Below are 144,179 nucleotides of genomic sequence, written 5' to 3' on the forward strand. Positions count from 1 at the left end.
TGATAAGTATTTAAATCTATGAAAGTAAACTTGATTCTAAGTTCCGGATGAAGGGGCGGATCTAGGATCTGACACATTATTAATGGTATGACGTGTGCGAAAAGTCGGAATAAATAGCAGTTGCGAAGTTTGAGTTGTCAAGGTCGGGAAAAAGTTAGGTGCGGGCATTTCATGAGAAACAAAAATGTTATTTGTTGAAATCTAGAATACAAGTGCAAGTTTTTCAAATAATACGCGAACAATGTTGATGTGGTAGTCATTTTATGTCTGTGAATATATTTTTATGGTGTCGCACTGGTAAAATATATCCAAACATCTGTATGAAAACTTATTAATGTTTCATAGGTCTCAAAACGTGTGTTTCTTAGAGTATGTGAGGTGAGGTTGAATGGGGTTTAACGTCGCGTCAAAGATCATTGCACTTATAGAGCGACGTGCATGCACGTGTGTGCTTGTACTAGTCCGGACTCATGCCGTTTTATAGTGCTAGCTCACTGAGATACCATGCCGCAATTTCACATAAATACCCCACTCAGACACAGTATACTGACTCCGAGCCGACCAGTCCTTGTTTTAGCCCCTTAATGCCGAGCGCCAGACAGACAGGGTAACAACAAGTACCATCTTTTAACGTCTTTTGGTATGACGCGGCTGGGGATCGAACCCCGGACCTTCAGCTCTCCGGGCGGACGCTCTACCACTAGACCACGAAGGCGGTCTCAGTGTAAGTGAGTGAGTGTGTGTGTGTGTGTGTGTGTGTGTCTGTGTCTGTGTGTAAGAGTTGTGTGTGTGTGTGTGTGTGTCTGTGTTTTTGTGTGTATATCCGTGGATGCGTGCGTGCGTGCGCGCGTGTCTGTGTTATATGATCACGTGCAGTACATTGATATCCAAAATGCGCATACTGTTATGCGTACATTCCGTTCTGATCAGTGTGTACTTCAAGTGAGACCGAGACTATTCGTAACAATGCATTATCGGAATGTGTACGTTATTCAATCTCGTTAAAATCAGATCTTTTCTTTTACACCGATTGGATTCCTCCTTGTATCAAGATCTAGGGAGACCTTTATGTTTATAAGATTAGACATAAGATAATTTATCATCCAAAACTGGCTCCCACAGGAGATATCGCTTGGATGAGATCAAGCGATATCTACACTGTAGATATCGCTGCAATGAAATTACATCACAATGGTTTGCAGACCATTGTGACGTCACTGGTTACCATGACGTCACAATCAAATGACATCACTAATGGCTCTGCTAATGAAGCTGTTTTCAGTACTTTTTACACTGAAGACACTGCTAATTACTGCTAAGCCTCGGAGTTTTCCCACTTTTATGAACTCGTGTTGATATATTTGATATCAAAAGACACTCGGGTGAGATTCTCTATATGTTCAAGGGTCACGTCAGATGGCGCTTGTTTATGTGTGGGTTATGATGTTTATCTGTGAGTTATGATGTATTTGGAACAGAGGGAAGCTTCTGCGGGAACGGATGTTGGCATTTGTGGTAGATGGGAAAGAGATTGAAAATTGTTGGTGTTCTTTGTGCGAACATAGCTCGCAAACTGACTAACTGACTACGAGCGAAGTTCACAAAGAACATCAACAATTTAAATTATTATTTTACCGTTTTTTGTCAAATGGTAATATTAATATTTCATGTCATATTCCCATAATCAGAGACCATATGGGTATATGGTCTCTGCCATAATATATAGAGTATATTCCATGTGTCTCGCGATATGTAAATTCTCCGGGCTACCTAACACACAGGAACGGTTCACCACCTCTTGTATTTGCGACTAAAAAGTAGTTTCGTGTTTACAAAATTTTGAAAAATATAAACAAATTTAAGATCACGAAAATTCTGCATCATACATATACATATTATTATACAGATTTAACTGAAATTTAAAATATTCTTATTTTCTTATTCTAATATTCCCTTTTCTCAACTTCGGAAAACTCGGTCTTTCCAACTGAAGTACATAATAAAAAGCTTTACGCTCTTCCTGGGAGTGGCGTTGTTTTTTTGGCCGGAAATAACATCAGGTTTTTAATGTCAGGCTCATAGTGCATAAACGTTAAATGGAGTGCATGTTAGGGCAGGGACGGGTAACTCGTGTACTCGGGTGGGGTGGGTCCTGAGTAGGACCCGAGTAGGACCCGGGTACCCATAGGACTACCCGGATCCGTGGTTGGTCACGTGATATATTGTTTATTGACCAAAAAACCTCACTATAGCTCAGTGGTTACACTATAAGTCGCTAATGTTCGCATTTCTTTCTGACGATGCACACATTCCGTTTGACTTGTATATGTTTGAGTAAAGATAAATCTTCAGTCAACTTCAGTGACCTCATGATCTAAATAGTTTTAGCCAGGGTTGCAGTAAAACAATTACCAATCAGACATTTTGTTCCCTACTCTTGAGACTTGCAGTGGGTACCCGGGTAGGGTCGGGTAATAGGGGGTCGGATACCCGCGTAGTAAATTTGGACTCGTCCCAGCCCTAGTGCCATTCGTCACCACTCGCCCCTTTCCGTGACCTGCAAGAAGACTCGTTCCCCTGTCGATGAGTGTCATGTGCGAAAATACGACAAACCAATCAGAATGCGCGTATGATTTCAAGTTCTTCGTCAAAGAACCCTCAGAAATAATTTTTGATTTCACATGTGTCTTGCATCTAAAAATATACCCAAGACACAGTGAAATGTGTTCAGTATAATTCCGCTCGTCCCGATGTGCTTTAAATTGCATCTGAAATATAGATAATATATGGCAAAATATATATGAACTATTACGCAACGAGTTGACAATTGTTTTAGGTATGCCCGTTTGCGCTAACACGGAACCTGGTCGCGAAGATGGCCACGAGAGGGGCACGAGTCGCTATTCGATTTGTCCCGGAATATCACGAATTGGTCACGAATGCCCTAGTGCATGTCCTTGTTGTGTGTTGTGATGCATTGTAGATTGGTTACGCTTTCATTGAATATATACACACAATCACTGATTGTTCATTATAGTGTGTTTACGCTCTATGGAGAGAAGCACGAACTAGACAGCATTACTGTCGCCTCGTGGAAAACAGCATGTGCGTGGGTTTCACAATATCGCCGTCATTCCATTAATCACATAATGGCCGTAGATCAAAGTAATCATTAAGCAATGCAGGTCTAAGCGCCTTTTAATATGATGGCGGTTATAAAACACTGGGCCTGCATGTTAGATAACGGTAAATGTTGTCAATGTACCAGATATGAATACGCGTGTCAATTACCCAGCTGCCATCTATAGGCGAGTATGTTACATGATCTGTACAAAACGCATTCCTCGTATCTCAATCACGTCATTTATGGACTTTTTTTCTTTCTTTATTTATTTATTCATCCATCCATCCATCCATCCATCCATCCATCCATCCATCTATCCATCCATCCATCCATCCATTTATTTATTTATTTATTTATTTATTTATTTATTTATTTATTTATTTATTTGTATTTAGATATTATTATTGCGATGCGATATCTATAGTGGCTTGTATATATTGTATAATTAGCAATATATTTTAACGATTGTATGTTTATGCAATGTGTCTCTCATAAGCCTGTACACCTTACGCCTACTGAGTGTATTACACGTGACATCATCATCATCATCATCATCATCGTCATCAATTATTATTTTATTTTGTTGTTGCGGGTACCTACCTGTGGCCCAGGAGTGTACAATCTGTCTCAGCCTCTGAACCATATTTTATCCCCTTCCGCCCAGCCCGTACGTTAGTCTATGGCGTGTTAGCCTTGAGTCGTTGCGTGAGGGGTCGGATCCAAGATTTACCCCGATTGTAATCCTTGCTCTCTCAGTTCCGTCCCGTAGTCGTGTGTTTCTCCAAGGCAGTAGACGCCTACGATCTGCTCACTTATCTAATCGGGGGCACGGGTGGCCAAGTCGTCCAAGGCGCCGCGATTCACAGTGCAGAGTTGCGTCCCTTGGGCACGCCAGAAACCTATGATTGTGGGTTCGAATCCCGGTTCGCCCCGATTATGTTTCTAGGTTTGCCACAGCATCATACCTGTGCTCGTGGGTTTCACGGAAGTTGGTAAACGTCTGAGACTTGCATCACTTCGGGCTTTCCTCCCACATAAAGCTGACACGCCGTGATATAACTGTAATACTGTTAAAAGCGGCGTTAAACCCAACTCACTCACTTATCTAATCACCGTAGAACTGTAAGGAACTTACTTAACACTGGCGCCATAGTCCATGTAAACCTTAATAATTCAAGGATAGGGTGCCCTGAGTTGGACAACTTGTTCCTAAACCTTTACCATTTGTGAATGAAAAATGTTTAAACTTTAACCTAAACCTTATATTTAATAATTACAGAATGAAACATACACTTCAACCAAACCATTCAGCTGTTCCAGGCTTCATCCCTGCCCTTCATCCTCTGTCATCGGTTGTCAACATGTTTGTTGATTTTTTTGTTAACTTCTGTTTGCGTCATTCTTAACTAAACATCCATGGTCTGCTCAGTTGGTTAATAAAGGTACTTAAGGCAAAGTAAACCTACTTTGTCTTCGTTGAAACTACACACTCCTTAATGGCACTTACATATATTCTATTGTACCGATTGCTGCTCAAAACAAACAGAAATATAGTGCATTAGGGACACGTATACTAAATATAAACACGTTGCCAATTGACAATAGTGGCATAGTTTCCATTAATCGCTTATCACCCCTCGTGACTCGTTAGACTTTCTATGAGGCACAATAGTCAAGAGAAAACATGACTGATAGACTCAATTCAACCGAATGGTTTGTAAACCGTAGTTAAGTACTACTCGTACCTGTACCGGTTGATCAAACACCAGTGCGTGACGGTCACGTGTTTGTGGTGTTGTGTAACGGTGAAGTTGCGTAAGGTAAAAAAAAGTAAAGAAAAACATAGTCCATTTGTAGAATTAAGTTAAAAATGAGTTGAATTATGTGTCATGATACGTGTAGAAACACCTAATGTATTTCGAAAACAAAAACATGTATTTTGAGCAAAGTAAACTTTTTGCCTAGTACAGTTTAAAATTTGAATATTCGAAAAAGATTGAGTTTTTAAAAACAATTATTCCTTAGTGTGTACCCATGGAAACAGCATGTTGAATTTTGTAAATACCTTTGACCGAGACTGGCCACAGCGCGAAGAGTTTCTGGTCAAATTAGTTTCGAGAATTAATATGGGACGTGTTTCTTTTATTGTAGATATGTTTGTTTCTTTGTAGCCCAGTGGTTAAAGCGTTCGCTCGTCACGCCGAAGACCCGGGTTTGATTCCCGACATGGATACAACGTGTGAAGCCCATTTCTGGTGTCCCCCGCCGTGATATTGCTGGAATATTGCTAAAAGCGGCGTAAAACCATACTCACTTTTACCTTACTAGGGGCGGTCGGGTAGCCTAGTGGTTAAAGCGTTTGCTCGTCACGCCGAAGACCCGGGTTCGATTCCCGACTTGGGTACAACGTGTGAAGCCCATTTCTGGTGTCCCCCGCTGTGATATTGCTGGAATATTGCTAAAAGCGGCGTAAAACCATACTCACTCACTCACTCAATTTTACCTTACATGTTGAATGCTCATGACGGCATTGATATCCAACTGTTAGCCTGATAGCTGAATTGGGATATATCAATCACAGATGTCTGGTCCAGACTTGATAATTTACAGACTGCCGTTATGGAATATAGATGGAATATTGCTAAGCGCAGCGTTAATCGACAAACACACTCTCACCCCAACTCTCTTGTCATATATCTTGATTTGTTTTCCAGATGGGCGTGAAGTCTTCGACCTGCGGGACTCAATGAAGCTCAGTCGTAGCCTGGCTTCCTTAAAGATGAGATCTGGTACCATGGATTGCAAAGTCAAGTCAATTTCTGTCGTCCCCGAAGGAAAGCAACGTTCTGTTGTGCTTGACGAACAGCCGATGTCGAGTGTACGTACTGTGACGGAGCCGCCAGTTGGGTCTTATCTGCCTAACACTGTGGTGGCCAGTGATTCAGGCGAGTACGTTGCATAAAGACATGCCGAGCATCATTCGCCACCACTCGCATCTTTCCGTATCCCACCAGAAGGTATTCGGTTTGTTCCGGAATGGCAAAAGTTTGTCATGAATCATCTACTGCTGTAACCCGGAATCACCCGTGTTATGACGGAATCAACCGAGGCAATCCGAGTAACATTATGGCTTTGACTCGGCGGGTTTCTGGAAAGTGTTTTCAGCTGTGATGAGTTACGAATGATTAAGGAAACAACATGTGTGGGTGGTATGGTATACTTTAAAACTCGATAAATATGGCCAGAACACGTGCAGTTTTCTGCCATACTGACATATCAGCAGGTCTGACCAAAGATATGGTCACTGGTCTGACATACTAGCCCACCTTGATAACAATTTCTCACAATTGTTAATAAAAATGGCAAATGTTCTCTCAAAATTGACATTCTCTCACGCCAGACAAACGTTCTCTCAAAACCGGCATACTCCCAGACCAACAAACATTCTCACACGCCTAACAAACGTTATCTCAACCGACAAACACTCTCACGCCGAAAAACATTCTCTCACGATCTACAATCACTCTAACACCATATCCGACAAACATTATCTCACCCCTGACAAAAATGGGGGTGCGTCTGGTGGGGGTGGTTGGGGAGGTGAGACGGAATGGTGTTTAATGTCAGATTTAAGCTTATTGCACTTATGGGGTAGCCGAGTGGTTTCAGTGTTCGCTCGTCACTCCGAAGGCCTGGATTCGATTCCCAAAGTGGGTACAATGTATGAAGCCCATTTCACGTCGTGATATTCCTGGAATATTGCTAAAGGAGGCGTAAAACCCAACTCACTCAATCACTATTGCACTTATAGCAACGTGCAACGTGTGTGTGTGCTGGTACTAGACGGGACTAATGCTGGTTTTATAGCGCTAGCCCACTGGGATACGCCACTGAGACACATTGTACTGACTCGGAGCCGATGAGTACCATCTGTTAACGACTTTTGGTTTGACGCAGCCGGGGATCGAACCACCGACTGGGCACACGCCCTGTCCACTACACCATATACTGATGGTACAAAATAAGGGACACGTAGTATTATTGCAGATATTACTTACTGCTGCGTCCAGGATAAGTACAATGTTAGTGTTTATTGCATTTGTTTGTTTGTTTGTTTGTTTGTTAACGCCGCACTCAGCAATATCCCAGCTATATGACGGCGGTCTGTAAATAATGCTACGTATATCTGTCTCCAGGGTACATACGGAATTTATTGTTTGAGCAATAGTTTCTTACATACCCTTACCCGTGAAGGTCCGGGGTAGAATTGGTCTTCAGCGACCCAGGCTTGCCGTTAAAGACGACTAATGGGATGGTGGTCCAGCTCGCTGACTTGGTTGATGCATGTCACCGTATCCAAATTGCGTGGATCGATGCTCATGATGTCAATCACTGGATTGTCTGGTCCTGAGTCGATTATTTACAGACCGCCGTCATATGGCTGGAATATTGCTGAGTGTGGCGTTAAACAACAAACAAATAACAATCTTACATACCATTCCTTTATTCATTTCCATCGGTATATAATCGATCCAGACGTCAAGTTTACTTGAAGTTTATTACGAGTGGGTCACGAGGCTGATTAAAACTGTCATAACTTCGAATGAGTGAATGAGTGAGTGAGTGGATGAGCATGGTTTTACGCCGCCTTTAGCAATATTCCAGCAATATCACGTTGGGGGACACGAGACATGTGCTTCATACATTGTACCCATGTAAGGAATCGAAGCGTCGGGTCTTCGGCGTGACGAGCGAACACCTTAACCACTAGGCTACCCAACCACCCCTCGTAACGATTCAGTACAAGTTGCGCTGTTGGACCTGTCAATTTGCTGCTGTCTTGTCCCTGGGGTATGCCAGAATCCTTTGGTCTGGGTTCGAATCAAACATTTGGTCTGATTATGGTTTGCTCATGGTTTGTCACCACCAAAGCCCCTAAATTTTAGAACCTTCGTCACGTGGGACTTATATATACGCCAAGCTGGCGCTCTATGATATTATTTAACCCATTTCGGGCTGTGGAGTCGCCTTGTGGTTAAAGCGTTCTCTCGTCATGCCGAATGCATGGGTTTAATTCCCCACATTAGTACGATATGTGAAGCTCATATCTGGCATTCCCCGCCTTGATATTGTAAAAAGCGGAGAAAAACTCACTCACTCGCTCACAGTAACAATAAACATTCAATACTGTTTTCCAGACATTTAGATCACGCGCTGTTATATATTTAACTGATGTACTGTTCAAAGCGACGTAAAACCCAACTCACTCACACACTCGGTTCCAGCGGCATCCAAATACAGAAATGGGTTCTTAAGTCCAAGAACAAGTTGATTCTTCAGTCTACCAAGACGACTGTCGACTTCCCAATGGATACGCTTTCGTGAGGGAGGGCGGGGGATGAGAACCAGGGTTGAGCTGAACTTGTTTTCTCAGCCTCCTTTATCTTTTTAATTATTTCTATGAATCTGAAGGGTTTCGGGTGAGTGAGTGAGTATGGTTTTACGCCGCTTTTAGCAATATTCCAGCAATATCACGACGGGGGACACCAGAAATGGGCTTCACACATTGTACCCATGTCGAGAATCGAACCCGGGTCTATGGCGTGACGAGCGAACACTTTAACCACTGGGCTACCCGACCGCCCCTGGTTTCGGATGAGGATGAACTGAGGCGGATTTGGATTTGAGGCGGGTTGGTCCTCGGGCCAAACGTGTCATGATGATTCTAGAGGTAGAGAAGGAATAGGTCTACTTCTTATCCCCCCCCCCCCCCCCCCCCCCCCCCCCCCCCCCCCCTCCCCCTTTTTTATTTTGAAATAAATCTTTATTCCTGTATAAATTATCACCAAAGACAATAAATAGATTTAAATTGTGCACACACCCTTTTTCAAAAAGCTGTATCCGCCCATATCCGTATCCGCTGTATCCGACAGCTGTAGTAAACTGTTACAGTCCTTGACGTGAAACTCGCTCACACAGTATGTATAGTTGTAATATGTTCCACACAGGTACAGCATAGCATAGTCGATTTTTAAGGCAAGCATGGGTGGCTGAAGACCTATTCTACCCCGGATCTTCACGGGTCTAATCATCTAATAAAAGTTAATTTGATAGAAAAACAAGCGTAAATTGATATGAATTTCAATTTTAAAAATATTATTTTAGATATGTTACCATCGGATTACCTGGGGAAAGAATTTACTTATTTACAAAATTTTAGTTTCAAAGTTTTATTTTGGATCCGTTGTATTTCCAAAAAAAATATAGATATATTTCTATTTGAATGTGCTGAACAGGATTAACATATAGTTAGGACTTTTACTCTTACATAACGACGTGTGTGTGTGTGTGTGTGTGTGTGTGTGTGTGTGGCTGCTTGTACTAGTCCGGACTGATGCCGATTTATAGTGCTAGCACACTGAGATACCATGCCGCAGCAGTTTAACATGGATACCTTGTTTTATCCCCTTAGTACCGAACACTTAGTACTTAGTACTTAGTAGGGGAGGGGGGATAGTTCTGCGACTAAGGCGTCGCAATTCGCTGTTCTTGTGTTCGAATCCCGAATTCACCCCGAAATTGATCCCATGTCTATAGCGGTAGCGGTAAGTGTGAAATGGGGTTTAACGTCGCGTCCAAGATTATTGCACTTATATAGCGAGGTGCATGCACGTGTGTGTGTGTGGCTGCTTGTACTAGTCCGGACTGATGCCGATTTATAGTGCTAGCACACTGAGATACCATGCCGCAGTTTAACATGAACGGAGGCGGTCGGTAGGCGGTCGGTAGCGGTAAGTGCATATGACCTGAATTCATTTAGGCTTCCCGCTCACATTAAACCGTTAAGTGCAGTTGTACCTATTCAAAATGGTACCTTCCGACCAACTCCTTCACTAAATCCTGTAAGACTAGTTTCTGCATAAGCATCTAGGTACTGTTCTTGAAAAGAATTGGTTGTTGGTTGGTTGGTTAGCACTCAGCAATATTCCAGCTATATGGCAGCGGTCTGTAAATAATCGAGTCTGGACCAGACAATCCAGTGATTGACATCATGAGCCTCGGTCCACGCAGTTGGGATCGATGACATGCATCAACCAAGTCAGCGAGCCTGACCACCCGATCCCGTTAGCCGCCTGTTCCGAAAAGCATGGCTTACTGAAGACCAATTATACCCAGGATCTTCACGGGTCGAAAGTTATTGGAAAGCGTTTGGTAGGTCGCCTCTAAATTACATGTGGGGAAATTAATCTCATGCTGGTGCGCTCATTGCCATCGGCCCATGTTAAATAAGATTCCTTTTATTCGCTTGCACAGCAGCTATTGTTGCTTCTGAGATGTTCACACAGAATCTTCAAATAAAAAAGGCAGATACACCAATACGCCATCTAACGAAAGATATTGCAAGAATTGCACAAGTGATGAAGTAGAAGATGAAGAACATGTTCCACTAGGATTTGTCCCCTGTATCAATTCTGTAGATCTAACCCACAATCATCACTCAGAAGACTAAATTCAGTAATATTTCTAAAAATTCACCCCAATCCTCCATCTGCTTCTGCCAAAAGACTCGATTATTTACAGACCGCCGTCATATGACTGGAATATTGCTGAGTGCGGCGTTAAAAAACAAACCGAAAAACCAACATGCCATATACCAAATGTTTATTTTAAGATCATTGGTATAATCTATACATGTTACAATTTTTTTTAAACAACATTTGTAATTGCATTCATCTCCAGCTTGTTTTTTATGTGTTAATTGATTATGTATAGTTTACGTTTCTATGTATTTAAATAGAATGTATTATTGCGCAAAATATATATTACATGTACTATGTAAACTGTCCAATGAGGATGTTTAGTAAATAAAATAAAAGCAATTTTGACTATATCACAAGCATGTTCTTGGAAGCGTTTGGTGCGTCGATTCTAAATTACACGTGGGGAAATTAATCTTATGCTGGTGCGCTCATTGCCATCCGCTCATGTTAAATAAGATTCCTTTAATTCGCTTGCACAACAGCTATTGTTGCTCCTGAGACCTTTACCTTCATTGGGTTGACAGCGTTGACAAAAACTGTTCAAGGGAGTTAACTCCAATATCACCATCTCACGAAGACATCTGTCGAATACTTGAGATTTTACTAACACTTCAATCACTGTTCTAAATAATGATCGAAGTGGCGATTTTTTTAAACATTTCTTTGTTCTTATGACAACATGAGTGAATGAGTATGGTTTTACGCCGCTTTTAACTATATTCCAGCAATATCACGGCTTGGGACACCAGAAATGGGCTTCACACATTGTACCCAAGTTGGGAATCAAACCCGGGTCTTCGGTGTGAGGGCGAACGCTTTAACCACTAGGATACCAAACTGCTCCTTATGACATGGAGTGACACTTATCACCAAATAATCACATATTTTATTCTTTAAGCACGTTAATTCCAGACAAAAGAACGTGCATATCATTTAACATTCTTCAATATGTAAAGATGCTGAACGAAAAATAATACACCGAAAGAATGGGTTGTATGCGTAAATTGGAGCCTACCCTTGAAGATCCGGGGTAGAATAGGTCTTCACTAACCCATGCTTGCCGTAAAAGGCAAAAATGCTTGACGGAAGGCGACTAACGGGATCGGGTGATCAGGCACGCCATCGTATCCCAATTGCGTGGATCGATGCTCATGATGTCAATCACTGGATTGTCTGGTCCAGACTCGATAATTTACAGACCGCCGTCATATAGCTGGAATATTGATGCATGCGGCGTTAAACAACAAACAAACAAACAAACAAACAAACAAACAAATAGGAGTCAAATACAAGGACAGAAAGAGTAACATACAAATTGAAGATTTAAAACAGTTTGAAAAAAAAGAGTTGAGCTGAGCTTGTTTTCTCAGCTTCCGTCACCTTTTTAATTATTTCTTTGAATCAATAAAAAAAACGAAACTGAAATTGCTCTAAAATTTATAAACTGAGAACACTACAAATTAGCCAAGCACGGCGTATTATTAACAAAACTGAGACTGGATACACAGAATCTTCAAATAAAAAAGGCTGATACACCAATACGCCATCTAACGAAGGATATTCCAAGAATTGCACAAGTGATGAAGTAGAAGATGAAGAACATGTTCCACTAGGATTTGTCCCCTGCATCAATTCTGTAGATCTAACCCACAATCATCACTCAGAAGACTAAATTCAGTAATATTTCTAAAAATTCACCTCAATCCTCCATCTGCTTCTGCCAAAAGACTCGATTATTTACAGACCGCCGTCATATGACTGGAATATTGCTGAGTGCGGCGTTAAACAACAAACCCAAAAACTAACATGCCATATACCAAATGTTTATTTTAAGATCATTGGTATAATCTATACATGGTACAATTTTTTTAAACATTTGTAATTGCATTCATCTCCAGCTTGTTTATGTGTTAATTGATCATGTATAGTTTACGTATCTATGTATTTACATATAATTTAAATATATATTACATGTACTATGTACCCTGTCCAATGAGGACGTTTAGTAAATAAAATAAAAGCAATTTTGACTATATCACAAACATGGCCTGGAAAGCGTTTGGTGCGTCGATTCTAAATTACACGTGGGAAAATTAATCTTATGCTGGCGCGCTCATTGCCATCCGCTCATGTTAAATAAGATTCCTTTTATTCGCTTGCACAACAGCTATTGTTGCTCCTGAGACCTTTACCTTCATTGGGTTGACAGCGTTGACAAAAACTGTTCAAGGGAGTTAACTCCAATATCACCATCTCACGAAGACATCTGTCGAATACTTGAGATTTTACTAACACTTCAATCACTGTTCCAAATAATGATCGAAGTGGCGATTTTTTTAAAACATTTCTTTGTTCTTATGACAACATGAGTGAATGAGTGTGGTTTTACGCCGCTTTTAGCTATATTCCAGCAATATCACGGCTTTGGATACCAGAAATGGGCTTCACACATTGTACCCAAGTTGGGAATCGGACCCGGGTCTTCGGCGTGAGAGCGAACACTTTAACCACTAGGATACCAAACTGCTCCTTATGACAAGGAGTTACGCTTATCACCAAATAATCACATATTTTATTCTTTAAGCACGTTAATTCCAGATAAAAGAACGTGCATATCATTTAACATTCTTCAATATGTAAAGATGCTGAACGAAAAATAATAAGAAAGAATGGGTTGTATGCGTAAATGGGAGCCTACCCTTGAAGATCCGGGGTAGAATAGGTCTTCAGCAACCCATGTTTGTCGTAAAAGGCGACAATACTTGTCGGGAGGCGACTAACGGGATCGGGTGATCAGGCTCGCTGACTTGGTTGATGCATATCATTGTATTCCAATTGCTTGGATAGATGCTCATGATGTCAATCACTGGATTGTCTGGTCCAGACTCGATAATTTACAGACCGCCGTCATATAGCTGGAATATTGCTGCATGAGGCGTTAAACAACAAACAAACAAACAAACAAATAGGAGTCAAATACAAGGACAGAAAGAGTAACATACAAATTGGAGATTTAAAACAGTTTGTAGAAAAAGCCTGTTGGTTAAAATGAAACTTCTTTTAAAATGTGTGCGTTAAAGTCCAAAGCGTTGACTCACTCACTCACTCACTCACTCAAAGAGGAAGAGGATGAGCAAAAGAGTTGAGCTTAGCTTAGCTTCCGTCACCTTTTTAATTATTTCTTTGAATCAATAAAAAAAAAGAAACTGAAATTGCTCTAAAATGTACAAACTGAGAGCACTACATTCAAATACTCGGTCAAATTAGCCAAGCACGGCGTATTATTAACAAAACTGAGACTGGATACACAGAATCTTCAAATAAAAAAGGCTGATACACCAATACGCCATCTAACGAAGGATATTCCAAGAATTGCACAAGTGATGAAGTAGAAGATGAAGAACATGTTCCACTAGGATTTGTCCCCTGTATCAATTCTGTAGATCTAACCCACAATCATCACTCAGAAGACTAAATTCAGTAATATTTCTAAAAATTCACCTCAATCCTCCATCTGCTTCTGCCAAAAGACTCGATTATTTACAGACCGCCGTCATATGACTGGAATATTGCTGAGTGCGGCGTTAAAAAACAAACCGAAAAACCAACATGCCATATACCAAATGTTTATTTTAAGATCATTGGTATAATCTATACATGGTACAATTTTTTTTAAACAACATTTGTAATTGCAGTCATCTCCAGCTTGTTTACGTGTTAATTGATTATGTATAGTTTAAGTATCTATGTATTTAAATATAGTGTATTATTGCGCCGAATATATATTACATGTACTATGTACCCTGTCCAGTGAGGACGTTCAGTAAATAAAATAAAACGATTTTGACTATATTGTCTGTGACTGACTATCAAAAAGTGATGATTCGTGAAAAGATGAGCGTATCCTGCCCCGCCGGTGGTACCAATCACAAACACATGCAAAGACGAGGAAATTATTACACCTGAAAAATCACGGGAACATATGGTACAAAAATTGTGAATTGCATCTGACATAATTTTGTCACTTGATGTTTCAAACTTGGAAATATCATCCACGTGCCTACCATAAAATCTTTTTTGAAATTTACAGTGGCCATGAATGTTGTTAGCTCGATCAAACAACTTCGTATGACGCTCTTTTGAAATCTTGGTAAAAATAGTATGTTTGATTGTACGTCAAAAGTCTATTCTATGTCTGGATATACGACATATTCCATACTGAATCTGTAACGGCGTTTCTCTTCTCAAAGGTCTTGGTGACATTGCGTTCTGAGGAGTTTAGTTAAAGGTTAAAGGTTAAAGGTTAACTTATGACGCGTTACTCAGAATTCAAACAGCTCAACGTTGGCGTTTAAAGCAAACGTGCAAAATGTCATAACGAATGAAAATGCACAGAATTTAAATTCTTATGACATTTACCAGGCAGTACCAGCATCCATGTTGGGTAATTACTCCGCAAATTTGAGAAATAATTGAAACAATTTGTCAATTACTGAGCGGCCGTCACAGTCAGCGGGACCTCGTTGCAGGCATCTCCAGGAATCCTTTAGGTCAGATGCATATACTTAGCACCTGAAATTTGAGTGCCGGATCTCATAGGTCGAGGTCAGAGGTCAGCCAACCACATGCGTTCGCATCCTCTCGCGCGTATCTCACGTGCGATGAATTGACATGGACTATTTCAGATTTGTTTACGTCCATGGCTCATCTAGCCATGCAAGAGTCAGTTTTATCTGTAGACTTGGTGGATACGTTCGGATTGCGGGGATTTTGCGATAACGCGTTGGACGTGTCAGTGTTTCTTTATGGAACTGTGTGAAATCTACACTTTTCTTAGTGTACAGCTTGCTCTCAATTGAAATGCTGTCTGAGCGATTCCAAATGTTTGGGACAGGCCTGTCGCTGGATTTAACAAAGTCGGGAAAGTTTTGAGTGGATTGACAGGTCTGTCGCTGGATTTAACAAAGTCGGGAAAGTTTTGAGTGGAGCGTTATGGCTCTCTTTATAACTGAGATGTGATCTGTCATAAAAAGGGTTATTGTAAGTTTGACAAGTTTATCAACTTTGTCAATCATTGTTTAAGTGTACTGAACGTGTACTAACAGTATAAGTCTTCCATACAAACCCGGAATTATCCAAGCTTTTGAAATTTGAATTCTTCGCGGTCATGTGGTACAGATATGGCTTTGTTTTGAGTTGACTGGGTCAAGTCTGCCAGCGTTCTATTGTTGCTCTGTGTTGATAAGTGTCATATGTGACGAGCCAGACAAAGGGGAGTCTGAATCAGCGAGAGAAAATTTAACTTTTAGCACGTGAAACCCCATCCTGTACCCTTCCTTGTGAAATTATCCAAAAAACGTGCGGGGACACAGCTCGAGTTTTGATGCACTCAACACGTTGCCGGGGACCCTCCTTAGAAGAAACATGACGGTGAAAATGAATCGCCGAGCTTTCATCTTCCCGCATCCTGGATTAACGTGCGATTACATTGAAACGTAAGTATATTTTACTTATGTAAATACATAACAGCGATCTGAATATTCAAAATATATTGTTTTGCCATCTTCATCGATGTAACTACCATGAACTGGATTACACACTGTCTTGCGCTCATCCGCCTGTTCGGATAAGGGAAAGATGTTGGATTACGCTTTCTAAAAGTTGACTTAAAAACAAACAATAACAGTCTGAATGTGTGCCTTTGCTCGTGTTGTCCACCCCAACTGTTTATTTTGAGTCTGTAGATACTGAAAACCTCAACTTGAAAACGTTTTACTTCCCTCCCATTTAACTTAACAGTTATTAATTTCAAGCCCATTAACTTTATTTTTAAAAGAAATCGGAGCTCGGTATTGTTTTCTATACCCGTGTAGATGAGGATGTGTGTGTTCGGTTCAGTATGTGGATGTATGAACACATTTGTCCGACACCACGGAGTATTTAATCGTTCGACCATCTTTCTGCCTCTTGTCTTTGTCATAAATATGTCAGCGCTGGGAGCATGGCAAGCCCATATCCAATTACATCACAGTGGAACTCTTCAGTGCAACCATGAACTGGGACGAAGAATTTCCAAGACGCACGACCCAATTTGATTATATAATGGATTATCCTTGCGTGCTTTTAAATTTCAAGCTTTCTAGCTGAAACTTTGAAGCGTTACTCTGGAAAGAGTCATGGGAACGAAGTGGAGAATTATTTTTTTATATTATGTGTGTGTGTGTGTGTGTGTGTGTGTGTGTTATGTGTGTGTGTGTGTGTGTGGGGAGGGGGGGGGGGGGGGGGGGTTAAGGTGAAGCCATGAGTATGGGAATCCCGTGTATAACTCCGAGTGCTATGCGTTACGGTCGTGAACTTTTGGGTTATCTGGTGACTGTTTACATACCGAGATGAAAGTGTTTGTGAAAACGTTTCAATTTCATTACTATTAGTAATAATATTATAATACAAATAGTTTCGTAACTGGATCACCAAACGCATGTTATGAAAACAAATACATTGATTGTGTGGAACTCTCGAAATAGGCGATGGTTATGCGCTCGATGACAATAATCAACGTTGCAAACTGTAACATGTGGAACCTCAAGCCGCAATAGCGTTCGGTTGTTATTTCAACTTATTTCTCTATCAAAATGTAACATTAAACACTATACGTTTATCTCAAAAGTAGGATATGAGTATATACGCGTTTCAAAATAGATGGTAATATCGATAGACAACAGTGTTTCTTACATCTAGTTGGTGGGTCAGCTTTGTGGCCAAAGCGTTGCCACGTCAGACAATCCTAGGTTCGATTCTCCACATTGGAATAATGTGTGAAACCTATGATGTTGCCACAGTAGGCTGGAATAAAGCTTAAAATGGCGTAACTCATTCACTTCTAAAAGCTAATGTTTACTGTTGTATACGTTCAAGCCCATGAATGATGGCCGGCTTTCTCGGGGATACGAGAACAATTAAATAGAGTCAGCCTCTCTCCGAGTGTTGCGCCGAGATGTATAACCACGCTGCGTTAGTTCTGAGTGTCTTCTCCGAGATGGCGCACATGTCTGACAGAGGTTTATATGCTATTAAGTGTTATGTTGGCATTACTTTCAAGTCTTGTGCTCTTCTCCTTCCGAAATTGGACTCTTAAACTCTAGTGCAGTGTATGAGTGTTTTCACTTACGATCTAAAGTCGGAACAACCAAATGAGAGAAATTTGCGTTTTTAGAACTGACGTTTCGAAAACTGGAAGCTTTTTTACATGACATTAGGGACATTTCCAGTGAGAATACTTAGAATAGCGACATCCGGGTACAACCAGATGGTCTCTAATGTACTAATGTGTTTGTTGCCTATAGATTTACCGGTACAGAGTGGGAACCTTTAACCCTGTAAGGACATTGGCTTTGCAAGAACTTTAACCTTCTTAGAATGTAATGTAAGAACTTTAACCTTGTTAGAACGTTTTGTAAGAACTTTGACCTTGTTAGAATGTTATGTAAGAACTTTAACCTTGTTAGAACGTTTTGTAAGAATTTTGACCTTGTTAGAACGTTATGTAAGAATTTTGACCTTGTTAGAACGTTATGTAAGAACTTTGACCTTGTTAGAACGTTTTGTAAGAACTTTAACCTTGTTAGAACGTTTTGTAAGAATTTTGACCTTGTTAGAACGTTTTGCAAGAACTTTAACCTTGTTACAACGTTTTGTCAGAACTTTGACCTTGTTAGAACGTTTTGCGAGAACTTTAACCTTGTTAGAACGTTTTCTTAGAACTTTAACCTTGTTAGAACGTTTTGCAAGAATTTTAACCTTGTTAGAACGTTTTGGAAGAACTTTGACCTTGTTAGAACGTTTTGCAAGAACATAAACCTTGTTAGAACGTTATTAAAGAACTTTGACCTTGTTAAAACGTTATGTAAGAACTTTAACCTTGTTAGAACGTTTTGTAAGAACTTTGACCTTGTTAGAACGTTATGTAAGAACTTTAACCTTCTTAGAATGTAATGTAAGAACTTTAACCTTGTTAGAACGTTTTGTAAGAACTTTGACCTTGTTAGAATGTTATGTAAGAACTTTAACCTTGTTAGAACGTTTTCTTAGAACTTTAACCTTGGTAGAACGTTTTGCAAGAATTTTAACCTTGTTAGAACGTTTTGGAAGAACTTTGACCTTGTTAGAACGTTTTGCAAGAACATAAACCTTGTTAGAACGTTATTAAAGAACTTTGACCTTGTTAAAACGTTATGTAAGAACTTTAACCTTGTTAGAACGTTTTGTAAGAACTTTGACCTTGTTAGAACGTTATGTAAGAACTTTAACCTTCTTAGAATGTAATGTAAGAACTTTAACCTTGTTAGAACGTTTTGTAAGAACTTTGACCTTGTTAGAACGTTATGTAAGAACTTTAACCTTGTTAGAGCGTTATGTAAGAACTTTGACCTTGTTAGAATATTATGTAAGAACTTTAACCTTGTTAGAACGTTTTGCAAGAACTTTAACCTTGTTAGAACGTTATGTAAGAACTTTGACCTTGTTACAACGTTTTGCGAGAACTTTAACCTTGTTAGAACGTTTTGTAAGAACTTTAACCTTGTTAGAACTTTTTTAAGAACTTTAACCTTGTTAGAACGTTTTGTAAAAACTTTGACCTTGTTAGAACGTAATGTAAGGACACTGACCTTGTTAGAACGTTATTCAAGAACTATGACCTTGTTAAAACGTTATGTAAGAACTTTAACCTTGTAAGCATTTTTCATTTTTACGGAAATGTATCTGTTTGACCCATACTGTTTAGTTACATTGCAGGCCTCTTATTTTTTGCCCAAAACTGTACGGTCTGTGGTATCGCCTGCCATTTTTCAACAAACGTTTTCCACATTTATTTTTAATGAGGCCTTGTTGTATTGTAACATCGCCCTCATCCAACCATCATAGGATCATGACACACCTAAGGGACACAACTATGTACAGAGAATTGAAATGCCTTATACGACTGGGCCACCAGTTCCCGACGAGTGGTATGAACGGGATGTGATTTAAGTGAGTGAGTACGGTATTACGCCGCTTTGTCAATATTCCAGCAATGTCACGGCAGGGGACGCCAGAAATCGGCTACACACATTGTACCAATGTGGGGAATCGAACCCGAGCGAACCCTTTAACCACTAGGCTACCCTACCACCCCGGATGTTATTGAAAGGTTACACAGTACGAATTCTCTATAATAGATTATATGGTCTCTGCTTTAAGATATGCTTGAAACATCCAACCATTTATTACACAACTAAGGGAATAGTGATTCTAGGCGAATGTTTCCCACGTGTTAGTATTAGTATTGTCAGAAGCATGGGAAGTGGTAAATGGTAAAACAATTGAACACTGTCAATGAAGGAGAGAAGAAAAACAAACGGTTCCAAGGCCAACGCTAACGGGATGTATGACTAAACCACATGTTCCCATCGTTTCAACTGTGACACTTCAGCCCTTGGCTTTTCTTTGTCCGCCCCCCCTCTCCCTTCCCGGTGGTGTCAAATAGACGGCGATACACTCGCCATGTGGATGTCGGTAATCACTAGAAAAGGGACCCCCGGGGTTACTCTAACCTCTAGGGGGACAGGATGCTACCGTGCGAGCCGTGTGGAATGTGGGCGAGATCTTATCCTCGCAGACACTGATTGCGTGGTTCTTTAATGGACGGAGATTTGTCTCCGCAAGGTCAAGTTGACCCGGTGCATGTGTCTTGTATTAAGAAGCGTTGTTGTGACGTGTCGGCAATTTGCGTGTGGATCGGTGCACATCGTGTCCTGATTAATAACAAAACATTTGCGTTGTGTGTAAATCAAAAGTGTAATGTTTATGTTTATTTTGTACTCATTCAGAGTGTCATTCAGTGTGAGTGAGATGGGTTTAACACCGTTTTGAACAGTATTCCAGTCATATCACGGCGTGTCAGCTTAATGTAGCAAGAAAGCCCGAAGTTATGCAGGTCTCGGACGTGTACCAAAAAAAATGTTTCTTTGTTGTTTAACGCCGCACTCAGCCATATTCCAGATATATGATGGCGGTATGTAAATAATCGAGTCTTGACCGGACAATCCTCTGATTTACACCATGAGCATCAATCTACGCAATCTACGCAAATACATCAACCAAGTCAGCAGCCTGACCAGTGACCACCCGATCCCGTTAGTCGCCTAACATGGGTTACTGAAGACCCATTCTATCATTGATCTTCACTGGTCGACAAACCTGGAAACATAATTGGGCCGAATCAGGATTAGAACTCACAATCATAGGTTTGTGGTGGGACGCAACTCTGTACATCGAATTGCGGTGCCTTAGACGACTGGGTCACCCGTGCCTCCGGCTTCATTGAGATCAAAGCAAATGGTTTTGTAATAAGAAGAGAGTCCTTTCATCCTCAGGTGTCCTTCGAAACCGTTATAAGTATTATATGTGAAAAAGGTGGATGGTCTAGTGGCAACACCGTTCCCTAATCACCGGATTCGATTCTCTTTTTATTCAGGTTTCAAATTTGTAATCAAGAATTTGTCAAAATATGTTTCACAGCGCAGTTGCCAATTTGAAATTTGTGCCGTAAAGCACGAGAAAGCTGCCTTCTGATTGGTCATTCTATTGGTCGGTCAAAGTTCGCGCAAGGTCGGTCTGACGTGACCCCGTAATGGGATGTCCTCAGATCTTTGTTTAGCGATAGCGAGAACTAAGATCTGATTTTAATGAGATTGGGTTTACCCGTCACTATATTGCCAGAAGCGGCATAAAAACACATTCATTCAATCTACGTTTGACCACTGAGCTACCCACCACCCCTAAGGACCACTACCCTGAAGATGGAGTATTGTCTTTCTCATGGACAGCAGCCATTGTGACCAAACAGTACCCAGTTTAGTCGCCTTTTGTGTATTGGAGTGTTCCCTGTGTACAGGCGGCAGTCATATAGCTTAAATCTGTGATCGCCTAGTATATTTATATAACTTGTTTATTTTTTTACCTTGAGTTAATTAGACAGCGTTATCAGATTTTACAGCGGACAGGTGGCAATGTATCTGTTATATGTAAAATATCGATAACCTCCTATGATTTATAAAGAACAGGTGCGATAAATCTTGAGCTCCACACACAGTCCTATAGATAGCGCTTATCTCTGATTACCGCCTTCATTATGCGGACGCGCAGTGATTCGTTCGTGTTCATCTTTGGGGAACATTTATCAGACGGTAGCACAGTCTTTGCTATCATTATGTTTATCTGTTTATGTCTTGCGGTTTAAGAGACACATTTAGTGTCGTATATGGCATAATTCTATTTTGGTTGATGAGTCAGATACAGGTAACTGCGGTCAGTTTGAATCTTGATGAAGTCAGTTATATTTCTATGTAAGATAGCGACGCAAGTGGGTTGCACCTTGTGTGGTTCTATTAATAAAGGTAACGGTGTGTGTGTGTGTGTGTGTGTGTGTGTGTGTGTGTGCGTGTGTGTGCTGGGGGGTCGGGAAATGTTGTCTGCTTTATATGTAGATCTTTTTGTATGTTGTTTAACGCTGCACTCAGCTATATGGCGGCGGTCTGCGGATAAAAAAATCTGGAAAATCCGGTGATTGACATCATGAGCGACCCGTGAAGATTCCGGGGTAGAATAGGTCTTTAGCAACCCATGCTTGTCGTAAAAGGCGACTATGCTTGTCGTAAAGGGCAACTAACGGGATCGGGTGGTCACGCTCGCTGACTTTGTTGATCCATGTCATCGATCCCAATTGCGTGGGTCGATGCTCATGATGTCAATCACTGCATTGTCTGGTCCAGACTCGATTATTGTACAGACCGCCGTCATATAGCTGGAATATTGCTGAGTGCGGCGTTAAACAACAAACAAACAAACAAACAAACATCATGAGCATCTATTAACACGATTGGGATACGGTGACATGCATCAACCAAGTCAGCGAGCCTGACCACCCGGTCCTGTTAGTCGTCTCTTACGACAAGCATTCGTTTCTGAAAGTCACTTCTGACCCGGATCTTCGCGGGTATTATATTATATGTAGGTCAGTTCCAGTGTTTTAGGAGTCAGGCATAGACCTCGGAATTTACCACAAATATATATACTGTTACTAGATGTGGGGCGTTGACAGTGATTGCATCAGAGTGACTGAGTTAAAATTCTAACATCGCATCGGCATTATTTCAGCCATATAACGACTGATTGCATCAGAAGTTATATAGACTAACATATAATCCTCGAAGCACAAAGGTTTTCAAAACTATTTTCTTTAAGGAACTCTCTTAATTTTAGGAGCTGAAAAGGGCATGAGGGTATGAATTGAATTGGGGTTAATTGATTTTACAAAAATGTGATATATAAGATCTTCTCAAGTTACTTTACTACTGCAATTGCACGCCTACCACTTTCTCTACGACTTCTTCGACTACGACTCTTACTACTGCTGAGACTACTACTACTATTACTACTACCACAACAAATATTACTCTTATTACTACTACGAATATTACTGTTACTACTACATCTACATCTACTGCTACGACTACTACTACTACTATGACTGTTATTGTTACTACCACTACAACTATTGCTACTACTACTACTACTACTACGAAGACGACGACGACAATAACTACTACTACTACTATTACTATGACAATGTGTGAAGCCCATTTCTGGTGTCACCCGCCGTGATATTGCTGGAATATTGCTAAAAGCAGCGTAAAACCATACTCACTCACTCACTCACTACTACTATGATGACAATCATGATTTCACTAGTGATGACAGCATGATTATTCTGCCCAAAGGATCTATAAAGGACCAACGTTCAATGTGTAGGGTGGCTATAACAAGCGTGTATCATACTTCAAGCACGAGCGTTACGTCATTTATTTATATTCCTTTCTTAAGCTCAGACACTTCTTATCGACCATGCTTGTCATCCGTATTATCAGAGTAGGAAATACTCAGTCACTGCTATTGATATTTATATTCATGATTCTACCTTTTTTATGCAAAAAGCTGACTGCTTACATAACATACCTCATCTGAAATAAGATCTACTTTAAGAGAGTGACGCAGCCTTTATTTTTGTGCATGTATATATAGCCGTGCCTTTATACCGTCGGGGACAAATAGCATAATAGTAATTTAATCAAATTTACAATAAGTAGGTCGTTGCTTTAAGAAGCGTTGTTTGTTGTTGTATACACATGTATGGGCTTATTTATGTCGGACACAAATTGGCCACGATCCCGTTAAATTCATAGGCTGTTTTGTATTAAAATATTATTACTGTTATGACATGTCGTTTATATTTACAAGCCACGTTACATAGATTCCAAATAAGCGTTACGTCAGAGGCATCAGTAGTCTGTCTTACAGACCCTGATACAAATATATATCAAATACAGCCCATGCAAGTCTACAATGTTTGGCAAGTCTAGATCACTGCAGTATCTGAAAATGAAGAGAGTCACTGGGCTCCTTTTTATTATATTTTTATTAAGATAACTGAACAACTGTTTTTATGTACGATATGTTCATTTCAGAGACTAGATTTTAGTCTAAGGCATCAGGTAAACGTGAACTCTCGAATGTGACTTTTTAATTTTAAAAAAACATAACGGGATCGGGTGAACAGGCTTGCTGAAATTGTTGATGCTTGTCATCGTATCCCAATTGATCCTCATAATGTCAATCACTGGATTGTCAGGCCCAGTCTATTATTTATAGACCGCCGTAATACAGCTGGATTATTGCTGAGAACGGCGTTAAACAACAAACAAACAAATCACAAAACTACAGATTAAATAAATATAACCCGATCGACGTTGTAAAAAAACGACAAAGAAAACATGCTTTCAATTTCACTTGCTGTTTTGTGCTCAGAATTGCGATGAACCATTTATCAAGGAAAACACTACCCGCTCATGTTTATTTTTATCCATGACTGCACCTGATACTTGCATATATATTTATCTATATTCTAGGGTAGATAAGGATCGAACAATGAACATACCCGCGTATATTTTACACGTGACCGAGTTGTATATAAAACGATTCAGTTCACTTCGGATCCACATATCATAAGAGACGCTGAACACTTTTGGTTTATGTACACGGAAGCTCGCGAATAAGGTAAGTTCACGACCAGGTGATTCAATTCCTGTATGGGGTACACTAGTACGCATATGAATATCAGTACTATAGCTACTTAAGATTTGGACATAGCCTCGTCTCCTTCAAGTCTCCACATGTTGGGTAAGTTTATATTCTTGATCTTTCCCACAATTTCTTGGACATGTCTCATTGGCGATTTACAATAACCTGATAAATGACGATACAATTAACAGATTGGCTACACGAGATGGAAACATTCATATTTTATCTAGGAGGTATCTGAGGTGTTATTATTTTCCGTACCCTAGTGCATCAAAATTCTCTGACTAACGGGATCGGGTGGTCCGACTTGGTTTATGCATGTCATTGTATCCGAATTGCGTGGATCGATGCTCCTAATGTCAAACACTGGATTGTCCAGACTCGATTATTTACAGACCGACGTCAAATAGCTGGAATATTGCTGCCCGCGGCGTTAAACAACAAACAAACAAACCTCACTCCATGTAATAAATGACGGGTCACTAACACATTCTTATAAGTATTGAGCTATGTCCTTTGAGTAAATACAGCCGTCCCTAAAAATAATTAACTGGGATTCAGTGTAGATATTGTCACATGGTACGTGATATCATACCAAGATTAATTATGTATTGATAATACGAATCAGTGCAAATATCTTACATTGTATGTCTATATTGTTTATTGCTATGGTGATAGTACCACATTCAGCGAATACGTAGGTGTGAGTAGAAACACCGAAATGTGTGTCAGGCGTCTTACTAAAGCATGCGTTCATTCACGCTCGCCTCCGCAATAAACCACCATGTCGTTGTTGAGGTCGGCCCTTACAGTCAGTCTGTCAGCTGAGGTATTACAAAATGATGAGGTCATCCGCTCTTTTTAACAACGGGGTGTTTCCCGAACGGCCGACTTGGCGCGAGACGGAAATTCCCATCACGTGACCTCTCTGGCGTTATTTTCAGTTTAGAAAATACTTCCTGTCCGTGGAAAAGGGACGTTATCGGTAGTTACTGGTACCGAACTGATGTGAATGTGTTTGTTTATGTCCAGTTTCGCGGTCCATATTCACGTGACATGCATGATAACACAACTGTGATCGATATTCGGACGAAGGAAAACTCGCTCAGCAACTTCTGGTAACAGTCGGAAAAGATCGGGTACCTCGTGGAATTGGTAACTGTCATTCAAACATCCGAACTTATCGTGACAACGTGGCGAGTTCCGATATCGAGTCGTGGGACTTTGAGATAAAACACGTTGTTATTTTAACGTATGTATTGACAGTAATCGACACAGTTTTGGAGACTAGAGACTGATATGAAACTGTTCTTACTGAGCTCAAATGCTGAGTTTTTCTCTCAACAACTAGGTCAAACGAAACGAGGAAACCTGAGAGCATTGTCTCAAATCAGCTGACCTATGTAAACAACAACACGATTGTTCACACTCAAGTACAGAGTTCACGTGAGACGTTGAACAGTGGATAAAAGTAATATTGGCCCCATGAGATAACAGTGATATAAGCACAACACTGGGTTGAATAGTAAGTACATACTATTGTTACAATTTATCATTGTCATTGTGTATAGCTGTATTGGGTCATAATGACATGGAAAAGTATATGAACAAATATATAAATGACAGTCAGAAGCTGTTCAGTCAAGACCTTATGGTTTGTGCATTTATGGTTATGATGAATATACTTTCAGACCAGGCTGTATACAATTATGGTTATGATGAATATATTTTGCAGACAGGCTGTATACCATCTATAGATCAAGTGGTTAAAAAAACCATGTTATAATAATATAATGACAGTATAGATCTTACTGGGACTTCCATATTTAGGGCAATGGATTTAAATTTTTGATATTTATTAATTTTGAGTGATCTTCCTTAAATTAATAACTTACGCACAACCAAAGTTACTATGTGGCATTTCATTACTTGAGACAAATCTTTATGTCCATTCAACAGTAAGTCCGGTTCAAAGTTCAAATTCCTGTTTATCTTTTCTCAGTCAAAATAGATGTAAAAAATCTAACCATGTTAACAGTTTCTGATTTCATCAGCAAAGGTGTCCCCTATTAAGTGTAAGTAAGCGTCATTTTCCCAAAATTGAGCCCTTGGCTTTTTTGATAACCTGTTTTCCATAATTAGGCCCAGGGCTTAAATACAGGAAGTGACAGTTTTATTTATGACTATATATAAGATTCGGAAACAAACAAAATCCTATCATATAGGCGTTACAGTCTTAATCAGTGATATGGAATTTAACATGAGTGTTTGAAAACATTAATACCTTGTTTATTGACAGTTATGTCATCAGTGTTCAAAATAAGCATGTAAGTCAAGAGGTCCTAGTAAGACTCATGATATCCTACTGTTAGAAGTTGACAGTGAAGGGGGGGGGGCGCTAGATTCAAAGACTATGAGTGAAAACCTATAGGACCCCAGGACCCAGCTAATGTACAACACTGGATCATGAGACCTGTGAAAATCCGGTTTAGAATAGGTATTCAGAGGCGACTAACAGGATCAGGTGGTCAGGCTCACTGACTTGGTTGATGCATGTCATCGTATCCCAATTGCGTGAATCGATGCTCATGATGGCAATCAGTGGATTGTCTGGTCCAGACTCGATTGTTTACAAACCACTGTCATAGAGCTGGAATATTGCTGAGTGTGGCGTTAAACAACAAACAAACAACAAAAACTGTATCATAAATGTAATATCAGTCAGCTGCATCATACTATGTTATTAAGTGACATGAAACATTTATGAAATATGTGTTAACCTTAAACCATTTAAGAAACATTTGAGTTAAACATCAAGAATTTGTCAAAACCACTTTTTTGTTTAAATTACCGTGATACGGGCAAGAAGTTCAAACTTCTCATATGACATTGCAACCATGCTCCATTTTCCATCTTTTTTCAGACATTTATGTGTGTTTTCATGTCGTTCAGTATCCATGTGTCATTCACTGTTGTATCTACACAAATCGCTCAACCACGAACCTTGTCATATATGCACTCAGTTCGTGGATTTATCCAGAGCAAACAATCTGTTGAATACAATGTGGTTACAATATGGAACAGAGGGTTTAATTGTACTGGGAGTGTCATACATTCAAGTTTAACAACATTGTATCATATCTGTTAACAAAATGGTGGATGCTTTTTATGTTTTTATACAATGCGTGAGACACTTTGCGGCATACAACCAAATTTATATGTGACGACACATATAATTTGTCATCTGCTGTGATTTTATGAAGCTGAATGTAGATTAAATCTACAGTATGAAAACATCACTTTCATAATTTGTGACATTGTACGCTGTTCTTGTTTAATGCAGCTGTTATGGGCACGGGTGTCCCAGTCGTTTAAGTTGCGTCCCTTAGGCACGCCAGAAACCTATGATTGTGGGTTCGAATCCAGGTTCGCTCCGATTATGTTTCTAGGTTTGTCAGCACCATATCCTTGCTTGTGGGTTTCACCGAAGTGGTAAATGTCTGAGACCTGCATCACTTTGGGCTTTCCTCCCACATGAAGCTGACACACCATGATATAACTGGAATACTGTTAAAAGCGGCGCTAAACCAAGGTCACTCACTCACTAATGCTGCTGTCAGCCATATTTCAGCTCTATCATCATGGTCATGCTAGTCTCTTAATAATTAAACCTGAGCCAGGCAACCCAGTGGCTGATGTCATGAACACTGACCCATACCAAGGTTACCATGGTTACTAAGCTTTATCACTCAATACTGTTTAGGCACCTTTTAAGATGAGCATGACTATGTGACTATTTCCCCCTTCATATCTGCTTTTAGTCATGATATCTAATGAAGGAGTAGGCATATACACTACTATCACTTCACTTCCATATGCCATTCAAAGACTTCATGATATTGGTTGTTTAACATTTTGATAAAACCTGATCAATGAATGGTGTCTCTTATATGTGTTATATCATCTAAGCCAGCCTCTGTAATTCCCGTTTTCTTGGTCACTTACTCAAGAGGAGGGGGACTTTTCATTCTTTTACAATTGTTAGATTTATTTTACATGTATGAGCGTCCTTAAAAAATATTCTTGAAATAATAGTTTCAGCAAAAGCTGTTAAAAATGTTAAACAAGAATGCAAATTTCAAAAGATAAATGTACTTTTTATAAATTATTCTCCGTTTGCAAAAATCAAGGTTTGCATGTGGGTAAACAAGCTGATTATGATTGTCGTTTCGATACCCAAACATAGACTTACAATTATCGTAGTGCTAAGATTGCTTTGTGCATGTGGGCCCTCGTCTGACTGATGATCCATATACATGATATAAATTCATTATACAATCCAAACTGAGACAGTTCGCACAACTGAGTGAGTTGGGTTTAATGCCGCTTTTAAAAGGATTCCAGTTATATCACAGCGTGTCAGCTTAATGTGTGAGGAAAGCGAGAAGTGATGCCGGTCTCAGACGTTTACCACTTCGGTGAAACCCACGAGCACGGGTATGTTGCTGACAAACCTAGAAACATAATCGAGGCGAACCTGGATTCGAACCAACAATCATAGGTTTCTACAGCGAATCTGGGCACCTTTGACGACTGGGCCACCCGTGCCCCTCGCACAACTGAATTGTGATTTCACCTATCATGCCTATGTAATATAATGTTGCCAATCTGTGCATTGTTATCGCCATATTGACACTGGTTGTTTAGCATGTTTAATGACAAGTGGTGACAGATGTTAGTACAATATAAGTGTTATTATTAATCAGCAAGCCGAGTCAGCAGTTTTGTTGACAATGGGAAATGAGGTCAGAGCTTTATCATGCTGATGATGCTGGGTGATTAATTGTACCACAAGGTGCATGTTTAATCATCAGTGACCAATTTCATATTTTCATATCTCATATCACATGTATCAGCTACAGATGGATGCCGGAATGATTCATGATACTGACAGGGTCGTGCTCTGTTGATCTTGAGTGAGTGAGAGAATATTGTTTTACTACGCAGTCAGCAATATTCCAGCCATCTCTCAGTCGCATGTAAATTGTTAAGTTTGGGCGAGTCAAATCAATGGTTATTTATTTGTTTATTTGTTTGTATGTCGCACTCATAAATAAATAATCAGGTTTGGTTGATCACATGCAATCTACCAAGTCACCGAGCCTAAACGACTGATTTATTTTAGCCACAACCTATGACAAACATAAGTTGCTATGGACCAATTTTTACCTAAAATCCTCGTAGGCGTAAACTAGTGGTTGATAGAATGAACAAAGATCTTTAAGTAAGGTACGATGACACACAGTCATACTGATGACCTATCTTGTCCAGGAATTTCCAGGGAACTAGTAACGTTGACAGTGTATATTGTTTAAGGATCTGTTAAAGGAACAGTAGATAAACACTTGCTCTATAGCTCCTAGACCTAGACCAGGGCGTTAGCTAGACATGCTCAGAGGCTGATATTCAGCCCCAAGGCTACAGCAAATGTCAGTAAAAAATCCCAATTCAGATTACGAATTTCGCAATTTATGTTACATAGATATAACTAATGTTATATCGAGGTGTCGTGTATTTCACTAACAAGTACGCATGGTACAAGGAAGAGGCTTTAGTGCTTTGTTTAAGTTGTTCCATTGAATGCAATGTCAAAATACATCTGATCTTAAGAAAATAACAACTTTGCTAAAATCCCAATTTCAAACAATTTTTTTTTTTTCAAATTGCATGTGAGGGGTACGTACTTAGTTTTAGATTCATTAAATATCTTAAAAATAAAAAATAATATTTGTTTTTACGAAACACCTAAAATCATGAAAATGATAGATCAGCAAGTTTATATTTGCTGGCAATAAATCATGACACTGATTTATGATATATATAGAGAATCTCACCCAAGTGTCTTTTGATATCAAATTTATCAACACGAGTTGATAAAAGTGGAAAAATTCTGAGGCTTGCCGAGGATTTTTGCCACTTTTATCAACGAGTGTTGATATATTTCTTATCAAAAGACACGAGGGTGAGATTTTATCTATCATCCAACATCATTCTTTCAACTTTTTCAATTTGTAGACAGTAGTTAGCAGTGTCTTCAGTGTAAAAACTACTGCAAACAGCTTCAGTAGCAGAGCCATTAGTGATGTCATTTGATTGTGACGTCATGGTAACCAGTAACGTCTTAATGGTCTGTAAAGCATTGTGATGTAATTTCATTGCAGCGATATCTACAGTGTAGATATCGCTTGATCTCATCCAAGCGATATCTCCTGTGGGAGCCAGTTTTGGATGATAAATCCAAATATTTGTCAAAATATATTATTTACAAGTTTTATCAGCCTAAGTGATCTGCCTGAAGGCAAGAGTGCCCACTGGCCCTTATCAAAAGATTTTTAATATAGGCTAGTATACATGCACTAGTGTGAGGACTGGTTTCCAAGTCCAGTGCAAATACAAAACCGGAGTCATAAGTATCTATTAATAATCACCAGAAGAGGCACTTATGCAAGCGTGATCTACATATTTGCCAACCGGTTCATCTAGAACACATATGTTTGGTTGAAAAGGCTTTTGGAGAACACTCTAGCAGGCACAAAATATTTACTGTGGTCCGAGACCATATTCGGGTAGACTCCAAACTGCTATGGTGGATAAATATCACAACCATGTTTATAAGTAGTTCATCATCAGTGATATCTTGTCTTCAGGTACATATCAAACTTCTAAATGCCTCTCAAGGGTCCATAATCACTTATTTGTTTCACATCATGAATAATTTTTCTCTAATAGTCTTGCCTCGTCACGATATGGCTGAAATATTGCTGATGTGACGTAAAGCATAAACTCACTCACTCACTCATATTCTTGGGCGGTCGTTGTTAAAGCGTTCGCTCGTCACGCCGAAGACCGGGTTTGATTCCTGACATGGGTACACGGTGTGAAGCCCATTTCTGGTGTCCCCTGCCGTGATATTGCTGGAATATTGCTGCAATATTACTAAAAGTGGCATAAAAACTCACTCACTCTCATATTCTTACTCAACAAGGAATATCAACCCGTGTGAAGTTTACCAGAGCTTTGGCAGGGTACCTGGTAGCCTTGCTCCAAGGCTGTACTGAAAGAAAAGTCCAGGGATGTGTAGTAATTCTATCTTCCGAATATTCAAGTCTAGAATCCAGTCGCTTATAGGGACAACTTGTTCCTATTATTTACATGTGTGAAGCCAATTTCTGGTGTCCCCCACCGTGATATTGCTGGAATATTGCTAAAAGCGGCGTAAAACCAAACTCACTCACTCACTCTTATTATTTACATAATCTAGAACTTTTGATTTAAACTAATAGTAATTGCCTCAGAGACTTGTGCAAGTCTAGGTACCTGGTTCACATAGAACCAAATTTACAACCCGGCTAGAGACTGAAGTACTAGGGCCCATGGTTATGTGACGTTGTTGGAACAGTTTGTTTGTGGGTCACGAACAGGCATGCTTGTGTAACAGAGGCTATGTTTCCATGGCCTTTGTTCTCTCTGTCCAGGTTGAACAGGTCATGCTCACCCTATTCGTGAACACCTGGTGTCATCGCTGATTTCCAGTGATCCATTCATATAAGTTTCATTACTATTTGCCTTGTACACCCTATGGAATCCGTTTCCGGCAGATAATCGGGAATATTCTCTGGAGCTGACATCATATATTGGACACCTGCAAAATCCAGGTAAATACATGTACCCTGGTTCCCTGTCAGACCAGACCCTGCTAATATGGAAACCTTGCTTTCTGGACTGTTACATTTGTATATATAATGAGTGAGTGGGTGAGTTTGGTTTTACGCCGCTTTTAGCAATATATCACGGCGGGGGACTCCAGAAATGGGCTTCACACATTGTACCCATGTCGGGAATCGAACCTGGGTCTTCGGCGTGACGAGTGAACGCTTTAACCACTAGGCTACCCGACCGCCCCTTGTGTATATAAGAAGACATGATAACAATAGGGTGAATGCTGAGTAAGGGTATGAGAGTTTTATGTGTATTCAGACGTCATTACTCTGTCACTATGTACAGATAATCTGAAATGAACTTTTCCCGGATGATTTCATTTTGAATGGTACTCTCTGGTTTAATGGGGTTTTACTGGGAATGGTATCATCTGGATTAGTGAGGTTTCACTTGGAGTAGTACTGTCGGGATTAATGGGGTTTCACTGGGAGTGGTACTGTCTGGAATAATGGGGTTTCACCTGGAGTGGTATTGTCTGGATTAGTGAGGTTTCACTGGGAGTGTTACTGTCCGGATTAATGGGGTTTCACTGGGAGTAGTACTGTCTGGATTAATAGTGTTTCACCTGGAGTAGTACTGTCTGGATTAGTGAGGTTTCACTGGGAGTAGTACTGTCTGGATTACTGGGGTTTCATGGGGAGTGGTACTGTCTGGATTAATGGGGTTTCACTGGGAGTGGTACTGTCTGGATTAATGGGGTTTCACTGGGAGTGGTACTGTCTGGAATAATGGGGTTTCACTGGGAGTGGTATTGTCTGGATTAGTGAGGTTTCACTGGGAGTAGTACTGTCTGGATTAATGGGGTTTCACTTGGAGTGTTACTGTCTGGATTAATTGGGGTTCACTTGGAGTGTTACTGTCTGGATTAATGGGGTGTCACTGGGAGTAGTACAGTCTGGATTAATGGTGTTTCACCTGGAGTGGTACTGTCTGGATTACTGGGGTTTCATGGGGAGTGGCACTGTCTGGATTAATGGGGTTTCACTAGGAGTGTTAGTGTCTGGATTAATGGGGTTTCACTGGGAGTGGTACTGTCTGGATTAGTGAGGTTTCACTGGAAGTAGTACTGTCTGGATTAATGGGGTTTCACTGGGAGTGGTACTGTCTAGATTAATGGGGTTTCACTGGGAGTGGTACTGTCTGGAATAATGGGGTTTCACCTGGAGTGGTATTGTCTGGATTAGTGAGGTTTCACTGGGAATAGCACTATCTGGATTAATGGGGTTTGACTAGGTGTGGTACTTAGTGAATTAATGGGGTTTCACTAGGAGGTGGTACTGTTTGGATTAAAGAGGTTTCACTGTTGATCGGAACCTTAATACCGCTGATAATCTCACTATGACTTTATGCAATAATAGACGTAACACATATACCAGTCTGTCCACACATATCTCACAAACAGTGTGTTTACGAGTCTGTGTCACACTAAATAGATGCCTGGAGGGGAATGTATGGGTCATATGGGACATGCAGTATCATCAACCTGGAACTATGTAGAGAACTGGGATTTATTGCATATTTACACCAGTTTGCAACATCTGTAACGGTAATGGCTGCTACTTCCAGAGTTATTTGCAGTTGTGACATTGTTGCACGAAAATAGATACTGATACTGAGCCGAACACGAGAAAATGAACATGTTCTGCAATGCAACTCCAGCCTTCAAAATGCATGCTATTCCGCCAGTCTGGGACAACTAAATTTTGCTCGGGGACAAGTAAAATTCGAATTATGGTAGTCCCCATTGACTACTAGCATTTGTGGGCTACGGCTGTAATCCAGTTCTCAATGCTTCATTTTGGCTACTAATTGAAACTGATTAAAACTGACAGAAATGTAAATAATAAACATTTTTGTCTTGTTCAAGCAGGACTAGCTACAAGCTCGTAGGACTAGTGAAATGAGGTTTGTGCTAGTCCTTTGGACTTGTCTTAAGAAGGAATGTCTAAGGCTGAACCTGTGTGGAACATATTACAACTATACATACTGTGTGAGAGAGTTTCATGTCAAGGACTGTAACAGTTAACTACAGCTGTGGTATATTGCCTCTGTGAAAGCAAGGTTCTTACCATGCTTACATGAAGTTTGTTTTTGTTTGGAATAGACAAACCATTCCTGACACTCGTGAAGACCTGGGTTCGAATGGGTCTCCAGCAACCCATGCTTTCCGTAAAGGCCACTGCTTGTCGTAAAAGGAGACAAACAGGATCGGGTGGTCAGGCCCGCTGACTTGGTTGATGCATGTCATCTATCCCAATTGCATAGATTGATGCTCATGATGTCAATCACTGGACTGTCTGGTCCAGACTCGATTATTTACACACCACTGTCATATAGCTGGAATATTGCTGAGTGTGGCGTTAAACAACAAACAAACAAACAAACCATGACAGAACTGAAATACTTGAGAAGTCATTGGGAACTTTAGGATTGATACATTGACTCATGGATATCACGATATATTGATTAATAATATGATTAATTATTCTGTATGTGTATGGATGAAGATTGAATTTTCTGCTTCTGCTTCAATCTTATAACTGTAAACATTTCTGAGGTAGTGAATTATTCATTTAACATTGATATTCATAAATTTGTATCGATACCAAGGTTTTACATGATGAGGAAATGCTTGTCAAGTGTGCACAAACATATAGAATGGACGATGAGAACAGAACTAATACGTCTGGAGGGACACACAATAATATTCATTGTACTAAATTCTTGACAAGAAATGTAAAGTTCCTGTAATTAATGTAATTATCTTACATTACACAACACAACACCATTTAATCATTATACAGGACCTGCATATTTCCTGTAAGAACTCTTTAAATTAACTACCCAGTATTAGAGACCCCCTGTAGCCGATGTTTTGAAAGTCAAGATAAGACCAATGGTACTGTATCAACTAGGGCTGGCAAAAATGATTGATGATAAGAATTATCATCAATGGAAAGAAATATTAATGATTATCAATTGCAAAATTGTGTCATCGATAATATCTTACATAAACTATTGTGATGAAATAAAGTTTAGATTGACCAAAACAGACTTTTTTGGTCAAAAATGTCAATTGCTGAAAATGGAAAGTAACTGTTTTTGTTATATCTCAAATGTCCACAAAGTAACCCCCATGCTTGAATGTACCACCACACTGTAGTGGAGTGAAATATGTCGTTTTCTTTTGGAGTTTTTTTTTGCTCAAAGTTACTTTTTTTTAAATATATTGATAATTGATCGATATTTAGTTAACAATTATCAATCTCTATGATCTGTATCGATTTCCAGCCCTGGTATCAACATTAAAAAATTTTAAATTTATTGATACATCGATGTCACAATATCGATAACATCCCTATGAATAAATGTGTAAAGCATAACTGTTATCCACTGATATTGACCAAGTTTGCTATGTGTGAGTCACTGAAAGGATGTGTGTGTGTAATTTGTGGCCATTACTCCCTGACTGGAGACCTAATCTTGACTTCATCACCATGTCTGTGTAGCATTGAACAGTCCAGGTCATGGTGACCCAAGTACAAGTTGACACAGTTAGAGGCATGTTTCCATTAAACGTTTTGTCATAAATCAAGTCAACAAATTGTTTTCCATGTATGAGCTAACAGAGGCAGAGCATCTTGCATTGGTGTTCTCCAAAATCAATATCTGTGTTCCTCCACGCTAAGGTTTGGGTACGTCTGTCTACACTGGTCTATCGTCTGACTGTCAACTGCATCCAGCCCATCTTGTCTGCTGTAGCAGGAAAGAACTTGTGATTTGACAGTTTACTTCCATTTTGTTGGAGATAACGTTTCTGCATCATCCATGCTAAGATTAGTTATGGTGATTTGAAGATTTCTTGTATGTCATGGTTCCCAAAGCTGGTGAATATGAAGATATATTTTCCCCTCTCTCGACAACTGTGTGCAACATCATGTGGACGGTGTGCAATGTGGTGTTAATATGTGCAACAGTGTATTTGTTGATCGCTGCACTGCTCTGGTACTGAGAACAGTTTTCTTAAAATACACTCTTTTTCACTGTGGATTAATAATTCTATATGATCATAAAACCAAGCTCCTATTTGACCGCTCACCCTTGTTCAACATGTGCCATAAACTGGATATTTATGTCCCAGAGGTTAGTGATTCATTCTGTCTGCATAATACATTAGAGCCAGCATGTAATCAAATAATGTGTTTGTGACTTGTAAACATTATGTTAAACTAGCCAGTGGTAAATATCTTTACAAGGAATCATGTAATATTTAGACTTCCTGGAAGTTATTTAATAATAAATGGTTTTACCTTTGACATCGTCCTTCAACCTCAAGCCCGACTGGAATCAGTGAACACACCAGAGACAAATGGTATTTGTTAAATTCTGCAAGTTTTTCCCTGTGTTGTGGCATGCTGCAAGTCTGGCTGATGACTCCCAACAGCAGTGTGTGTTAATATTCAATAGCTCTGCCTCCCGAGGGCAGCGCGATAATGGAAAGGAGTGTAAAGGAATTGGCCAACATTGGACAAATAGTCTGACTCAGCAGCAGCAATGGATATACGCTATATAAGAAGTTGGTCGCCAGGTTGTGTGGAGACGATTCTGTACGATGGTGGTCAGTGAGGAAGCAGTGAATATTCTATTTAAGTCGTGATTAGGAGGAGATAGCGCCTGACATTATGGAGGGGTGTCTGAGACCTTTGTGTTCGGTTATTGGATGTACCAAACGTGGCGCCAGTTCCACTCCCGATTGTACAGACAATTCAGTTGAGGATAAGAGGTAGGTTATGTGATTGGAATATCTCAATATTCCTTTTATGGGATCAAAATTCTGCCACTTAAAGGTGATATATTTTCCTTGTTATATCCTGGCTGGGATAATGTGTCCCTGAACCCTAATGATATTGATTAATGTTCACACTATCAACCACTGGCTACAACAGATAGGCAGAGACAGTGTGTTAGTGAGTGAGTTGTGGTTTGTCTCCACTATGAACCGTATTTCAGTTATCTCAGCTTGATGTGGGAGGAAAGCCCAACATTATGCATGTTTTAGACATTGACCACTTTGGTAAAAAGGTAGGGTGCAGACAAACCTAGATACATTTTCAGCTTCAATCCCGGATTCAAACCCACAGTGTAGGTTTCTGGCATGCCAAAGGGAAGCAACTCTGCACAGCTGATTGTGGTGCCTTAGTCTACTAGTCCACCCAATCCCTAAAAGAGACACAGATGAGCTGGTTGAAGTGCATACTTGTTTGGACATGTTATTATTCTCTTTATTGCTGCAAACAGGTTTAATGAAACTTGTAAAGATCCGGATCGAGCAACCCATGCTAGTCCTCAGAAGCGCCTATGCTTGTTGTAAGAAACGACTAACAGGATCGGGTGGTCATCCTCGCTAACTTGGTTGATGCATGTCATAGTATCGATGCTCATAGTATCGATGAGTAGCTTGATGCTCATGAAGTCAATTACCTGACTGTCTGGTCCAGATTTCATTATTTTCAGACTGACGTTATTAAACTGGAATATTGCGTAGTACAGCATTAACATGATTCAACAGTAATATTGTGTTCAATGAGATCTTTAGTTAGAAGGGTAATATTGTGTTCAGTGAGATCTGTAGTTAGAAGGGTAATATTGTGTTCAATGAGATCTTTAGTTAGAAGGGTAATATTGTGTTCAATGAGATCTTTAGTTAGAAGGGTAATATTGTGTTCAGTGAGATCTGTAGTTAGAAGGGTAATATTGTGTTCAATGAGATCTGTAGTTAAAAGGGTAATATTGTGTTCAATGAGATCTTTAGTTAGTAGGGTAATATTGTGTTCAATGAGATCTGTAGTTAGAAGGGAAATATTATGTTCAGTGAGATCTGTAGTTAGAAGGGTAATATTGTGTTCAGTGAGATCTTTAGTTAGATGGGTAATATTGTGTTCAATGAGATCTGTAGTTAGAAGGGTAATATTGTGTTCAGTGAGATCTGTAGTTAGAAGGGTAATATTGTGTTCAGTGAGATCTTTAGTTAGAAGGGTAATAATGTGTTCAGTGAGATCTTTAGTTAGAAGGGAAATATTATGGTCAGTGGGATCTGTAGTTAGAAGGGAAATATTGTGTTCAGTGAGATCTTTAGTTAGAAGGGTAATATTGTGTTCAGTGAGATCTTTAGTTAGATGGGTAATATTGTGTTCAGTGAGATCTTTAGTTAGAAGGGTAATAATGTGTTCAGTGAGATCTTTAGTTAGAAGGGAAATATTATGGTCAGTGGGATCTGTAGTTAGAAGGGTAATATTGTGTTCAATGAGATCTTTAGTTAGAAGGGTAATATTGTGTTCAATGAGATCTTTAGTTAGAAGGGTAATATTGTGTTCAGTGAGATCTGTAGTTAGAAGGGAAATATTGTGTTCAGTGAGATCTTTAGTTAGAAGGGTAATATTGTGTTCAGTGAGATCTTTAGTTAGATGGGTAATATTGTGTTCAATGAGATCTGTAGTTAGAAGGGTAATATTGTGTTCAGCGAGATCTGTAGTTAGAAGGGTAATATTGTGTTCAGTGAGATCTTTAGTTAGAAGGGTAATAATGTGTTCAGTGAGATCTTTAGTTAGAAGGGAAATATTATGGTCAGTGGGATCTGTAGTTAGAAGGGTAATATTGTGTTCAATGAGATCTTTAGTTATAAGGGTAATATTGTGTTCAATGAGATCTTTAGTTAGAAGGGTAATATTGTGTTCAGTGAGATCTGTAGTTAGAAGGGTAATATTGTGTTCAGTGAGATCTTTAGTTAGAAGGGTAATATTGTGTTCAATGAGATCTTTAGTTAGAAGGGTAATATTGTGTTCAGTGAGATCTGTAGTTAGAAGGGAAATATTATGGTCATTGAGATCTGTAGTTAGAAGGGTAATATTGTGTTCAATGAGATCTTTAGTTAGAAGGGTAATATTGTGTTCAGTGAGATCTGTAGTTAGAAGGGAAATATCATGTTCAGTGAGATCTGTAGATAGAAGTGTAATATTGTGTTCAGTGAGATCTGTAGTTAGAAGGGTAATATTGTGTACAGTGAGATCTGTAGATAGAAGGGTAATACTGTGTTCAGTGAGATCTGTAGTTAGAAGGGTAATATTGTGTTCAGTGAGATCTGTAGTTAGAAGGGTAATATTGTGTTCAGTGAGATCTGTAGTTAGAAGGGTAATATTGTGTTCAGTGAGATATGTAGTTAGAAGGGTAATATTGTGTTCAGTGAGACCTGTAGTTAATAGGGAAAAGTTGCCTCAGTGAGATCAGTAGTCTTTTTCAGGTTCCCACTCCCAACGTCTCAGTTATTTCTTTGTTTCCATGAACTCCTCTCAAACATATGGACAAATAATAACCAGGGGTTAAGGAGAAATGATACGCACTGTCCAGGTTAGGGTCTATTGTGTCAATAAATAGTTGTGGAACTAGTAGCATCTGTCACAACATGGGATAAGCAGGAAAATTATTTCAGCAGTAGGGAATGGACTATCAGTGACAGCATTAGGTGCTGACACTGTGGTAATGATACTAGACGTTCCATTGATCAAAGGGGGGCATGCAAATTGTTATTGTTCTACTCTGCTATTGTAGTGTTAAAGTTGTCCCAATCACCTGTTAGGAAAACAGTATCTTGATTTGATGGAACAGCGTGGAAGTGAGTTATGAGGCTTGACATTGTTATGGTTTTGTCTTCTTGAAGTTGGTTATGCAAGAGAAAACAAGGCCAGAAGCTCCATTAAGATACGTGTTAGACTAGTCTACAGCAACCCATGCTTGCTGAAACAGGTGACTATGCTTGTCGTAAGAGGCGACTAACGGGAACGGGTGGTCAGTCTTGCTGACTTGGTTGATGCATGTCATCCTATCCCAATTGCGTAGGTGGATGCTCATGAAATGTCTGGTCCAGACTCGATTATTTACAGACCGGCGACATATAGCTGGATTATTGCTGAGTGCGGCATTAAACAACTAACAAACAAGACAAAGCGATGATGAATTATTCCACCCTGTTATGGTAGTGTTTATACTGTCCTAGTTTCCTTTTGAAAGACAACCACCTCAATGCTGTAGTGAATAGTCTGTGCTTCAATCCCTTGCCCCCACATACCAAAAGACATAAAAAAGATGGTACATGTTGTTACCCTGCCTGGGGCTCGGTTAAGGTGATAAAACAAGGACTGGTCGGCACGGGGTGGTATAATATGTCTGAATGGGGTATCCAAGTTAAACTACTACATGGTATCTCAGTGGGCCATCTGTATAAAAATAATGGCATAAATCGGGACGAGTACAAGCAGCCCAGCACATTAGTGCATGCATACAGCTGTAGTAAACGCGATGGCGTTAAACCCCATTTCATCTCACCTCACCTGTTACGAAAACAGTATCTTGATTTTATCTAGTAGATTGGATGTGTTGGACATGAGACTTAGTGGGATGGGCACAAGTATAACTTTGCCAGGGTTTTTTCACTCTATAATAAACAACACTGTTTGCTGAACATTTTGGATATCATGGTCAACTGTAAAATCACATAGTTTTTCAGAGAAAAATAATTGTATGTCTTGAGTGAGTGAATTGAGTTTATTGCCGCTTTGAACATGGTTCCAGATTTATTTCATGGTGTGTCAGCTTGATATGGGAGGAAAGCCCAAAGTAATGCAGGTCTCAGATGAATACCACTTTGGTGAAACCCATGCACAAGCACTGGGATTCAGACGCGCATGCCCAGGGGACGCAACTCTGCACAGCAAAAACAGCGAAAACAAAACTTTGCATGTCTACCAGGCACATACTTAACTGGTGCCTTTTGTTGTTGAGCACTTTTAGTAATTTTTATTTTAGAATTTTCATTGCAGCTATTTTGACATGGGCTTAGAGAAATGTTGGATCAGTTACCTGGTTAGGGACCTTAACATGTTAAAATGGGCGGGGGATATAGATGACTTCGTCGACTATTCGCTTGTTATTCCCTTTTGTCAAGTTTGTTGGATGGTGTCTATGACACCAATCATGCTAATGATCAGAATTGTTTTTTAACATAATTCTGCTGAAAATTCTGTTTTTGTATCTGTTCAGTGCTTCCCCCAAATGTGTAACATGTCGCTAAAGTCACAACAACATGTCTAGTTAACAATAAATAATTTTTAATGTGAAGTTTACACAATATACAGCTTTCCATGGGATGAGAGATCGGTCACATGACTGCGAAATTTGACATTAGTGTTGTTGTATGGCTGTCAGTCTATACAAGAAGTGACACTTACCACTTTAAATAAAATTGTGTAGAGATCTAGTGCTCAATCCTTCGAGGTAAAACATAGTGAAATGAAATATGATAAGAACTGACTTCCACTTTGTGTGAGTACATTGGAGTATGAACCTTCATAGAGTGAGGGCCAAATATTGTATAAACGTTGTCGCAACCTCTGACATTCATACTGTTTGGCATGATGATTCGTACTCCAATGAACTCACACAAAGTGAAAGTCAATTTATAAGTAAGACGTAGCGCCTTTTTTATGCATTATTTATTATGTAGAGTTCATTTATATGTGATATGTGATATGTGATCAGGAAATATAGATCTGTAAAGAAATTCAGGTCCACAGGTTGAAAAGTATTCATTAGGTTGTTGTTGTTTGTTGTTTACGCCGCACTCAGCAATATTCCAGCTATATGACGGCGGTCTGTAAAATAATCGAGTCTAGACCAGACAATCCAGTGATTGACATCATGAGCATCGATCCATGCAATTGGGATCGATGACATGTATCAACCAAGACAGCGAGCCTGACCACCCGATCCTTTTAGTTGCCTTTTACGACAAGCATAGTCCCCTTTTACGGCAAGTATTGGTTGCTGAAGACCTATTCTAGCCGGAATCTTCACGGGTCCTTTCATTAGGTAATTACCCAGTGTGTTATTTTAATTTTATTTTTTCTAGGCAAGCAGCTCAAAAGTAGTTTTGTGATGGGGATTTATTTTGCGTTTTATACACAAATATGCAGCCTATCTAGATTCTGGCTAAATGCTGACTCAGATAGGTACACTGTGACCTGCTGATCATGTTGCTTGTACCCTGACCACAAAGATAACTTCCCATGGTATAAGACGATGACCTACAGGCGTGATGAAGATGTAGCATTGATGATATGGGCATAACCACCAAGCCGACACAATCGTGTGAATAGTGAGTCCATTCTGATTCTTTAGTGTTTAGTCACCAGCTGATATTGAGTACTCATGAAATTTCATTTCTGTTGCTGTTCAGGGAGCTGTCAGTATTTTTCACTGTGTGACTGAAGTACCTGCATGACTGTCAAGGTCACTCTCCTACCCAGAGGCCCGTGAAGATCCGGGTTAGAATAGGTCTTCAGCATCCCATGCTTGCCATAAAAGGCGACTAAGAGGCGACTAACGGGATCGGGTGGTCAGGCTCGCTGACTTGGTTGATGCATGTCATCATATCTCAACTGCGTGGATCGATGCTCATGATGTCAATCACTGAATTGTCTATGCAGGCTCGATTATTTACAGAGCACCGTCATATTGCTTGAATATTGCTGAGTGTGGCATGAAACAACAAACAAAAAAACAAACAAAGCTGGCCGTACGGTTGTTTTTTGTTTAAAGATATATTGTCATGCGAGACACTATTGTCATAGCAATCAAGAGAAAAGTCTGGTCACATGATATTCAAATTAGCTTGTGGCAGTGTTGTAGTGGAAGTCCTCACTGCACCTGATTGTGGGTCTGAGTTGGTCGTGGCTATTATTCGGACGTTTAACTCGAGAAGGTCTACATAATCCACAAGTGTATCTTGAACTTTGTACTTGTTGGATTCACCTATTCGTGTCTTCCCATCCTGTTAATTTGTTGCCAGTAATGTAACAACGCGTGTCGGTCCGACGTTGATTAATGAACAATTTGCATACTCGTATATGCAAGGGGCCGACATATGGTTCTCAGTAGGAAGTGACAACTTGGAGACAATGGCTTGCAGTATATACAGGTTTACTTTATACATGTAGATATATACATACAAAAGACACTATGTGCCAGGTCAGCACATGGTGGTAGTGGTTGTTGTTTAGGTGCCCCGGAGCACCCAGCCTAACCCTAGCTAGGCTAAGGGTAAGACCTTTCTTTTTCTTTCCTCTCTGGACCAAGGCTTATATAGCCAAGGTCACCTGATATTTAGTTAGTATTAAATATAAATGTAAACAGTCAATCATCTGTGACATACTTGCACATCCTGTTCAGGATGGCAGACGGTCGATGTACACAAAAATGGGGATTAACAAATAGGATTAGCATCTTATAAATAACAGCAATTAAGTGTTTCAGGGCATATAGATGTCATGGCTCCAGGGTAATGAGACTTTGCAATCAAATGTTCTTCCGACAATGGATGTCGTAAATCAGTCGCTATGACAAATGTTTCAGGCAGACCAGCAAGTATTTACGTCCTTTTCTCACCTATAGTAGTAATACATATGTTCAACTTCTGTAACCGTCTCCCCGTGGGAATGCTGTGTTAGATCAGGTTCCCAGCAAACTGTGCTTGTCAATTGAGGTGACGCAATGGATCAAGTGGTCACTCGGTGCCTTGTTGAATGTGTGTTATTGTAACCCAACATCGTAGCACGTTGCTCATAATCTCAATCACTGGTTTGTCAGGCCTACAAGTAATTATTTATAGACTGACGTCATACATGTCATATAGCCGGAAGGTTTACGAGTGTGGCGTTAAGGAACAAATGACATGATTAATGATACAGCTTGTGGACCTATACGCATTCAGACTAAATTTATAAAGTCACCATTCACATTTGTTATCTACCCTTGAAGATCCGGGTTAGAATAGGTTTTCAGCCACCCTTGCTTTATAACCTTAAAAGGCAACTATGCTTGTAAGAGGTGACTAACGGGATCAGGGGTCAGGATCGCTGACTTGGTTGATGCATGTCATCGATCCCACGTCGCTATATAAGTGCAATAATCTTGAACCTCGTCTCACCTGTAAGAGAGTCTGATGTAAATATGACATGTTAGTTCACGTACAGTGAATCAAGGTTGATTATACATATGTAAGATCATTTTGTGTAAGAACCTTCACAATAACCTCTGAACCCGTAAAGATCTGGATTAGAATAGGTCTTCAGCAACTCATGCTTATCGTAAGAGGCAACGGGACGGGTGGTGAGGCTTGCTGACTTGGTTGATGCATGTCATCATATCCAATTGCGTATATCCATGTTGATGGCAATCACTGGATTGTCTGGTATATAGCTGGAATATTGCTGAGTGCGGCGTTAAACAACAAACAAACAAACAAACAAACTTGTTGTTTGGAATTCTAGATTAAACCATGCTGTAGCCTTTACAGTATAGATCTTCCTAAAAGTACCTGGCCAGAGCCTGTTAAGATCCAGGTTACCATAAAAGGCAACTATGCTTGTCGTAAGAGGCGACTAACTAGATCGGTCAACCTCGCTGACTTGGTTGATGCTATCATCTTATCCGAAAATTGCGTGGATCAATGCTCATGACATCATTCATTGGATTTTCTGGTCTGGTCTATTATTTACAGACCACTGTCGTATAGCTTGAATATTGCTGAGTGCGGCGTTAAACAACAAACAAACAAACCAGAAGGTGAGGTTTCCACATTAACAGGGGTCAAGTTAACAAGATTTTACAGTTTGCATGTATGTGAAATGTTTCAAAGTTGGATTCTCCACATTATTATTCATATTACACATTGGAGCAGGTTAGCAAACAAATTGTCATATCCCATTTGCCTCTGCCACTCCTTCTTGAATGAATGACATTGTAAATATTTAGTGAAACTTATCAGTCAACGAGGGAAGATTAGACGTGTAGAATGTATGGGTCATAGGTGAATGACGAGTGGGATCTGGAGGTTGTGGCCATGTAAATAAACCTACCTGTCAAACTCGTTATCTCAGGTATGTTAATTACATTATCTGACTTTGATGTTGGGGACTTGATTTTGTGCTGCTCTGTTGGGATGAAATTCACATTTTCTATGAATTACTATTGAGATTTGTCTCAAATTTAGGGAGTGTGGTTCTGTGTTCTTGAACACACGATGAGTAGCACGTACAAGGAAAAGGGATCATTACCTGTCTAGATATGACATGGACACTATAATAACAGGTTCAGAATACCTTATATTATATTATTGCCAGTGACATTGTTGAAATCATTTCGGTAGGGTTAAAATAGTTCACAGTGCCTAAAGCGCACTTACAAATCTAATATTTTCATAACATTGAATACCTTGTCACAATGTTTTTTATATCGAACCTGTCACAATAAACGTGACAAACACATAGAAAATGATGAACACGTGTACATGATTAATAAACAGTATCATTCATAAAATTAATTTAATATTCCCCCTGTTTTTTTAGCGATCAGCATGCTCGTTTCCAGAGCAGAACTCCAAAACCGTTGAATATTTCTAGATGATACTTGCTATACAGATCAATCTTAAATGTGGTGAACTGGTGCCTTTTGATGATATTGAAAACTACCTGGGACTAAACTGCATTATTTTTATCTTCATCGAACTAAAGGTATCCAATGGCAATGAACCAAAAGTGGGGTGTAAGTAGCCAAACTCCATTTCCGAATTGCACCAGATCGGGGGATATGTATTTTTGTTCAGAAAGAAAAAGAGTATTATCAGTGTTATAAAAAGTAAGGGGTATAATTTCAAAATGACAGCTGCTTATTATCTGGCCTTGGTGAATTGACATTCAGTGAGTTGATTCAATTTCATTCTTCATCCTCAAATTTCCACCAACACTGGTACAAGAGCGTAACAATTACAAACAATGAATAACATGATCACAGTGGCGGTTACATTTTACATTTCGTTCTGATGGTACAATTGTGATAGATTTAGATAGTTTTGGACAGAATTGCAGAAGGGATATAGTATTGTACAGTCACTATTATCGAAAAAGGATTTAGTTTAAACGACATTTGAACTAAACGTGTTCACTTTACCTCTCAATCTCTGAGAACTTAAATAATTAATTTAATAATTTAATGAAAACTTAAATTTAACTTGTGTATGGTTTTGATTGTCATTAAGGGCTAAAACAAGGTTGGCTCTGAGTCAGTATACTGTGTCTGAGTGGGTCATTCATGTTTAACTGTGGCCTGGTTTCTCAGAGGGCTAGCACTATAAAACCAGCATTAGTCCAGATTAGTACAAGCAGCTCTTACACACACACACACACACACATACGCATCACTATATAGGTGCGACAAGCTTGAAAACGACATTAAACCCAATTTTACCTCACCTCTTCACAGTGCCTTTGTTCAGTTGGTTTTGAGAAAAATTACTTTTGACTTATTGTTGTAACTTTCATTTAGTCTAACTCATCAAAGACAATGATAATACACTGGACATATTCGCGGCCGTGACCATGCCTTTGTTTAAGTGCTGTCAAGTGACACAGCACTGAATATAGCCGTCCTACAGATTACTTTGTGAGTGAGATGAACTCTATGCAAACATCGTGTTAAAAGAGGTGGTGACATCATTTCCATAATGAATCTATGGTGGCCCCAATGAAGATATAATACACTGGATAAATATGAAGATCCGGGGTAGAATAGGTCTTCAGCAACCCATGCTTGCCGTAAATTGCGAATATGCTTGTTGTAAAAGGCGACTAATGGGATCAGGTGGTCAGGCTCGCTGACTTGGTTGATGCATGTCATTGTATCCCAATTGCGTGGATCGTTGCTCATGATGTCAATCACTGGATTGTCTTTTCCAGAATCGATTATTTACAGACCGCCGTCATATAGCTGGTATATTGCTAAGTCGGTGTAAAACAGCAAACAAACAAACAACACTGGATAAATGAGGATGGTGTTAAAGTAATGGTAGCATCATTTCCAAAAAGACGCTGTCCTGGACATATAATACAGTGCTCGACACGAATAGCTGCAAAAATGCTGATGTGGCATTAAGCTGTAATGATTATGACTACTCCATGTACTCACTCACAATAACATGCTGTATAATCGGTTACAGGCCGGCAAAGCCACATTTCGAAAATAGATAGCCCAAATTGATGTGGCTCTCGCGGCAATGGTTATGGTTGCGTGATTATATAATGTGGCTCTCGCGGCTATGCTGTCAAAACATGCTTTGTGATTCTAACAGGTTACCGTATATAACAAAACAGGTCTTGTTTTCTCATTTATTATTCAACAAAGATAACATATTCATCAAAACTTTACATTGATGAATATGAATAGCATATGAATATCATAATGGATTTAATGTCATTACTGCATTACTGCAATACGTGCATCGATTGCTTTGTACTTCTTTCTTCGTGAAGGTTCTCACCGCTGGTGAGAGAGTCTCAGGACTGCAACCTCTTTGAGTGACTGCTCTCGCTGAAATAGCTTCACTACCTCGTAGATGTTCGGGTGGCACTTCTTGGCAAGTTTCTTTATCTTGTTGTGCCACCCTTCCAGGGGATTGTTGGTACGGTGGCCTTGGTTTTCGAAATGGTTCCAAATCTCTGGCATGAAGGCCCCTCCTTGAACCCAACTGGTTGTTACGTAGTCCATGAAGGCAGTCACTTTAGGGCCAGCAGGAGAGTCAGCAATGGCATCAAGCCACACATCATCCACTTTGTCACGAGGTACTAGAGGGAGGGCAGCAGCTCTTCTCACCAGCTTCTTCACCTCTTCATCTTCCTTATAGTCCATCACCGGACCTTCCTTCTGCACCCTCCTCCAGATACACAGATACATTGGGTGAAGTGAAAGAAACACCCTCTAACTAATGTCCGCAGTACACAAATGTTCAATGTTCTTGTCTGTAGTGAAGATGAGGATGTCGTCACTAACACGGTGTAGGAACTGGTCGCCTCCCTCAGTCTGGGAGTATTAAATTAGGAGTATAATTAAAATGTGGGACACTCATATACAGGTATCGGTAATCAGATTAATTAATTACCCGCTGAAATAGGTGAAATGCACTCAGCTGAAAATGTGGCTCTACCGGCAATAGCCATTTCTGAAATGTGGCTCTCCCGGCTAGACACCGTATAATCAAGGATGGATCATGCTTGTTATATAACGTTACATGGAGCCTGATCATGATGTATGTGTGATATACCCTTTTATTGCTCTTTAATCAAGTGGTCATGGTGTGATGGATCATACTAATGTTGAATTACAGGATGTGTCAGGTGTCCTTGGACGTGACAAGCATAATTAAAATGCCTAAACATACCAAAAGCATCCATCCACAAACACAATGACAAAACTAATTCATGTGTCAAAATACACTGGTATATTTCATGTTACCACACAAGTGTGTATCACCTGTCGCTAAGCAAGTAGTCCAGCTCTACTGTGACATGTGAGAGTGTGTGTTTTGGAGTTGCGTGTGAAGTGAGATTATTATTTCGCGATGGGTCGATGCTGGCGGGATTTTGTGAGGTTTCTGACAAGGGTTATGTTCTGCTGTCAACAAAAGTCTGATGTGAACACCAAGAGTGATGCCTTCATCACAGGTTTCATCCCCTATGCTTCTGATACAGACCCACTTGGATACCAGATGGATTTTTTGTTTGAAACAGTTATGATGGATGTCATTAAGACGAGAGGTGGGTGGATACTCATATGTCTGTTTTTCACTTTTGGGATTTATTTGTTTGTTGTTTGTTGGTTTGTTGGTTTGTTTAACGCTGCATTCAGCTATATGACAGATATGTGCCAGCGGTCTGTAAATAATCGAGTCTGGACCAGACAATCCAGTGATTGATATCATGAGCGTCGATCCACGCAATGGGGATACGATGATATGCATCAACCATGTCAGCAAGCCTGACCATCTGATCCCGTTTAAATTACCTGTTAGTCGCCTCTTATGACAAGCATAGTCGCCTTTTACAGCAAGCATGGGTTGCTGAAGACCTATTCTAATTGGATCTTCACGGTTTGGGGATGGTTTTATTTGTAAAATATTGAGTTGTAGCTTGTTGGTCCCTGTGCCAAAAAATTATCTTAGTGCTACAACTGTCTCAGTAGTGATGAATAATGACTGTTTTAACGCTAAGATTGTTTTTGTGGAACAAGGTTGTGATTTCTGTTTGTGGGACCTGAGCCTCATTTCAAAAGGATATCTTAGCGTTACGACTGTTAGTGCTAAGATAGCTTTGTCGAATGAGATAAGGTCTCCAACAAATGATACACCTGTATTTCTGGAGCTTTGAACATCCGGGAGCTGATCCTCATTTCAGAAGGCGATCTTATCACCATGAATGTCGTTTCAACTAACAAGTTACAACAGTTTTGGCACTAATATTGCTTTGTCAAACAAGCCACGTCCACCCATCCATTCATGTCCTCATAGATCCTAGCGCTACATCTATCAGAACTCCCAAACTTTAATATAGACTTACGAAAGTCATGACACTAAGATGATGATGGCCTCTTTGTGCAAGTGGGCCTTAAGCATATTTGTATCTCATATAGTTAAATATTGACTAGGGGCGGTGGGGTAGCCGAGTGGTTAAAGCGTTCGCTCCTCACGCCGAAGACCCGGGTTTGATTCCCCACATGGGTAAAATGTGTGAAGCCCATTTCTGGTGTCCTCCGCGTGATATTGCTGGAATATTGCTAAAAGCGGCGTAAAACCATACTCACTCACTAATATTGACTAACAACATTTATTCGTTGGTTTCACATCAATCCCAATTGTGTAGATCGATGCTCATGATGTCAATCACTGGATTGTTCGGTCCAGACTGGATTATTTACAGACCGCCGTCATAAAGCTGGAACATTGCTGAGTGGTGTTACACAACACACAAACAAACATACTGTGCATCTTTGTTCCCCAACAGGGTCCTGGAAGTTCACATTTGGTTCCCCAAGGTACAGTCCATTGCTTAAAATCGTACCGATGAAATGCGAAATAGATATAAATCTGCAAACAATTCATCTTAAATGGCGTGAAAGTTGTTTAATTGTCCATACCAACTCGTCACCATAATTTCAGACATTGTCATGAAGTAGAGAAAAAGTTGTTTTTGAAACTATCATGTAATTGTTGGTGGTTTAATGCCTGCTGTTACAAGGGAGTCAGCACAATAAGCATAACAGCTTAAGGGCATCTCAGAACAAAGGGGTAGTCTCAAAATTTCCATTCAGAAATATTTTCATCGTCACTATCACTGTTACTGTCAACTGAAATAATAATTCGACTGACAGTTACATTATCTAAACCATCTCTTTTACAATATGAAGCTTTTATTCCGGTTTCAACTTCGTCAATGCACCTCCAACTTACAATATTGAATGCCAAGGTTTTCACATCATCTGTGTAATGTAATGATATATTGAGCTTGTCTATTGTCTGTTTATTTTATTATTTGCATTTGAAATTAGCTGTATAACAATACCAAAAACATCACTAACACTGCTTTTTCAGCTTCTCATTGTATATTCCGTTTAATAACTACTACAGAAATTTTGATTTGGACTTTTTATTTGTCAAAAATTTTATTACAGGAAAGCGAGTAGTAGTTGGACCTGACATTGGCTAATTTCACGTGCGAATGTGGGGCTGTTCAGTTTACAGTGCAGACCCCCTTGTAACCATGGTAACAACAGACATTAAACCACCAAAATGAGAGTGTGTTAAACAACTTTTTCTACCCCTCATGACAATGTCTGAAATGATGGTGATGAGATGGTATGGAAAAATAAGTAACTTTCGCGCCATTTAAGATGCATCGTTGCTTTTGGATATATACCAGGTTATTTATTTTGCATTTCATCTGTACGGACTATTTTGTTAGTATTGTGAGTATCTTCTTGCCCAGCTTGAACTCTGACTTTCGGCAGTGGTAGGGCTAACTTCCTCTGTGGGACAGGGCAGGTCTAACTCTCCAGAATGGTTTGGTCCAGTTCGTTGGTGGAGACGGATAAACATTGAATTGCAGGATTCTAATTTTCTAATGTTGTAGTGCTGATGGTAGGATTAAAGTCGTAATGGCATTGTTAAAATAAGTTAAAAGTTATGATAAACTTAGAAAAGCTATTTTTTTAACAACAATACCTTGGAACCACGAAACCACAATTGAACATGATAAACATATGGAAGAACATTATGAACATACTTTGTCTACAGAATAAAATTGGGTCAGACTATTCGGAACTGAGAAAGGGTATTATCAATGTCAATGAAAAGGAAGAGGGAAAACTTGCAAAACTGCTAATTATCTAGCCTGGCGAAAAAACATTCAGCAAGTTTGATGATGGATCACAATTATTTTATTACTCGGTACACTTTAATTCCAAAAGGCACATCTCTAACTTCTTTATGATTGGGGGGACACGGGTGGCTCAGTCGTCTAAGGCGCTGCGATTCGCTGTGCAGAGTTGCGTCCCTTGGGTACGCCAGAAACCTATGATTGTGGGTTGAATCCCGGTTCGCCCGGATTATGTTTCTAGGTTTGTCAGCACCATACCCGTGCTCGAGGGTTTCACCGAAGTCGTAAACGTCTGAGACCTGCATCACTTCTGGCTTTCCTCCCACATTAAGCTGACACGCCGCGATATAACTGGAATACTGTTAAAAGCGGCGTTAAACCCAACTCACTCACTCACTCACTCTTTATGAGTGCCATGCAGCACACTTCAAAATACATCTCTATCCATCCTTTGGGCTCCATGGGCAATGTGGGTGCTTTGAAGACACACATGATGTTGATAAGATTATTTCCATATTCCTGTATGCCAGTGAGTGAGTATGGTTTTACGCCGCTTTTAACAATATTCCAGCAATATCACGGCGGACGACACCAGAAATGGGCTTCGCATATTGTAACCATGTTGGGAATCGAACCCGGGTCTTCGGCGTGATGAGCGAACATTTTAACCACTAGGCTACCTGGTCCCCCCTGTATGTATGTGGCATGTCGTCGCGGTGTACAGTTCTTGGTAGGAACTGACAACATGGAGTTGGTGGCTTGTGGTGTGTACACGTTTGCTGGATATATATATATATATGCTGTCCACGGAGCACCTACCTAACTGTATATAAATGCTGTCCACGGAGCACCTGCCTAACTGACATGGATAAAGTCATATAAATATATGCAACAGAAATTATGAGAAGTGACATCGTTGCACCGCTTGTTCAGGATGTACTTTAAAATGAGGTTTAACATTTGGGATTAGCATCAATTATGTGATTCGAGACATATGCAAGTTATTGCTACAGGGTAGTTAGCCTTTGGAACTAAATGTTCATTCAGACCCCATAGGTCGTCACCATGACAACTAAGTCCCTCCAAACCCAAGAATAAATGTCTGATCAATGGTATGCTGGTGTTAATAAGTATGACAAGAGCTTTATTAGACATTGTCACTGAATATTAGCTGTCGCCATGTGTAGCTGAAGTATTTATCACAGTACATGCCAGATGTTGGCGAATATTGCCCTGAGCCTATTTCTATGTTAATTTTGATTAAACAGAAACAGAAAAAATAGTTTCCATCAATTGGATGCTTTTCATTAGGTGCTTTGCTCTGAGAGCGCAGGTTCGAATCCTAGATGGGACTCAACCCAAAATGTACTGGAATTTTGTACTTCACTGAGAAAGTGTAATCCCAAGTATGATATTTGTTACATACTTATCATGGTTATGATAGAAAATAAGGCTTTTAGATATTATATTCAATGGGATTCTGTATGTTCAGTGATGTCATGTTGTTCAATGATTAAACAACCTTGCTAGAATAGGCCTAAAACATAATGGAAACAGGGAATTTTTTGCGACCGTTCTATTATTGCGAGTTTTGCGAACGAGACTCAATCGCAAAAATTAAAAACGCAAAAATAAGTATAAATAATACATACATACTTTATTCATTGCAACACGTCATCAAATGTTGAAATCATCAACCAGAACCAAAAGTTACTCAATAAGTTAAAAACACAAATGAATGCAGAATGGTCACACAATACGTCACAAATGACAGTGTAAACAGACCAATCAGTGTCACTGTTACCTCGCAGTAATCCTGCCTTCTTCCAACCTCGCTTGATTGCGTCAGTGTCCTTTGTAATTTTGTCCACAATTTTGTTTGCATTCAAACTCACAGTCATGACACTGAGTTTAGTCAATTATCGTATTTGATAATTGGTCGCAATCCCTTCCGGTCAACTTTCCGGCCAACTCAGATTAACAAGCTTCGGAGAGAAACTGTCTATTGTTTGGTAATCGAGAGGTCATCTCAACACAGCAACTCGCAAAACGCAAAAATATCTCGTCGCAGTATTGTCTTTGGTGTGGTATTCGCAATATTTTAACGGCGCAGAAATAAAGCTGTTTACAGTAGTCTCTCTTAGGGACCGACCATTTGATATTATGGGGGGATGGCCTGGGATTTTGTGTTGATTTCTTCCCAGCATCAGCTTTAAAACAAGATATATATTTTTTTAAACTATGATCCTGAATGTTTTGTAAGAAGAACACCTTGCAACAAGATCATTTTTGTGAAGCATAACTATTTTTTTAAAGAATTTTCGGGGACAAGTTATTCGATAAAATCCCAGCCAACCCCCACCTCCCTCTCAAATGGTTGGTCCCTGACAGACTCCAAAGCTTGTCTGTCCTACAGCCCATGCAAGTCCAAAACAGCTGGCAAGTCTAGATTACGGCAGTTTCAAGAAATGAAGAAAGTCTTTGGAGTCTATAGTTTATAAAGATAATTTAACAACTATTTTTTCTGTTCAGTATTTTCACTTGAGGGATGAGATGTTAGCCTAGCCCCAGAGCATATTTTTAATAAACAAAACATGAACCCCCATTCCAGTTTTATTCCACTTTCATACCCTTCTCAGCTCAAGCAGCCTATACTACCGTGTTCAACATAATAAGCGCCCCGTTCTAATAAGCGCCCACGGTGATATTTTCTAATATATTAGCACCTCTTCTGATTGATCAATGTACGCAAGACATTTATTCGTGTATAATACACACTCATGTGTTATATGCACCCTTCTGGGAAAATATATCTGTCGTGTACAATACGCACAGACTTTTCTTCCGTATCATTTCAGGCTGTCAGCATAAACCACGAAATTTACGATCTTTCAACTCTTTCACCAAAATTGTATTCTAATAAGAGCCCCCTATTTCTAATTTTGAGAGCACCTGGGCGCTTATTAAGTCGAATATGGTAATCCCCTTCTCATCTCTAAACTATGATAATAGCAATGCTTAAATTTGCACACTGAAATCAAAATATAATTACTGAAAGTTTGTGATGCAGCCTGTCTACTTGGATAAATACTGCCAGATGGACGGACTAGATGTAAGCAAGTAGATAAATAAAGTATAATGCAAACATGCTCCTTTCTATCTTGTCTCCATCACAAATCTGAACACCTGGCAGTGATGGGAGTCAACATGCTCAAGGAAAGACAACTCTGTTTGTACTATCTCCCAGATGGACTGTATTGCAATATATACAAGACCTCCCACTGGTATAAGTTTACACTACAGACCATGGCCTGGGGTTTGGGTTTTGTGTGATGCTGGAGTGTTTATTGAAAGAACAAATTGTTCGACATTTTCCTATTTTGTTTAGGTGAACTGGTGTTTGTTGTGAGATGCATTTGGCAGCAGGTGCCCCTGTTTGTGGGCAGATAATGCCTGAGTATTGCCATGATAGAGCTAGAGGATGTCCAACGAGCTGCCAGGAGTTACGGATTCTGTCCTGAGTGAAGGCATGGTGTTAATTCTGAGGTTATTCTATTTATTATTCATGGACAATTCTGGAGAGAAATGAAGACAAAATGTATGAAATGACATGTTGACAAACGTGTGAAGATCTGGGGTCATCAGCAACCCATGCTTGCTGTAAAAGGCGACTATGCTTGTCATAAGAGGCGACTAACGGGATTGGGTGGTCAGACTCGCTGACTTGGTTTATGGATGTCATTATATCCCAATTGCTTGGATTGATGCTCATGACATCAATCACTGGACTGTCTGGTTCAAACTTGTTTATTTACAGACCGCCGTCATACAGCTGGAATATTGCGGAGTGGCGTTAAACACACACACACACACACACACACACACACACACACACACACACATTGACACTTTAAGAGAGAGATGAAGAACAATGTATGAAATGACATGTTGACAACCCTACAGAGAAACTTCACTGAAGGCAGCCTATTGTTCACATGACATAATATAATCAGTGTGTGACGTCCTGAACAGTGGATAATGTCATATGGTATCTGATGCACTGTGATGGCACTGTGAAAATCTTTGAATGTTGTTAAACACCTCATTCAGCAATGTTCCTGCTGTATGACGGCGGTCTGTAAATAAATGAGTCTGTGCCAGCAAAATCCAGTTGTTAACATCAGCATATATCCAATTGACGGGCGGTCGGGTAGCCTAGTGGTTAAAGCGTTTGCTCGTCACGCCGAAAACCCGGGTTCGATTCCCGACATGGGTACAATGTGTGAAGCCCATTTCTGGTGTCCCCCGCAGTGATATTGCTGGAATATTGCTAAAAGCGGCGTAAAGCCATACTCACTCACTCACTCACTCCAATTGACACTCATTGACATGCAGTCAGCCAAGTCACCGAGTCTGAGCACCTGATCCTTGTAGTCAGCTCTTCATTCATTCATTATGGGGACCTATATTCTTACCTGTGATCCTCACGAGTTTAGTTCAAGGGAAGCTGATTAGTGCTGTATGTGACCCACCATTACTCTGGGTTGTAAGGGACTCTTTCTTTACAAAATACTGTAAATAATATAATTTTGTCCCTGGTTTTAGAGGACAATATAATTGTTCAGTGGGCATACTGGACTTCCTGAAAAATATGTATAAAGAGAAAATTGTTCAGTTCCTTCTTGACTTGCACAAGTCTCTAAGGCAATAATTATTAGTTTGAATCTCAATTTCTAGATTATGTAAATAATAAGAACAAGTTGTCCCTATAAGAAACTGTCCACATACATGCTATCTAGATTTGCCTATTAGGAAGATAGAATTACTACACATGCATGGACTTATCATTTAGTACAGCCTTGGAGCAAGGCTAGGTTCCTCTTTTCAGAGTGAAAATATTGTGACAAGAGCGACTAAGGGTGACTATAGGAGCTATTTTACTATTCACAGAACGTCATTGGTGTACTTAAGCTGCTTCCTGCTTTAATCAGCCATTACAGAAGCCTTGATAAGTTCCAGAAAGTACACAGCAGGGGCCTTAATTGACGATATGACCCAGGCTGCTGAAAGATCCAGCAAGTAGGGATTCTGGGACAAGTGAGAGGTGATAGATGTTGTCCGTCAGAAACTGATCCACACTGCCCAGCTTCGGCAATGTTGTGTCCCAGTTCAGTCAGACCTTGTTACCTCCCTTCAATAAGGACTACATAAATGACATTTCGAATAATGTTTCATAGTTTCTACAATAGACCAGCCTCGGAAATGAAAATATGTTCCAGAAAAGACAGTTGTTTAATTATCTTTATAAAATATATTAAAAAGGGGCCCAGAGACTCTTCAGCCTGATACTGGCGTAACCTCATCTTCCTGAGGCAAGGGAGTTCACTGACTATGAAAGTCAAGTTTCCACCCTTGCCGTACTAGGCTGGTATTATGGAGTCCATTTTGGCTGGACTAACAAGTCTATGCATAGTCCAATCAAAATCGCGCCACGAAATCGAAATCCGGTTTGTGAACTGTCGGGCAGATTTCGGTCGATTACAGGATTTGCAAATCATGTGCACTGCCAACTCGTTCTCAACAGATATTTTCTCAATCTTTTCATGCTTTTAATCAAGGTGCTCACATAATTCAATGCACTTCACGATGTAAGACCCGTTTTATAACAATATAAATATTGATTATCGATCAGATCATCTTGACTGGGCGCCTCAATATTGTTTAAAGCAAATGCAAGTGAAACGAGAGGTGGAATCTGATTGGTCCATAGGAGAGCCTTAGAAGGGACATAACTCGTAATAGCCACTGGTGGCGCTACGATCGAGCCCAGGAATTCCAGCCTAGTTAGGCAAGGGTGGAAACTGGACTTTTAAAGTCGGTTAACTCCCTTGTCTCGGGGAGATGGGGTAACCTGAACTTGCAAACTATTATAAACTTACATTAGGTATATTGAATATAATCGTTTCAGGGTCTGTGCAGACTATTTCTGCAACTGTGAACAGAGACATGGGTATCATTGAAGAATGTTGAATTGTTTTCTGCAAAAGATTAGTCATCTGCAAATGGTTGAAAAATATGTAATTATTTCAGGCCTGAAACTGTAGAAACCATAACTTTGTATAATATTGTAGATTTGCTAGGCCATTTTCGGATATCTTGGATTCAAAAACTGTAAGAGAGACAAGGCAGGAAAGAAATATTCAAGCCAGTAATTAGACAGGATACATTCTATTGTAGTGTGTTTTTTAGCTTGATTTAAGTCTGTATGACTGATATTCAAGGTGTGAAATTCCTTCAGTGATATGTATTTGATCAGAAAAGCAACTTACACTTCTAGTCCCGACCAAAGCTTGGCATAGATGGACGCAAACTGCAAGACACAAGCTGAAATATTCAAAAGTCAACATAGATTTGATTTCCAGACATTGGGTCGTTAAGTTCAGAATTAGATCTGAAGGTGAGGTATCAAACGTTACTGTCAAGAGTGCATGATCAGGTTCTAGGTTATGAGTTCAGATTGATATGGAATACACATTCCATGACATTTATTACTTGATACAGTGGAGTAGCCTTGTGGTCAAAGGGTTTGCTTGCCCCACCAAAGAACCAGGTTCAATTTCCTACATGGCACAACATTTATTGCCAGATGTGAGGCAGCTGAGAGGTTAAAGGGTTGGGCCGCATGGCTTGCCACAACAAAGAACCTGGTACAATTCCCCACATTGGCACAACATTTATTAGCTGATGCTAATTTTTGTGTGGTTAAAGCATTTGATTGCCTCCCAAAAGAACCAGATTCAATTCCCCACATTGGCACAACATTTATGGCCAGAGGTGAGGCAGTCTAGTGGTTAAACCGTTTGGCCATGTGGCTAGTCTGTCTTACAGACCCTGATACAAATATATATCAAATACAGCCCATGTAAGTCTATAATGTTTGGCAAGTCTAGATCACTGCAGTATCTGAAAATGAAGAGAGTCACTGGGCTCCTTTTATTATATTTTTATTAAGATAACTGAACAACTGTTTTTTTATGTACGATATGTTCATTTCAGAGACTAGCTTTTCGTCTACCATGTGGCTTGCAACAGTGTAGAACCTGGTTCAATTCCCCACATTTTCAAGGTGTGAAGCCCTTTTCTGGTGTTGCCCTGTTAGGATATTAAAGACACATAGCTCTTCTCATTAACTATATATATGTTCCTCCTGACACCATTTCAAACTGTCATAATTATCTTAATTCTTGGACCAAGATGATGGACTATCCCCAGGAATATGATGACATCTGTACAGCCCGTGACCTTGTCACACTGAACGACCTTGGTATCCTGCTGAAGCATTTGTCCAACAAGCCGGGTTCATTAAAGACCAGAACCTGGCAGTGTATGGTACTGGCAGTGTGTTGTTGATAGGAGTATTACTGCCAGAGAATCAATTGACCATTGCTAGATAGAAGCATGTCAGAGAGGCAGCACATGACTTGATGGCCACCTGGGAGTGGTAGACCTGTGGAGTTACTGCCTTTGTGTAGCATTGGCACAAAACTGATTATCTCCAGCAAATGCTCAAAGTGTTCAGTTTTACTCAAAATATTTAGGATCAGAAAAAGCAGGATTTCCATTTGTCTACCTTGATAACAGAATCGCATAGTTAGCATGGCTTGAAACCAACCATTAAATACTCTAGGGGATGTGTGACCATGGAGTTTTGTTTGAGACAATGTATACTTTGAGGCCACACAATCATTTTGTCAGAAAGGATGAGTAAAACAATTGTCAAGTGAAGATCCGGATTAGAATAGGTCTTCAGCAACCTATGCTTGTCATAAGAGGTGACTGCTTGTTATAAGAGGTGACTAGACTTGTCGTAAGAGATGACTAACAGGATTGGGTAATCAAGCCCACTGTCTTCGTTAATGCATGTCAGTGTGTCCCGATTTTGTGGATCGATGTTCCTGACATGGATCACTGGATTGTCCCTTTGACCACCGTCATATAGCTGGAATACCGTATTTTCTTGAGTATAGTGCGCACATTTTTTTCCCAAAAAACACAGCTGTGTAGAAGGGGGTGCGCATTATACACGGTATTGCTGAGTGCAACATGAAACAACAAACAATCAATAGTAAAACAATTTTAGTTGGGGATCCACAACACGTCTTCTCAGGACATTCTCCAGCATGTCCTTCAAACAATTAATTTTTTCCCATGTCCAAATTATTTTTGTTCTCACAATTTCCAAGAATTATGTTGTTTTTAAATCCCAGTGCCAGTTATTTGAATGTCTCTTTTGTTGAACACCCAGCACAGAGCAGAGTAACAAGTCACATTTTGGGATTTCTTTTGAAAAATCAACTTGAAGAAATTTTGTTTTAAAAGGTTAAAACATGGATATCTGTCTTGAAGGTAGCGACCCCCGGACTACCTTATGAATGGAGCCAGGTGAAACCGTATACTGTGTCTGATAACGTCATTATGTAACATGCATGTGCAGATGAGACGAGGACGGAAAAAAACTTGCAGACATATGTCAAGATCTAGCAATTTATCTCAAAGATGAATGGAGAAGCAGGTTTATTTTGATGCACTGAATGTTCTTCAGATTTTAGAAGATATTGCCCCCAGGAGATGCTAAAAACAGGCTTTCCATTAGACCCAGTGCTCACATAGATGTGTGTTATTACCTAACTGCACCCAGCACAGTCTGTGATGCTCACAGATGTGTGATCATGATGAAGATTCATGTGATCTTGGTAGAGTCCGGTTGGAGTTTTTGTGCCATGTGTGCCTGATGTGTTCTCCATATGTAGAGGTGATGTTGTGTCGACATTGTGTTGACATTGTGTTATCGCCATCTGGAGCTAACATTTGCTGTAATGTTATTGTAGCATATTTGAAGAAGAAATATGGTCATATGGTCCCTGTGCTTTGAAAGCTTGGCTTTGAGGCATGGTTGTTTACTGTTAAAAAAACAGCTTGACTGCCGACTACTGAAGCATGGACAGGATGCAGAACTCCCCTGATTAAGCTAGTTACATTATCTTTTTGTTTCTTGTTCCTTTTTCAAACCTAACAGGGTGGGGAGGATTCTATACTCAATCTGTCAATCTGTCAATCTGTCAAACTTTCAAACTTGACTCTTGTATTATATGCAACCACTTGACCTGTTTTGGTCAAGCTCCATTGCATCGTAAAATGTGAGTGAGTTTGATTTTACACCCCTTTTAGCTATTCCGGCAATATCACACATGAAATGGGTCACACAGTGTACCCATGTGGGGAATCGAACCCGGCCCTTGGTGTAACAAGCAAATGCTTTAACCACTAGGCTACCCTATCGCCCCCTTAAAATGTGAAGAAGTAGACCCAGGCCATAGTGACCGTGCGCCCCTGCGAATCTGACACACTGGAGCCCTAAATGGCATATTATTTACAAAGCGTTGAAATCTGGTCTGAAGTCCTATCTTAATGGTACTTTTAAATGATACAAATCATAAGGTGGGGTCATCACGGGTACAGATGGTGTGAGGAACCAGGGATATATTCTCACAAGACTTATAGCAACTAACGTGGAAAATAGATGACCAATTGCAGAATCTGTAAATTACATGTTTGCTCAAATTAGAGATGTCATTAGCTTCTTGGGATGTGGTTAATTGGAAAATAATTTTGCTTCACTATTGAAATAATTATATTTTTCGACAAAAGCAGTATTATTGATACAAAATCATGATAATAGGTGTTCATTTCACTGATCTTGTATGAAAATATCCTCCCCTCCCTCCAAAAAAATAAAATAGAAAGTGTCCGTTGGTTTAAATATACATACAATGTAATGATAGAATTAACTTTTCAAATGATATAGAAACACAAAAGTCATTACCAAAACCTATGAAAACGTCATTTGAAAATTTTCTGCATTAACTTGATGCCTACAGTAATATAAGACTGGTGAGATTGATGCAGACATCACGGGGCCTAATCATGTAATGATAAAGAGATCACTTTTAGAAGCCTGAGTATTATTTCGCCTGGATGAGCAAATGACTGCTTTCAGCGTGGCTTAATGTGATCTCACCGAAATGAGATCATGTAAAGACTATCATCAGTAAGCATGTGAGGTTGGTGATAAATTAGTATTGACATTATTGGATTGCTACATCTCTTACAACAGAAGGTATTTCAGTAACAAATGATATAGTTTTACTATTAATTCATGATTTATGTTGGTGATATATGTTAAAAATGTAAAGTTTCCTGTATCACCTTTTGGGAAGAAAGATTGCGTGTACTAACTTTCCGATGTTTGTACATGTGCATTTGAGTGAATCTCAATTTTGAACAAAAGGAGCGACAACAAAATATTTGATGTTATTGATGTAGAAATAAAACAATTTACAATCCATTGGCTTTGTTCCAACCAGCATATGTATATTTAGGAAGCTGGCCATTTTGAAATCCAATATGGCCGACAAAAATAATGGGACTCCCCGGGTAATGGATTTCTTGAACCTTGCACAGAGAATTGATTGAGGGTAAAAAAAATAAACTTGAGCCAAAAGAATCCCAAAAATCTAAAAAACATAACTTTTTGGCAGTTTTTGCCCTATAAGATCGTTTGGTGGATTGGGGCTCTGAAAGGTGTGCTTTGCAGGCCACACATTTAAAATTTCATAGCATACAAATATATATCTGGAATGAACTTGGATAAATAGAAATAATAATGAATTTGTGCATCTCTGTGTTGTACGATTTGGCATAAAGTTTGTTTTGGAAAGTTGGTTTAGTAGGAAACAATAAATGTTATTCTCTTCAAAGTGCAGGGAGTGACATGTAGATATATTTTCTTCATTCAGTGACATATCTTTTCTTTTTAAATGGTAGCATAAACCAAGACTAGGACAAACCACTGACACTGTTAAGGTGAGGGGGTATAAGGTGAAATGAGGTTTGACGTCGCATCCAAGATTATTGCACTTATATAGCGATATGCATGCATGTGTGTGTGTGTGTGGCTGCTTGTTCTAGTCCGGACTCATGCCAATTTATAGTGCTAGCCCACTGAGGTGCCATGCTGCAGTTAACATGAATGAATACCTCACTCAGACACAGTGTACTGACTCCGAGCCAACCAGTCCTTGTTTTAGCCCCTTAATGCTGAGCGCCAGACAGGGTAACAACAAGTACCATCTTTTAACGTCTTTAGGTATGACGAGGCCGAAGCAGCGAACCTCCAACCTTCCTCTCTCCTGACTGACGCTCTTCCATGAGACCACTGAGACATTATCAACACTGTTAATCAGTAATGTTTGTTAATTGAAACAAACATGTATAAACAAGGCCCTTCTACCTCATGATGAAGTAGATAACATCAGCTAGCAACAGATGTTGGGCACTTCTATCAGGTCGACCTTTAATAGGTATTTGGAGTGGTCAGAAACAATATGCAATATGTTTGCCAAATTTGCAATAAAAAGTTAACAGATACTTCATTGTTTCATTTTGAAGTTGCATCTTTGTATTTTTCTAATCCAAATATATCCTTGTCTGACAAATTATAATAATAAATGTAAACTATTTTTATTTTTGAGTGTGGTTTTTTGCTCAAATCTGTAGATAAAAAATAAGAAAAGTGTCACCATTCTGTCTGGTTTTTAACAAAAAAGAAACAAATTATTACAAGACAACCATTCTGTCTGCCAGGAAACAGCTGTTGATCTGTGGTACCTTGTTTGTTCCCCGACACCACCTGCACAGCCATAGGTATCAGCCACTATTGGGACTTATCAGTCTCTGAATGTTATCATGCTATTTTAAACTTGTTGAGAGGTGAGCTACGACTACAACTTCTGGTGGAAGTTTATGTTGGGTATAATCTGGCATCTTGCAGCTGTTGTCAGAATTTGGTTTATCATTTATCATTCTGAGTGATAAATGTCTTATTGCAATTTTAAGAATATGAAAGTTTTCAAGATTGGCTTTTCAGATGGCTGGTCTGTGTGAATTAATAGCTCTGAACTTTAATCCACATCAGGTCATGATGGGCTATCATGGTTAATACATTGTTATTCATTCATTGTTGTGTCTCCGTGGTCTGGTGGATAGAACGTCTACCTGGAGAGAGCAATGTCGATGGTTCGATCCCTCCGTTATACCATAAGATGTTGAAAGATGGTGCTTGTTGTTATCCTGCGTGGTACTGGTCATTAAAGGGATAAGACTGGTCGTCTAGGGAGTCTGCATATTGTGTCTGAGTGGGTATTCATGTTAAACTGTGGCATGATATCTCAGTGGGATATGGGGCGGTTGGGTAGCCCCGTGGTTAAAGCGTTTGCTCGTCACGCTGAAGACCCGGGTTCGTTTCCGATCATGGGTACAATGTGTGAAGCCCATTTCCGGTGTCCCCCGCCGTGATATTGCTGAAATATTGCTAAAAGCGGCGTAAAACCATACTCACTCACTCACCCAGTGGGATATCAATATAAGCTGTAGCAGGATCACTCAGGGTACATGGTATAAAACTCCTTATACCCCGAGTGATCCATAAAGTTTGGTTTTCCTGAAATTGATAGGATGCATAGATGCAGAACAGTATTCCTGTTTGATCCTTCAGGTTTGCAGCTGATGTGGAGGCTCTTTTCCCATGTTAAACAAGTATTTATTCTTATATCCCAGCCAACCTGTAGTGGAGCAGAAAACTATAAAAAAATTGAATTGCTGCTTTTTTTCACCCACCAGCAGGTATTTTCCAATTAAAAAACTGTAAAGAAAGTTTAAAAAAGTGTGGCCTTAGTGAAGGTAACATCTTCAGGATTTTATACATAAGAGCCCTGGGATATTGTAACATCCTCCATTATGAGATTTAACCAGCTTACAGAACAAAGAGATGATGTCACAAGAGGTTTAGAAGTTCAGTACAAAGGTGGGTCTAGCTCAGGGTTGAAAGGCTGTCTGATTAGTCAGGTTGCACAAGGTGTTTCCCCTCTGCTTCCACCAGTGATTCTAGATCCACATGTGGGCACTTGGACACGATAGCTAGGCCCATTTATCAAAAGAACTGCTTGCTTCCAAGGCATGTGTCTGTCAGACAGACCTGTTAGCATCTTGTGCATAGCACTGGCGGTATCTTCCTCCATTGGGTTGAAGAGCGGTGTACGTGATGTAGGTGTTGCAGTGATCTCACACAATGGGACTAATGCCCTGAAATGTTGCAGATATACTGGTAGTTGGCATCCAATCCCATTGATTGGCGGTGAAGGAAGTCGTTTATGGGATGAAATATATTGCTCAGTGATTGCTTGGGGTCATGAATGGCAAACAAGACATGTAATAAGGCAGCCATAGAGAATTGACTGCCTCCGTGGTCTAGTGGTAAGGCGTCCACCCGGAGAGCGGAAGGTCCTGGGTTCGATCCCCAGCCGCGTCATACCAAAAGACATTTATGGATGGTACTTGTTGTTACCCTGTCTGGTGCTCGGCATTAAGGGGCTAAAACAAGGACTGGTCGGCTCGGAGTCAGTATACTGTGTCTGAGTGGGGTATTCATGTTAAACTGTGGCATGGTATCTCAGTGTGCTAGCACTATCAATCGGCATCAGTCCGGACTAGTACAAGCAGCCACACAAACACACACACGTACATGCATGTGCATGCACGTCGCTATATAAGTGCAATAATCTTGGACGCGACGTTAAACCCCATTTCACCTCTCCACCGCCATAGAGATTTGTTTCCTTCAAGCCTAGTCCAGAGGACTAGCGGAAACCTTTTTTCACTACTCCTCAGAGTTTGCAGCTAGTCCTGCTCTGCTTGAATGAGACAAAAATATTTACTTTAGTCTCGTTGTATTCAGTTCCAATTAGCCAAAATGAACCATTGAGAACTGGTTCCGAATTATAAGCCTCAAATGCTACTTGGTCAGTGAGGATAGTCCTGCACCATGACGGTGGAATTTATGTTAGTTTGTATCCCTGTCTCTGTCCATCCGTATTTCGTGTCTGGAGCATAACTTGAGAAAACATGAAAGACTTTCATCCAAACTTGGTACATGTAATAACTAGAGGCTGAGGTGCCTTTTGCTATTTAAGAATTTTGCAAAATTTACGTTTTCCCTGCTTCCATGGAAACAACAGAGGTAGATGTCATTTCCTGATTAGAACTAAAACGCTATTCAAGCTTTTCCGTCCAAACTTGATACATGTATCAATAATTTTGTTCATGCTTATCATCATATCCTCATTGCTGAGATCGATACTCATGATGTCAGTCACTGGATTGTCCAGACTCGATTATGTACAAATCGCCATCATACAGCTGGAATATTGCGAGGTTGAACAACAAATAAATACACTATTACAATAGATAATTTCTTCATTTTCAGAAACTGGAGACATTTAGACTTGCCAAAGTATTAAGACTTGCTTGGGATCTTAAAGTCTAGGGCTGGCTAAAAAGATCAATCGATGGGAAGAAATATTAAGGATAATTGATATGAAAATTGTGTCATCAATCATAATCTTACATAAACCATTGTGATGAAATAAAGTTTTAATTGGCCGAAGCTAACTTGTTTTTGACCATTGCTGAGGACAGAAAGCAGCAGATTTGTTGCTTCTGAACTGTGTCCACAGAGAAATCCTTACATACATGTGTCGCCACTCACCAGTGACGTGAAATATGTCATTTTGTCTCTGAGCTTTTTCATATTTGCTCAAAGTTACTTCTCCAGTATTTATCGATAATTGATCAATATTTAGTTCACGATTATTGAATTCTACGATCTATGTCAATAGCCAGCCGCATGGCTTTTAGGTTTGTTTCAGCGTCTGCATGAGATACTCACAGGCTGAATGACAATCTTAGTCTGGAAAAGTGGCGTATGTGTGACAGTGAAATAACCAGCTGCTTTTAGAATTACATCTTGGGGATAAAGGGAGAGACTTGAACATATTCATTTGGGAAGGGATGATGTTGGTGAAGATAGAGTGATGATGATGTCGGTGATGTTGGTGATGTCAGTTTTAGTGAAAGGCCTGTGAGTTATTGTGAAAGATAAATTGATGTTTATGAAGATGTAAGTGGCAGGGATGATTGTGAATATGATGATGATGATGATGATGATGATGATGATGATGATGATGATGATGTGGATGTTGGTAAGGATGATGATGTTGATGTAAATGGTGATGTTATATGTTGCTGGTGACATGGTGATGTTAAATGTGGACAGTGACATGGTGATGCTAAACATTAATGGTGATGTTAAAGTTTGATGGTGATGTTAAATGTTGATGTGATGTTAAATGTTGATTGTGACATTCTGATGTTAAATGTTGATGGTGATACTAAATGTTGATGGTGACATTGTGATGTTAAATGTTAATGGTGATGTTAAATGTTGATGGTGACATGGTGATGTTAAATTTTGTTGGTGATGTTAAATGTTGATGTGATGTTAAATGTTGATGGTGACATTCTGATGTTAAATGTTGATGGTGATACTAAATGTTGATGGTGACATTAGCAATGGTTATGAAAATACTGTTTTCAAATACTTCCTTGAAATGGATTGTTGAATGAGTTGTTGAGTGTCGACTGTATTGAAGTGCACCCTTCCCTTGCATAGCTCCCACAGCATGCACAGGATGTAGGACCTCCTGTTGTACACAGAGCATGGGAAAGTGGGCCAACAACCTGCACTGTGGTCATAGCTAACACACCTCTCCCACAAGCAGTATTGTATAAGGATGGTAGGGTAGCCTGGTGGTTAAAGCGTTCGCTCGTCACGCCGAAGACCTGGGTTCCATTCCGCACATGGGTGCATAATACAATGTGTGAAGCTCATTTCTGGTGTCCCTGGTGATATAGCTGGAATATTGCTAAAAGTGGCGTAAAACCACTCACTCACGCACTCACTCACTCACTCTTGAATAATGATTTATTATTTAGATTTGACGAGTTCCTGTTGATATTTTTCTGGTCTGGAACAATCAAGATGATGAGTGCAAATGTGAAACAAAATTATTGTGATAATTTTGAGTGAATCTTTAAGAATGCAAGGATGCATGTAAGAATGTATGACTTACATTAATCGTAATGCATAATCATGCACACTTGTACTACAATCAGAACAAGTGATTCAAAGTCTTATATCAAGATATAAAAGACACATCAACTGTAGGGCAAAGAAAGCAGACACATGTTTGATGGTGGTTAAAAGTGAAACCAACCAGAAATTGTGGTTTATTTGATACAGGTATCATAGATGTGTTTTGGACCTTAAGTTTTCAGTGTTTCAGCATTTAAACGTTTTAATACTTTTTGTTATTTTTGGGTCTTATCCAATTTTCAAGTGTAACACTTATGAATGTACGTCTTTGAGGTAGTCTGATATACAGACCATGAAACGAATATATCCAATAGAGCCCATGCGAGTCTATGATAGCTAGCAAGTCTAGATTACTGCAGATTACTGGGATCCTTTTTATTGTATTTTATTTAAATAATTTTACCATGTTTTTCTTTTAAATATTTTAATTTCAAAAACAAGAGTTTAGTCTAGTTTGAGGCTGATGTCATTATATTTATGTGATCCAAAAACAATCATATTTATGGATTTTCATTTGGGATGATTTTTATTTGAATCGCCTAGACTTGATTATTTATTAGCCCCCTAGATATAGCTGGACAATTGGTGACTGCAGCTAAAGGTAGTTCACAGTTTGATGAGATGGTAATGTGACTGTTAACAGTCTAGCGCCGCATAAGGCAGTATGTGTTGTATACTCCCCAGTGAGTTGAGAATGAAATTTGAATGCACACTGATCCATTGACTGGAGTATTAATGTACCACTTTGAGCATGCTTTAGGGTGTGGATTTGATGCATTATTTATTTATTTGTTTGTTTGTTTGTTTGTTTGTTTGTTTGTTTGTTTGTTTGTTTGTTTGTTTGTTTGTTTCGTTCGTTCGTTCGTTCGTTCGTTCGTTTATTTTATTTTATTTTATTTTATTTTATTTTATATTTATTTTATTTTATTTTATTTTATTTTATTTTATTTTTATTTAAATCAAGATACATTCATGCAAAGATTAGTAGTTATGTAAAATAAGTTTGAATATTTTACCTCGACTAGTTGATAGGGTTTGAATGACTTCTAGTCCGTTTAGAATATAATGAGGACTATTGGTTGTGGTGATGGTTGTTCAATATGTTGTGACACAATGCCTCCAATGGGCTGGCGGGTCCATGGTGATGTATCCTTCCTATATATATGTGATCGTGACTGGTCAGGAAGCAGAGTTCACCATGCTGTAAACATGCTAAATACTGACTACAGAGTGCCTGCTGGACTGAACATCTGTTAATAGGAGGTCAGATTGTCAATTAACAATTATAATAATGTTGATTACGAGCACAAACACAACTAATGCAAAATATATCCATAGCTTGTGGTTAAGGTGTCGGGCTGTTTTTTCTGGTGTCTCCTGCTGTGATATTGCTAGGATATTGCTGAAAGTAGTGTCAAAACTCACTCACTCACTCACTCACTCACTCACTCACTCACTCTGGTAATGTGTAACCGAGATGTAAACACAACCAAAGACATCCTTATTGTAGTGAGGTTTGTGCTTGTACTACTTCGGATAAATTGCCGATTTAATGGTGCTAGCCCACTGAGATGCTGAGAGCCGTAGTTTAACTGGATAGCATGCTCTGACACATTATGCCGTCACTCCCAAGCTGACCAGTCCTTGCTCTGTCCCCTTAATGATGAGCGCCAGGCAGGTTAACAACAAGTACCATCTTTTGTGTGACAGGTCCAGTGATCAAACCACTCACCCCCCGCTCTCAAAGCAGATGCTCTATCCACTTCACCACAGAGGCGATCTTACGGATCAGACCAGGGGGCATGGGCGGCCCAGTCATCTAAGGCGCCGCAAACTTGTTGTGCAGAGTTCTGTCCCTTGGGCATGCCAAAAACTTTTCCCACATTAAGCTGACTCGTCATAATAAAACACTGGACAGTAGCTCAGTGACTTACTATGAAACACACTATGCCATAGTTCTCTGTGCAGTTTTAGATGCAGACAGCAACCCATGCTTGCCGTAAAAGGCGACTATGCTTGTCTTAAAAGGCGACTAATGGGATTGGGTGGTCAGTCTCGCTGACGTGGTTGATACATGTCATCGTTCCCAACTGCGTGGATCGATGCTCATGATGTCAATCACTGGATTGTCTGGTCCAGACTCGATTATTTTACAGACTGCCGTCATATAGCTGGAATATTGCTGAGTGTGGCATTCAGCAACAAACAAACAAACAAACAAACAAAACAAACAAAGATGCAGACACATATGCAGAAACATCTTTTTCCGAGGCAAGGGAGTCGACTGACTGCAAAGGTCCAGTTTCCGCCCTTGCCTAACTAGGCTGGAATTTCTGGGCTTGATCGAAGTGCTGCCAGTGGCTATTATGAGTAATGTCCCACCTACTGACCAATCAGATTACACTTCTCATATCACTTGCATTTGCTTCAAACAAAATGGTGGCTCCCAGTTAAGATAATCTGATCAATAATCAAGATCTATATTGTAATAAAATGGGTCTTACTTCACAAAGTGCATCAAATCATGTGAGCACCTTGATTAAAAACATGAAAAGATTAGGAAAATATCTATTGAAGCCAAGATGGGGGTACATGTACATGCTTTGCAAATCCTGCAATCAATAGAAATCTGCACGGTAGTTTACGATCCGATGTTGATTTCATAACGCGATTTTGATTGGACTATGCATAGACTGGCTGGTCCAGCCAAAATATAACTCCATAATTCCAGCCTAATTCGGCAAGGGTGGAAACTGGACTTTTATGGTCAGTTAACTCCCTTGCCTCAGGAAGATAGCAGAAACACTGAAAATCTATGTATTGTTGCAAGGGGTCCATGCAGATGAAGTTGCTACTGGTAGATAAGACAAGAACAATGGGATGACATCACAAGGGTTATTTATATGATTAACTGGAAATTTCGTTTGTTTACGTGAACTTAAAAGAATAACGTATACATCCTATGAGGAATAACCACATCAACATGATCAAGGACACTTTTGATGTGAAACCAAATAGGTCATATTCATAATTCTTGATGTGTTTACAAATGACAAAGGGGGTCATCATGGGCGTCTTTTTCAATGTTTCCTCATCAAGTTGTTTTTTACGTGCTATGTACAATGACAAGCTGTCAATAAGTTTCAGTCGTAAAGGGAAATATTTAATAGTATCAGATGGTCAACTTTTAGATTGTTTCTTCCTGTTGCTCCAGCTAAGTAGCTGCAGAGTGAGTGCAAGGGAGTGTGTGTTAGTGTGGTTTGAGAGCCACTGAATTAAGATGGAAGGCCAAGAAGAAGAAGTTGTTGTCGTGCGAAGATCTTCCGAGTTTAAGAAAAACAGGCGATCTTCTGAAATGAAGGAGAAATCGGAGAAAAGTGTGCGTTTTGCCCCGGATACTAAGCTTCGAATTTCCTCTGATCTGGATGTAAAAGAGTCCTCAGAGGAAAGTGATACAGTGTCCTCGTTTAGGAAAATTCGTGGACAAGACTCGGAAAAAGAGTTGAGTATCTTGTTGAGTATTTAGCAGATATGTAGAATCGATGAAGGTATAAAGTGGTATTCACTGGTCAGCAGGCAGTGTCATAGACCCTAGCTGGAAGCTCTGATCAGGTCAAGCTAATACCTAAACTCACCAGAGCGAAATGTGAAACTTCCAGTCTTGTGTTTGAGCTAACACATTACTGTATTTTGTTATTGGTAGTCATGAAATAGTTCTGGATGGACTGTATTTGTGAGTGAGTGAGTGAGTTTGGTTTTACGCCGCTTTTAGCAATATTCAAGCAATATCATGGTGGGGGACACCAGAAATGGGCTTCACACATTGTACCCATGTCGGATTCGAACCCGGGTCTTCGGCGTGACGAACCACTATGCTACCCGCCCGCCCCCTGTATTTGTGAGGTAATACTTAGGATAAATGATTGTTGGCATGTACGATGAATATCAAGATGAGTGATTGTCAGTGCCAGTCTTTATTGTAAGCTCAACTCTATTTGACTATTGGTTCAGGGGTTTAGCAAGAACCCCGCCCAGAGACCGATATTTGGACCCAAGTCTGCAGCAATTGTTCGTAAAAATTCCTCAATGGGAATTATGAAGTTCCTATTTCAAGTTATTGCTTGATCAAGGAGACATGTATTTCACAGATAATGGAACCAGTTAACAGGAAGTGGCTAAATGTTACATTATTGTATTGAATGCGATGTTAAGCAAGCTCTGAAAATATGAACTTTAACCCCCAAAATAACACTTTTTTAGATAAATTTCCTTGCAAGGGCAGTTTGGACTGCTAGGTAAGCCCCTGTGGTTGGACTTGAGCTAAAGTTTGTGCCATTGAAATGGCCTGAAGTGGGATTTATTTTTGACATTTTGAATCCGGTTAGTTCATCGTCCATTTTGCAGCTTACAGGAAGGAAATAAAGACTTCAAAATATTGTTCTGATTCCTAAACAAAAAAGATGTTTGATACTGAATAATGAAACAGGTCTCTACTGGTGAGGGTAGTTGGAACACACTGGTGCAACTTAATACATTAGGGTCGTACAGTAGGATAGGGCTTCTTTGTGACGAGTTGACAGGATGTCTTTCAGTTTGTGTGTGGACAGTCAGTCCCATAATGATATGTAGTTATGGTAATGAGACCATGTCATTAATAAGTTACAGCGTTTGTAAGTTGGGCATCATGCAGGCTTGATGAGAGAAGACTTCATTAGGACTGTCACTGTTGTTGTATGTTTTTTAATGCCGCACTCAGCAATATTCCAGATATATGACAGCAGTCTGTAAATAAATGAGTCTGGACCAGACAACCCGTGATTGAAATGATGAGCATTGATCCTGACAATTGGATTAGTTGACATGCATCAACCAAGTCAGCGAGCCGACAACCCGATCCTGTGTCATTCTTTACGACAAGCATAGTCGCTTTTACGGCAAGCATGGGTTGCTGAAGACCTATACTACCCCGGATCTTCACAGGTCGACTGTCACTGTTGAATTGTGGAGTAATTTGGTCGTACCGGGGTATTCTTTTCCCATTTCTGCCATTTTTAGGGTCATCTAAGTCGTTGAGATTCTTCTTGAGAGTTGCATCCCTTAGGCATGCTACGCATTAGGGATTGTTGGTTCTCATCCCAGATTCACCCTGATTAGGTTTCTAGGTTTGTCAGCACCAGACCAATACTCATGGGTTTCACCAAAGAGGTAAACAATGTGGTAAGACCTGCATCGCTGTGGGCTTTCCTCTCACATCTCTTTTGCTGCATTTATTTATTTAATCTGTAAATGATAAAAATGAACAATAATGGGTAATGATAATGAATATTTTCGGGGATATTTTCTTTAAATGTGTCTGGTATAGAAACATATTTCATTATCCCCAACTTTCTTTGTTCAGTATATGTCCATTAAATTTGCGCTAAATCCAGTGAGCGTTCTTATTCAGGGTAGGGGTATCAGGAACTTTGTGGTTCACTGTGAACACACTTCTCTACCAACAAGCACTTGACACAAACTGACTCAAAGTCTGGTTCAAGAGAAGTATGTTTCAAAAAGATGGGTTTTCTGTTGAGATTTGAAATGTATGAGTGACGGAACTGTTGATGCTGGCGAAGGTATTCTGGCAACTTCTGTTACACAGAAGGAACGAGCTCCATGCATCCTCTGTATTTCCAGGGCTTGCATTTCAGTAAACCTACGCTAACCCCTGGATCCATTCCTGTGCTTCTTGCGATCGCAAATTACCCTTCCTTGATTTTCATTAATATTTTACTGACCAATCAAACGTTGCCATCAGGGAAAGGGTAAAGGGACTTGTATTACCTACAAACCAAAGCCACTGACATCCTTTCCATCTAAAAGATTATTATGGGCTTTCTTTAACATGTCAGTTAGTTTTTCAATGTTGAATTTCTCTCAAACTCGATCATTATCAATGTGACTGGCCGCCATATTGACAACCAAACATTGAGGCTGGTTAATTACTCGCATTCTGATTGGTAACATAGCCAATCAAATTGGCAAATGGAAATCAAGGGCAGGTAATTTGCGTTTGCAAGAACCAGGGGAAGGGGCCAAGGAGTTATTGTAGGTTTACTGAAATGCAAACCCTGGAGATACGGTGCATGGTTTCCATGTTGAAATGCACAAACTATCCTGTGAGTTAGATTGGGGACATGTACCTAGGTCATTGTGCTCTAAAGCAACTTGTTAGTCATGGTCGATGCAGCAAGGAGGTCAAAGATCACATTATTACTGGACTTTGATTCCAATGGAGTACATGCAGCCATCCATGTGCTGCTAGAAGGCTCAATCTCCACCATCGTGGCACTGCTTGCTACCAGAGAACTGTGTATTTCTGTAAAATACACAACCTAAATCACCATAATTAATTTTGAGACGCTTGCATACTTAGGTATGAAGACATTTGATAACCCACCAGTATAAAAACGCGTAATTATTCAATGTAGCCTTTTCAGCTTGTGTAGATGTATTTCTTTATAGGTCTTTTCTTACTGTTGTTGGTTTGTTGTTTAACGCCGCACTCAGCAATATTTCAGCTATATGACGGCGGTCTGTAAATAATCAAGTCTGGACCAGACAATCCAGTGATTAATATCATGAGCGTCGATCCATGCAATTGGGATCAATGACGTGCATCAACCAAGTCAGTGAGCCTGACCACCCGATCCCGTTAGTCGCCTCTTACGACAAGCATAGTCGCCTTTTACGGCAAGCATGGGTTGCTGAAGACCTATTCTATCCCGGAATCTTCACGGGTCCTTTTCTTACTGAGTTATTGTAGGCATCACAATGTACACATGAACTCACCTGCAGTGAGCAATGCACAGATGTGCTACGTCTTACTTACTGTATTTTGTTTTGTTTGTTCTATAACGCCGCACTAAGCAATATTCCAGTCTTTTAATAATCAAGTCTGGACCAGACAGTCTAGTGATTGACATCATGAGCATCGATCCACGCAATTGGGATACAAAGACATGCATCAACCAAGTCAGTGAGCCTGACCACCCGATCCCGTTAGTCGCCTCTTACGACAAGCATAGTCGCCTTTTACGGCAAGCATGGGTTGCTGAAGACCTATTCTATCCCGGAATCTTCACGGGTCCTTTTCTTACTGAGTTATTGTAGGCATCACAATGTACACATGAACTCACCTGCAGTGAGCAATGCACAGATGTGCTACGTCTTGCTTACTGTATTTTGTTTTGTTTGTTGTTTAACACCGCACTAAGCAATATTCCAGTCTTTTAATAATCAAGTCTGGACCAGACAGTCTAGTGATTGACATCATGAGCATCGATCCACGCAATTGGGATACAATGACATGCATCAACCAAGTCAGCGAGCCTGACCACCTGATCCCGTTAGTCGCCTCTTACGACAAGCATAGTCGCCTCTTACAGCAAGCATGGGTTGCTGAAGACCTATTCTACCCTGGGTCTTGCTTACTATAAGACATGTATCACTGTTATGAGTTTATGCAACATGCGCCACACTTGGGGCAGCACATGAACACATTAGAGACTACATGAAACAGCATTGAAGCGGAATTATTTGATAAAATGTCTACTCATCGGTTTTCAAAACCCAAAAGACTGAACACAAGAGAGTAAGAGTATATTGAATACCCAAGAAAACTATCAATACCCACTGTGGATGATAACATGCGAGTGAATATTCAATGGCTCAAAAAATGATCTGGAGCTCTGATGCTGCATCAAACCAGTCTGGTCCTATTTAGTTTACTTCAATGATTTTGAATGGATTTAAAATAGAGAAGCCTTTCAGCCCTTCTCAAATTAGTGTCATTTTTTCAGCCCTGTCAATCTCGTGACAATGCACCTAGGCCACATTAAATTAATTATTAGCATTTCATCCAAACTTTTAGATAACTCAGGAAAAGCTATTGAATTTATATTTTATCTTTTTTAAACAGTCTACTTCATAGCCTTGCTGCGTTTGTTTGTTTGTTTCTTGATTTTCTGGTCCAGACTTGATTATTTACAGCCCGCCGTCATATAGCTGGAATATTGCTGAGTGCGGCGGTAAAGAATATGAAACTGAAACCTTATAATAAGAAAGTCATGATGAGCCGACAGTAAGCACCACTCTTTTATAGGGACAATTTGTTCTTATTTATTGCTTATTCTAAGAATTGTGATTTAAATTAACTGTCATTTCCTACGAAACTTATACAAGTCTGTGTGTACTTCCTGAAGTAAGGAGGAAGGGAACGCAGTGATTTTCTTCTACATGTGGACACAATACATGGTATCGAAAGCTTCTTTATAAGTGAGTCAGGCAGGAATGAAAATGTGATGATAAATTTGTCGTGGCCTCGTATGACCTTTGTCAGTTGTACCTTAAACTTACACGACAAGAGTTCTTTCCGTGAGGAGATTGTAGATGTATGACTATCGTAGCTACCTTTGTTCATTATAGATTTATTGTAATCTTGATGGCTTCCACGAAACTGCCTCTGTGCTAAAACTGTCGTAAATGACACACTTTGACATTGATTTAAAGGGACACACAAGGATGACTGTGTGAATTTGGTGGGGGGCATTCTTTTAAATATTAACTTTCAGGGTGGGTGCAGGTCTACTTGACTGTCCATGCATCCAGGAGGTGTATTTCAAAGCAGAGGTATTTGGGGTGTCGTGGGATTTCTCTCCCTCCGCCCTTCTTCCTCCATTGGGTATACACCCCTGATAAACCCAGGAAGCAGTCCTGTGTCAGTGTATCTGTATGATATTTCATAACAGGGAATGTTGATCTGCTTCATCTGATTAAGAGACTTGTAGTAGTTTCATTTAACCAGGAACATTCACAAAATCAGGAAGAGAATTTGCTTAACTTGACGTCAAGTTGTTCATTTGTTTTCAGACCACTGAAGATGGCGACCGGCAGCCCCAACTACAAGATCATTTTGTGTGGGGAGTATGGGGTCGGCAAGAGTTCTATCTTCAGACGATTCCGCAATAATACCTACATTGAAGAAACGGGGAAGAAATCTACCATTGGATTGGACCAGAGCACGCAGGTGTTTGAAGTCAAGGGTTCCGATGTAAAGGTAGAAATTCCAAACATTCACATGCTTCAGGACCATCACTCACTTTCTTTGGGCTTGAGGGGCGGTCGGGTAGCCTAGGGGTTAAAGCGTTTGCTCTTCACGCCGAAGACCCGGGTTCGATTCACAACATGGGTACAATGTGTAAAGCCCATTTCTGGTGTCCCCCGCCGTGATATTGCTGGAATATTGCTAAAAGAGACGTAAAACAATACTCACTCACTCACTCACTCACTCACTCACTCACTCACTCACTGCTTCAAAACATTTAAGATGATAATTAATGTAAAGATTTTAAACAGGATCAGGCCACTCATTACTCAGTCATCTCTGGTGCAGAAATCGGTGGAATAATGATAATAAGAACTAATTCTGATGTTTACAATAAGGGCTTCCAGTCTTATGACCCACACATCAAGGTGTCGACCCCATGAAAGGGCGAGGTCCACACCTTGAGAGCACTATGAGAAGAACTTTTAAGAGTCTTATTAGTTGGGCAATTATAGAAGCTTAAGTATATATCGTTTCTTCAACTACAGAACCTTTTTAACAGAACAGTACATATTGGGAAGTTATCTACATAGCTCATTTGTCGGCTGTCTACATAGATGAGTACTGACAAGTTTGAATCTGATGGGGCAACAAATATTTACTGTATTCGACATAATAAGCGCCCAGGTTGCTCTCAAAATTAGAAATAGGGGGCTCTTATTAGAATATTATTTTGGTGAAAAACAACAGGGTTAAAAGATCGTAAATTTCGTGGTTTATGCTGACAGCCTGAAATGTTAATATACGACAGATGTATTTTTCCAGAATCTAATTTCCCACAATTAAGGATGCATATAACACATGTATTATACACGAATAAATAAGTCTTGTGTACATTGATCAATCAGAAGGGGTGCTAATTGGGATTGTTCACTAGCCAATATATTAGCCAATATATTAGCCAATATCGCCGTGGGCGCTTATTAGATCAGGGTGCTTATTACGTCGAATACGGTATTACATATTATTAGTTGGACATTTAATGAAGAAACCTCATTCTTGTGTTCTTGATTAGTTAGGCAATTATAGAACCTGTAGTAAATCCTGTTTCTTCAACTACGGAACCTTTTCCTCAATGTTGAGGAAGTGAATAAAGTGTTTCAAAGGTTTTTTTTCTTACATCGATGTTGTAAGGCATATTAAGATTTTGAAATTATATTAGCATCTCAGGATACATGACCAAATAGAAAAACTAGGAAATAAATTGGTTTTAAGTTTGGAAATTGGTAAGAATGTAATGACTTGAAACGAAGGAGCTGTTTGTTTTGAAAGTGATATAAGCCAAACGTCACTATATATCCACTCCTCAAAACAAGTTAGGGCTGGGACGGGTAACTCGGGTACCCGGGTCGGGTGGGTACTGAGTAGGACCTGGGTTCCCACAGGAATACCCGGACCCGTGGTTAGTCACATGATATATTGTTTCATGACAAAAATTCACTATATAACTACATGGTTACACGACAATTTAAAGTCTCTAATGTTCGCATTTCTTCATGACTATGAACACGTTCTTTCTGACTTATATATGTTTGAACAAAGCTAAAACTTCAGTCAACTTCATTGTATGCATGACCACATTGTTTCATATGTGTATCTAAAAACATTCTGCCAGGGCTACAATTCCACACAATTGGGATCGATGACATGCATCAACCAAGTCAGTGAGCCTGACCACCCGATCCCATTAGTCACCTCTTGCAACAAGCACAGTCTCCTTTTACGGCAAGCATGGGTTGCTGAAGACCTATTCTACCCCGGATTTCATGGGTCTCTGAGACCAGTGCCACACTGATATGCCATGTGACCAGATGACTGAAATATAGTGTTTAAATCAGAATCTGACCCAACTCACTCAGTCACTTAGTGATAGTTTTGGATAAAGTAAGGACCACCCGATTCTTTCATATTACTATTGTCATGCCACGACAGTTAAATCTATGATACGTCCCTTGGGCACGCCAGAAACCTATGATTGTTTGGTTCGAGTCCCAGTTCACCCCAATTATGTTTCTAGGTTTGTCAGCACCATACCCGTGCTCGTGGGTTTCACCGAAGTGGTAAACGTCTGAGACGTGCATCACTTCAGGCTTTCCTCCCATATTAAGCTGACACGCCGTGATATGACGGCTTTAACCCCAACTCATTCACTCACTCACTAAAACTATGATAATATTAAAGAATTGGGTGGTCCCTTAAACTTTTTAAGTAGTATATCAAGGACAGATAAAATAAAATATGTAATAGTGTGTAGCTAGTGTATAATTAAGCAGATTTTGTTGATGGTCGAAGGTAATTAATTCAAGTTATTTTGAAAGGCTGATGTACTGTGTGCCTTCTGTGAAGGGGAGGTTATCTGATAAAGATAACATGCATTTATTTTTGTTATCAACACAGACTTTTCGTCAGGTTAGAAATAGATTTCAGAAAATGTTCCTTGATGAAAAGGACATGTTATCTCATCCTCATGGTCTGGTGGTAAAGGTGTACATTGATAATGTATGCTGTGGGTGCAAAGATAGGCCAGGAGTATCACTAATGACTTTTTGTGATGAACTTAATCAGGGCTCTGGAGTGAGAAAGCGTTATCCTCGTTGGAATTAATTATCATCAAAATGTTTCAAAGATATCACATAGGTTTAGGCTCACAGAGGCCAGGGTAAAACACGTGGCCTCTTTCAGTAGTTGAAATAATCCTGAAATGCTGACTAGCGATAATGCATGGAGCCTGAATATCTCCTAGCCTTTGGGAAACTGAAATACAAATATTTTACACAAAAAAACGTAAACTATCTTATCATAGCACCATGTCAGAATGACAAGATCTGATTGGTCCACATGTTCTTGATAAAATACAATGTGAACCGCCTTGGAGCACGAGCAATACAGGTTGCATGTGGATTTCTGAGAGGAAAAATAAATCCTTTGCACTCCGCTTTAACGCAAAAAGCTGTACGCTTTTTCCCCGAGTCAAAGAAAGTCACATGACATAGCACAAGTTAACCTCAGCTCACACAAACAGCTCTTTTCTATCAGTTTTGAATTTGTGTTTATTCTTTTACAATGTCACATTAAAACATGTCTGCAAGATAAATATGTTGTAGCAGGATCACAAGGGGTACATGGGGTTTTTACGCGTCCCTCGTTAGGTTTTATACTACTCGCCTCCGGCTACATAACGCGGGACACATAAAAAAAACAACATGTACCCCTCGTGATCCTGCTACAACTTATGATATTAACATTTAATAAAAAGGAGCCCAGAGACTTTATTCATTTCCCTGAAACTGCAGTAATCTAGACTTGCCAACTATTCAATCAATCTTTATTTCGTACTGGGGCGGTCGGGTAGCCTAGTGGTTAAAGCGTTCGCTCGTCACGCCGAAGACCTGGGTTCGATTCCCGACATGGGTACAATGTGTGAAGCCCATTTTCCGGTGTCCCCCGCAGTGATATTGCTGGAATATTGCTAAAAGCGGCGTAAAACCCCACTCTCTCACTCACTCACTCACTTTATTTCGTACTCAAGAGGCCACCGGCCTTTAGTACATAATACAATTCAACATAATTAATCATTACAATAGAACGTCAAATTGAAATAAATTATCTCCCACATAAATATGCTCATTTTATTCTGGCATAGATAGTATTTAATTAACAGTTAACGATTTCATTTCTATGGGCAAAGGCATGGTAAATAAACTTTGATAAATTCTTTACAACCTCTGTTCTCTCACATTTTATTAAACTCATAAATTTCCATATGTTTGGTTCACTGTAATAGTATTTTGGTAAGTATTTTATACTTAGTTTTAAATATAATTGACATCTGATAAGGAAGTGATACTTGTCTTCTATTTCATTTAAGTTACACATGTTACATTTTCTATAATAGACTTGCTTGGGCTGTACTGGCTATGACAGAATATGGGGATACCTGAACACTCCAGTGCAATTCACAGATAATGTGATTATCCCTCCGTATCTAGAAGGATCTTGTTGTGTAATATAGTGTAAGCTCGTTCCTCCTTCACAAGAAGGATCAGGTTGGGTTCGAACCTGGATGGGACTCAACCCAAAAAGTACAAGAATCTGTAGTTTACTGAGAAAGTGTTGTACTAAAATATAACATTTGTTATAGAAGGATCTTGTTTTGTAAAATAACTGTAAGCTGGTCAGTAAAATGTTTGTGTGTTCATCCCTGCTCTTTCGTTATCATCCTGCACCATTACGCGGAATATCTGAATAATGTTCTAGTAAAAACAAGTATGATAAAAGCAGGCACATCCAGTTAGCTTTATTCTACATTTGTAATCAATGACTATGTGTAAGTCTACATTAATTATTAAGTGTCTTTCATAGCATGGGCAATTGCAGTAAGTCATTGATGTATGTACTGGGGCTAGAACGAGAACTAATTTACTACCCAGGTAACTGATCCCCTATTACCTGACCCAACCCAGGTACCTGCTGTAGGTCTCAAGAGTTGTCTGATTGTGAATTGTTTTACCTAAACCCTGGCAAAAACTGTTTAAAGACACATATAAAATGATCTGATCATGCATACCCAGAAGTTGACTAAAGCTCTTTCTTTACAAATTTGTAAACCAAGGGCGTGGAGTCATCCCACAGATGACATCCTTACCTAATCAGCTTGCTGACGGGGTTAACCTCTTTGGTCATGTGGACAAGGCGTCCGACCTCGGATCAGAAGGTCTGTGGTTTGAATCCCATCACAGGACTCAGAAATTTTATGGCCGCTACACAAACATTTTGTTAAAACTCTTGACTGGGAACAGATATATTCAAAGCAGTAACATTAGTTGTAACTATTACAGCATGAATTCAAAAATGTTCATTAAACTAGGGTATTTTTACCAACATTTTCTGACTTGGGGTCGAATATCAGCCTCTGAGCAGGTCCAGATGAACCCCAGCAGAAATAGTTCTAGAATGGAAGACAAATGTATCTACAGAATGTATACAAGAACCAACTGAGGAACTTTTGTTTTGGAAAAACATTTCTGTTCATGTGGCTGACAATGACTAAATACCATGCATCTGCCATTAACCTAAGCCCCAAAGGAAACAGGTGCAAGGTATTTGGTGTTGAAAGATCCCTGAAAACATGCTAGAAACACCAAGAAAGATCTCTCTAAAACAAGGTGATGAACTTTCAATTACCACCAAGGTGTTTCACTCTGTTGGCAGCCATTTTGTTTTCCACATGTGCAGACTTAAGCCTCAAACACCTGTTCTTGAAAACAAATTCCCTTTACAATGGATTATTTTTCTTTTAGAAGTTCAAAAGTTAACAGGGAGGTATAACTGCATGTGTATGCTCATATAACTAGCTGAAATAGCTGGAATGATTGTCGCCATTCTGGGTGTGACCTTTCGAATGGCACGAACAATAACAATGGAAGGATGCTCTGAGAGGCCTGAGCTCCAGTGAGTGGTTTAGCTGTCACTGTATCATTGAGACTGTCATAGGCTTCTGAACATGTCTGGTTATGATTGATGGGAATATGGGCAGTTTGTCACAGCTAATATTTATAAAGCTGATTAGGTAAATGTATACCACTAAATTGAAATATGAAGGGCAAAGTTTAGTTGGCATTTGAAAGGTCAGATTCATTATTTGAACACTTGTAAATTATCAAAGCTTTTAATTGTGATACCCATGTGTGTAGGTTTCACCAAAGTGGTAAATGTCTCAGACCTGCATCACTTTGGGCTTTCCTTCCACATTAAGCTGACACGCTGTGATATAACTGGAATACTGTTCAAAGCAGTGTTAAACCAAACTCTCTCACTCACTTTAATTGCGAACCAATTTTGTAACATGCTAAGCCTGGTTAATCTGTTCAAATTCTTTTCAACAAATATCTAACTTATTTTAATTGTACAGTCTACAGATTTCAACCAGTTAGTATGTTTACTGTTATGAACTTAAATGTTTAACTTTATCATTTCTAAGCGTGATAATATATTATAATTACCTTGTATCTTAAATGGTGAAAATGGACAACAGGACTCTGATAGCCAGACACCATGCTTCAAAGTCCTGCCAAGATCATTGGCTTGCATAGGTCAAAATCAAAATATACATAGTTTTGTACATCAATATTTGTTGTGTTTTTTTTATAAACTTGTTTGGGTCAGTTTTATTAGACATTAATATTAATTCCGTTTTCAGTGCTGGCTGGGTGTTAGCAGTTATATGTTCATCTTTGTATTTACTTCGAGCTATTTTATTGGCATGATGGCACTCAAGGCCGGGGCGGTGGGGTAGCCTTGTGGTTTATGCGTTCGCTCGTCAAACCGAAGACCTGGGTTCGATTCCCACATGGGTACAATGTGTGAAGCCCATATCTTGTGTCCACCACTGTGATACTTCAGGAATATTGCTAAAAGCAGAGTAAAACCATACTTACTCACTCACTCACTCACTCAAGGCCAGTCACCCATGAAGATCTGTGTTAGACTTAGTTTTCAGCATTGACCTATGCTTGCTGTAAGAGGTGACTAATGGGATCGGGTAGTTCGACTCACTGACTTGGTTGATGCATGTCATCGAATCCCAACTGGGTAGATCGATGCTCATGATGTCAGTCACTGAATTGTCTGACCCAGACTCATATTTACAGACTCCCATCAAATAGTTGCAATATTGCTGAGTGTGGTGTTTGACATCAAACACAAAACTTTGGGCTCAGTTGCTCGAATCTGTAAACAAAAAATGCAATGTTTCGCTCAACTTCTTCAAAATGAAAAAATTAACAGAATTGTGGAATACTGCTTGCCCAGTAAATAATGTGTAACAATAATTTGCCAGCTTTCTCTTGAGTATCATATTACAACTTCCTGGTCCATGAAATAGGCCTGTTTAAGTAAAATAAGCATGCAGCATTATCAACAAAATTACTCAACCTGTCAATGAACAGATTCATTAATCACTTAAACATGTTTTTATTTCAATTTTTATGTGTTTTGAAAATTATCAGGAGCGTTTCTTTAGTTATAAAACAACATTTTCAGACATGATGTCTGACACATTGGAGATACTGTATTTTTCTATTTCAACACTTCTGATAATGTGACTCACCACACAAGTTTCATATGTCCTTACTGAGTGAAGGAGTTTGGAGAGCCAGTTGCTGTTTGCAGGGTTTCATCAGAAGGAAAATATATTTGACTGAAGTTTAGCAGCTTTGATGGGAAGAAAATGGTTAAAGGATATACGTATGGGCGGCCATTCGGTCAAAAAATACAAAGTTTAAAAAAAGGACAAAAATATGCACATTAAGGTCAAATATTACGTAAAAAGATCTAAATGTTACTACTAAAGGTCAAAATACAATTAAATAGTCAAATGTTACGAAAAGACATCATAAGAAAAGAAAGAACAATGTGTAAGAAAGAACGTTTTCAATAAAGAACGTCAGTGAGTTCGAAAGGACGTTTTCAATAAAACGTTTTGACCGAATGGCCGCCCATATATACGCTTCAACATTCATTTATTAAAGAATGACAATAGAATTTTTGGTTGCATGATTTGTGAATGTTAGACTTAAACTTCCATGTAATTAATGCTGAGTATGTCTGCCTGTAATACCTCTGTCTGGCTGTGTATCCATTCCCCAGGCTGACTCGAGGTCAAGGAAACTTATGTCATGGCCTGTTTTTTCGGCATGCATCGTCTATTGTAAGCATCTTCTCGTCAGGAACCAATAAAACTGAAGCTTCACAAACTTGTTCCAACCAATGATGACACCCCAATTTGTTCACGAGGTTCAGTTCCTATTTTCAATATGGCTGCCATGGCAGACATCTCGAAAAACATCCTAATGGCCATGACTCAGCCAGTTTTCAAAATGGAATAAATTTGGTACATGTGTAGTAAGTGGTGTCTCAACATGTGTTCTGTTTGGCCTGTAAATGTCAAGAAGTCGGGCTTGAGTCTTGCCACTGTAGCAGCCGTAAAATTTCAGAGTCCTGTGATGGGATTCGAACCACGGACCTTCTGATCTGAGGTCAGATGCCACGTCCAAATGATCAAAGGGGTTAACCCCAAGGATAGGATTTCATCTGTGGGATAACTCCACGCCCTGCTACATACGTCCCCGTCAACAGAAGGCACGTCCCGTGCCTCATAGTAGAGTACTGAGGCTTATTTTGCTCAAATTTAATATGAACATGCTCAGCCCAACGTTGGGCGCCAATGTAGAGGCCATAAAATCTCCGAGTCCCGGTGATGGGATTCGAACCACGAACATTCTGATCAGAGGTCAGACGCCTTGTCCACATGACCAAAGAGGTTAACCCGGTCAGCAAGTTCACAAGGTAAGGATGTCATCTGCGGGATGACACCATGCCCTGCTACACCACCAACACTTGACAAAGAGGACACAGTTGAATCTGTTTGCAGTAGTTCTGAATGTTTCAGTTTCAGGTACTTACTCATTGTACATGCTGTCCCACCCTTAAAAGAGAGTCAAATGGTGCAAATTGTGCATTTAGTATTTGTTTTATCTACTGAGAGTTCAAGAATTGCCACACAGAGAAGCAGTAGCTGTCCACCATAGCTAGTAAGAAAGGGAGATAATTTAACTGAACAAGGGAGATAACTCTTTGAGCACTCAAGTAATATTACTGCTCAAGTAGTTGTCTCATACATGTAACCATTTCAGCCCAGGTTTCATTGTACCCTTGGTGGAAATCGAACCCAGACATTCGGCATGACAAGCGATTGCATGAACCACTAGGCTACCACATTATTTCTTTTATCAATGGTTCGTCAGGTGTATCGTAGCTTTGTAACTACTAATGTATACCTACATCTAGTCTGTCAAACAGACCTTGAAACAAATATATCCAATAAAGCCCATGCAAGTCTATAATGTTTGGCAAGTCTAGATTACTGCATTATCAGGATGAAGAAAGTCTCTGGGCTCCTTTTTATTTTATTTTATGACCATAATTTAACAATGATTTTTTGTTGTAAAATATGTTTATTTCAGAGAATAGATGTTAGTCTAACCTACATAAATAAAGTCTTGACATCAATCTTGATTTCTGTGTCTTGAACTAAACAAAAATGCACTTCTTGTTCAAATATTTAAGTGACAAACTAATTTAATAGAATATATATGCATCTATGACCCTGTGAAGATAGGGGTTAGAATTCAACTCTTCAGCAACCTGTTAGAATTCAGGTCTTCAGCAACCCATGCTTGTCTAAAGAGGCAACAGGTAGTCGTGCTTGCTGTCTTGGCAGATGCATGCCAAAGTTGCATAGATGGATGCTCATGATGTCAATCACTGGTTTGTCTGGTCCAGACACAATTATTTAGTCTGCCGTCATATAGCTGGAATATTGCTGGGTGTGGCGTTAAACAACAAACAAACAATCTGGGAAGGGATCTGGGAGGAATATGCATTTAGGCTATTTCAGATGTGTTAGTGTATCGTTTCCATATTTTGCTATTCCTTCCGTGCAGTATAGAAACACAACAAGGACATATTAAAAAATTTAAACTTTAGATCAATAACACACAGCCAAAATTGCTTTAATATATGTTAATTTACAATATACCTTTTGCAAAGAATTATATTCATGAATAAGGAATTAGAAAGCTTTGATTAATAATACTTTGGTTTTCAGCACCATACACATGTGGGTTTCACTTGAAACAAGCTATGATGGCAAAAGAGTCTGTGTTATTCATTATAATATGATGCAGATATACTCTTGATTGTTAGATGGTGTGTTACAGTAAACTATGGTTATACCGAACACGCTTATAACGAACTGACGGATATAACAAACCTACTTTTTTGGTCCCGACTATTTACTGTAGTTATGCTGTGTATATGCTTTTAACGAACTACGGTTATAACAAACTAAAATTAGTAGTCCCTTTGAGTTCGTTATAACCGTACTTTACTGTATTTGGTAAACATTTTCGATTTTTTTGTTCCAGCTGACCTTATGGGACACGGGTGGCATGGAGAGGATGAGCTTCATCGGGTCGAGCTACTATCGAGGGGCACAGGCAGCCTTGTTGTGCTACAATGTGAATAACAAAGACACCTTCACCATCCTTTCCCAGTACATCCTTGACATTGTCATGAATGCTGAAGGTGCCAAGATATTCCTCTGCGGAAACATGGCCGATTCCAATGGAGACAGTGAAACTGTCACGGAGAGCGACTTTGATGCTTTCATGAGTGAGTGTGGGGACGTTTTGTCTGCCGTGTACCAAGTTTCTTGTAAAGACAATGTTGGCATCCAGGAAATGTTCACCGATATGGCGAAAATATTACATGAGGAGGCGATGAGCAAAATGACAATTCGGCGAGACTACATACGGCCAGGGGAAACTCCCGATAATTTGAATGGGAAGAAAAAGTGTTGTTGATGATGAGTGCATGAGTGTATATATGGTCTGTATGTGATATTATCTCTTGATGTTGCAATAACCAGCCCTATTGGTGATGTGGTTCTTCATAATGGTTGGATGGGTAGGTATATCCATGATCTTGGGCAATGTGATATTGTCTGCAATGAAGACTGGTGGTACTGTGTATGGTCTTCGGATGGATGCTATTGGATGTTCCACAAGATGTTGGTCTTCTGATTGATCCTATTGGATGTTCTACAAGATGTTGGTCTTCTGATTGATCCTGTTGGATGCTCTACAAGATGTTGGTCTTCTGATGGATGCTATTGAATGTTCTTCAATTGGATGTTCATCATGGTGACTGCATATGGAGGTGTTCATGTGGTGTTCTTCTGTGGGTGCTTTTCATGTCATCCCATCAAGCTGATGTAGTGATTCAAGTGAACAGACTTTGTGGTGTTACAAATTTTCTCTGAGGATGTGATGTAACAATTCATCCACGTTTTGGTAAAATATTACCTTCTGTGCCATCATGTACCTATTCAGAGCTCCAGATATGCTCTGTAGTTGAGTAAACTATGTAAAATAGATCACCATTACCCAATTAAGTTTGAATTGTTTGTGAACAAATACCCCTGAAAGATATAACTGGAATACTGTTAAAAGCGCTGTCAAACCCAACTCACACACACACACACACGCACTCGGGTATAGCATGCAGTAAGGCATAGGTCCCAAATTTATATACATATTAAATAAACTCAAATTTTACACTGACACAATGTTATTTCCCCATCGCAAATAACATTACCAGCTGATAACTGGCACACAACAGCGGAAATACCAATCAACAAATTGGAACAGAAGTCCACAATGTACCTACATTTCTTTACAGGTCCTTGTTCACTGATCGAATGCAGGCATCCCCCACACATGAACTCCACTGCAGTGAATAATGCTTGAAAGAGAGCTATGTCTCACCGCACAATTAGGACAGCACACGAACAAACACAAGGGGTGGTCAGGTAGCCTAGGAGTTACAGCGTTCGCTCGTCACGCTGAAAACCAGGTTCGATTCCTGACATGGGTACAATGTGTGAAGCCCATTTCTGGTGTCCCCTGCCGTGATATTGCTGGAATATTGCTAAAAGCGGCGTAAAACCATACTCACTCACTCCCTTGCGAGTAAACACTCAGTGGTTCAAAACCATATCTGGAGCCCTGTGTATTGTATCATGAGGTGATGTATAGATACTAGATTATATATACGTATATATATAAGGACCACTTGTATGCTATGAAAATGAATTGTAAAATACTATTTCCCTTCTTAATCTTTCGTATATCTCTCCTATTCATTATTTCTTTTAACTGAAATGTGGTTTGGTCCCTTCGATGCTGAATATGTCATACATCGTATTGTGTATCACACTATGACTGTATCAGAGTGATAGGTCTATTGTGACAGTATCGTTACAGCCCTGTTGAGGATATATACGTTCATGTTGAATGTTTTGTTGTACGTTGTGTACATGGTTTTCATGTCTTCCGTAATCTCCACCAAATATTTCTTGTCTACCAAGACTTTTATCTCAAGTGTTATTTCCGCAAGCTACAGAGTGGTTTTAAGGCTAAGGTCTTTTCCTTCCCGTTTTTGTTGGTTAGGAGACATTTCACCCCAAAATCTATTTTGACAGGACAAGGCAAGGTACATGGATGCGATTGGAGTTACTGCCCCTTAGTGTCAACACTGCATTGTCATGTAAATCATTGCAGAAGCAATTTCCTCTGTAAAGTAGCGAGTTATGAACACTTTTTCATCTCTTTACTGCATTTCAAAATTCTAGGAATATATTTTTTATTCTTTTACAAAAAGTATTGGGGACGGCAGTGTTAAAATTTCCTCAGTATTTTGGGTCAGATAATCCATAAACCAAATTTGTGAAAAAGCTTAATGGTCTAAGGCCCCATATTTGGGAGAGTCGTGTCCCTTGGGAGCCTAATTCGCCTGCATGTCTGTTTGAATCTTAGATTATGACCAATTAACAAAATGGGAGTGGCTATCTTCAACCTGAACCACTGCCTTCTTCTATTTTCTAGTGTATAATACCTCCATTCTGTGTTGATCAATACTCTGGACACATTCTGCATGATTGATTCAGTTTGAGTCTGATTCAGAACATGATACGCTAGAAACAGCCATCCAATCAATGCACCCCATAAGCTATCTGTACAAAGTTGCTGAGCACACAGATGGAGACGGTGATGCCAGCCGTGGTCCAAGGTTTTATCCAAAAAAAATAAGATATGATTCCCTGGATAATCAAGGGTGTGCATTTCTCAATCTCATTAAAATGAGATCTTAGTTTTCAGACATCCCATTACGGGTCACGTCAGAATGACCTCTCGCGAACTTTGAAATGACTGACAAGAAATTGACATTAGCCAATCCGGAGGCAGCTTTCTCGAGCTTTACGACACTAGTTTCAAACTGGCGATAAAAAGAACATTCTGGAATGGCTTACATACCTAGATTGTATGGATAAAATCATAAAGCCCGTAATTGTCGTTTGGAATACTCTCTGTTAAATATTTCGAGGCTGCGTGATCAGAAAACACATTCCGTCTGTCACTTTCATGATCTGGTAAGCGACGCTCTGATTGGTTGGATGAAAGGTCGTTCTGACGTGACCCGTCCTGGGATGTCCTCAGATCTTTGTTTAGCAATAGGGAGAACTAAGATCTGATTTTAATGAGATTGGGTATTTCTATGCACAATATAAACAGCCCACCATGATGAATCTGAAATACTGTTACAAGTAGCTGTGACCTCCCTCACTGAAAACTAGTAGCATTTGTTTGCAATGTAGTAGACATCAAATTTTGTTTGTTCGAGTTACACATTGGAGACAGTTGCTGAGAATATTTGTTTGTTTTTACATAGTTTTGTAAGAATGGACAGCTGAAATAATGAATGTGCAGCTGAGATGCAAGTAACATTTGATTTATCATCACAGATGCATTATTCTGTGGTAGCATTCTGGATCAGAATAGGTGTGTGGCAACCTATGCTAGTCAGAATAGGTGCGTGGCAACCTATGCTAGTCGTAAGTGGCGACCAAACAGATCGGTTGGTCAGGCTTATTGACTTGCTTGAAAGTGTGTCATCGTACCCATGTGTGGATCTTTGTTCACAATTTCAATACCTGGATTGTCTGGTTCAGACTTTATTATTTACAGGCCACTGTCATATAGCTGAAATATTGCTGTGTGAAGCGTGAAGCAACAAATAGGTGCATTATAACAAGAATGGATCAGTTGCCATGCGATGTTATTTTAGTTGGTCATATTTATGAAGGATATCCTGTTGAAATAAAGGGTAATGCCTATTTATCACTCCTTGATAATCTGTGGAGTTTTCATTCAAACTTAAAATCAGATCTATTTTTCCGATCCTCAATAAAGGATCTGATAGAGCCTCCATTGGATGAAGTTGGAAGTCTACCTTCGGTGAACTTGGACCGGCCAATCACATTGGAGGCTGCATGCTGTTTTAGCCAATCAGATGACAGCTTTTTCAAACTATTTGGCTTCATTGGAAAAATGGCTGACTTGAGTTCTATATGCATGGTATCGTAGAAATGAAACCACTGCATAGAGAAGTCCTAATGTTGTTGATTGAAAGACAAGGTTTCAAATTACAGAGTGTAAAATAGAGTATAATCACAGCGTCCATTTTGCCTTTTTACTTTCACTTGTGAGATACAGAAGTCAGATAAACCTATGCTACTCCAAATAATTAAAAATATATTTAAGCCAATCAAGGATTTTGAAACCTCCATGCTGATTAGAAAGTTCATCAAACACAACTACCTTTGTAGACAAATATATTTTGTGAGTACCCAGTGGACTGTGGCTGGTCAAAGAATGGTTGTTAATACCGTAAGCCACCACTGTGTGACATCAGAGACCATATGATAGAGGTCTCTGGTGACATACAGCTGTTTACAGAAGGTGTACCAACCTTGTGCCTTGTACAACCTCTGCAGCACAATGGCGGTACACCTTGTGTTGCAGAGTGATGTCCCTTTGTTACACGTCTGGAACTGGGCTGTAAGGTGTGATTTGTCATAAAGCAAGCTGTAATTACAGAAACTAAGAATAAGAATGATAATTCATTCAAAAATTATTTTTAAATCTAAATCTTTCCCTGTTAATAGTTTTATATATCTTATATCAAAGAAAAGACCTCTGTGCATGCTAGAATTGATATACTACTCAACTTTTGATAGTGATACTGATGTTGTTTTACTCTAACTTTGAGTACTATATATGAATTAATTTTACAAATTTAACACTAAATACAAAAGATTTATTTTAAAATAAATTTTGAATCTTATTTATTGTAAGCGCCTAACAAACGTAGATTTCTACAAATGTCTGAATCATTGAGAATAAGGGATCGTCAATCAGAAACGTGTTCTGAAAAGTTTCCACACTTGTTGAGGTGGCATGTACACCAGGATATATACAGCATTTATTTCTTCCAGTGATTTTTTAAAATGCAAATCATACCAGCAGCCAGCCACATGATCTGTTGAGCAATATCATAATCAAGCGGGGCGCATGGGTGGCCCAGTCGTCTAAGGCGCCGCGATTCACTGTGCAGAGTTGCGTCCCCTGGGCCCGCCAGAAACCTATGATTGTGGGTTCGAATCCTGGTTTGCCCCGATTATGTTTCTAGGTTTGTCAGCACCATACCCGTGCTTGTGGGTTTTACCGAAGTGGTAAGTGTCTGAGACCTGCATCACTTCGGGCTTTCCTCCCACATTAAGCTGACATGCCGTGATATAACTGGAATACTTTTAAAAGCGATGTTTAACACAACTCACTCACTCAATCATAATCAAGCAATGCAGATGTTAAAGTGAAAAAACCAATTGTTTAATTTGGCTTGTATTTTGACTTTCTTCAGTCTCGCAGCTAATTTTATTTATTTCCATGCCAATTTGTTTTATGTGAAAGTTAAGAATACGTTAAGTTCATCTATGCGGGTGCCGATTTATGACAAACTCTCATTCAGAAAAGTTGTTGATTTCAAGCTATGAGTGGGAGTAATTATGTGCTAAGATAGTGTTATGTTCATGAAATTGTGTGATCAGTGTTCACAAGAAAATATCCCCAAAATCATGATCCCTAACTTCTTTTGTTCAGTATAGTATGGAAACATAATGGGTAATAGAGGATGGCTGGTGAGAGGAGGCACAATCTTCAAGGACCATTTGTACAATGTATTTATTCCAAGTCTTGTTCTGTCCATGTATACTGGCAGCATGACCAGAAACGTGCAAACACTCTGTGAGTGTGTATACCCCAAGATTGCAGGAATTGAAATGATCTTATGCGTCAATGAATGTATGGAAATAATCGTATATATATTAGATGATTATATTTTATTATCATACTTTTTTGTTGTAAAACATTAATTTGTATTACAGATATGTATGTATTTTAAAAGAAACTTTTGTTTACTGTAATGCATGGGGGTCATTTCCACAAAGAGATCTTAGCGCTAAGATAATTGTATTTCATGCATTAACATCAGCCTAGAACAGTCGTAGCTAATTGGGCCTTTACACAGGATGGCAAACATTGTGTCTCCCATGTGCAACCATGAAATTTGCCAGGTCGTCATTGGAGGCTCTACGTAGGCAGAATGGTTGCCTAGGTTGTTTCAAGGTGGTACACGGGAGGTTCAGACATCGCGATGGACGCCATGGTCACCGTATATTTTTGAACATGTTCAAAACAGTTGCACAAAGGTCGCCGAGGAGGTTGGTTGCTCAAAGGAGGCAGAAGGGAGGCACAAGCATTGCCGTTGTTGCAGAATGACAGCAGAGTGGTCGCCCAATGATCGCCAGGTAGAAGATGCTTTCTGCTGCAAATGTATTCCGTTATTCTTGTTGATGCTTCTGCCTCCCGTTTGCCTCCTTTGGGCCACCAACAGCATGCATTGAACGATGACTGTGGCGACTGCCGTGCCACCATTCGGCGACCACGGCAACCCTTGAGACACCATGGCAATGCTTCTGCCTCCTTTGAGCTACCTGCAATGCCTACTCAGCCTGCCTATATTTAGATGGCTTGTACCTGAAGTGTTTCATTGTGGTTGCAGACGCTGAACAACTCGAGCAGTTACTGCTGAACAACTGCTGGAGCAGTTACACAAAAACATGATTTTCTGGGTTTAGGCAACCATTGAGCGTCCTGGCCTGTTTTTGAACGCTCAAAGGTGGCACAAAGGTTGCAGCCTTGTGTAACAGGGGCTTAAGATAATCGTAATTCCCATACACCAACATTAACCTGCAACAGTCGTAGCTAAGATGATCGTAAGTCTCATACACCAACATTAACCTGCAACAGTCGTAGCTAAGATGATCGTAAGTCTCATACGCCAACATTAACCTGCAACAGTCGTAGCTAAGATGATTGTAAGTCTTATACACCAACATTAACCTGCAACAGTCGTTGCTAAGATGATCGTAATTCTCATACACCAACATTAACCTGCAACAGTCGTAGCTAAGATGATCGTAAGTCTCATACGCCAACATTAACCTGCAACAGTCGTAGCTAAGATAATCGTAATTCCCATACACCAACATTAACCTGCAACAGTCGTAGCTAAGATGATCGTAAGTCTCATACACCAACATTAACCTGCAACAGTCGTAGCTAAGATGATCGTAAGTCTCATACGCCAACATTAACCTGCAACAGTCGTAGCTAAGATGATTGTAAGTCTTATACACCAACATTAACCTGCAACAGTCGTTGCGAAGATGATCATAATTCTCATACACCAACATTAACCTGCAACAGTCGTAGTTAAGATGATCGTAAGTCTCATACGCCAACATTAACCTGCAACAGTCGTAGCTAAGATGATTGTAAGTCTTATACACCAACATTAACCTGCAACAGTCGTAGCTAAGATGATTGTAAGTCTTATACACCAACATTAACCTGCAACAGTCGTAGCCAAGATGATCGTAATTCTCATACACCAACATTAACCTGCAACAGTCGTAGCTAAGATGATCGTAAGTCTCATACACCAACATTAACCTGCAACAGTCGTAGCTAAGATGATCGTAAGTCTCATACACCAACATTAACCTGCAACAGTCGTAGCTAAGATGATCGTAATTCTCATACACCAACATTAACCTGCAACAGTCGTAGCTAAGATGATCATAAGTCTCATACACCAACATTAACCTGCAACAGTCGTAGCTAAGATGATCGTAATTCTCATACACCAACATTAACCTGCAACAGTCGTAGCTAAGATGATCATAAGTCTCATACACCAACATTAACCTGCAACAGTCGTAGCTAAGATGATCGTAAGTCTCATACACCAACATTAACCTGCAACAGTCGTAGCTAAGATGATCATAAGTCTCATACACCAACATTAACCTGCAACAGTCGTAGCTAAGATGATCGTAATTCTCATACACCAACATTAACCTGCAACAGTCGTAGCTAAGATGATCATAAGTCTCATACACCAACATTAACCTGCAACAGTCGTAGCTAAGATGATCGTAATTCTCATACACCAACATTAACCTGCAACAGTCGTTGCTAAGATGATCGTAAATCTCATACACCAACATTAACCTGCAACAGTCGTAGCTAAGATGATCGTATGTCTCATACACCAACATTAACCTACAACAGTCGTAGCTAAGATGATCGTATGTCTCATACACCAACATTAACCTGCAACAGTCACAGCGCTAAGATTGCTTTGCGGTACATGTACCAGCGTGATAGTTTGGTTTTCGTAATGGATGAATGTGCCATAGAAACAAGTCATCTTATACTGCTGGGTTTCATGTTGATGGCATTACCTGAGAGAGTCTCATTGAATCACATAACTTCTGCTCTCCAAGCGGATGCTAGTCTTCTCGTCTGGGACTAGGAAAATGAAAATAAATTTATGGAAAAATAATAAACTAGTCTTACAAAATAGGATCCTGTTGTCTTAGGATTAATGTGATATTCTCTTTCATTTTAAATTTTCCTCGGATCAACCCTGTCGATGTTTTTTTATTTGTGTCTGAGGGTCAACAAGAAAATATTGGCCTCGCCTTGTTAATATTATTAAAGATGGCCTTTGATAATTAAGCTAACAAGATCCAGCGATTTGTTAAAACAGTACTTTCATCTGATACCTGCAGTAATAGGTTATTAAGAGTTCTGATTATCAGTTTTAAATGCTGTAGTTGTTGGCTTTAATAGAAATACCAGTTTCCTGTTTTGTGAGTAAATGTAGAAACGACAAACCCCAGTTTCTGGAACAATTGATTCAAATTATTGCAAATCCACATTTTTTGTCTACCAACTATAAATGTGTTATGTATACGAGTTGATCATTAATGAAGATCATAATATCCTTGTTTGTTAATTAATGCCACTCATCAATGTTCCAGCTATATGATGGGGATCTGTAAATAATCAAGTCTGGACTAGACAATGCATTGATTGACACCATGAGCATCCATCTATGCAACTTTGATACCATGGCATGCATCTACCAAGACAGCAAGCCAGACCAACTGTTGCCTCTTTAGACAAGCATGGGTTGCTGAAGACCTGAATTCTAACAGGTTGCTGAAGAGTTGAATTCTAACCCCTATCTTCACAGGGTCATAGATGCATATATATTCTATTAAATTAGTTTGTCACTTAAATATTTGAACAAGAAGTGCATTTTTGTTTAGTTCAAGACACAGAAATCAAGATTGATGTTAAGACATTATTGATGTAGGTTAGACTAACATCTAGTCTTTGAAATAAACATATTTTAAAGAAGAAAAAAACATTGTTAAATTATAGTTATGATGACATGCATCAACCTAGTCATCAAGCCTGAGACCCAATCCAGTTTGTTGCGGCTTATGACAATTAAGAATGGGTTGCTGAAGACCTATTCTAAATTGGATATTCACAAGGCCTAATTACAGAGACACAATGCATAAGTTCAACACACAAGACCTTGGCTGCGAATGGGCAGGTACCCATGCAGCACATGCTCCCAACAATCTAATTAAATCTTCCACATAAAGAAGGGCCGTCATATAGCTGGAATATTGCTGAGTGCGGCGTTAATCAACAACAAAAACATAAAGAAGGAATGAAATTTATAAAAGTTGGCAAATCATTCCGTGTAATGACACCTCTTTGTTGCACTTAATAAGTGCCACTTGACATATATTATGTTGACTACGCTAAATCTAGAATGTCCAAGCCTGACAAGGGTGTGTACAGGTGCTATCATTCCCTCCAGTAAAATGGCCTCAGACTGAAGGCATGCAAGGTTTTCATTTTGAATGCAGTGTGGTTGAGGGGAGCTAACTCTGTGTATCTTGCTGCCCTGTCATGCAAGTCCTTGTGGTTCGTAGCTTCAGAACAAATGAGTCAAGTTCTAAATCATTTTCTGTTCTAAAGCTGTGTTGTGTGCAACATTGACAAGGAAACTTGTTGCTGGAAGCACACAATTTGAAATATAACTTCTGTACCAGTCCTTGCATGGTGGATATATATGCCTCTGTGGTGTATCAATGTCTCAGCTACCTTGTTCTGTATTGAACTCTAGTTCAATACCTGCATACCATTCTTCTGTTTGAGGAAATGTACCTCAAGTGTAAATACAATTGCAAAATACATATATGACTTGAATAAACATTCACTGTATCATGTGTGTTCTTGATTATTCTGATCGATCCTAAACAACCATCAAATATTCTGATGAAAAGGGACAGGTTTTTTTTTGACAAGCACATTTTAAAACAAAAATTCACTAAAAAATATTTTTTTCAAAAACATGATGGCCCTCCACATGTTGTTTGTTTATCGCCGCACTCAGCAATATTCCAGCTCTATGATGGCAGTCTGTAAATAATCCAGTCTGGACCAGACAGTCAAGTGTTTGACATCATGAGCATCGATCCACACAATTGGGACATGACGACATGCATCATCCAAGTCAGCAAGCCTAACCACCCGATCCTGATAGTCACCTCTTATGACAAGCATAGTCGCCTTTTACAGCAAGCATGGGTTGTTGAAGACATATTTTACCCAAGATTTTCATGGGTCTCTTATTGTAAGGCTAGAATTACTATGCATCTATAGACGTATCATTCAGTACAGCCTTGCCACCTAGTAGATGAGAGTGCCAAACAAAGTGTGTCTGCAGCTGTTGCAAGCATGTGGTCATATTGTCAGGTGCTGACATAAGCAAACATTGTTTTATGCAACAATCAGCATTATTTCAACTGTATGTAGGCAGCCTGTGAATTTAGACAAACAAGCCAGTCGTTGACAACATAAGAAGATGATTCACTGTTGGGGAACAAAGATGCACAGTATGTTTGTTAGTGTGTTGTTTAACGCCACACTCAGCAATATTCCAGCTATATGATGGCAGTCTGTAAATAATCGAGTCTGGACAAGACAATCCAGTAATTGACATCAAGAGCATCGATCCACGCAACTGGAATACAATGACATGCATCAACCAAGTCAGCGAGCCTGACCACCTGATCCCGTTAGTCGCCCCTTATGACAAACATGGGTTGCTGAAGACCTATTCTATCCCGGATCTTCACGGTCCGCACAGTAAGCTAGGTCCAACACTAAAAACCCGATACTCATTCATAGTTGGCAGGGGCCTTGTGAATAGAGCAAAGGTTGGTGTTTCAATCCCATACCATTAAGATGTCGAAAGATGACACTTGTTACCCTGCCTGGCGCTTGGCATTAAGGGGGTAAAACAAGGACTGGTCGGCTCGAATGTAGTATACTGTGAGTGGGGTATCCATATCCTGCATGGTCTCTCGGTGGGCTAGGACTATAAAACAAACATTAGTTCAGACTGGTACAAGCACACAACTGTCACTATATAATTGTTGATATTAACTCGACATTAAACCCCATTTCACCTCCCCTCATGTCAGCAAACACTGATGCTACAGGCCTTGATGTGAGGTGAAATAGGGTTTAATGTCGCGTCCAAGATTATTGCACTTATATAGCGACGTGTGTGTGTGTGTGCGTGCGTGCTTGTCCGGACTGATGCCAATTTATAGTGCTAGCTCACTGAGATACCATGCTGCTGTTTAACATGAATACCCCACTCAGACACAGTATACCGACTCCGAGCCGACCAGTCCTTGGTATAGCCCCTTAATGCCGAGCCCCAAACAGGGTAACAACAAGTACCATCTTTTAACGTCTTATGGTATGACGCGGTCGGAGGTCGAAACTCGGACCTTCCGCTCTACCATTAGACAACGGAGGCGGTCTCTACAGGCCTTGAAGAAATAGGACTGGTGTTAAGACTGCGGACGTTGAAGACCAATTTACCACTCATAAGAAGTTAAGAACACCAAATTCATTCATATTACAATAGTTGATCTGTCATGATTTGTTTGTTTGTTGTTTCATGCCGCACTCAGCAATATAGTCTGTAAATAATCAAGTCTGACCAGACAATCCAGTGACTGACATCATGAGCATGGATCCATGCAACTGGAATACAATGACATGCATCAACCAAGTCAGCGAGCCTGACCACCCGATCCTGTTAGTCGCCTCTTACAAGCATAGTCGCCTTTTATGGCAAGCTTGGGTAGCTGAAGACCTATTCTACCCCGGATCTTCACGGCGATCTGTCATGACATGACAAGATTAACTAATATTACATAATCGGGTGTTATTTACCTTCTTTTAACTAGCTACAAACAACAGTCATGTCCTGTTCAAAGGTGCAATAGAAACAAAACGCTTGACAACATCGACCGTGAAAATATGCAATTTATTATGATGTGAGGCACAATGGGTTACATAAGTTAGAAACACAATGTAAATGTATTCTATGTACATCTATAGAAAATAACCATCGAGGAAACCTAATTAGAGCTCTGCTGTTGAACCATGCGTTACCAGATAGTCTTGCCAATATTGGCACAATGAAATATTCATCACCAGCCAAGACGGTGTTACAAGCCAGGAATCTCTGAACGTGCACCACTACCTGTGGAGAGGCTTATTGATTACCTGAGCCGTCCTTTATCAGTCTGAGTGCCTTGTTCACAGAGCATGTCAGTCTTTGCATATGTTACCATATGTATCAATTGCAGATGATCTCGTCTCCCTGCTCAGATGGCTAGTCAAAGTACTGGCATAATGATGCCTATGAAAATGGAATTGCGTGTCCAATGGTTTGTTGCTTAATGACATCTTGGTAATAGTCAAAATATATAATGGCAGTCTGGAAATCATCAAGTCTGGACCAGACAATCCAGAGACTGATGTTATGAGCAACGATTCACATGGTCGTACCTACACAACAAGTCACCAAGTCTGACCATCCAGTCCATAAAGATTCCTCTTATGACCAGTATAGGTTGCAGTGGACCTGTTCTGTCCCGGAATCCCCAGGGAGGTTTCAATGAGTTGCTTGTACAATGAATTTTGCTTGTCAATATTTGGTTGTAAAAAGTGAGTAGGGTTATCAACCGCTTTTAGCAAAATTCCAATTTTTAGTAATTTGACAGTCCCAGGCATATTCCTGGAGACAAGACCATCTTTAACAGGGATGGGATGGCATGGCAAGGAATTCTGTATTTTACAATGAGTATTAAGACTGGTATTCCTTATTACCCGGTATCCAATTTGAGAACATAGCAGTCAAGGAAAAACTACATTGACAATGATCCACAATCAAGGGGCATCATATTATTGCTGAGAACCATTTCCCTTGAAGTCATGAAGAATGTATTTCATTCAGCAAATAACGGTATCACATAGATTAATGAAATCATGAACTGAAAATGAATACTGATGACTAGTTCATTAAATCTCCTAAAATACATCCTGAATTAACATCTCATAATATCAAGATGCACATACATGTAATTACATGTGTGTTAAAAGTAATTTGTAATGAAATTATACGGAGGCGGATCCTAGATTTTGCAAGAAAAGAAAAAGAAGGGAAAAAAAAGGGGGTGGGGGGTACACTATGACCAAGTCACAATGTTAACTGGAACACATGATGTATTGACATGTTCTGATAAAATATAAGATGCAACCTGCACCCCTAACTGAATCCGTCATTGTCATACAAAATAACTATTCTTTATTCTGAAGTATTTTTATTTTTATTTTTATTTAATACCGACAATCAAAACATGGATCCAATTTGATCCAATATTTAAAATCATGTTATTGTTCTCTCCACAGATTGATAAGAACTGGCAGTACATGGCGTTTTGCCAGACTCGAAGATTCCAGCAGGAATGTACCAAGTTGGAAAAGTCATCTGTGCAATTAACTCTAGTAGGGTCATCTAACATGCCATTGTTTCTCAAATTGAGATGCAGCAAGACTATCACATCTTATGCTGGTGGATCCATATCAATGTTCACCTGATGAGTATATTTCCTGTTACCACAGAACCATTTACCACACAGACTGAGAGTAGAGAAGGTGGTGCTTCCACTGACTTCCATCCTCATGGTGTTTACATTCAATACATCCACCACACAAAACACTGAACCAGAACATGAAAGTGTCCCCACGATTTGAAGGGGCAATATTATTACATGATTAATATTCAGCCAACCAATGCACTCCTTTAATGATGGCAGACTTCATACACATCAATGAATGCAAGATGGTTTGGTCATTCAGAGTCACCAAGTGCATATCTATAAATAACCAGCTAATCAAAATCTGGCAGTCTCAGCTCCTGGCAGGGGCAACACTAAACTCTGGGCAGTGCTGCCATTTACCAACTTCCTGCTCAATTACCCACTTGAATCTGTCTGCCAGACATTCAATGCTGCAGAAACCTGGAGCTACAATCAGCTTGAGATACTTAGGATGCCATATTCACAGTATAAAGCAGGGTACCCATGTTTACTAAGGATCTTTGTGTTTGTGAGTTTGAACAACAAGCCAGCCATTTTCTATCCTGTACCCTACTGTACTGATTACTGGTTCTGAAATTCTTTCAAAAACAAGAAGTTGACCCACTTTGAAACAAAGATATGATTCTAGGTTTGGAATGACTGCATTTCAATCTGTTTCGGAAACCTGAGTTCCTTAGGACTGGAAAGCATAACAATTCCTGAGATTATTCAAATATTTACATGAATTGATCTTCATTTTTTAGCTGAAACATGCGAGATCGTATTGGTTCAAAATTTGAAACATTAAAACCCAAAAAACATTTCCAAAGTACAGTAGAACACGAATAACGAACACGGATAGAGCAAACAAATGGGTACAACAAACTGATAAAAAATCCCTGATTTATCTCCGATATAATATCATATGAAATTTACGGATATAATGAATTCTCTACAGCGAATTAACGTATCGAAATTGGTATCTGATCACCGACAAGCCCATATACCACTAATTCGTGACGTGTATAGCGAACTAAGAAATCTCACTCAGTGTCAAGTGTCACTGACAGAATGTTCTCAATTGAATGCTATGAAGTGATCACTGCTAAAACAAGTAAATGCTGCATTTACGTGTATGGTCTTTTGTTTTATCCAAGATGGCAGACATTTCCGAGCGAAAACGTATATAACAAACAACTGATATTACGAACTGATTTCTCTGGTCCCTTGTAGTTCGTTATAGCCATGTTCTACTGTACCTCGGAACACAGAGTCAGTGACCCTGATGTGTTTGGCAGGTGATCCTACTGAAATAAAACCATGTCACTCACGTCCTCACGGTGGAGTCAGAGTCACAAATGATCATCCTCGGTAATCCAGGGTATTATATACTCACCGACAAAGAAACGCTTATACCATACATGTTAGTTAATATATGAAAGAATACTCATATTCAAAAGATATCTTATTGGTTAGATGCACAAACGAACATATTCGTATGTTGTGTGACCCGACACTGGGATGAACTTTTTGTCTCATGCAGGATGAGCGTGTAAAGTTTGGAGTGAGTGAGTGAGTTGGGTTTAACACTGCTTTTAACAGTATTCCAGTTATATCGCGGCGTGTCAGCTTAATGTGGGAGGAAAGCCCGAAGTGATGCAGGTCTCAGGCGTTTACCACTGTGGTGAAACCCACGAGCATGGGTAAGGTGCTGACAAACCTAGAAACATAATCGGGGCGAACCGGGATTCGAACCCACAATCATAGGTTTCTGGCGTGCCCAAGGGATGTAACTCTGCACAGCGAATCGCGGCGCCTTAGACGACTGGGCCACACGGCCCCTGTAAAGTTTGGAAATCATGTGCAGTTTATCTTGACAAGAATAAAGACATTGTGGTAACACTTTACTGATTGTTAGTTTTGTCATTAATTGGCACACATTGGAAACATCTCTTCTTAAAATACATACTTCTCGATATGTTTCTATGGTTTGCGTTTCTTTTGACGGGGAACATATTTCAACTCTCTCATGATATATACCCTGGATCCATTTGCCACCATCCCTTCGTTTCGGAAGTGACGTCACCAACCTCATCTACTTTATCACCATAACCTACATTTGGCACGACATTTCTCTCAACCTTGACCTTGAAATCAACAGCAAATCAAAATGCTTCTCAAGAATATGAACTTGGCATAGATCTAAATTCAAAACTGTTGCATTGTCCAAGTGAGCAATCAAAATATTTAATCAAATCAGGATATGAACACTAGGACAGAAAGGGCAGTCCTTATGAAACAAGACTTTGCGGTTGTATTGTGATGAAGACTGAACTGACGGATGGATTTCAACTTCCTTACTCACTTAGTTTTAATTTCAGAAGATGCTAGTACCTTCATCACTTGTTTGTTATTTTGACTGGAATCATCTCGGATGCTTTTTAGCATCACCTCTTTTGAACCAGGCCCTAAACGATCATGGCGGTTTGTAGTCTGTCATACAGACCCTTAAACAAATATATCCAGTGCAGCTTATGCAAGTCTACAATGTTTGGCAAGTCTAGAAAATGAAGAAAGTATCTGGGCTCCTTTTTATTATATTTTATAACTATAATTTAACAACTGTTTTTTTCTTTGAAATATGTTCATTTTCAGAGACTAGATGTTAGTCTTGGCAGATTGGTTGTAACACAAAGGAGATCCATTTTGGATAACATGAAAAATCACTTTCTACAATGATCTCAAAATATCAGTGTGGCAATGTCATGTGGGAAAGTATTCCAGTAAAACTGCACAGATTCATGTTACCCCTCTCTTCCTACCCAAACAACCTCATGCATGGCAACCTCATCTTGTCTCCAAGCAAAGTCTCAAACAACATTTCACCACACTTGCCATGAATGACAACACATGGATTCCTAATATCACAAAGTTAGGTTGAGTCCATAGCAAGGCTATCACTCAGTCAATGTCTACACTGATGTACAGCGGTCGTCCTTTGAGGGAGCTGGGCTTTATGCTGCTGTAAACAATACGCCAGCAATATGTAGGGGAACATCAATACTAGAGTGAGAGGGTGAGTGAGTTTGGTTTTACGCCGCTTTTAGCAATATTCCAGCAATATCACGGCGGGGACACCAGAAAAGGGCTTCACACATTGTACCCATGTCTGGAATCGAATCCGGGTCTTTGGCATGACGAGCGAACGCTTTAACCACAAGGCTACCCGACCGCCCCCTAGAGTGAGTGAGGCTTTAATGCCACTTTGAACAGTATTTCAGCTACATCATGGCGTGTAAGCTTGATGTTGGACAGTGGGATGAAAGCCTGTCAACACAAGAAACAGGTTTCGTTGTACCCATGGTGGGAATCAAACCCAGACATTCGGCGTGACAAGCAAACGCTTTAACCACTAAGCTACCCTGCTACCCATTTTATTAAATGGATTTCTTTGTTGTTTAAAGGCGCACACAGCAATATTCCAGCTATATGACGGCGGTCTGTAAATAAGTGAGTCTGAATCAGACAATCCAGTGATTGACATCATGAGCATTGATCTGCACAATTGGGATATGATGACATGCATCAACCAAGTCAGCGAGCCTGACCACCCAAGCATGGGTTGTGAAGAGACCACTTTTAACCCAGATGTTCATGGGTTTTATGAAACGGAAAAATTGTAATATCAAGACAAACAACTCTGAGAGTGGGATCATTCTAATTGTGGGACACTGCTGCTTAATAAATCTGATGTCACTTCTGAAAGAATGAACAAATTCGATGAAGTAATGATTAACACGCATTGATAAAAAAAACATATCATTTGTATTAATTCCACGTAAACCAATAAATTGTCAACTTTGCATCCTTCGAATTGACGCTCATGAATAAAATGGACAAGCACACAAAAAAAAATACATTTCATAGGTGCTAAAAATACAAATGCTGTTTCACACACATACACACACGCACGCACGCACACACACGCACGACACTTGCACACGCACACACACGCACACGCACACACAGAGTGAATAGGTAGCCATTCAGTTTGGGCCAGACTTTTTTGAAAACTTGATTTACGAACCAACGACACCAAAAAATTGAAATGTAACATATAAAATATGTGAAAAGCAGTATATTTTTTTATTCCGCAAGCCAAAACTAAGTAAAAAACCACTTTATTTACTGTTGCTATCAATATTAATAAATTATTTAAAATATATGGGGCCCAAAATCTATAGAGAAAAAGGAGTTAGACATTATCAGCCTCATATAGTGAAAAAAAATCCTGGAATGCATAAACTTTAGTTGTAAAGTACATCTCAACTTCTGACAGCGATATCCTGTTGAGACTGTTCGTTTTTTGTTTAAAGCCGCAATCTTCAATATGTCTGGACCAGACAATCCAGTGATCGATATTGCAAGCGACTACCCACGCAATCAGGGTACGATGATGATACGCAATCAACCGAGCCTGAATTTCTGTGTAGACGGAATGTGACTGATTTCTTTTTATGTGTTGTTCTACAAATAGTATTCAATATTGCCATGGAAGCACATTTTCATAGCTTCGTTTCCAGTCAAAATAACAAACCAATACATGTACAGTTCTGTCCTAGCAGTATGCGACTATGCTTGATGTAAGAGGCGACAAACGCGATCGGGAAACAAGGATCGGTGACTTGGTTGATGCATGCCATCGTATACTAATTGTGTAGATCAATGCTCATGATATCAGTCACGGAATTGTCTGGTCCAGAGTCGATTATTTACAGACCACCTTCATAATGTTGCTGAATGCGGCATTAAAAACAACAAACAAACAAACAAACATAGCAGTATGAGCTATGTAAGCATCCCTATCAGTGAGTGAGTGAGCGAGTTGTGTTTAACACCGATTTTAACTGTATTCCAATCATATCACGGTGTGTCAGCTTAATGTGGCAGGAAAGCCCGAAGTGATGCAGGTGTCAGACGTTTACCACTTCGGTGAAACCCAAGAGCACAGGTACGGTGCTGACAAACCTAGAAACATAATCGGGGCGAACAGGGATTCAAACCCACAATCATAGGTTTCTGGCGTGCCCAAGGGACGCAACTCTGCACATTGAATCCCGGTGTCTTAGATGACTAGGCCACCCGTGTCCCCTAATTCCTATCAAAAGTAGAGTCCTCAAAAACAAACAGATAACACAAAATGCATATATGGCTGCAAGACGAAAAAATTCTGCTCAAATCAACATCCACAACGAGCAAGCGTAGTGACCGAGTGAGGTGGACTTAAAACTGTTTAGACCAGTATTAAGGTAATATCACGGCTTAGCTGAATATAGAAAGAAAGCTTGATGTACCCAGATTGTTAACGTTTCCCATTTGGTATCAAATGCATAGGTATGGTGCTGATAAACAAAGGATCATAATCAGGTAGATCCTGGTAAAGCCAAGGGAGACAACTCTGCAAAGACTAAAACAATTGCCCTGAGCAACCAGAGGAAAATGGGTGTTCTAAAGCAATCTGGTCAGACGATACCAATAATGGTTATCGCTGTACACTGATGTGAAATACAGGCTGTCGTATTCAATCCCATCTTATAGCATTATAGCATCATTCTCATATTAGTCTGGTTATCAATCTCAGACAATATTACTTTTTAAAAGAACATATTTTTGCACACTTCATTCTCACATATTATTTTTGTTATGCACAAAACATTAACAATATTCATGTCACATGGCACAAAATAAATATTTTTACAAGCACTTGAAATTATGAAACGGTCCATCTAACATTCTCTCCAAAATGGTGACTGGATTGTATGTAGTTAGTTGTCAGGTAGTCACAATCTTGAAAGAGTTACCTACCCTTGTCAACTTTCTAATGAACAACATACTCAATGTCCACTTCAAGCTCATTACACACGCAGTAAAATTCTTCATACCAACTAAAATAAATACTTTCCTAAAACTACCATGCAGACATTCTTGCACTGAAACTGTACAAACATAATATATGGATTTACCACACATGCCCTTAAAATACATTTGAGGTCTGTGACAATCACATCAGTTGTGAATGTTTATTTGGAATTCTCACAGTATTATCTCCTTCACGACACATCGGCAGCAAGATGGACGACAGTTTCCATTGGTTCCTCATCATCAACATCTTCCTTCTCCTCGACCTTCTCGTCCGAGATTTCTTCCAGAGGTGGCTCTTCTTCCTCGGGCTCTTCCTTTATCTCCTCCACCGTGACCTCAATGATCTCGGTGTCCTCAGCTTTGGTCTCAATCTCTGTGGAATCGGACGCCTCCTCGCTTGCAGAGTTTGAAGGTTCTTTGGATTTTTCTTCGGGTTCTTCTTGGGGTGTAGGATTTTCGTTTGGTGCTGCTTGAACCTGCAACAGTTAGGAATTGGAATTTAAAACAAGAATATCATCATACACTAACGAGTATATTATCATGACAAAATGTCAACCCACCTTCCGGCAATCTTTTATGTTCCATATTTGTCCACTAAAAGACCTAATTTGGTTTCAGAATCCTTACACCCTTTACAGCTTTTGACTGACTGACTGAGTATGGTTTTACGCCGCTTTTAGCAATATTCCAGCAATATCACGGCGGGGTACACCAGAAATGGGCTTCACACATTGTACCCATGTCGGGAATCGAACCCGGGTCTTCGGCGTGACGAGCGAACGCTTTAACCACTAGGCTACCCGACCGCCCCTACAGCTTTTAAAATTCATGATAGTCCTCTGTGAGATTGCTAAACTGTGCTGAGTAATGATCAAATGATGGTAGTCCTCATTGACTACCGTATTGTGCGCTCTACTCACGGATATACGGTAGTATCATTTGAGGGCTATAATTCTGAACCAGTTCTCAATCCTTCAATTTTGCAAGAAATTTGAACTAATAAATCACAGAAAATGTAAGTAAACATTTTGTCTTGTTGAAGCAGGACTAGCTACAAACTCCGGGGGCAAGGGAAATATGTTTTATACAAGTTTCTTAGGATTTCATAATGTCAGACCCATTAACATGATGATCATGGCTGACCCGTGATGTTTCAGGAAATTAACACAAATGCATTGTGAAAGTTAATGAGTGAGTGAATATTGTTTTACGTCACACTCCAGCAGCTGCTTAAGAATTAAGTGAGTATGGTTTTATGCCACTTTCAGCAATATTCAAGCAATGTCACGGCAGGGCACACAAGAAATGGGCTTCACACATTGTACCCATGTCAGGAATCGAACCCGTGATGAGCAAACTCATTAACAACAAGGATACCCCACTGTCCCAAACAACAGGGCCACCCCCAATAAGCAGATCCTGCACTGGCTAAGGGAGGTAACTCTACACAAGAAATAAGATAGCCTTACAGTAAACTACACCACGACATACTCAAGAATATCAAAACAATGAGACGAACACTCATATGAACCTGTGGTTCTTTTGAGCCAAAATTTGAATACATCAAAACATATTTTTAGTATTTTGTTAAATAAGTTCTAGACATCAACTAAACTTGCAAAACAAAAACGTTGTAAATCTTTCGTAGAAGAAACGCAAAATAAAGAACAAAATAAACACATGCTGTCAAAAAGATATACTGGCATCCTTCATGTAGGCATTATAGAAACTTCAATATAATCTCATGCCAAACAAAAAATAAAATGACCAAAAATACCATGCAAAATATATATAACTTCTACATGTATTGTTCAACAGCCAAATATACAAACCTACTCTCATCTCAAAATCATGTTTTAACCGGTACATTAAAAAACAAAAACGTCTAATTCCACATATTATAAGGCTACAACTATTGAAAGAATGGGACACCAAACTGAATGAAGGTATGCGATACGATACAATATGTACTATGTTCCCGACAACATGGATGAAAAAACATACCTGAGTTTTTACCGAGACAATCGGAACTAGCACAGACCTGTATACAAATGGGAACCACTTTATACGTTTGTGTGTTTGTTTGTTTGTTTGTTTGTTTGTTTGTTTGTTTGTTTAAACGCTGCACTCAGCATTATTCCAGCTACATGTATATGGCGGTGGCCTGTAATTGATTGAGCCTGGACCAGACAATCCAGAGATTGATATTGTGAGCAATGACAACTTATATACAAACATTTCGCAAGCGTTAATTTCTTTAATTCACAACCATGGGTAATTTTATATATTTACAACAAATTTTGCAATGAATACCAAGAAAAATGTAATACCAGCATACCAGAGCTACAGAAGCCCACTTGAGTGAGGATGTACTGAGCTGTATATTTGTAATTAAACATCGTATGGAATGAGTGAGTGAGTGAGTGAGTGAGTATGGTTTTACGCCGCTTTTAGCAATATTCCAGCAATATCACGGCTGGGGATACCAGAAATGGGCTTCACACATTGTACCCATGTCGGGAATCAAACCTGGGTCGACAATCCAGACAATCCAGTGATTAATGTCATGCGCATCAATCCACGCAATCGGGATCGATGACATGCATCAACCAAGTCAGCGAGCCTGACCACCCGATCCCCTTAGTCGCCTCATACGACAAGCATAGTCGCCTTTTATGGCAAGCATGGGTTGCTGAAGACCTATTCTCACCCGGATCTTCACGGGTCCCATTTGAAGTGAATGAAGTGTTTTACAGTTGTTCTTGTGATTAACGAGAAAATTACACATGTTTCTTACGTGTCCAAAAACACATAACATGGGGATCATAAGCATTGGGTTACAAAACACCTTGATATTCAACTGATTTCATAACCCTATACTTCTGCCAGCTGCCGTTTTGATTTTTTTCAAACTTAAAACCTTACTTCATTGCAAAGAAACCAGTGCCTTTTCAAAATGTCTCTTGGACATTTTCATGATTTTATCAACTTTTGACGGGATATTCTCCTGTCCAATTTCCAAAACTGAAAAATACCTTCAGGACATTTTGAACAAAAAATAGGTCATTGTCTTGGAAAATAAACCTGAAACCTTTGATGGATGTGTATGACCATCTTGCAGATATTGGAAAGCAACATGTCCAGTAATTTAGCAGAAGACATTGATGTGATATGCAGAAACTGACTTTACTCTGTCTCCCAGATCTAGAGATTAAATTCAAAAAGATTCCCAACTAAGTCTAGAATGATTTGGCAAGTCTGAAATCAAGCATTGTCCTGGACTCATTTTGGATAATATTTTGTACTTTAAAGGATTTTTAAATAAGATAACTTTAACAGGGACTAAATGTAAGTCAAAGGTGCAAGAGAATACTTCGCAAGCTTCTCTGATTATCATTAAACCAAGGCCTAATTATTTTAACTTCCCAATGTTAACAATATAATACTCCTAAAATTGGCTCTTCCTCGAATAACACTCGTGTAGCTTCGGTCTACTGCCAACCTCTAAACAATCATAAAACTGAGTGAGTATGGTTTTACGCCGCTTTTAGCAACATTCCAGCAATATCACGGCGGGGGACACCAGAAATGGGCTTCACACATTGTACCCATGTCGGGAATCGAACCCGGGTCTTCGGCATAACGAGCGTACGCTTTAACCACTAGGCTACCGAAATGCCCACAATCACAAAAGAGAACAAACTCTTCTCAGTGGTAAACACATGGTACTGTATTCAACACCCAGCACTCAAAACAGTACCAGCATTTTTTTTGTCCCACTAAACCAACCCTAACAAATTATTGCCCAAACATTTTAAAAATATTGGCTACACAAATATATTTTTTTTATTCAGTTCAACAAAACAGACCTGGCTAATTAGCAAAAATCAGAATAAATTTTATACAAAAAAAAGTGTGGCCTGATTTAATTATTGTTAGGAATTCAAGCGTAAAGTTTCAAAGTACTGGTACAGTAAACCATGTTTATAACGAACACGCTTATAACGACCTGACGGATACAACAAACTGTTTTTTGGTCCTGTCCATTTGGTGTATATATGCTGTAAATATGCTTATAATGACCCAACGGTGATAACCAACTAAAATTATGTGTCCCTTTGAGTTTGTTATAACTAGTTCATTGCATAAACTCTCACAGAAAGCATGTTGTCATGACAACCTAACCATTACCTTGTCACCTAGTAACATATTGGTCCATCAAGGTGAGACTACTGTCACATTAACACAAACAGCAGGTGTGAAATGGCAATATGGCAATTATCCTGATGAGGATGTCAGAGACTTGATGTGATACAACACTCTGGCAGGCTGATTCCCTGAATTCGCAAGTCAAGAGCACATGAAAGTACAAGACTACCAAACATCTGTTAAACTCTTGACGTCGCTTATAGTGTCAAAATAAAAAACGAAACTCTTATTTTTGTTTATGATATGAAACCCAAGTTGTTCCATAAATGTGAAAAAAGAATTCAAAAATTCAAGAAGGAAAATGTTTAAATGTGGATAAAATGGCTTTCTCTTTATGTACCTAATTGAAAAAGGAAATGAACACAAGCAAAGATCTAAATGTATGTTTGGAAAATTGGACGAAAAGTGGGATAATTGACAATTACGTAAAGAAACTAAGCCATTTTAATGCTAACGTTACAAAATAAAAAAAAGTCTATTGCATATATACACAAAAATAATAAGGAAGTGAAGTCAATAATTTCAGATAAGGTTTGTTAAATTTTTATACTTTGAAAACAATATCTTTTTAAGGAAATTGACATATTTTTTTAGGAGTAAATGAATGACTCGATATAGCCTATGCTGCAGTCAGTAATATTAGGGCTGCACCCCTGAGATATACATAATCATGTCTAGGCCAGGCCATCAAGTGTATGATAGCATGAGCAACCATTCATGAACCCTGGGCTTGATGACACACTACGCCACATTGTAATTACCTGTTCAACAAAGTGGTCTTGTGCTACGACTATCTTTACAACTAAAGTAACAAAACCCTTCGAGTATCATAAGAAATCTCTGCTAATAGCCAAGTCTATTGTGCAATTCCAACAATATAATAAGCATGTTTTATAAATTACTATCAAATAGTGACGATAATCATAAAACCAGGCCGTAGTGGAAAGATGACTAAACACCATTTGTAAAATCAATGATCAATTATATTGATACTCCATACATTACTGGAGGGTGAGGTGAGGTGAAATTGGGTTTAACGTCGCGTCCAAGATTATTGCACTTATATAGCGACGTGCATGCATGTGTGTGTGTTTGTGTGTGTGTGTGTGTGTATGTGTATCTGCTTGTACTAGTCCGGACTGATGCCGATTTATAGTGCTAGCTCCCTGAGATACCATGCCGCAGTTTAACATGAATACCCAACTCAAGACATAGTATACTGACTCCGAGCCGACCAGTCCTTGTTTTCGCCCCTTAATGCCGAGCACCAGACAGCATAACAACAAGTACCATCTTTTAACGTCTTTTGGTATGACGCGGCCGGGGATCGAACCCCGGACCTTCCGCTCTCCGGGCAGACGCTCTACCTCTACACCACGGAGGCGGCTACTGGAGGTCCGGGGTTCGATCCCCGGCCGCGTCCGCTCTCCGGGCAGACGCTCTACCTCTACACCACGGAGGCGGCTACTGGAGGTCCGGGGTTCGATCCCCGGCCGCGTCCGCTCTCCGGGCAGACGCTCTACCTCTACACCACGGAGGCGGCTACTGGAGGTCCGGGGTTCGATCCCCGGCCGCGTCCGCTCTCCGGGCAGACGCTCTACCTCTACACCACGGAGGCGGCTACTGGAGGGTGACATTCAGGGTGGTAGATTCAGTGTTAGAGAAATGAACATGGTTAATATATTCACCGTTTTCATGCTTGAAACCTATGCCATGCTGTGAATAACAGTGGAACTCTTGACACAGACATATTCCAAGGCTAGTCCAGAAGTTGATGAAAGTGTTTTCATGACAATATTGCACAAGGCTGTGTTGTCGTCACATTGGACCACATGTTCTCTGACTGTATGACCTATAATTCTACATACTTTTGTAAAATCTATCATTCAATATCCGGTGTAATGTCACATTGGGATTTTCTTCAGGCTTTTTTAAAATAAAATATGAAGGAGCTGGGCAATATGGAGGACCGAATGGCAGACGTCATTGTTATGTTTTTGACCTGGGTGATGATGAACAAATGACGGATTGCAAATGTCCCAACGATATGTTTCTGGCCTAAGTGATGACTGAAATGCAGCCGTCACTTTGATATATTTTGATCTAAGTGAAGACTGAATGGCAGACGTCACTGTGATCTTCGTTCTCGCTACCGCTAAACAAAAATCCGATGACATCCCACTGCGGGTCATGTCAGAACGACCTTTCATCTGACCAATCAGAGCATCGCTTATCAGATCACGAAAGTGACAGCTGGAATGTGATTTTTGATTGTGCAACCTCGAAAGAAAACACACAGGGTATTCCTTACGACCGTTATGGGCTTATCTATTACCAAAACTGTCCTACTTTGAACTAAAAAACATCCAGTTCAGGTACATAGTTACAACTAATGATATGGCTTTGTAGAGATAACAAAATATCCCTGACAACAGGACCAATAAAGGAAAAGGTTTTAATACTTATTTTACAAAACTGCAACGTTAAAATATCTCCAAATTTAGGAAATAAGAAAAATATTTTGAACAATTTGCCTGCCAAAGGTACTTAGTTTTGAATCTTAGATAAGTCTGTACGTCATGCAGCAGCCATTGGCCAATACATTCAAGAAGACACACATTTTCATCTGCCCCTAAGCAGCCAGGTTTCTTGAGGCTTATTAATGGGTTATGGTGAAATTATGACAACAACATCTGATGGTTTTCAACCAAACATATACTCTACTATAGGAGTGTTATTATTGGAAATTTTAGTATTGAATATTGACTCTAAAGTATCAAAACATAAAGTATTGACTAATAATAGAATCAGGTATTCTGAATGTGAAAAGACAGAAGGTTCCAATGAAGACCTGCAATAAATCAAATTAATACTGAACATGCACCAGGCTGATTCCGTAAATTAAATTTCAATTTTCTGCCTCCTTAGTGACCATCATAATCATGGTAATCTTAATAAATATGAACATTACAGTATCAGTGAAATATTAATTTAGTATGACATTCATAAATTTGTATTGCTACCGAATTGACATTAATAATTTACAAATACATCAAAATCATGATCAAGTTGTAACTACACTATGCACTAAACAGTTTTCTATTACATCCATGCATGTCTTACCTTTGCATCAAGGGCATATGTCACATATTTCTATAACAAGGACAAACAGCAGAATGTTAGTGATATTTTAAAAGTGTAAGCATCTGTGTGGGGGATTGGTGCTGGGATGTGATCTAGGTTAGATGAGGATGAAAAGGAGAAAGATGTGACAGTATTATTCGATTCAAGTTGCTAAATACTTGCGAAGGACTTTGGTTCTAAACTCGAATTTTGAGACCTTATCATCATTTCCTTGCTCAAAATCAACATTCACACAGAAACTTAAAAATATGTTAAGTTCTTCAACTTAACTATCAATAAATATGTTTTTCAATATTCATCAAACAATATGAATTCCTGCTCATCATTTACTTGTGTTAGTGCATGTCACAGGGGAGTGAAAATAATTGATGGAATAACCCCAAACAAACAATTATGTCGCTCAAACCTGACAAAGCTTCATTCTTTGATCAATTACCTGCATTCTGTAACTTTAAGAAACAGATGAGACATATAAGTGCACACTGACATTGGAAAATGTACATAGACAGCATTTATCATGTTTATCTTTTAACTTTGTATTGTTGTTGGTGCTTCCATTAGTTATTCACACCCCCTTTATTTATCAGCCAAATGAAAGGAGTTCTAAGGATGAAAACAACATAAAACAAATTTACAAATATCGGATGAAAAGAAACAAAAGTCATATTTCTAGGCAAGTTGAAATGTAATCAGGGCACGTCTGCAAAAAGTAGTATTAGAAAATAAATCATAAAACATTGTCTCAAAAAGTTGACAGGCTTATTCAATCTTATCATGAGTTGCAAAGATTGAGGTCTAAAGCCTCAATGACCTTGAAGGCTATTACATAAAGACTGATCAGTGCTGACTTTCCTCGATACCAGCTCTGACAAGACCCTTTGAAGCAGTATCCAATGTAAAATAATGAATGATTTAGTGAGATGATGAAATACAGGAAAATCATATAATACATTAACTGTGATGTCCGCCAAACAAACCCTGAAAGTTTTGAACAAAAAGGTGTAAAATAAAGAAGAGATTAGATTACTTGACTTTCAGATACGGAAATGATTCTCACCTCAAAATGGTTTCCAATCAAGTGCTGCATTTCATGTCTGACCAGCGTCTCCGAGGCAGTGAACTCCCGATCACAGTACTGACAGATGTACGGATTCGGGGGATCTTTGGCCGAAGAGGGGCCTGGAGTTGGCTCCACTGGAGCCACAACTACGGACTCCTCTTTGCTCGTGCTGGGCTGCGGCTCATCCTCCTTCATCTCCACATCCATCTCCTTATCTTCTGAAGCTGCTGTGTCCTGATATATAGGATCAGACTCTGAATCTTCCTTCCTCGGGAGACCTTTCTCCTCTTCTGGATCAGCCTTCTCCTCTTTGGGCCGTGCAACTATCTCCTGGGTCCCGCTGTGGAACTTTTGAGCCACCTCAATGGCCTCCGAGATGTCAGGCTCTTTGCACTCCTGGGCTCTGTCTGTTTGTCCATTCTGAGCCAGCCAATCAGACAGCTCAGGCAAGGGACAAAAGTGGACACGGATGTGCTGAGAAAGGAGATACTGCTTCGACACACTGTAATCACAGTATGGACAGGCAAGATCGCTGCGGACCATATGGAATTTAAGGTGAGCAATGAGGTGATCTCTTCGAACATTTGCATATGGACATCGATCACATCTGTACAACTTCTTGGGTTCAAATTCAGCTTCAGGTGGAGCATTTTCATACAGATCAAGGTGGTCATGTATAACACTGATTGTAATTGGCTCTTTGGTGTCTATAGGAGGCAGGGCACTTGCTAGGGCAACATCCGCGGGTACATGGGCTAGATGTTGCAAATTGGTCAACGATTGAGCTGCAAGTAAATTCTGGTTCGGCATCATATGAAGCTTGCGATGCTGAGCAAGTAGATTGTTCGAAGGAACACTGTAATCACAGAACTCACATGTGAAGCGTTGTTTGCTTCCGTGCAGTTCAGAATGACGTTCAAAGTGGGAACGTTTTGCACTTGCATAGGGGCATTTCTCGCAACAGTATTTCTTGAACCTGGCGATTTCTAGCAGAGTGTCCACTTTATGCTCCTGCATGATTTCAGTGGTATCCGAACTCCGGTCATCGTCATCATAGCCTCCAAGGCCTTCTTGTTTTGCATGATCTGCTACCAGATTGTCATTGAAGTCAGGAACATAATGTTGCTGATGCACCTTAAGGTGATGGGATAGGAGTCCCTTAGCTCCAACATAGTAGTCGCAGTGAGGACACTTCATGAGAGGGTGGTCGCTCTTCCTAGCACCATGCATCATCTCATGGAGTTTCACATTCCTGTTCCGGATATTTGTGTAGGGACAAAACTGACATCGGTGCAATTTCTTGTACGAACCATTCTTCATGACATAGCCAGGCCGGGTACCCACAGAGCACTGTGTGGCGATCTTCATCGGGGACACCGAAGGGCTTGTGGACAAACTTGCAGTGATCTTTGAACCAATCAGACGCTGTTTCAAGGAAGCAACTTCTACAGCATCAAACAGGATACTTGCATCGGACATTTCTGATTTACATGGCGAGGCTTGAAGAAGCACCAACTGTGGAGGCAGCATCAATTGTTGTTCATATTCCTCATGGATCTTCATGTGCTGCTTGAGGAGTCGACGATGAGTCACCCAGTAATCACAATGTTCACATTTGAACTCAGCTGTAGGCTTAGGTCTATGAAACTGCTTGTGATACAACATGTCATTCTTACTGTTACTCTGGTAGGGACACTGAGGACATTTGTGCTTCTTCGGGGTAACTGCAATGCCTGGAGTGGCATTCTTCTTCTTGGGAGTGACATTTGGTGATTTCTGTCCTTTCGGCCAGTTCTTCCTGTTGGTGTGTAGCCTCATATGCTGGTGAAGAAGTCTTGGTGCGCACACATAATAGGGGCAGTATTTGCATTTGTACTTGTTGACAGCTTGAGGCTGGTGATAGGTCATGTGGAAATTCAACAGTCCCCGTTTCGTAGCTTTGTAAGGGCAGATGCTACACATGTACTTCTTCCCCCTTTCATTGGGCGACTCCTCCTTCATCTGATCCTCCAGGGGCTGGAGCTCCTGCTCAGCCGGCACCTCCATCCTTTGCCGCTTTCGAATCTTCAAAACCTGGTTCTTGTCTTCAACTCCATGTTTTTCACGAATATGACGGTAGGCTAGATAGTCCTTGGGAGACTGGAAATTGCAGATTCTACACAAGTATGAGTCGACATATTGCTCTGTAATGATGGTCTTGCCTTGCTGAAGTGCACTCATTGCAACACCAAAGTCATCTAAGGTGGTCTGGCCATTGCTTCCTCCAGCAAATCCTTTCCCATATTTAATGAGTATCTTTGTATAGGTAGGATAATCAGTCTTGCCGTGGGTGCATCTCAGATGTCTATACAAGGCACTTCTGAAGTTGCTTGAGAAACTGCAGAGACAGCATGTGAAGGGCTTCATGTTGTGTTTCTGCATGTGACGGATGATGTGAGATTTGACAGTCGCCTCAAAGGGACATTTGCAACATTTCCACACTTTCTTCATCTCAGTTCCACTTTTCTTCTTATAGGATTCCTTTTTCAGGTTTCCAATAGAAGCATCAGAAGCCGCTGGTTCCCTGGAGGTTCTGTCGTAATAATAGCTCGACAAAGTCTCTTTAGCCACTTTATAATCCAAGAGAATCACTTTCGTCTTACTGTGACGATGTCTCCTCTTGATGTGGCGTCCAATGTCCGTCCTCCAGTTAGACCTGTAAGAGCATGACCCACACTTAAACCTCTTGCAACGATCCAAGTCCTCATTCATTCCGCTGACCTCAGCTTCAGTTTCAGTCGCTTGCATTTGAGCCTCTAATGCTCGGATTTCTCTCATAGGATTTCCCTGTTGAGGAGAACACTCTGCATGGTATGTATCTCTTGCAGTCTTCAGGTCCAGCATTATAACATAACCTCCATCACCAGAGTGCTTGTCTCTCAGATGCTTTTTCACATCCCATTTCCAGTTGGACCGTCTTGAACAGACGGAACACTTGAATGGTTTACAGTATCCATGGGTCTTAGGATCGCTGTATTTGGTGTTCTCCCCATACACTGTTCTCTTGCCATCAACCGTTTCTTTCCCACTGGAAGACTGCTGATTGTGAGATCCCATGTCATCCCCAAGGAGAGGAGTGGTGTTTCCTGCATAGACGAACTCTCTCCCATCGGGTACATAGATCAGTTTCACTTCTTTATTAGGATGGATATAGTGGTAATGTTTCTTGATGTCCCCCTTGATGGCGCCTCTTTTCCCACACTCTACGCACATGTAGGGTTTGTCCATGTCAATGTCACCAGAAGGCACTGGCTGACGGAAGGTGTTCTTCTTACTGGGTGCTCTCAAATCATGATGCTTGTTGCTGGGTGGAGGAGGAGCCATAGACTGTTTCTCTTGACTCTCTGCCTTGGAAGGGACATACCCATCAGGGTCTTTATCCTTATCCTTCTCTTTAAGGAATATGATGCTGCCTAGCTGCCCATTGTGGATAGTGCGCAGGTGCTTGCTGACACTCCAACGGAAATCCGATCGGAATGGACAGAGTGAACATTGATATGGTTTCTTCATCTTCACTTCACCCGACTGAGCTTCCATCTTGGCAGCAAGCTGTACATTAAAGTGGTGCTCGCGTCGAACATTGGGCTGGGTGTCAAGGTAGTCCTGGATTGTTGCCTTGGCCTCTTCCAGACACAGGGTCTGAACGTCAGCATTTGATTCAGGATGATCTTTTTTCATATGCTTGCGGACGTCCCATTTCCAATTGGATCGACGACCACAGATCGGACACTTAAACTGCTTAAGGTTGAAATGGGTAGCAATATGAGCCTTCAGCTTGGACGGGGCATTGGTGACAAAATCGCAATGATTACATTTCGATGGAGTTCCATGAACATCTTTCTGAGGAGACGCACTGGATGTGGTACTCAGGGAGTCAGATTCATGATCATCAACGCTTGTATTCATCGGTTCAGGAATTACCACAGAGGCAGAATCATCAGGGTCGATACTTTCTGTGAGATGGAGTGCTTTGTGGACTCTCGATTTAACAGCCTTCCGTTCAGGTCTCACAATCATGAACTCTTTAATGTTCACATCCTTAGTATCCTTGGGCATCAAGTCAGCATGGTGACGGAAAATGTGGCGACCAATGTCCCCCCTCCAGTACGTCTGGTAATCACACTTCCGACACTGGTAGGCCTTTTCTTCCTTATGCATATGGGAATGTCGCTCCATTTCAGACTTCCATTTTGTTGTGAAAGTGCAAGCTGGACATCTAAATATCTGTGGCGAAGATTTCTTCAGAGGAACAATCGCTACCCTCTGCACTTCGATGTCTTCGGGCTCTCGGTTATGATCCCTTCGTACATGGACGTTTAAGTCACCAAGATACTTGTATTTCTTCATACAGTATGGACACTTGAATCTTTTCTCAACTGAGTGAACAGCCATGTGACGACGTAAATCTGACGGCCATTTTGCAATATATGAACAAAACTTGCACTTCGCCTTGTCCTTCCAAGAAGTCTGGGATTTTGCCCAAGAAGTGTCCTCACCAAAACTATCATTTGAATTTTCATTCTCAATTTGAATGGGGTTCTCTTTCATTTCCCTTAAGCTTGTATTATGCTTTATCTTCATGTGACGACCAAGATCAGAGAGTCGCTTGTAAGACAAACCACAGAGCTCACAACTATTACGATTTCCAGATCTCCTAGGGTAACCAGGAACACCTTCTGGAGCTCTCGGGTCATACTCTTCATCATCAACATCCAAAGCCTCCTCTTCATCCATCTCATCCTCTTCCTTACTGTCTCCAGCAGTACCATCCAAATCATTACCATCAGTATCGACAATTTCTCCTCCAAATACTATCGATGCATTCTTCTCTGTCAGAGGATGATGATTGGTCATGTGTCTTTTCAAAGCACCATCATGACCAGTGGAGTAGCTACATATAGTACACTTAAACGGCTTATTCGCTTTATGGTTCTCCATGTGCCGGTCAAAATTTGGTTTGAAGTCTGTGGCATACAAGCATTCTGGACACTGATATTGTGCTGAGGAGGCTCCATGGGTGGACTTGTGTTGGTAAAAGTCATTCTTGCTTTTAGTCTTAAAGGGACAAATCCAGCAGCTGAAGGTCTTTGCCCCTGTATGACAAGCTTTCACATGCTTCACGGCCTGGTGACGATTCTTTCCACTGTAAAGGCAAAGCTTACACTTGAACATATCAGCACCTGATGATGTTTTAATTCGCATGATGTGAGGATAGGTCTTCTGTGGCAATGGTTTCTTCTTAATAGCCTTGCTCTTTGACGAAACCCTTGACAAAGCTTTCCTGAATAGCGATCCAGCTGTTTTCTCTTTACGAGAGGTCTTGTTTGATTCTGCCGCAGCCTCAAGTTCACCCAAGACGCCTCCTTCCTCAAAACCATGAATAAGTCGTCCTTCTGCTAGTTTCTCCTTGTGAGCAAACTGAATGTGCCGTCTCACCTTGTGCTTGTACTTGGTTGCATACTCACAAAACTGGCATGGGAATACATTAATCTTGGCACCATGACTGTCAATCTGGTGATAGAGAAACATCTTAGACTTTGTCGTAGCGTAAGTACACTGAGAACATCTATAATTTCTGTTGACCAATGGAGGTGGGAGTGAGGTCCCAGCAGAACTCGGGGACATCGCCATGGCCACTTCCCCAGCATCCTGCTGCTCTTCCTGTTCTCCCTGTTCAACATTCGTAGCATCTTGCTCTCCTTCAAAAGCATCCATGTCAGTTTCTGTTTTGGGGTCCATGTCTTCTGCAAAGCTTACTTCAGTGTCAGCTAGAACTGTTTTTCTATGTTCACGGGAACACCTATTTTTGTGTCGGCGGTATATATACTCATTCTTTGTTGCGAAGTCACACAGGTTACATTTAATCAATGGAAGATTAAAACCCTTGGGTCTTCGCATGGCGGACTGGGAGTAGTCTCCCTTTACAGCCTGCAGACACGAGGAGCTCCGTCACCTGTAACAAAAGAAGAAATATAAGCTTGATTAGAATCAATAGAACCTTCATAGTTACACCTATACATGCATATCATTCTCAAATAATTTACCAAACAATTCAGCTAGCTTCAAACACAGGATTGAGATAAAATATCGGTGTACGACTTTAGCCACTAGTCCGAAGCTGAAGCTTTGCACACTTCTGTTGTCAGTAAGCTCAGCTAAAATAGTCCATATAGTAACACTAACCTCTACTGAAAAGCTTAGAGCCATATGATTCTTAGAGCTTGTGTACTCAAACGTTTTTTGCAAAGATATATAGAATTACTGGGTAATGTTTTAAGGCGCTTGCCAAATGAGGTACCATGATGTAGTTTAACATGGATACACCACCCTTAGATACAGAATACTGAGTCCGAGCCAAACAGTCTTTGGTTTATCCCCTTAGTGCTGAGTGCAGGCAGGGTAACAACAAGTAACATCTTTTAACATCTTTTTGTACAACATGACCATGGATTGAAACATCATCTACTTCCGGGCAGACGCTCTATCCACTACACTACGGAGTTGGTTGAGTGTGATTAAAGGTGCTGATAAAAATTTGGTCAAATCTGCGATTCAGGATCAAAGTGACTGTCCTCAGATCATTACATAGAGGGGTATTGTTTCAGGTAAAAGATTGGATTTTAGGGAGAATGATCTGGGATTCAAACCAACGAACAGAAGGAAATTAAATATTTCTTTTAAAAAACATCTCATGATCTCATGAATTGATAAACCTAACCACTCCTTGAGATATGAACCGTGAAGATCCAGGGTAAAATAGGTCTTCAGCAACCAATGCTTGCTGTAAAAGGCGACTATGCTTGACGTAAGAGGCAACGGGATGGTGGTCAGGCTCGCTGAATTGGTTGATGAATGTCATCGTATCCAATTGCGTATATCCATGGTGATGTCAATCACTCGATTGTTTGGTCCAGACGCGATTATTTTCATTATTAACGTCATATAGTGGGAATATTGCTGAATGCGGCGTAAAACAACAAACAAGACATTTAATTTTGTTATTTGATGATGGCATTTACTTTACTTCTTCGCTTCACACGATCGAACTTCTATGAAATCAATAGCAGGAATGTTCAGACAGACTCACGGCTTTATTTATTAAGCAATAAAGGACAATGCAATAACATTCAAAAGGTAAAATCCAGCATTCAAGGGTTCTTATATCAAACCAGGTCTCATTATGGTAATGTCTTTCCTCAAGAAAATATGGTACTCATTAGCAGATTAGCAGACTATAGTCCAGTATTACATACAAAAGTCAGCTGACTTCATGGGATAAATGTTCAAATGAGATGGAACAGACAAGCCCTTTTAGATCATGAAGGTTCCAAGTATAATAGCTAGCACAATATTCAGAAGAAAATTACGAAATGTCATCCATCAATTAAATATCACATATCAGTTATTTTGCTGGAGGAAAATGTTCACTTTTGATAGGACATTCTTCCATACCATTACCAAATTGAATAAAACTCTGGAACATTACAGATAACAATCAGTCAATGTCCGAGAAAATGAACCGATCTGAAACCCTACAGCTGGTGTTCTGTATGCTTTGCCTTTATAAAATTATTTAACAAAGTTGCCAAGAACAAAAACGCTGTGATATACAAGATATACTTTTCTTGGTCAACTTGTGTAAACAGTGTTTGTTTATTTGGTTGTTGTTTAGCGCCGCACTCAGCAATATTCCAGCTATATGACGGCAGTCTGTAAATAATCTTGTCTGGACCAGACAATCCAGCGATTGACATCATGAACATCGATCTACGTAACAGAGATAGGATGACATGCATCAACCAAGTCCGCAAGCCTGACCACCCTTTAGTCGCCTCTTACGACAAGCATAGTCGCCTTTTACGGCAAGCATGGTTTGAAGAAGACCTGATCTCTACCCTGGATCTTCCTGGGTCTACAGAAACAGTAATCAGACTCGACTCACACTAACTCCAGAGACAAATGACAGATTTGACGGTACCCACTGAGCTAAATCCCAATTCCAAATGCTTATTGCATGTTCTCAGATGATGCTATTGATTCTGCCTTTCTTGTATGTGCTGTAAACCTGAAATGGCAGTCCACTTCAATATGTCCAGACCTAAATGTGCCACTTCGGGTAGCCTAGTGGTTAAAGTGTTCGCTCGTCACGCCGAAGACCCTGATTCGATTCCCGACATGGGTACAATGTACAAAGCCCATTTCTGGTGTCCCCCGCTATGATATTGCTGGAATATTGCTAAAAGTGGCATAAAACCTCACTCATTCATTCATTCAATAATGCAGGCAAGGGACACTTGCAATCTTTACATTCATTTCACTGAGAGTGGTTGCAAATAATTTGAATTACAAGTCCCTCAGATGCAAACATATCACTGCAGCTAATTTAATTATGGCCGTGCAAAGTAGCACGCATGTCAAATTTCATTGTTTCACTTTCATCACTCAATGTTTTGTTTCAAACAAAGAAAATCCATAAATAGCATCCGCTTCACAAATGTTTCAATTGATGTCAGTTCTTGTCTGCTTCAGGCAAATGGAAAATATTAGCCACTCGACCAAAGTAATATATCAATATAAGGGATTTAGTATTTACTTTTCCAGCAACACATCAAAATACTCAAAATTATTTCTACTCTCATGCATACCTTGAAACAAAAATATCTGATACTAAAAAGCAAGTCTACAAGACTTAAGAAAGTCACAATGTATTCAGTTTCAGACTGAAAACAATGAGAATCTCTTGACTCCTTTCTATCATTTATTAAAGTAAAGGACAAGTTATCCACACAAAAAAGTCTCTAAAGCTAAAAATACAAATCTTTCTCTTAATTTCTTTGTTAAAATCATACTGACAAAAAATAGATCATAATCAATCTTCTCTTGAGGGTTCTTATCAGACAATCAGATAATAACATTGGAGAATACAGGGGCGTGGAAATATCAAAATTGTGACAAGTCTACTTGTCCAGATCGACATTGATGATTACGTTTTCATATCTTCACTACTTTTTGAGCTGCCAGTGCGACCTGCCATGACTTGTTGGCAACATGGTACTCTGATCTGATCAACCAATCAGAAATCATTTCCCTTTGATCAAAATCAGAACAAGGTATTAAACAAGTCAGTTAGATTAGTTCTACTCAGGATGTTTACTCTTTTCCACAAGTCATATTTAGTAGTTGTTACAAATATCTTATCACAACTGACTAAAGGTCTTCGAAATGGTAAGGTTTTTGGCGGACAACCGAAGATGATTTTTTTTTTGGGGGGGGGGGGCAACCTCATGTAACGGGTAGGGTAAGTTAGGCATTGATTTTCCACCCCCTTGGAATAAATATTATATTACATAGTAACTTCTTAAACTGTGGAACACTATAGAACTTATATTTTTTAGATTCACTTATCATTAACATGTTCAGAGGAAGAAAAATTTACTCTTGTCTTGAAAAAATACTTTTGTTGTTGTTTCATCCACAATATGGAATGTCAACGCCAGAGAGTAATCAGTCTCAATAACATGTCAAAACGGATTTTATTGGCCGTAAAAGTCAAAACATTGATAGAAATTAATTCAATTCAATGTCTAGGACATATAGGATTAAAATTTAAAAAACAAACAATTAAAAATATCTTACTATGGCTTTCTATCACGATAGGAGTAATATATATTCCTGGTCAAAATTAAGTCGTCACAAACCTAGCTTACAATTTTTCCCATTCCTTTGGAACAAATTGTTAATAATTTTATCATTGTTACTGATGTATTCTCCAACATTAACTTTAGAGGTATTGATTTCAAAGAATTTTTTTGTGTGTGGACATTGGGAAGTAAGGATTAGTCAGACACAAATTTGATTTTTTTTTACATCTACTGAGTGCATGTAGACACAAAATATTTGGTTGCACTTTTCAATAACAGGTTGCACTTTTCAATAATAGGTTGCACTGGTGCATGTTTTAAGGTGGTTTAATCAAGCCCTGCAATTGACCAAAATATCAGTGCATTGCCTGATGGCAGCACTTTGATGATGATCCTGTGGGATTCTGGGTAAGAATATAGGTCCACAGCAACCGTTTTATATACTTGTCATAGGACGTAACTTAATCAAGTTAATGGAACCGGTCAGACGTGACTTGGATTAGAGCATATTTTCATACCCTAATTGTATGGAGCTTTGTACATGTCAATCACTGGATTGTTTGGTCAAAGCTGTAATATTGGTGAATGTGGCATGAAACACCAAATAAATAAAACAGTAATGATGCATTACAAAATATTAAACTGACATCAGTATTTTCTAAAGACATTTTCCAATAAAAAACAACACTGATAACCTTGTATGAAGTGATGAATATAGCCTTGCAGACTATACAGAGATCTCGATCAACAAATTCAACAATTTCCCACATATTGTGTTGTCTCTGTTTGTTGTTTAACGTTGCAGTCTGCAATATTCCAGCTATATCATTGCCACCTGCATATAACAAAGTCTGCATCGGACGATTCAGTGATTGATATTGTGAGCAACAATTCACGCGTTCTGGATATGATAATCGAAAACGTGTCACCGAGTCTGACGACTCGATCCATTTGGTCCCCTCTTACATGCATAGGTTGCTTAAATTGGGACCTATTCTTACCCGGAATCCACACGGGCTTGAATAATGCCAGGAAAACTGCTACGTGGGAAATTAAAGGTTGTCATGTATACTATCGTAATACTATTTCCATAGCAGTACAACTTCACAATATGATCATGATAATTTTTCAGCTATCATAATTATCATAATAGAATAACTATAGTTAAAATGACATTAAAATTGCCACCCCGAAAAAATATATTGTACTTATAGGCCTATATCTGATAATTTATATGTCAGACTGCCTCTATGGCGCAATGGAAAAAGCATCTTCAGGAGAGTGGATGGTCGCGGTTCGATCCCCATTCACGTTTAACCAAACAACGTTAAAAGATGGTACTTGTTATCCTGCCTGGCGCTCGGTATCAAAGAGATAAAACAATGATGGGTCGGCTCGGAGTCAGTATACTGTGTCTGAGTGGGGTATTCAGGTTAAACTGCAGCATGGTATCTCGGTGCACTAGCACAATAAAACTGGCATCAGACTGACCAGTACAAGCAGCCACGTAGAAATATGCATGCACTTCACTAAATATTTGCAATAATCTTCGGCGCGACATTAAACCCCATTTTAAACCATCAAATATCATCTTTAAACAAGAACAGGACTCCAAGACATTGGGCAATGGTTAAGCAGTAGATTGGCAAGAAAATAAATCCACATCAACCAGGAAGCTGATAATGAAGTGCATTTGATGACAACAAACTTGTTTATATTATTACGATAACATTAGACTTCTGGGTAAATAATGGTAGTAGCATTATACAGCTGGCATTGTGAAAATCTAGCCATCTGGCTTGCGGCCAATGTCCCACTTTGGTTTCAGTGATAACTCCAGGCCCGGCTAGTAAAACTCACTGCTCTTAGGCTGGCACTGATGCACAGTTGTACTCGCTATCCGCATCAATGACTAACGCGACGGAAGAAAATCAACCCCCCACAAAGCATTTAAATACACACAACAACGTTTCAGGAAATATCTGAGCAAGTTTGAGACCGTGCCGTATTTGGGGCGGGTCCCTACACACGTGGAGCTGAACAATGGTCGAATACGGAACTTGCCATCGGAGGCCATCTTGGTAGCTCGCGAAGAAACACCCAGTTGCCAACCGATCGAAAGAAACAAGCGATTTCTCTAAAATCAACTCACCAAGTAGATTAAAACTTCACATAGACCGGGAAGGAACCTTGTTTAGTGTGTCTGTATGGTTAGATTTGCTGACAAAGCGCAGTTTGCATCGCGACGGGCGTCTACATTCAACCGTAGGCACCGCAAATCGCAAGCAGACACTTCTGGGCTGTGTGCTTGGAAAGGGGTCAATCGAGCCTGCTACATATTCATGAGCTCGCGGCGATTTGCGGAAGGCGTCTGTCGCATGTGTTCTGTGGGACGGAAGGTTCCCTGGCGGAAGAAAGGGTCTGGGACAGAATGAAACCCGAGCAACCATTCATCGATTATAATGTGTTATAAATCCAATCGCTGACGTGACTTTGTGGAAAAAGTTGTATTTTAACAGTTGTTTATTTTGGCGAAATATATTATCTAATCTCTCAGAGATTGAACCATCAGCATTGTCAAACGTTGTAGAGCGAAAGTTTGACAAAAAGATAACACATTAAACATAACACAACAAGTGAAACCGTAAGAGAGAACCCGCGGTTATTTTGTGCACATCGTTTTGCCTTTGACGTTTACAAACTGTTTATAAATATACCGCCGTCATATACTGAAATATTGCCGAGAGCGGCGTTAAACATGTTAAACAACAAGCAAACACACAAACAAACTGTTTTTGTGCTGTTTCGTTATTTCCTCTCATAAAATATCTAGCCTTTACTTTTTTCTTTTTGCGTGTAACCATAACCACTTATTTTCTTTCTTTCTTTTTTTTAAAATTGATACTTAGCCATATTTCCCAATTTATAAGCATCTTTAGATACACAATCGGTATGGAGGTGCAAATACACAGAAATCCACATACAACAGTAAAATACGTTTATAACGAACACGCTTATAACGAACTGACAGATATATCGAACTTATTTTTTGGTCCCTGCCATTTGCTGTATGCTAATAACGAACTACGGTTGTAAAGAACTACAATTAGCGGTCCTTTTGAGTTCGTTATAACCGTAGTTTACTGTACTCTAAAGAAGTTACTACTGAAAAGAAACATCCGATTTTTTCATATGACTATAGTTAATCTATCATGATTAACTTTTGTCACGAACAAATCGGGTGTTCTTTAACTTCTTATGAGTAGTATATATACAGACTCGTATTTAACGGGTAAACGGCTGAGAAGCGTTTCTGTCCTATTTGATCTTCCTGGATAATCTGTTATGTCCGAGAAGGACTTTATACCAATCCGATATGGATATCTTACGATTTGTTGTGATAAGAATGACCCTTAAGGTCGCTGGTGTCTATAGAGAGCTGTTGATGCGTCGCTTATTCTCCTTGAACAGCAGCTCCATTGGGTTGTTTTAAGTGCGTACGCCGGAAAATACAAAAGCGCCATCCTTATTATATTTGTATACCCGGTGTATATTTTTAAGTATATACGGTCTGGTAGTATAGAGTTATTATAATTATGGAAATGGTTTTGTCGATTTAATTTTCGATCAACCTGATAAATCGTTTAAAGAGCCTCACATACTCAATTTGTTTTGTAATATGTTCTATATTCATAAATGAATGCTTCTTTGTCATGTAAAACAATTGGTCCTTATTTCTTTTAACAAATATAAAGAATGGCATGGGCGAGATAGATTTATTTAAAAAGTGCAACATCATGCCAGGAAGTAAAAGGACTGAAAAAAATATACCTGTTCTGCGTACATGTCTCATATCAAACGTGGGGTTACATATACTGCGAGTCTGGTGTATAGGTGACTATACACAAGCTGCTATCCATAAATAGGCATTGAGATCCAGACAAGTCACGTTATAACCAGCTCCGAGGGATCCTGACATTCAATTCGTTTTATCCGAAGTTCGTTATATCCGGAGTTCGTTATATCCGAAGTTCTTTATTCATCAACAGTAACAATGATTTCAATAAACTCCCTATATGAGTAGAGACCCTGGTGGTTCAGGGTTAAAATAGATCCCCGGCAACCTGTTCTTGTTGAATAAGGTGACTAACTGGTGGGGGTGGTCAGATTCTGGGACTTGATTGATTGCATGTCATCGTACCCCGCGGCGTGGAGCATTGCTCAAAAGGTCAATCACTGGACTGTCTGGCCAAGAGTCGATAATTTACAGACAGCCGTCATGAAGGTGGAATATTGCTGAGTGCAGCGTTAAAACAACTCACAGAACCCTAAGGTTAGAATATGTTTCGTAATAGCCGATAATTCGTTACATCCGACATATATCAGCTGTGGATTATATCTCAAAGTGCATGCAGTTATTATGAAAGTTCCTCATGAGCCAAAAAGAAGAGTGAGTGAGTTGGGTTTACCGCCGCTATTAAAAGTATTCTAGTTATATCACGGCGTGTCAGCTTAATGTGGGAGGAAAGCCCGAAGTGATGCAGGTCTCAGACGTTTACCGCCTCGGTGAAACCCACGAGCACGGGTATGGTGCTGACATACCTAGAAACATAATCGGGGAGAACCGGGATACCAACCCACAATCATAGGTTTCTGGCGTGCCCAAGGGACGCAACTCTGCGCAGCGAATCGCGGCGCCTTAGACGACTGGGCCACCCGTGCCCCCCCAAAAGGAACACGAAGTAATGAAATAAGGAAATATTCCCCTCTCTAAAATAAGCTATACAAAACATATAAACATCGCATTACCAAAGACACAGGATATGAATCATGGTCACACACACTGTCCCCGAGACCCTAGAGAATACATAAAAATTAATCCAATCCGAGTCTAGAATGACTTGGCAAGTCTAGATTGCCCCTGCTCTAGGAATTAGGCATTGTTCTAGGCTCCATCTGGATTTTACTTTTTATTTTGTAGATATATATTTTCAAACAAGATTACCTTATTTCAGGGATTAAATGTTAGCCTGATGGGTACTGATCCTTCATACGCGAGGCCGCCTATCATTGTTCGTTCCTTGATGTAGAATGTTGGAAATCGCGCCAAATAATGTACCATATAAGGACTTTCAGATCCTTTACATTTCGGTTGCAGTTCCCCAACACTGTGACACGTGGTCCCCATATATCGAGACAGCATGTCAGCATGGACGCCGTTAAATGGTGGCTGTTCATTTGGTTTGCCCGCGACAGCTGGGGTACCGCGGGCAGGCGTACGCGGATGAAACGCGGGATGTCGCCATGATGTAACAGAGGGAGAAGGGCATCAGAATGTATCTGGCTATAGAAAGTGGTTCTAAATCGATATGATTGTATTGTTTGATTGTTATATTTTGTCAATATGCACGTGTTGCATAACTATAGACTTCAAGACTTCATCAAACTTTCCTTTCCGAATATACTATTATATACTACTTCTACTGACATCATCATCATCATCATCATCATCATCATCATCATCATCATCAAACTTTCCTATACTAATCCGAATATACTATTATATACTACTTCTACTGACATCATCATCATTATTATTATTATTAAACTTTCCTATACTAATCCGAATATACTATTATATACTTCTCTCTGAGGTAGCCAAGTGGTTAGCATTTGCTAGTCACGCCGAAGACCCGGGTTCGATTCCCCACATGGGTACAATGTGTGAAGCCCATTCGTGGTGTCTCAGACCGTGATATTGCTGGAATATTGCTAAAAGCGGCGTAAAACCATACTCACTCACTCACTCACTCACTCACTCACTCACTACAAATACTCCATTCTTCTTCTGCTGCGACTGCAACATCTAAACAACACCGCCCTGTCCTACATACAACCGTCGACTGCATACGTTATCTCCACGACCCGACACTACAACTGTGCTATTGCTATAGTCGGGTAAGTATGTCAATAAAGTCCTCGCTTTTGTACCATTTTGCGAATATTGTCTGTTATATTTATATATATCATCCTAATGCGTGTCACAAATGATCCAATGTACCCAGGTACCTACAGCCCATGATGTATTAGCTAAGAGACACACAATATATCTTTATCGCTTTTTTCTTAAACAGGTTCAACATTAAAATCGAGTTAACTCGAATCTATGGGCAATAATCATATGGACACTACTAGGCACAAGAGAGTATGTACATCCATGCTTGATGATTGCTAAAAATAAAACGAACAAGAAATGGTTATTCGATTATGATAAAACTCAATACGTCGATACGACATTTGATATTTCGGCATTATGATGCAACTCTAGAGTGTAGTGTGTTCAGGGAAAGAAAAAAACCCATAAAGTCCTATCAAGGGTATCGACTCAATCGAAATTTAGTGAATGTGATGTTAAATAACTACCAATAAAGATTCTACCAGGAACAATAATGAATTGGGAAAATCATATATAATTTATACTGCGCGTATAAGCCAATCAATTAGAAAGACAGGTCATTGAGGCCAACAAACGCAAATCTCCCCCCAACGAGAACCTATGTATGAAGTCTTTTGATGATCTATACACAGTAGAGTAAACGGTAAAACAATAAATCCTATTTTGTCATAAGTATGTTATTCATATATGAGCCAAAAGGCCGTTAAAAGCAACCCAACAGTCGTATTTCCTATAGAACGTCACCCAACAGCCATATATCCAATACAACGTCACCCAACAGCCATATATCCAATACAACGACACTCAACAGCCATATATCCAATACAACGACACTCAACAGCCACATGTCCAATACAACGACACTCAACAACCATATATCCACTACAACGACACTCAACAGCCACATGTCCAATACAACGACACTCAACAACCATATATCGACTACAACGACACTCAACAGCCATATATCCAATACAACGGCACCCAACAGCCATATAACCAATACAACGACACTCAACAACCATATATCCACTACAACGACACTCAACAGCCATATATCCACTACAACGTCACCCAACAGCCATATATCCAATACAACGTCAACCAACAGCCATATATCCACTACGTCACCCAACAGCCATATATCCACTACGTCACTCAACAGCCATATAGCCAATACAACGACAGCCAACAGCTATATATCCAATACAACGACACCCAACAACCATAGAGCTAAAAGCCACATCTCCAATACAACATTTGTGATAAGGCAATACAAACGCTGCCCACATAGACTACAATATCCTGTGCATGGTCCTAATGCCTCGAAGGAGATTTCTCTTCAACCAAGTGTGTGACTCTGGTATGCATATATGTTTATCTGGTCACTTCTGTACTAGACATCCATGAACCGTCGGCATATTTTTGAAGTAAAGAGCTTTTGATCAGCACCAATTACCTATCGTCAGCTAATAGACCTACTTCAAAGACACCCCAAATCTGAGTCTTTCACCAACCCATCAAATGTAATTTGACTGAATGTTCAAAAGCATACCCCCTGAAATCTATACCGCGTCTATTCGCGGCCGTTGCAAGTACGGTGATACTGTGCTATACACCAGCAGATCAATGCAAGGTACACGTCTTGACTAAGCCGAGCCGCCATGATGGTAGCCGTGATGAAGCGTTGCGCTGCTCACTTGACAACCGTATATAAACTGCTCGCCTTGACCACGCCTATCTGTCGGCCACAGCGGCTGCACACGGAGACTAAGAGCCCAATTATCGAAGCAGTGTTCACAAGCTCGTACTGCGCACTGTCCATTGGACGGTCCCGGCCGATATGCCAGGAGTACACGAGAGCATGTGTGGCCCTCTTGGTTCTCATGTGACGTGTGCTCCGTGTGTGTGCGGACGACCAACACAAAGTTGCACTGCACCACACACAACCAGAACGCTGTCAGGACCGACAGATATCCTCTGACATGCCTTGATAGACAACACGATTGAGCAACACGGCATTTCATATCCGTCTGCATCTCCGCTAGGATGCAACATCACTTAACCACCATATTGAAGCGGGCTCAGCATTAAAGGTTGACATATATTATTCACGGTCTATTTGCCTATTATATGTCTGGCAGCATATAATGGAGACTTACAGCCTTTGTGGCCTTTGGTTCAATACACAGATACAAACCACACTCTAGTATACAGACACACTGATATCTAGGTCAAGTCTCAGACGCCATGCTTGCCGACCGCATACACGTCTGGTATGGATGTGTGGTAGGCTAGTCATCTGACATGAATTTCAGCATCGTGATAGGTTGTCCTCTAGTCTGACTGCTGATAACCTCCACGGGCCTCTTACATTGTCCTCCTGTCTTCTTGTCGTCCACCTGGCGTCATATACTGACAGCAATCTCCCACAGGTGCGCCGACAATTGTATGGCAATGTGGTGAATACACACATTCGACATGGTCATATATCTTTGCAAGACCTTTTTACAGACATACGTATGAACTAGGTGATGCTGTCTTAAACATAGTCTAGGAATCATATTCACGTTTGCCTTGAGCCGACAAGCATTGGTGACCATCCACATTATAAGTTTCTGCTTCATAGATTTAAACCAATTCGCAAAACATGGTTAAGTTAACCTAGATGTTTTGTCCTGTAAACCTTTACTAATTTACTAAGGCATTATTATATAGAGTGTTATTGTTTGGAATCTCTTTTTACTGTCTGTGAATACAAAATGTAAGAAAAGGTATGTGTATATCGAGCAAATATTTCTTGTGAAAAGTCAAAGAAGATGAAAAACATTATTTTTCAATGTCAATTATATGAAGAATTACGCACTACCGACATAGTTACATTACGTAATAGACATGCGAAGAACCGGGTTAGAATAGGTCTTCAAAAACCCAAGCTTGCCATAAAAGGCGACTACGCCTGTCGTAAGAGGCGACTAACGGGATCGGGTGGTCAGGCTAGATGACTTGGTTGATGCATGTCATCGTATCCCAAGTGCGTGGGTCGATGCTTATGCATTTACGTCGCTCTGTCAGTGCAACAATCTTAAACTTCAGCTGTAAGAGAGACCGATATAAATATGAGATGTTAGTTCGCGTACACTGAATCAAGGTTGATTATATATGTAAGATGATTTTGTGTAAGAAACTTCACAAAAACCTCTGAACCCGTAAAGACACGGGTTAGAATAGGTCTTCAGCAACCCATTCTTATCGTAAGATGCAACGGGACGGGTGGTGCGGCTCGCTCACTTGGTTGATGCATGTCATCGTATCCAATTGCGTATATCCATGTTGATGTCATTCACTGGATTGTCTGGTCCAGACTCGATTATTTACATATTACATATTTCATATAGCTGTAATATTGCTGAGTGCGGCGTTAAACAACAACCAAACAAACATTACGTAATAAGGCTGTACCCTTTTTTGAAGTCATTATATATTTGTAACTGAAAAGAGCAATACATAATTCATGTTACGAAAATATCTGTCTTAAAAGTTCGTGGTGCCATGATGAAAATGCATATCTGCTATTATGGTTGTGCGGATTATGCGTCAGTTGGCATTGAAACAAGAAAGCATTGATTGATTATTGATTTCCTGAATATGTGACATATATATATATATATACAAGAAAGTCGCACCATTCTTTGTGAAACCGCCGTTCATTACAAGGAAACGTCTCCGGGTTAAACTGGTATAATTTTTTATGATTCCAAATCGTCTGCTGGTTAAAACAATAAGATCACTTCAAATATCACTTACATTTAGACACGGTATCCGGTTGGTTTTTCAATGATAAAAAAAATACCCTTACAAAGAATAATGCACGAGATTTAGAAGATTATATTCAAATATTGTAGCAGTTTGATATCATGACGGAGATATATTACAGGCCACTTCTCATTGTGGGTGTTGTGGTGCATTCTTAATGCTCTGTTTGAAATTGAGACATTGTCTATGTAATGCGAGTACTCGTTTATTGCCCGGTTAATCTTAAATGGGGTTGGCAAAGTGTTCTTTGAATGAGATGATTCAAGCTGGTTAGGCCGAGTCTGGCCGCTCTGTCTGAAGCAGCAATAATTGCAACAGTATTTCGTATTGGCACCAACGCGTTTTACTGCCCGTTAATTAGATCTACACATAAATGACGTACAGTGGAGACTCGTTTAACCAAACGACTCAGCTATATTGAGTCGGTTAAACGAGATTGTTGAGAAACGAGGGCTGTTTCTTGTTCAGTTCTTAATGACCTATAGTGATGTTTCCATGATAACGCGGTCTGGATTAACGAATGTCCGTGATCATAGATTTATATAATGTCCTTGGTTTTATGTAACGTTTTTGTTTTTGTTGTTTTCTTGTGTGTTGTTTTTTTAAAATACATTTTATTCAATTTCAAAGATTGTTATTATTCAAAAGTTTATAGAAATATGAACATATAACTAATTGTAATTGTGGTTAAACAAAGAAGATTGTTTGTGTTTTGTTCGTTGCAGTCGGCAATATTCAGCTACTATATGGTGGTGGTCTGTAAATAATCGAATCTGGACCAGACAATCCAGTGATTCCATGCGTTATTCGATAGAGCCGTTGGGGCGGTCGGGTAGCCTAGTGGTTCAAGCGTTCGCTCGTCACGCCGAAGACCCGGGTTCGATTCCGTACATGGGTACATTGTGTGAAGCCCTTTTCTGGTGTCCCCCGCCGTGATATTGCTGGATTATTGCTAAAAAGCGGCGTAAAACCTCACTCACTCACGATAGAGCCGTCGGTGTTCAGATGTGCATTAGACTGGAATTGATATTTTTATCTGTATTAATTACAGAACATATTTTTTTAGAAATATGAAAATTTAACTCACTGCAATCGTTAAATAACAAAGATGATTGTTTATGTGTAAACTATATGTCCCCCTATACAACTACAGGGCATAAAAATTTACACAAAACACATAACCAACATCCTGAGGCTTATGTTACTCCTATAGATTATCTGCTGCGCTGTTATCGTGATACAATACAAACAATGAAAACTGGGTGTTTTTGGATCAGTTAAAGATAACATTGTCAAGATCAGGAACATATCATGTTTTTGTACCACAAAGAACATCTGTCATGTCACATCAGGTCAACATAGGCGACGCAACGCAGTGCATTCAGCGCTCCAGATAAGCGCAAATACGCAAGTTGGTGCGAACAAATACGCATACTAAATTTTTTAAAAACAATACAACAACACTGAGCGCTGTTACCCTACGTGGGCTTTCCAGCTTGCGTTCCCCAAAACGACCGTAGCGCAATGACTGTCGTAGGTACAAGTATGGGAGTTACGATCATCTTGGCGCTACAATCGCGTTGTCGAACGGGGCCATGGCCATGGCCCATGGGTGCCTTTGTACAAAACAACCTTAGCCCTAAGTTAGCCTTAAGTCCAAGTAAAAGTATGGCTCAAATATCGGGTGGCCCAGTCGTCTGAGGCGCCGCGATTTGTTGTGCAGAGTTGCGTCCCTTGGGCACGCCAGAAACCTATGATTGTGGGTTCGAATCCCGGTTCGCCCCGATTATGTTTCTAGGTTTGTCAGCTAGTGGGTTTCACCGAAGTGGAAAGACATGCATCACTTCGGGCTTTCCTCCCACATTAAGCTGACACGCCGTGATATAACTGGAATACTGTTAATAGCGGCGTTAAACCCAACTGACTCACTCAAATATCGCTTTGTACAACGATCTAGTCTGTATTTCTGTACAGAGATGTATTCACTGATGGAATGCAGGCATCACACAAACCTGAACTCTACTGCAGTGAATAATGCATACTCTACTGCTCCTCGCTTATTGTAACTTAGACGTGTATCACTGTCGGGAGCTTATGCCAGTGTGACACGAGTGGGGCGGCACAGAACAGATCTACATCAAAAGTCACCTGAAACAGCGTTTGTAAGAAGACACGATACAAAGAGGCCAACTGATTGGTTTTAAAATACCAACAGACTAGAAAATACGTAGAATACCCAAAAGAAAACTATCAATACCCAGTTTGAATGATAACGTGAGAAGTACTCCATAGCGGAAAGGTTATTGGAGCCCTGACGTATCAGTGTATCGACTGCCCTCTATCAACACACAGGGATGTACTCGATGTTATAACCAGTTAGCTGCTTACGCTGTGGTGTTGCCACATTCATGCTAGACTGTATCCCAGTCGATGTATCAGGTCATCACTAAACGATGTCCCAGGATGCGCCATCTTGTCCTATTTCCGGGTGAATGATATGTGCCATTTAAATATGACAACACTAACGTCGACTGACATACTATCTCTACTACCGTTTGAGATGTCTTGTTTTAATTCAGAGGCTGATAACTGATAGAAGTGGTTGAGTGATTTAAGATGGAGAGGGTGAGACTTCGGAGAAAAGGGAGAACTGTTTTTAAAATCATGACTGTTTGAAAAGCATACATACTCATCAAATATTTTGTTAGTGGCCGTTATTTGTACATCTACTAGCTAGCTTGTCTAAATAAAGTGCAGACACCCACCCACATATACTAACAAAACATTAACAATATACAGTAATCTACAGTTATAACGAACTCAAAGGGACTACTAATTTTAGTTCGTTATACCCTTAATTCGTTATAAGCATATATACAGCATAACTACAGCACGTAGTCGGGACTAAAAAGTTCGTCATATCCGTTAGTTCGTTTTAAGCGTGTTCGTTATAACCGTAGTTTACTGTATTGAGGATGTTCTGGACTGCCGGGCAAAAGAAAGTGTACACTTATAAATTGAATTCGAGCAAAGAATCACAAGCGTTATCAAGACGTTTCTCGTCTGAAAACAGTCGCTGAAACACTGCAAACTTAAGATCCAAAACTTTCTTTTGTCCGGCAGTGTTCTCCTGAGTTCAATGAACTGACGGAAAATGGGTCAAAACCTCAGTTCATTCATAACCTCAACAAAACCAACAAAATCAATTATCTCATAAGGCACTATTATTTTATTATTTTATTATATTATTTATATTTTATTTATTGCATTATTTGCCCCAAAGTGCAATATAAAAGCCTAATAGTACTACATTTCATTGAAAGCTTGCGTGGATCGATGTTCATGATGTCAATCACTGGATTGTCTGGTCCAGACTCGATTATTTACAAACAGCGGTCATATAGCTGCAATATTGCTGAGTGCAGCGTTAAACAACAAACAAAAAAAACATGGAGAGCATTTGTAATTTCGGTGGGAGTGAGTATGGTTTTACGCCGCTTTTAGCAATATTCCAGCAATATCACGGCGGGGGACACCACAAATGGGCTTCACACATTGTACCCATGTGGGGAATCGAACCCGGGCCTTCGGCGTGACGAGCGAACGCTTGAACCACTAGGCTACCCGACCGCCCAATTATGGTGGGAAGAAGTACTTATATAGGCTTCAGGAACCCATGCTTGTCGTGAGGGGCGACTATGCTTGTCGCAAAAGGCAACTGACGGGATAGGGTGGTCAGACTCGCTGACTTGGTTGATGCATGTCATCGTATACCAATTGCGTGGATCGATGCTCATGATGTCAACCACTGAGTTGTCTGGTCCAGACCCAATTATTTCCAGACCGCCGTAACGTAGCTGGGATATTGCTGAGTGCGGCGTTAAACAACAAACAAACAAACTTACTGGTAAGCCAGGATAACTGGTGTTGTGACCTGGCAATTAACCCCTGTATGACTATGTTTGAGGCCCGCCCACTGGCGCGTACCATTGTGAAGAAAGGGGTAGCGGGTGGTCCGCGACAAGTACTTCGATTGCTATGTGCGGTTACTGTCTCGGCTTACAAGGATAGCAACAATTGAAAAATATCGTGACAGGATATAAATATATTCGTACATTTTTTCTCTGTATAATTTATTACATTATCGGCCAATTCTCGAGCCTGAGAATGTATGATATGGAAATGCTACATAATTCTGACATGTTTATTTCTTTGTAATTAACCTCTTTCAAACAGCTCTTAGAGAATCCTGTTATCGACTTGTCACACCGACCTCTTAATGGTCTCACGAGCAACACGTGTGTTCACGGGGGCCTTGTCAATTTCATCGTCATGACCTGCACGTGCACATGGGTGTAACCCTCTCCCCATGCAACTATCCATATGTGTGTGCCCAAATTCTGTGCACCGCCTTCTTGTCTCAACTTATCCTAGATTACCAGTATACAGACATGGCGTTTTCTTGATTGCCGATCCGCTTTCCTTGAACATGTGTTTTCTTTACATGTGTTCGAGAAATACATAATATATAAATCGCACGCTTAAAGTGGTTGAAGTTTTCACAAATTGCCAATAGGGACAAGGATGTAGGTGATATTATTTTCACTAATTCTCACTGAGCATTAGCATGTATGCTCCCTGGGGACTGGCTAGTTCACGCCAATCGTTGCATTGTTTTCATTAGTGCAAAGATGCACATAGCAACGTGACGTCATATCAACGCATTAGCGTGAATAATTTCGCTGGTTTCTGCTCGAATAGACATCAGGACAAAAGATGTGGCTGTAGAGGAGTTTGAGCATGTATGTACGCTCACCTCTCCTTTTGAGGAACTATTTTATTCCGCGATACAACTGGTTGTTTTATGGCTGTCTGTGTAAACATACAGTCACAGGTACTACATATTAATGTGTTCATTCTATGCGGTAGGAATAGTGATTTAAATAATTATAAGAATTGACATTTATTTTGTGCAGATTCATTGGAGAATAAATCTTCAAGGAAGGGGGGGGGGGGGGGGGGTGTCTAACTGTATGAACGTGTGTGTATGTGCGCGCGTGAGTGCGTATGTACGTGTGTGTGTGTGTGTGTGTGTGTGTGTGTGCGTGAGTGCGAGCGTATGTACGTGTGTGTGTGTGAGTGTGTGAGAGAGAGTGCGAGCGTATGTGCGTGTGTTTGTGAACGCTGCGCTCGGCAATATTTCAGCAATATGACAGCGGTCTGTAAATAGTCGAGTCTGGACCAGATAGTCCGGTGATTGAAATTTTGCGCAATTATCAAATCCGCTGAGGTACGATATCGCGCAATCTACCATGCAAGTCGACCGATCAACTTAGTCGCCCCAACGACCAGCGTGGTTTCTGGGGATATATTCTTGCCTTGAATCACCACGGGGGACAGGACATTGCAAACCATGATATTTCAATTATCGCGAAGATAACATGCATACAGTCACGATGATCGTATAATTAATTACGTAAGACCATTATGATGTTACCAAGGACAACCGAACTACTCACGTTATTATCTAGGTAGTGGTAATTACGTGATTGTGTAACAGTCCTAATGATGGATTAAAGCAATGTGTTGCCCTTGGGATTAACTAATGGGGGCAACTAGAAACAGTGAGGAAGGCTAGGTCTTAGTATACATTTCAGCGTAATAATAATTACAGTTCAGATGGATACTACTACTACTGCTACTACTACTGCTACTACTACTACTACTACTACTATCTACTATGATTGTCGTAAGAGGCGACTAACGGGATCGGGTGGTCAGGCTCGCTGACTTGGTTGAAGCATGTCATCGTATCCCAATTGCGTAGATCGATGCTCATGATATCAATCACTAAATTGCCAGGTCCAGACCCGTTTTTCAGACCGCCGTCATACAGCTGGAATACTTCTGAGTTCGGCGTTAAACAACAAACAAGCACATGATGATGATGATGATGATGATGATGATGATATACTTCTTTACAGGACAATTGAACAAACCATGCCTAGATTAACACCTTACGACAAAGAACCTGTTGTTGAATATAAAGCATGTGATAATTACACGGAACAACAGTGAATCTCATAAAATGTTTATAACACTACGATGAACAATGAGAAATATTTGATAATCATCTCATGTTCATATTGGTTTGTTAGATATAGAACATTTTTATATGAAGATATACAATCAAGTCTTTGGTGGGCATTTAGAAGTAGGAACAACGCGAAGACCTGAAACTTCTATTGATAACACTTTCTTCATTGATAGTAACGGCATCGGGGCTACTTCTTGCCCCTTTTTCACGTGAAAAGTCATTATAAACAATAAAGAACTTGGTATCCATAAAAGTTTATGTCTTCAAGACGTACAATATATAGTTTGGTTGGTTTGGCCTCTTACGACAAGCATAATCGCCTTTTACGGCAAGCATGGGTTGCTGAAGAGCTATTCCACCCCGGCTTTCGAAGGTAATATTAATTCACGAAAACCTCGCATGTAAATATTCGAATCTCGCACAGTCTCGCGTGAAATTGCCGTTTGTTCTGGTGCGGCAGTGATCGGCCTCCAACTTGCCCTTGGAGCTTTCCCTTGGTATGTGTCTCGGAGCGAACAAAGAAAAAAGACAAAGAAAAAAAACAGCTTGGGTCATAGATTTAAAAATGTTCAGATATCACAAAATAGAATAACTGACTAAATCAGCCTTTTATACACTCATTAGCCTGATAGTGTGTGTTGCTGACTGAGTGAGTCAAATTGCATTAAAATCAGATCGCAGTTCTCTCAATCTTTAGATATTTGTTTAGCGGTAGTGAGAACTAAGTTCTGATTTTAATGAGATTTGAGTGAGTGAAACGGTCTATATTTCTCATTCATATGACTTCACTTGATTAGGTTCACACCGTTCTATGTATTTTGCCCTTTCTTTAAATAATGCTGATCCTCCCAACCATGACCTTGACGTTTTGCATAATCGTTTGATTTTAGAGCAGAGACCATAAAATGGATATAGAATCAGGTAGAGTCATGCAATGAGTAGGCGTTTCGTCTTCCTTCGATCTTCAAAACATGATCAACCGTTTTAGTTTTTAGAAGGGTAAAAAAGAAAGCCGAACTTGGACGTCAGTGTCCCAAGAGTTGTCGCCTATCATGCCTATTGAGGCAGAACGAAATATATAAATATATCACATGGTGAATATGTCCGCAAGTGTGATCAGCCGTGACCCTTTGTTGACCTGTGCTCTGCTGTGGGCGTGAGAGGTCGCCGTATGATGTCAAGCATTCGATCATTTACATGAGTAAACAGCTGATGCGAGTTTTCTTTGTTCTATTGGTCCATTTTGATAACCGCTTCTTTCTTCACTAAAATGTTTTGTAGACGCGAGGGTTTATCGCGTATATATTATGAACTGTAAATAAGAGTAAGACCATTTATAATGCACCAAATTCCACCCATGGCGAATGATCATGGTGCCACATTAGTATTACCCCGGGCAATGGATCAGTGTGCACTCTCGTTTCATTCTCAGCTCCCTGGGGAGTATACAACCCAAGCTGCATTGTGAGGCGCTAGAAGGTAAACGGTCATCCTACCGGGTACCCATTCACCGCTGGGTGAACAGAGGCATATTTCGGACACAACCACTTGCGTTGTGCTTCAGTATGGGGCAGGACCGAAGTCCTAGAAACTGTTAGGAGTTAAGCTGCCTAACGTGGTCATCCTCGACAGACATTGCGAAACTTCACCTGATTTGTGACCTGTGACCTGTGACCTGTGCGATGTGCACATTACCACGTGCCACCAAAGAACATATTAGCAATGTTTAGTTCATCAGTCTCAAGGGGCAAGTCTTAAGGTCAAAGAGAGTTCGGTGCATTTGTAGCCACATATAGCAATAATCTTTGGTGGTCCTGAGTTCAATGAACTGACGGAAAATGGGTCAAAACCTCAGTTCATTCATAACCTCAACAAAACCAACAAAATCAATTATCTCATAAGGCACTATTATTTTATTATTTTATTATATTATTTATATTTTATTTATTGCATTATTTGCCCCAAAGTGCAATATAAAAGCCTAATAGTACTACATTTCATTGAAAGCTTGCGTGGATCGATGTTCATGATGTCAATCACTGGATTGTCTGGTCCAGACTCGATTATTTACAAACCGCGGTCATATAGCTGCAATATTGCCGAGTGCAGCGTTAAACAAAAAAACAAAAAAAACATGGAAAGCATTTGTAATTATGGTGGGAGTGAGTGAGTATGGTTTTACGCCGCTTTTAGCAATATTCCAGCAATATCACGGCGGGGGACACCAGAACTGGGCTTCACACGTTGTACCCATGTACGGAATCGAACCCGGGTCTTCGGCGTGACGAGCGGACGCTTTAACCACTAGGCTACCCGACCGCCCAATTATGGTGGGAAGAAGTACTTATATAGGCTTCAGGAACCCATGCTTGTCGTGAGGGGCGACTATGCTTGTCGCAAAAGGCGACTGACGGGATAGGGTGGTCAGACTCGCTGACTTGGTTGATACATGTCATCGTATCCCAATTGCGTGGATCGATGCTCATGATGTCAACCACTGAGTTGTCTGGTCCAGACCCAATTATTTCCAGACCGCCGTAATGTAGCTGGGATATTGCTGAGTGCGGCGTTAAACAACAAACAAACAAACTTACTGGTAAGCCAGGATAACTGGTGTTGTGACCTTGCAATTAACCCTGTATGACTATGTTTGAGGCCCGCCCACTGGCGCGTACCATTGTGAAGAAAGGGGTAGCGGGTGGTCCGCGACAAGTACTTCGATTGCTATGTGCGGTTACTGTCTCGGATTACAAGGATAGCAACAATTGAAAAATATTGTGACGGGATAGAAATATATTCGTACATTTTTTCTCTGTATAATTTATTACATTATCGGCCAATTCTCGAGCCTGAGAATGTATGATATGGAAATGCTACATAATTCTGACATGTTTATTTCTTTGTAATTAACCTCTTTCAAACAGCTCTTAGAGAATCCTGTTATCGACTTGTCACGCCGACCTCTTAATGGTCTCACGTGCAACACGTGTGTTCACGGGAGCCTTGTTAATTTCATCGTCATGACCTGCACGTGCACATGCTTACACCCTCTCCCCATGCAACTATCCATATGTGTGTGCCCAAATTCTGTGCACCGCCTTCTTGTCTCAAACACGTTAAAGTGAGTTGGTTCAACTTATCCTAGATTACCAGTATACAGACAAGGCGTTCTCTTCATTGCCGATCCGCTTTCCTTGAACATGTGTTTTCTTTA

The 144,179-nt window shown here is 39.9% G+C and overlaps 3 protein-coding genes across 8 annotated transcripts in view; 2 read left to right on the forward strand and 1 right to left on the reverse strand.

Annotated features, from left to right (window-relative positions):
• Positions 1-6,194, forward strand: part of LOC139478153 (trace amine-associated receptor 8c-like) — a 12,612-nt gene extending 6,418 nt beyond the window's left edge. Inside the window, exon 3 of the mRNA XM_071260486.1 lies at positions 5,839-6,194. Coding sequence (XP_071116587.1) covers positions 5,839-6,086 — 248 coding nt within the window. The 3' untranslated portion in view covers positions 6,087-6,194. The remainder of the gene's footprint in view (positions 1-5,838) is intronic.
• Positions 6,195-15,700: 9,506 nt separating this feature from the next.
• Positions 15,701-88,230, forward strand: LOC139478110 (uncharacterized). Of its 4 annotated transcripts, none has more exons than XM_071260425.1 (3): positions 15,701-16,160; positions 76,948-77,134; positions 87,169-88,230. In XM_071260425.1, the coding sequence occupies exons 1-3, from the start codon at positions 16,090-16,092 to the stop codon at positions 87,604-87,606; spliced, it is 696 nt and encodes a 231-aa protein (XP_071116526.1). In that variant the 5' UTR covers positions 15,701-16,089; the 3' UTR covers positions 87,607-88,230. The 4 variants fall into 4 exon arrangements, with proteins under 4 accessions (XP_071116526.1, XP_071116527.1, XP_071116525.1 ...); XM_071260426.1 differs by lacking the exon at positions 15,701-16,160 and adding an exon at positions 24,877-24,939; XM_071260424.1 differs by lacking the exon at positions 15,701-16,160 and adding an exon at positions 37,142-37,402.
• Positions 88,231-99,470: 11,240 nt separating this feature from the next.
• LOC139478143 (zinc finger protein Xfin-like) lies at positions 99,471-121,395 on the reverse strand. Of its 3 annotated transcripts, XM_071260475.1 has the most exons (4): positions 115,414-121,395; positions 114,336-114,365; positions 109,008-109,044; positions 107,297-107,479 (listed from the first exon to the last, which is right to left on the reverse strand). In XM_071260475.1, exons 1-4 carry the CDS (start codon positions 121,351-121,353, stop codon positions 107,370-107,372), a joined length of 6,117 nt encoding a protein of 2,038 aa, XP_071116576.1. In that variant the 5' UTR covers positions 121,354-121,395; the 3' UTR covers positions 107,297-107,369. The 3 variants fall into 3 exon arrangements, with proteins under 3 accessions (XP_071116574.1, XP_071116575.1, XP_071116576.1); XM_071260473.1 differs by lacking the exon at positions 109,008-109,044 and having other exon boundaries at positions 99,471-107,479; XM_071260474.1 differs by lacking the exons at positions 109,008-109,044; positions 114,336-114,365 and having other exon boundaries at positions 99,471-107,479.
• Positions 121,396-144,179: the final 22,784 nt, after the last annotated feature.

Source organism: Haliotis cracherodii, unplaced genomic scaffold (genome assembly GCF_022045235.1).
Source record: "Haliotis cracherodii isolate W230 unplaced genomic scaffold, xgHalCrac1.p SCAF_39, whole genome shotgun sequence".
In the NCBI taxonomy this organism is placed as follows: Eukaryota; Metazoa; Mollusca; class Gastropoda; order Lepetellida; family Haliotidae; genus Haliotis; species Haliotis cracherodii.

Coding starts and splice junctions, on each gene's coding strand:
- LOC139478110 (XM_071260423.1), top strand. CDS start 71,318: ATGGAAGGCCAAGAAGAAGAAGTTGTTGTCGTGCGAAGATCTTCCGAG. Junction 71,539..76,947: donor GGACAAGACTCGGAAAAAGA/GTTGAGTATCTT, acceptor ATTTGTTTTCAG/ACCACTGAAGATGGCGACCG. Junction 77,135..87,168: donor TCAAGGGTTCCGATGTAAAG/GTAGAAATTCCA, acceptor TTTTTGTTCCAG/CTGACCTTATGGGACACGGG.
- LOC139478143 (XM_071260473.1), bottom strand. CDS start 121,353: ATGCGAAGACCCAAGGGTTTTAATCTTCCATTGATTAAATGTAACCTG. Junction 114,366..115,413: donor TGATTGGAAACCATTTTGAG/GTGAGAATCATT, acceptor TCCTTGTTATAG/AAATATGTGACATATGCCCT. Junction 107,480..114,335: donor CATATGCCCTTGATGCAAAG/GTAAGACATGCA, acceptor TAACTGTTGCAG/GTTCAAGCAGCACCAAACGA.